This window comes from Helianthus annuus, chromosome 12 (assembly GCF_002127325.2).
Source record: "Helianthus annuus cultivar XRQ/B chromosome 12, HanXRQr2.0-SUNRISE, whole genome shotgun sequence".
In the NCBI taxonomy this organism is placed as follows: domain Eukaryota; kingdom Viridiplantae; phylum Streptophyta; class Magnoliopsida; order Asterales; family Asteraceae; genus Helianthus; species Helianthus annuus.
In genome coordinates, this window is record NC_035444.2 from 15,609,634 (window position 1) to 15,753,812 (window position 144,179).

The 144,179-nt window shown below is 37.2% G+C and overlaps 7 protein-coding genes and 1 non-coding gene across 10 annotated transcripts in view; 3 read left to right on the forward strand and 5 right to left on the reverse strand.

The window, feature by feature from the left end:
* Positions 1–19,313: 19,313 nt before the first annotated feature.
* LOC110904579 (N-terminal acetyltransferase A complex auxiliary subunit NAA15) lies at positions 19,314–30,190 on the reverse strand. Its single transcript, XM_022150422.2, has 26 exons — positions 29,958–30,190; positions 28,346–28,424; positions 27,918–28,000; positions 27,655–27,804; positions 27,457–27,572; positions 26,757–26,862; positions 26,565–26,636; positions 26,365–26,480; positions 25,697–25,829; positions 25,534–25,611; positions 25,403–25,456; positions 25,251–25,321; positions 25,108–25,162; positions 24,925–25,020; positions 24,717–24,845; positions 24,535–24,617; positions 24,217–24,447; positions 23,943–24,075; positions 22,818–22,925; positions 22,573–22,704; positions 22,113–22,169; positions 21,574–21,671; positions 20,368–20,426; positions 20,174–20,285; positions 19,986–20,086; positions 19,314–19,898 (listed from the first exon to the last, which is right to left on the reverse strand). Exons 1-26 carry the CDS (start codon positions 30,006–30,008, stop codon positions 19,711–19,713), a joined length of 2,691 nt encoding a protein of 896 aa, XP_022006114.1. The 5' UTR covers positions 30,009–30,190; the 3' UTR covers positions 19,314–19,710.
* Positions 30,191–39,799: 9,609 nt separating this feature from the next.
* On the reverse strand, positions 39,800–47,930 carry LOC110904578 (protein MLN51 homolog). Its single transcript, XM_022150421.2, has 11 exons — positions 47,333–47,930; positions 43,896–43,998; positions 43,626–43,822; positions 42,924–43,534; positions 42,218–42,329; positions 41,563–41,700; positions 41,368–41,423; positions 41,236–41,287; positions 40,976–41,139; positions 40,170–40,260; positions 39,800–40,089 (listed from the first exon to the last, which is right to left on the reverse strand). The coding sequence occupies exons 1-9, from the start codon at positions 47,782–47,784 to the stop codon at positions 41,112–41,114; spliced, it is 1,749 nt and encodes a 582-aa protein (XP_022006113.1). The 5' UTR covers positions 47,785–47,930; the 3' UTR covers positions 39,800–40,089; positions 40,170–40,260; positions 40,976–41,111.
* Positions 47,931–50,843: 2,913 nt separating this feature from the next.
* LOC110904576 (nucleolar complex protein 2 homolog) lies at positions 50,844–58,365 on the reverse strand. 2 transcript variants are annotated; one of them, XM_022150420.2, is made up of 12 exons: positions 58,104–58,365; positions 57,652–57,709; positions 56,755–56,863; positions 56,613–56,664; positions 56,368–56,462; positions 56,213–56,278; positions 54,572–55,060; positions 53,078–53,704; positions 52,378–52,584; positions 51,920–52,009; positions 51,749–51,831; positions 50,844–51,110 (listed from the first exon to the last, which is right to left on the reverse strand). In XM_022150420.2, the coding sequence occupies exons 1-12, from the start codon at positions 58,210–58,212 to the stop codon at positions 51,008–51,010; spliced, it is 2,088 nt and encodes a 695-aa protein (XP_022006112.1). In that variant the 5' UTR covers positions 58,213–58,365; the 3' UTR covers positions 50,844–51,007. The 2 variants fall into 2 exon arrangements, with proteins under 2 accessions (XP_022006112.1, XP_022006111.1); XM_022150419.2 differs by having other exon boundaries at positions 57,652–57,712.
* A 2,282-nt stretch (positions 58,366–60,647) lies between these two features.
* LOC110906165 (thionin-like protein 2) lies at positions 60,648–61,387 on the forward strand. Its single transcript, XM_022151415.2, has 2 exons — positions 60,648–61,062; positions 61,136–61,387. Exons 1-2 carry the CDS (start codon positions 60,759–60,761, stop codon positions 61,210–61,212), a joined length of 381 nt encoding a protein of 126 aa, XP_022007107.1. The 5' UTR covers positions 60,648–60,758; the 3' UTR covers positions 61,213–61,387.
* Positions 61,388–62,736: 1,349 nt separating this feature from the next.
* LOC110904575 (coatomer subunit beta'-2) lies at positions 62,737–74,107 on the reverse strand. Its single transcript, XM_022150418.2, has 25 exons — positions 73,852–74,107; positions 73,618–73,638; positions 73,454–73,515; positions 73,109–73,163; positions 72,142–72,178; positions 71,712–72,037; positions 70,817–70,948; positions 70,574–70,722; positions 70,434–70,502; positions 69,636–69,786; positions 69,477–69,542; positions 68,110–68,298; positions 67,880–68,020; positions 67,702–67,776; positions 67,073–67,249; positions 66,895–66,986; positions 66,685–66,801; positions 66,498–66,612; positions 65,584–65,655; positions 65,274–65,470; positions 65,085–65,178; positions 64,903–65,009; positions 63,985–64,114; positions 63,752–63,896; positions 62,737–63,127 (listed from the first exon to the last, which is right to left on the reverse strand). The coding sequence occupies exons 1-24, from the start codon at positions 73,852–73,854 to the stop codon at positions 63,753–63,755; spliced, it is 2,721 nt and encodes a 906-aa protein (XP_022006110.1). The 5' UTR covers positions 73,855–74,107; the 3' UTR covers positions 62,737–63,127; position 63,752.
* A 13,452-nt stretch (positions 74,108–87,559) lies between these two features.
* Positions 87,560–87,643, reverse strand: TRNAL-CAA. The gene has a single exon. It is a non-coding gene; the product is annotated as a tRNA-Leu (tRNA).
* A 2,365-nt stretch (positions 87,644–90,008) lies between these two features.
* On the forward strand, positions 90,009–95,620 carry LOC110904574 (heat shock 70 kDa protein 15). 2 transcript variants are annotated; one of them, XM_022150417.2, is made up of 10 exons: positions 90,009–90,163; positions 91,305–92,516; positions 92,607–92,834; positions 92,935–93,030; positions 93,115–93,312; positions 93,676–93,870; positions 93,984–94,130; positions 94,223–94,372; positions 94,460–94,590; positions 95,114–95,620. In XM_022150417.2, exons 2-10 carry the CDS (start codon positions 91,347–91,349, stop codon positions 95,325–95,327), a joined length of 2,529 nt encoding a protein of 842 aa, XP_022006109.1. In that variant the 5' UTR covers positions 90,009–90,163; positions 91,305–91,346; the 3' UTR covers positions 95,328–95,620. The 2 variants fall into 2 exon arrangements, with proteins under 2 accessions (XP_022006109.1, XP_022006108.1); XM_022150416.2 differs by having other exon boundaries at positions 90,013–90,168.
* A 41,797-nt stretch (positions 95,621–137,417) lies between these two features.
* The window catches only part of LOC110904573 (phosphoacetylglucosamine mutase), a 10,203-nt gene continuing 3,441 nt past the window's right edge, over positions 137,418–144,179 (forward strand). The window contains exons 1-4 of the mRNA XM_022150415.2: positions 137,418–137,544; positions 140,667–140,824; positions 140,888–141,153; positions 142,741–142,860. Of these exons, the coding sequence (XP_022006107.1) occupies positions 140,764–140,824; positions 140,888–141,153; positions 142,741–142,860 (447 nt within the window). The 5' untranslated portion in view covers positions 137,418–137,544; positions 140,667–140,763. The remainder of the gene's footprint in view (positions 137,545–140,666; positions 140,825–140,887; positions 141,154–142,740; positions 142,861–144,179) is intronic.

The following is a 144,179-nucleotide window of genomic DNA, read 5'->3' on the forward strand; positions in this document are numbered from 1 at the left end:
CTTATCGTTTATCCGTGGTGTCTTGGCATTATTTTACTGTCTATATAAAATAAAAGATTTTCACCATTCATATCTCCACGGTCTATATGGAGGTATGTTGGCTACCTGGTCGGGGGTTAAGGGAACGGTTTGGTAAGGGTCTTGCCCTTGTTCAGCGTTTAGAGGTCCTGCAAGGGACCTGGGTCAAATTTAGTAGGACCTTCTTCAACACCCAAAGGTATTGGATGGCGGGGGTCCAAACTCTTTGATCCCCTCATAAGTTAACTACTATTAATACTAAAACCCGGCTATTTAGGACTGTATCCCTGCTGACTCAGACTACTTAGTCGAGGGTAACGTCACCTCCAAAAGAGGGTCCTACCATAATTTGCATTAATAACTTAATTAATTATCTTTCAATAATCTGACCCTTTAGGATTGTATCCTTGCTGACTCAAACTACTGGGTTGAGGGTAACGTCGCCTTCAAAAGAGGGGCCTACTACAATAACTAAGATAATCTCTTAAACAAGTGAAAAAGTGTGAAAATAATCAAAGGTTATACTAACACACGAGTCGGATCCAAGTGTTTCATCTTGTCTATCTGTTTTTTTATTTTTATTTTATTTTCAGCATTTTTGTTAGTTTTATTTTCTTAGTTTAAAAATCTTTTTCTAACATTTTGATGTGATTAGACGTTGAGGATAAACCGGTACTAAAAGCTCTTGTGTCCTTGGACGACCTCGGTATCTTACCAACACTATACTACGTCCACGATGGGTGCACTTGCCCATATGTGTGTTTAGTGTTAGTAAATATCGTGTTTTATAAATTTAAAACTTGGCTAAAAAGTGTAAAAAGGGCTTAAAATATATACCTAAAATATAACACACTTCACGCACATCAGACATCTTCTGTTAGACTTATCATTAACTTCGTACGAGCCTATCCGTGACATATGTAGCGCTATAGGATTAACGCCCCGACCGTAGACTTGTGGTTATGTAATGAGCATATTGCGTTTCATCATTGGTTTGATATGTTAGACACATGCCGAATTTATTGTTTATCTTGTATTACATGCTTGCTATGAGGAATTGTTTAAACATCTTTTTATGCTATGTACGTATCAAACTTGTATACTCGCCTTTGCTTTCGCATTGAACTTTATTTTAAACATGTTACACGTTGAGGATGACGAATGCTATGAAATGAAGTAACATTGATGCCTAGATACACATATAGACGTTTAGGTTTAATATGTTGTATCAATTTTGCTTATGTTGGTATGTACTTCCTTTGAACTTGTCGTATTTGAATTTCTTGTAATGTTGACAATTTACTTTATGAAATGAAATAGGTTTATTAAATATTCATAAGCATATTGCGTTTCATCATTGGTTTGATATGTTAGACACATGCCGAATTTATTGTTTATCTTGTATCACATGCTTGCTATGAGGAATTGTTTAAACATCTTTTTATGCTATGTACGTATCAAACTTGTATACTCGCCTTTGCTTTCGTATTGAACTTTATTTTAAACATGTTACAGGTTGAGGATGACGAATGCTATGAAATGAAGTAACATTGATGCCTAGATACACATATAGATGTTTAGGTTTAATATGTTGTATCAATTTTGCTTATGTTGTTATGTACTTCCTTTGAACTTGACGTATTTGAATTTCTTGTAATGTTGACAATTTACTTTATGAAATGAAATCGGTTTATTAAATATTGTCATAAATAGCGTTATGAAGTCTCTTACAATCTTGAACAAGTCCCACTCCGATGATTCCGCCATTGGTTTGGGTGTGACAGATTGGTATCAGAGCCATAACTATAGGGAATTAGGTAGAATTGTCATGTTCGACCTAGTCTATAGTAGGAACCATATTTTTGACCATTCTTGTTTCATGCTTAAAACTTTATGCTCCCTTCTTTGCTCCTTTCTCTTCTTTTGGTCTTAGTACTTACATTATGTATTTCCTAAGACATTTTACACAATACACTTGAAGACTTGAAGACACTCTTTGAGTTTACCATAATAGGCGTGAAACCCACAATTTGGTGAACGATTCTCATTCCGCTTATTCTTATTTTGCACGAAATTTCGCCATTTAGTTAGGAGTGAAATCCACATCTAAATGGTAAATTTCCAATTCAAACTCTAGTGGACCCTCGTCAAAGTGTCGAAATTATATTTTGACCCGACGAACACCAACCACATTAGGGTACGAAATCGTCAAGTTAGGGGTGAAACCCACACGTTGTCGATTAAGTCCCATTCCTCGATTTTCGATCTCGCCAAAGTTTCGATCGTTTCAATCAATTAGAGACGTGTAGTAACTGGAAGGGTAAGATATCGTTAATCGCTTCTCGACGAGAGTATCTTACCTATAGGCCAAAGCACGTTTCTCTAATTTGAAAGGACTTTCGATTCACTTTGGAATAGTCGACGTTTCTAAACCCGAAACAATCCTATGTTTTATGAGCCTCTCTTTTATGTGATTCAATTTATATGTGATTTTATACTTGTTACCTCGTTCGTTTGAAAACCGTTACACATTTCGCACGTCTCGCGCAACCAAAAACAGTAATAACCCTTGTGAACAAACTAAATTTATACTCCTTTTACGCATTCATACGTGTAATACTTGTTAAATACATGTTGAAAACTTATGCTTATTGTGAATTATACATGATACGTGAACATCTACATGCTTTTACATGCAAAAACGTTGTTTTAAAATTTATGATCAAGTCTCATCCTTTTCTTTTCTTTCGAACTTCTAGATGGCCTCTCCAAGCTCATCAAAGAAGACCAAATCCAAGAAGGGTTCCAACCACGACTCCATCTCCAAAGAGGAATTGGTCGGGCTCATTGCTGAGCAAATGGCTGACCAAATGGCTCGAGTTATACCCGATATCATTAGCCGCATCGAAACCAACACCGATACGCCTCATGACTCCGTGGACTCCAAGGTGGAGAAACCAAAGCCACCTTTCCTCTTCAAACAATTCATGGCTTGCAAACCATTGGAATTTACTGGAAAAGAGGGTGCTACCGCACTACTCTCGTGGTTTGATGCCATGGAAATCACCTTTCGTCAGAGTGGTTGTCCTGGCGACCTACGCACCCAAAATGCCACAGGGGTGTTCCGATCAAGGGCTCTTGATTGGTGGACCTCTGAACGAGGTACAAGGGGTGAGGATGCCGCCCACGCGTTGCCATGGGCTGAGTTGAAACGAATTATGAAAGAGGAGTTCTGTCCGCCGCATGAGATAAGGAAATTAGAGAGTGAGTTTTGGCACCTCAAGCAGGTGGATGACGACAACGATGGTTTAACCATTCGTTTCAAACAGCTTAGTATCCTTTGTCCAGGACAGGTGGATACCCCTGAAAAAGCCATCAACAAATACATCCACTGCTGCCCTGATTCTTTCATGAACCTCATGGAAGCTGTTTGCCCAGCCACTATTGAGGATACCTTTCATTTAGCTGCCCGTTTGAATAGTAACCATGTCATGCGTAGAAATACCTCGAAAACCCCACTGAAAACCGCCCATCAAGCCACCGTTGAACCCGCTGATGAACCCTCCTCCACCAAGAAAAACCGAGGCAAGAAGCGGAAGGCTTCAAGCCAAAATTGCGCGGTTGTCACTCCGCCAAACCCAAAACCCCTACAAGCCATGCCTGCTATAGCCAACGAGGAAACTCCACGCAAAGGTTACACTGGGACACAACCTAAGTGTGGCCAATGTCAGTACCATCACCCTCCCAACGTTTCGTGCCGCAAGGAGGCCAAGTGTGGACGATATGGGCATTTTTCTCAAAACTGTCGCGTATCCCCTATGGCCAATCAGAACCAAGCCTTGGTAGCTCAGAACCCTAGCCCCAATCAAGTTCAGAACTAAGTCACTCTTGTGCGAGCGTGTTTTAAGTGTGGTGATGTCAACCACATGGCTAATGTTTGTCCTCAACGCTATCAGCCTCAACAACAGCAGCAACAGCAGCAGCAGCCTCAACAACAACAAGCTCTACAACCTGCTAGAGGCCGAGCTTTCGTTATCACTGCCGCTCAGGCTCAAAATGCAAACGATGTCATTACTGGTACGTTCCTTGTGAACCATGTTTATGCTTCTTGTCTATTTGATACTGGTGCAGATAAAAGTTTTGTGTCGTTAGAATTTGAACCTTTGCTTATGCGTAAACGCTCTAAGTTGCCAAAATCTTTCGTTGTCGAAGTCGCTGATGGTAAATCCGTCGCTGTCGATTCCGTTCTTTCTAAGTGTTCTTTGATTCTTAACGATCATACGTTCTCAATCGACCTCATACCTATGCAAATGGGTAGTTTCGACGTCATAGTAGGTATGGACTGGCTTAGGCGAGTTCGTGCTGAAGTGGTCTATTCCGAGAAGTTCATTCATCTTCCTCTTCCAAATGGTGATTCCCTGCACGTCTATGGTGAAAAACCTTCTCAAGGTCTTAAGCTTATGTCGTGTATCCAAGCGAACAAATGCTTGCGCAAGGGTACCTTCGCCTTTCTCGCCCACATTGTGGAAAAGAAGGACAAAGGCCCAAGCATAAGCGACGTTCCCGTCGTACGTGATTTCCCTGATGTGTTTCCTGACGATCTTCCTGGTCCGCCTCCTGCTCGTTCTGTCGACTTTCACATCGATTTAGTGCCAGGCTCAACGCCCGTCACTAAGTCTCCTTACCGTTTAGCGCCCTCTGAGATGCAAGAGCTCTCAAGTCAACTCCAAGAGCTTCTTGATAAAGGCTTTATACGCCCTAGTACTTCTCCTTGGGGCGCTCCTGTCCTATTCGTCAAAAAGAAAGATGGGTCATTCCATATGTGTATCGACTATCGGGAGCTCAACAAGCTTACTGTCAAGAACCGATACCCACTTCCTCGCATTGACGATCTCTTTGATAAATTGCAAGGCGCGACCTGTTTCTCAAAGATCGATCTTCATTCTGGGTATCATCAACTTCGAGTTCTCGAAGAAGATGTACCTAAAACCGCCTTTCGTACACGATATGGTCACTATGAGTTTGTAGTCATGCCCTTTGGTTTGACCAAAGCACCTATTGTATTCATGGATTTGATGAACCGCGTGTGCAAGGCATACTTGGACCGTTTCGTGATCGTCTTCATCGACGATATTCTTATCTATTCCAAGACACAAGGAGAGCATGAGCCACACTTGTGTCTTATCCTTGAACTTCTTCGTACTGAACGTCTATACGCCAAATTCTCCAAGTGCGAATTTTGGTTAAAAGAGGTTCAATTCCTTGGTCATACTGTCAAAGAACTTGGTATACACGTTGACCCCGCTAAAATCGAAGCTGTAAAGAACTGGATCGCACCTAAATCTCCGTCTGAAATTTGTTCGTTTCTTGGTCTTGCTGGTTATTATCGTCGTTTTATCTCTAACTTCTCGAAGATCGCTGTTCCTTTGACTTCTTTGACTCAAAAAGAGAAACCTTTTGTTTGGGGTCCCGAACAAGAGGAATCTTTTAAAACGCTCAAGGAGATGCTTTGTAATGCTCCTATTCTCGCGCTTCCTGATGGTAACAACGACTTTGTCGTATATTGCGATGCTTCACACCTTGGACTTGGTTGTGTGCTTATGCAACGAGACAAGGTCATCGCGTATGCTTCGAGACAACTCAAAATACATGAGAAAAACTATACTACTCACGACCTTGAGCTTGGCGCAGTTGTTTTTACGTTGAAGATTTGGCGACACTACCTTTATGGTACTAAGTGTGTGGTCTTCACCGACCATAAGAGCCTTCAACATATCTTCGACCAAAAGGAACTGAACATGCGTCAACGTCGTTGGGTGGAGCTGTTAAACGACTACGACTGCGAAATCAAATACCACCCAGGTAAAGCAAATGTAGTAGCCGATGCTCTTAGTCGTAAAACTCATGTCAAGGGTATCCGTTGTTTACAACTCGTCCATGATCTTCAGGACCGCATACGTGACGCTCAATATTCATCTGTTAACGAGGGTAACCTCTACAACGAGATGCAATGTGGTGCTGAAGAAAGACTCGTGTCCAAACCCGATGGTATTCTATACTCTCTCGATCGAATCTGGATTCCTAATCGTAGTAACCTTTGAGAGTTCCTGATGAAGGAGGCACATCACACAAGATATTCTATTCATCCTGGTGCCGACAAGATGTATCATGATATGTGTACATCCTACTGGTGGCCTGGAATGAAGAAGGATATAGCCACTTTCGTCTCGGAATGTCTCACATGCTCAAAAGTGAAAGCTGAGCATCAACGTCCTTCTGGCCTGCTCGAACAACCAGAAATCCCTGTCTGGAAATGGGAGAGCATCGCCATGGATTTTATCACTAAGCTTCCTCGTACTTCACCTGGTTATGACAGTATTTGGGTGATTGTTGATCGATTAACCAAATCAGCTCACTTTCTTCCCATTCGTGAAGATTTCAAAGTTGAGAAATTGGCTAGAACCTACATTGATGAAATCATTTGTCGTTATGGTATCCCCATTGACATCATTTCCGATCGTGATGCTCGTTTTACGTCTCACCTTTGGCAAACTTTTCAATCTGCTATGGGTACTGTTCTTAACCTTAGCACCGCTTTCCATCCTCAGACAGACGGTCAAACCGAGCGTACTATCCAAACCTTAGAGGATATGCTTCGTTCATGCGTAATAGATTTTGGTGGCAACTGGGATTCACACTTGCTTTTGGTCGAATTCTCGTACAATAACAGTTATCATGCGAGTATTCAGATGGCACCTTTCGAAGCGTTGTATGGTCGCAGGTGCCGTTCTCCTATTTGTTGGCACGAGATTGGTGAAGCTCAAATCACTGGTCCCGAGCTTATACAAGAGACGACGGACAAGATTTTACAGGTTCGAGACAACTTATTGAAAGCCAGGAGCCGACAAAAGAGTTACGCCGACAAGCGTCGCAAACCTTTGGAATTCGAGACAGGTGACTTCGTGCTTCTCAAGGTATCCCCTTGGAAGGGCGTGGTTCGATTTGGAAAGAAAGGGAAACTCGCACCTCGCTACGTTGGTCCTTTCAAGATCCTCGAAAGGATTGGCAAGGTTGCGTATAGACTGGACCTGCCTAAAGAACTCAACAATGTACAGCCTGTCTTCCACGTATCCAACTTGAAGAAGTGTCTAGCTGATGAAGGACTTCAAGTTCCTCTCGAAGACTTACAAGTCAACGAAACGCTTCACTTTGTGGAAAAACCGGTCGAAATCATGGACCGAGGAACCAAGGAATTGAGGCGCAGTCGAATCCCTATCGTCAAGGTTTGATGGGAAGGGAAACGTGGCGCTGAATTTACTTGGGAACTCGAGAGTGATATGAAGACGAAGTATCCACATCTTTTCCCTACTTCTTCCTAAATTTCGGGACGAAATTCCCTAAAGGAGGGAGACTGTAACGCCCTGCTACTTTGTACTTTCCTTTTTTAGCAAGTCTTGTTCGTATTTCTATTTTTGGAAGTCTTGTGTTCTTGTAATCGTTCTTTCTTTGTAACCGTTGTAAAATCCGAGACTTGGATCATAAATAAAACTCGTATTTCTTTAGTTTCGTGTTGTACATACTTTATACATGTTCATGCGTTTAATTTCGTGAAACATCCGATGCATAATCATAATCCTTGGAAACTTTGTGCTAATCTTGCAAATACGTGAAACTTGTGAATCATACGTTTACGAAATATCATTCATGGATTCTTGATTCTATATTTATCGACACTTGATACTCATTAAACTAGTTAAATCTTAAAATTCGGAAGCTTCGTGAGAGGAAAAATCGTTAAAAGTTCTTCTTATTTATTTATTTCGTTCATAAATAGGGTTATTTAACTATTTTAATTTATTTAGTTTAATTAATTAAATAAATTTTACTCTCTAAAAGTTTATTTAATAAATTTTAGTTAGTCTCGTTAGATAATAAGTTTAGTAAAATTAACTTAGTTAGTTTAAACCTTAAAGTTAGCTTTCAAGAAAAAAAGTGTGTTATAACTTAGTTAAAGACAAGGGTTGATAGTGTAATGTGCTGAAAGTTTAAACTTACAGGGACCAGTTGTGCAATTAGATGAAAGTTCAATGCTTAAAACACAAAAAAATAAAGAAACAAAAAGATTGCACAACCCTGGATTCGAACCCGCGTCGCACAACAACAACAACAACAACACTCTTAACCGCTGGGCTGCGGCCTTGATATCGAAAGGAACCCGGCTCTTAATTCATTTATTCACTCGTTAAAAGAAGCTGGCAGCCGCGATCAGGCTCCCTTTCAGCGCGTTTTGAGTGGGATTTTATGTGTTTTTTTAGTTTAAACCCACTTTTAGCATTTAATAACTCACCAAAACCTAACCTAATCCAACCCTATAAATACCAAACTAATCCAAGCCTAAATCACTTTGTAAACACCTCCATTTCACTCCTAATTCACTCTAATCAGCTGGAAATTCGCAACTACATCAGGAGATTCGAGCAGATTTACATCTATTCACAAAAGTATGCATAACTTCTTCGTTTCTCATCTGTTTTAGCTCATTCTTTTTCCAGAACACTTGGCTTGACCTTAGCTTCGATTCCATGGGTTTTTCACAGTAAATAAGTCCCTGGAACTCCGGCAAAAAGGCTCCAAAGTCCACTGATTGTTTCTGTTTTCATGTAATCTTTGTTAAACTTAACCAAACTTGAGTTTTCTCATCTCAAACCTATGTCCTAATGCTTATAACCTCACCTATGGTTAGTTAGGATTAAAAACAAGGTTGAGACATGTTAAATCAGAGGTTAAAACCTCACAAACATTCTGTTTTAGTTAGGGTTTTACCCACAAGAAGTGTTCAAGCTTGAAGCTTGATGTAAGTGTGATTGTTAGACTAGCTTGGGCTATCTTTCATAGAAATCCACTCACTACTTGATGTTTTTCCATAGATTAGTTGTTGTTATTGCATTATTACTTCATAGTTCATGACCCTCCTTGGTTGTTTTTACATCAAGTGTAGTGGTGAACACTTAAGAGGTGCCTAAATGGAAGCTTGTTCTTCCTACCTCCTACATGATTTCCATGATTCTTAGAGGTACCTAAATGGAGACATTAATCTCCTACCTCATGCTTGAACCATAGGACCTTGTAATCTATATATTAGCTAATTATTCCATATAATACCTAAGTAACTAAACTTGATAATAACTTAATACTTACTTGTCAAGAATATGTTACATCATCTATGACCATGCTCTTGTTACGACTCTAATGGATCTTTGAATCCATGAAATCATACAAACTCTTTTGAGTTTTAATAGTGTCAAGAACAAGAGTTATGTGTACAAGATGATTATTTTCACTTATGTTATTTTCCATACATTTTAGACTCCGAATCTATAATCTTCCGATTTCCCCAAACTCACACACCTATGTTTCCTTTGTGTAGAAGGACAAGGTGCTCCAACTAGCTAATCCAACAACGAACTTACTCTCGGATTCAAGTAGGAACAACTTGCAAAACCGTGAGTATACTCGTATTCCCCTCTTTACTTTTACCACTTTTTGGGGTGTAACATGTTTACTTATCAAAAACTTACACATGAACATTTTACCTAAATGCACAAACATTCCTGTAACATGCTTGTATACGTGATTGCTTGATACTTTAAACTTGGGTTGAGGACATCTTGGGTTAGACTTATCATTAACTTCGTACGAGCCTATCCGCGACATATGTAGCGCTATAGGATTAACGCCCCGCCCGTAGACTTGTGCTTATGTCATGAGCATATTGCGTTTCATCATTGGTTTGATATGTTAGACACATGCCGAATTTATTGTTTATCTTGTATCACATGCTTGCTATGAGGAATTGTTTAAACATCTTTTTATGCTATGTACGTATCAAACTTGTATACTCGCCTTTGCATTCGCATTGAACTTTATTTTAAACATGTTACAGGTTGAGGATGACAAATGCTATGAAATGAAGTAACATTGATGCCTAGATACACATATAGACGTTTATGTTTAATATGTTGTATCAATTTTGCTTATGTTGTTATGTATTTCCTTTGAACTTGTCGTATTTGAATTTCTTGTAATGTTGACAATTTACTTTATGAAATGAAATCGGTTTATTAAATATTGTCACAGATAGCGTTATGAAGTCTCTTACAATCTTGAACAAGTCCCACTCCGATGATTCCGCCATTGGTTGGGGTGTGACAATCATACTTAAATATCTAAGATATTTCTTACTAAATATTTATGCTAGATTCTGGAGAGTTCTTTGGGCATATTTTTATGGCAGATTTAACCAGCATTTTCTAGGCCCTTCTTGGCTGCATCTTGGCCCTTATATTGCTCTTATGTTGCTGGAGCATTATGGGCTGTTCCGGAACCTTTCGGGCAGCTATAAATGCGAGTAGATGGTCCCGAAAAGCTCTAGATTGCTGAATTTCTTGGCTGAATTTTTGCGGGGCGTGACATCCTCCCCCACCTAAATTCGCAACGTCGTCGTTGCGATGCCCGAATGCCTCATGAGTCTTCATGAGTTGTATTGCGTATAATATTTTTCCTCGGTTCTTGGACTTCAAGGGTGCAGTGTGCACTTTATCGCCTCTGATGATGTAGAGTGTGTTCATGAATGGTGCTAGCATGGCCTTTTGTTCTTGAAAGAAATCCACCCCGAGCACAATATGGTAGTCTTCGATTGGAACAATCGAGAAGTGTAACTTACTTGCCCATGTCTCGATTTTAGTTTTTACACCCCAAGCGACACCTTCGATCGGTATGGGATCTCCGTTAGCGGCTTTAATCCAGCCTTATTGAGTTGTGATTCTTAAGCCGAGTCTTCTCGCCTCGTTTCTTGACATAAAGTTGTGGCTAGCACCGGTATCGACCAATGCTTCTAAGGTTTCTCCTTTGATTTCTAGATTGACAATGCGAAGACCTTTTCCCTTTGAATTGTCCACGACTGTTGTCGGGTTAGCTTGATTTGCCATTACCAATGGTTTTCTTTCTATTTCGGTCATAGCATTTAAAACTTGAAGTTGCATTGCACCTAGGTGAACCTCTTCAGTTTCCTCAGGTTCATCATCGCCGGTTTTTATAAGGGCCGTTAGTCTGGCTTTCTTTGGGCAGTCTCGTGCATCATGAGCCCATCGCAAAGGAAGCAGTGTTTGTTTACGGCTTTTCCTTTATTATATAATGTTAATGCCCGGTCATCATTCTTCCGGTACCGCCCCTAGTGCCCTTACTGTTTTGATTGTATTGGATCTGACCCGAGAGGTCGGACATTTCCGTTACTTATCGCTATTATATTAATTATTTATTATTGTTGCTTACTAACCCAACCGCGAGTAGAGATGGGCAAAATCGGGTATTCTTAAAACCCGGAACCGGGTATGGATTGTAACACCTTGAGAATTTATGTCCAATAATGTATGAACATGTGTCATAAGCTCTGAACGTGAGAAAGAATACTTTAGAGGGACTAAAGTTGACAAACGGGGAAATTATGTGAATATAAGGGTCCAAAGTGTCAACAATGGATAAATGTATTCAAAAATAGCCCCACACAATGTTTATACCTTCAAATGAATAAATCATGGATCATACGAAGCTAAATATGAAAGAAAGTGAGGAATTACAAACTACAGGGGCTAAATGTGTCAACATGTGCAAAGTATACCTCTGAGTGACCTTTTGGCAGACCCGAAGCTTTGTAATGATAAAATACACTCACTAGAATATGTGGTTAAAATTTCATAAAGTTTCGTTATCGTATGAGGAAGTTATGATCAAATTCGTGTTCAAGGGGTTAAAAGCGTCAACGTCAAATTCTAAGGCCTTATGAGTGGTTACAAGGTTAGTCAAGGACTTCACCAAGTTAGTAAAAGTCCCAAGGCCCTTAAAAATCAAGTTAGAATGCTGAAATAGCAATTTAGAAGCTTAAAACCACGTTACAAAGGACCAGGGACCAAAAGTGCAAAGAATGAAACTTGTTTGGCAGGTTATGCAGGTCCAGGCGACCCGCGTGAACATCCCTTATGATCTTATGCGGGCCGCGTCAGGGTGCCAGCGACAGAAAACACCTGCAGGTGTCTGTCCAGCCTGTTTAACCGACTTAAATGGGTTGTTTTCTTATACCAGAGGTTCCTCCAATGGTTTTTCATGCATAAGGGCACCTGTAAACATCTGGTAACAAGTGTAGACTTGTTTGGCATCATCGAAGGGACTTGATTTTACTATATAAGAGCTTCCAAGTTGTGACCAATTTGTGCATTCACTTGCAAAGTTCACAAGTTCACTCTCTGAAGCCCTCTGGTCAGCCACAAGCATTCTTAGTGATCCCTAAGCATAATTAGGACTCTTGTAAGTGTCCTTAACCCTTCTTAATTCGTTTTAGCTTGGTTAATTAGCTAAAAGTCAAACCGTCATAATTAAGGTTTGACTTCGGGATTAGTCAATAATTACCCACTAATATCCCGAATTAAAAATACCTTTAAGTAGGTAATTATGTGGGTAACAAACCCTTAAAAGGGTATTTCCAGATTCCCACTCTAACTATGTTAATTGTTGAGTCAAGGATGATTATAAAAAGTCAACAGAAAGGTTATTTGCGAATTAATGCATAATTAACAATGTAGGATACATGCAACCTGTTTGATCATTAAAATAACTTGGTAATTAATGTAAGAACATGTTCCAACATGTTCAACTCGACAATTTTCAGTTTAAGCTCGGTTTGGAACCGAAAGTCGCAAAGTTTGACTATTGCTTTGACTATCAGTTCTGACCCGTTTAAGCCAAGATTAGGATTGCCTTAGAGCTTCTCTTGGACCTATTTGCATGTTAGTATAACTCTCTGAGATTATACAACTTGGTTCATTAGATATCCTATTCACATGCATGTTTCCGTTAACCGCTTATATGTTGACCATTATACCCATTTGACCTTAAAATGTGATTTTTGAAAATATAAAAGGGTAGACACCTTAGCTACTGATTTATAAACTTGCACCTAAAATTTGAGATCAGTTAGAGGTGTAGATTAAGAGTTATGCTCATTAGCGTAAATTAAAGCTTCTTTAGTAATTAAATGGCGTAAATTGCATATAGCCTATCTAAACCCAAATTTTTATACAAAACCTTATACCTACTGTTATAAAATAATATTTTGGGATTTTTGAAGATTTTTATTTAATTTTAGGCTGAGCATAACTTAGTGTTCTAAGAATAATTCGGTTTATGCCGGTTTTGCCTTTTTAAGCCATAAAATGAGTTTTACAAATCCTTTTGACCCCAAACCTTTTTCTACTGATTTGTTATGTTAAATAAATTATTTTGAGCCTGCTGGAATATTAAAAATATCAGCTTTTTACAGAAAACCCGGAAATGGCAACAAATCGCCTTTTTAAGCGTTTTTAGCACATAAGTATGCACTAGAACCTGGTTAAGCATAAGGGGTTGAACTTACTGATGTAATTAGTAAAATTTTATATTTTAAACAGTAGGGAAATAAATTAATTCAGATTTCCAGTTTTGACCCTTTAGGCCTATGTGAAATTACCAAAATGCCCCTAAAGAGCATAGAATGGTTATAAGTTATAAATTTCACACATAATTGATATCCTACTGATATAACATGATAAAATGAGCATACTTACTGATTTATTCAGACCTGTAACTCATATTAATATTTAAACTCTTTTACACCCTTTAAAATGACCAAAATGCCCTTATGAGGCATAGTTTTGGTTTAAAACCATTTGGGGCACAATGGAAGGTATCATTCTGATATCACAACATATTTTAGGCATATTAACTTCAGAAACATGTATATGACTCTTATGGTTACTCGTTACGCACTTTACGCGTCCGGATTGGCTTATGTAACTAGTTTACTCATTTTAGCCGAAACGGGTCAAACCATATCATTTTGGTCTCATAATCCAAAATGTGATTATGTTACCCATATTAAACAAGCACGCAAGCTTGTTGGGTCAAAACCACATTCTAAAACGGTTTTCGCTTTATCATGCGTTTAAAACCGTAATCCTTATATAAAACTAACCGGTCTAAGATTAAGACCCGTTAGGATTCTAATAGGTTATTAAAACCTTAATTTCCAGATCTAGGAGCCCAGTAAAAGCTATGTGCACTCGCTATTTTTGATTTATACTTTGCTCAGGTAAATACGTTTAACTTATTTTCCCTATACGGGCTTGGGGTACGGTATATAAAATACCGCTTGGTCGGGGAATTGACTTTAACCAGTTGGTGGCTAAGTGTTGTCAAATTAACCCGTTTAACAATGTTGTTTTGTTTGTTTAACACCTTTGGGGGTTTAATGACCATGTCCCAGATATCCTTGGCATCATTCAAAGAATGGCCACGACCTTAGCACACGGGTGTAGGCGTACACCCGTAGTGCATTACATTAAAGTATAATCGTCGGTCGAGAGAAGTCTCGCGGCGGAATTATATTAAGTGGTGTGTCTATTAATCTTTAACCCGGCACGACCCGGGCAACTGAACGCATAACAAACATGTAATTCTTTTACAAGATTATTAAGCAAATAATTATCCCAAGTTATAAAATGTTTTGTGCCGTTTGCACTCAAATCAATTTTTAAACCATTTTCAAAATGAGTCAGTTAAATTGTATTTACCAGTGTAAACTGACGTATTTTCCAAAAAGGCTAAGTGCAGGTACTACGCGTAATAGGTTGGCCACTCCTTAGCATCTGTAGAAGTCTCGCAAGCTTAGGATGCATGAAGTCTGTTGAAATAAAGTTTCCTTTTTAATTGATCCGCCTGTGGATCTATTTCGACTATTTTGTGATACTTGGATATTACAATTTTATCAAGTTGAAATAAATCTTTCTTTGCTTCCGCTGTGCATTTATATATTGTATGTTTGACTATGACGATATCAACTACGTCACGGAACCCCCACCGGGCCCACCGGTGACACGTGGAAAATAGGGGTGTGACATGGATACAACTGAGTGGAACCGGGTTCTCGGTGGAACCGGGTCCGGGTACAACCCGGGTACATGTAAATAAATATAGAACCGGTGTAACCGATTACGGGTTCAATGGAACCGGGTACGGGTACTGTTTGGAACCGGTTACGGGTACTATTTGGAACCGGTTACGGGTACTGTTTGGAACCGGTTATTTTGAGTTTTTCAATAAAAAGTTGTCTACATACTGTTTGAAACCGATTCCTTCTGTATTCACTCGATAAAAGCTGACTTTTTAACTTTTCTACTGTCTGGAACCGGTTCCAACGGGTATAGTACCGTTAGGAACCGATTATTAAATATAAGAATCGGTTTCGGCTCATTTCATTCAATCCATCTTCTTCTCTAAACTCATTGAAAGAACAAGAACCTATGGCATCGGAAGAAGGAGTTGTTATGGTTTTAGAAACCAAACGTAACCCCGCAATTTGGAAATATTTTGATTTGTGTTTGATGATGGAGCATTATTGACGGATGGGGAGTTTGTGGTTTTAGAGTTCTTTGAATCCATTAAAAATATGTAAAGAATGAGAAGAAATAGATAGAAGAAGAAGAAGAGGATTTGTGAATAAAAAATGGGAAAAGTACAACATATTTATACTGTCATCGGTTCCAACGGTCATAAAGGAATCGGTTCCAACGGTCTTATTTGCATTAAATGTGTTTTGATACTCAAGATTCGGTTCAACGGTCACTTGGAATCGGTTCCAACGGTAATGTATACCGGGTACAGATAGGAACCGGGTACGCAGGAACCGGGTACGGGTAGGAACCGGGTAAGGAACCGGGTACGGGTAGTTTTTTTTACAGAATATGGGAACCGGGTAATACCCGTCGGGTTTTTTAAACCTGGGACCGGTTCCTCTGAGCATCGGGTAGGAACCGGAACCAGGTCGGGTCCACTGGAATCGGGTAGGAACCGATTTTTATGCCCATCTCTAACCGCGAGGTCCAACGCGATGTAGTTTACACTACTTTGGGCTGGGGACTTGTAGAGATAACCCTTAACTAGGCCTAGCCCATTGAGGTTATGGGAGGCCTATAGAGGTGTTCACCTCATTATTAGGACACAAGATATGGAGCCGCCACACTTTTGTTGCTGGAAATAAGAGATTCTTCTCTTACTGGCCATCTCTACATCCCCGTGTTTCTCTCTTCTCCATTGCAAATCCAGGTTCAAGAGGAAGAACAAGGTGTGATTCTCCATCCTCTCAGAGAAAACGGTTCCAATCATCCTAGAGGTGATTCCGTGTTTCTTCAAGTAAAATCATACATAAAATAATACATACATCAATTAAATTAAAAACATACAAAAAACAACATAGATAATGAAAAAATATACTTCATACTTCTGCTACTTCCGATGACGATGGTCATTTGAGATACCTGCATCCGCATCATACTCGTCGTCGTATGGATCAAAGTGTGAGTGGTCGTATTTGTTATAATACCACCAACTATCTATCTCCAAGGGCGTAGGATAGTGGGGGCGGGAGGTGGCGTCTAACCCCTTGAACTTTTCGTTCAGTAGTGGATAATATGTAGTTTTCGTATAGAAATTTTTGGGTATATACGTTTTCGACCCCCCGTTTTATAGAAATTTTTGGGTGCGTACGTTTTCAACCCCCTGTCGGAAATCTCAAGCTTCGCCACTGTCTATCTTGGCATCTTTATGATATCGTATGAAAGTGTTTATATCAGATACATATTTTGAAGTATTTAGTTATAGTTATTTTCACAACTTAATATTAAAATTTTATCCTAAAACATCACATTAATTCAATTTTAGTTATAACTAGTCTTTTTTTTTACGTCGCGCTTTGCGATGAAACCGAGTAAATGATAATTTAAAACAAACCTGATTTGAAAATAAAGAATATTGTTTAAAAAGCCAAACCATTATAACGATTTAGTTTATCATCATACCGTTTTATGATACCAAATAAATACTTTATTTTGAGTACAACTTCATTTTTAACAAAACTTATAACAGAATGTCAGGGAAAAAATTAAGCACAACTACGTACTTAAGTTTTAGAAAAAAGTTATAAACTTAAATTATTAAAGAAGTATAAAATTAATCGATAAATAATACATGTCCTAAAAAGAAAAAAACAATTATTAAAAAATGGTAAAGTAATATATGTTTTTAAAAAAGGAAAAAAATTAAAAATATGTCACTGAAAGTAATTATAATAATAAACTATTATAATATATTAAATAATAAATAATAAAAAACTATATATTATTATAAAAATAAAGTTACTATTCATCAATACTCATCAACAATATATATATAAGTTTTTTTCAAGTCGCGCGTTGCGCTGAAACCGAACAAATGATAATATAAAACAAACGTGATTTGAAAATAAAGCATGTTGTTTAGAAAGCCAAACCATTATAACGGTTTAGTTTATCATTGTAGCGTTTTATGATATCAAATGAATACTTTATTTTGAGCTTCATTTTTAACAAAATTTATAACGGAATGTCGAGGGAAAAATCAAACACAACTACGTACTTAAGTTTTTAGAAAAAAATTATAAACATAAACTATTAAAGAAGTATCAAATTATTTGATAAATTAATATATGTTCTAAAAAAGAAAAAAAGAATTATTAAAAATGGTAAAGGAAATATATGGTTTTAAAAAAGAAAAAAATATGTTATTAAAACTAAATATAATAATAAACTATTATAATATATTAAATAAAAATAATAAAAAGCTATATATTATTTTAAAAATAAAGTTACTATTCATCATCCTTTGTTAACTCTATATATATATATATATATATATATATATATATATATATATATATATAATTGTAAAAAAAAAAAAACTCTAGCAGCTTTGATTAAAAACCTCAAATCAAGATCGTGATGTTTTAGTGAAAAGCTGAAACACAAATGATAGCAAATGACCAAACTCACCAACTACTAATTAAATTTGTACTGGAAAAAGGTTTAAATACGTAGTCTTCTAAAACTAAGAATTTATAGGAAATGTATTAAACGAACTTATATTGAACTCATTCTAGCGGCCTTGGAACCGTTTCGTCCAATTTTACAATCTTAGATTTTAGGTTTTCACCTTTGAATTGTTAGTTTGTAGATTTTAGAATTTTGTTTAGATCATTATGTCTTTGTATTTGGTACTAGTATTTTTTTCGCTATTCATTGTGTCTTTTTCCTTACCTTTGTGTTATTTTTTGTGATCGATTGTGTTACTTTGCGACCCTTACCTTCTATAACTCAATATCATTTTTTATACTTCAATTTATAATTTTTATGTAAAAGTTTGCTGATTTTGATTCAAATGTATCTTTAGCCATTAAAAAAACGAGTGCTGATTTTTAGGCAGCATCTTAGCATAACACGTCTCACACATTTACATTATTTAATTAAATAAACTCATTCTATAAAAGAAAATAAAAAAGTGTTGGTCTCCCTCCAACCCAACATATATGTCTTAAGGGTCACTCCAATTTTCTTGTCTATGTTATTTATATACAGAAGTAGATTAAATAGAAACTAATACATACATACATACATACCAAAAATACTTTCTGTAATACTACTACTAAAATATCTCATTGTAGACACATCATGTTTGTAACGCTACACTTTTCCTTGTATAACGTAAATTTACAATGTGCGGAAGCGTTTCGTGATAAGTTTTTAAAAGTCTACACGCGTTAACAAATAATGGTTTGTCACCCCGCACGATGTCCCCGACAAACAACCACCTTGCGAGCGTAAGACCATTGGACGACAAGTCAAATAACATAACTTTTTTATTACTAATTGTATAACATTACATTTATCAACATATGTAATACGCAGGACTTTTAACCAAGTGTGTGTGCGTGCGCGCGTATATATATATGAAAGTATAGCTGTTTCTTTAAAGGCAGCACAACACCACAACCCAATACAGCTATGATTTGGTGTTTACAGCGATGATTGATACCCCAGGGCCCAGGCCCATCCCTGGACCCAATGTTCTAGGGCCCAGGCCCAAAACAAACATCACAGGTCACAGCTTCTGCTTTGTCCTTCTGTCAATATCTAACCACACGGTTTGACCAAAACATCTCAAGCCCAAACTGGCATCTAGCCCCACGGCCAAACCCATGCCAGACCGGTAACCGGGACCCACTACTAGTTTAGTTTCCGTTTTCTATCGTTTCAGAATTCTAGTCGAGTCGGTTTAGACCCCGTGCACAGCACTAAATGTGTCAAGAATGATTTGTTTGACCGACTAAAGTCAAATGATTCAGTAAATTATCAAAGTTATGAAACTTGCTTATATCAAAGCTAAAATCACTTATCAGAAAATTCAAATTCCAAAAATGTTGCAAAAAAATATAGCATTTATACAACATAAATGAAAAGAACCAACCAGAAACAGCAGTACAACATACTCTCAAGATTCTCGACTACGATCAAAAGAGGGACGGTCCGGGGCTATCTCTGTAGCCTGAAACACGTCGGGTCCGGCGGACACAAGAAACTCGAGTAGATTATACACATTTTCCAAAGAAACTGTTACCCCATGAACAAGGAAAACGGCCTCGAGGATGAAAAATTAGTTCTATTTCTTCTCTTCATGGGGACCGCATCACGGTTTAATGACTTTAATTGTAAATTCGGATTAAAGTTTTTTTCCCCACTAGATGGCTAGATTCTTCAAGGCGTCTAGCTTTTCTACCGTACCGTTTAATGAAACGAATTCAGCAGTCCCGTTTTCAGCATTCTCGTGTACCTGTTTGGAAGCTTTGTTTGCGGTAATAGTAGAGCAAAGGCTGCCTTCAAAGTAGGTCGAGTATGGAAACTCTACCGCACATTGGTTTTTCCATCCTACCAAAAAGAAAAAAAAGAACATTCAGGTTAAAAATCGCCAGCTACGGGATAATAAAAACTAGACAAAAGAACGGTAAGACAGACTTAGTGCAGCATCTTGATCACCAAACGTAGATGTTAGGATTTTGTGAACCGCAACGCAGTCTTTCAGCTTCCATTCTTTCACGGGTCCAAGCGGTCCGTTGCTAATTTTGTTACAAAACAGACAGATTATGTATTTGTGTGCAAAATCATAAAGAAATAATGAAAATCATTTTGTTAGGTCGGTTTACCTAGAAACGGGGTTATTGAGTGATGTTTCGATCAACTTGATTGCCTCTGCCTTCTTGTTTGGTTCTAGACAATACATCATTTCGGCCGCTGCTGCCCTGTGCATCAAGGAATCTGCAAAATCACAAGCACGGTGTTTTGATGGTGTTCGTAGTAAGTGATTTCATGTAGTTGCTAGTGTTGGAAAAAAGATGACCTTTATGTTGCTCAAGGAAAACCGTATTTGCTTCCATCAGAGATTTATCATGCAGCTGACTACAGAAGAGAAAAGACAATATAATAAGAAACTAGTATTAGTAATTAGTATTAGTAATAACTAGTTTTTATTGGCGTCGCGCGTTGCGGCGAAACGGAACAAATGATAATGTTAAACAAACGATATTTGAAAATGAAGAATGTTGTTTCGAAAGCCAAACAGTAGAATCGATTTAGTTTATTATCGTACCGTAAAATGATACCAAATAAATACTCTAGTTTGAAGTTATTATTAACATCACTTGTAATCTCCGCGCGGGGGGGGGGGGGGGGGGGGGGGGTAAACACAATTGCTTACTTAAGTTTTTTTAATTAACAAACGACAGTTATTAAAAAATATTATATTGATTGATAAAGGTAATATCATTAAAAAATTATGAAAAACTAAAAGTAAATGAAAAAAAGAATATGGTTTAAAAAATAAAAAAAAGGAAATATATTGAAAGTAAATATAATAATAAGATATTATAATATTAAAATATAAAAAAAGCTATATATTATTTTAAATTTAAAATTACTATTCATCGTCCATCAACAACCATATTATTAGAATTAGAATATAACAATTGCAAGATGTGTGAATAGTTCTTTTTTATTGGGACACACGGCCTTGATTCTTTTTATTTTAATCTTTATAACTAATTTTACACATATATTGTTTTTCTTTAAATTAATTTTAAGATACGACATTTTCGTCAATTCCGAATATACCTTTGAGACATGCTTATTAGTGTCTACATTTCGGTATAAATCTTATCCGAAACTGAGCACGTCTACGTTTCAATGTAGGTTTTATTATAAACCGAGCCAGGTCAATATGATATATTTTTACTACTTTATTTTAAAAAATATGCTTTCGTGTTTTGAACATTCATGTTTACGACGAGTCGACGACGTGACATTTTTCTTGAATTTAAAATATACCATTTTTCGTCATGCTTTTTGTATCTACGTTTTGATCACTTCCACTTTCCTTAACATTCATTTTTACAGCTACCTAATTTTTTCGTCATTTCAAAATATACCGCAACGGCGTGCTTTTGTATCTACGTTTCGATGTTCAAAACTGGACAGGGCGCGATATATTCTACTAGTTACTTAGACAAAGAAGAATGCATTAGAAATGCAGAAAGTAAAGAAAGATGACCTGAAAGTTGGTCGTTCTGCTTCTAAAACTCCCAAAATGAGTTTTTCAGCGTCCGTTGTAGGAGCGGGCCTTGATGCCACTTTATGAAAGAATCTTATCTGTGAAATCCACAATTATAGACAGTATATTACTTTTTGTTCAAATTGAGATAAATATATATATATATATATATATATATAGTGAAAGTGTAAAATACAATATTCCTTAACGTACGAGCGTACGATATGAAATTACGCACGTTATAAAACTCAAAACCCTAATCACGCATGTTGAAAACCCATAATCACGCATGTTGAAAAACAATAATCACGCATGTTGAAAAAACATAACCATGTGGGATTATGTTATAAAACATGCGTAATTAGGGTTTTGAGTTTTACAACGTGCGTAATTCCATATCGTACACTCGTACGTTAAGGAATATTGCAAGTTATATACTTATATACACACACACACAAAATCAAAGATACATGTGTGATTATCAGAGTTATGAAGCAAGGTGTTAAATTTATATACATAAACAGGTAGGAATGACATACCAAACAACGATGGGTCTCTGGATTTTCAGCATCTAGTTGTACCAAGTGCTTCAAAGCCTTGATGAGATAGAAAAACAGTCAAACTTTTGGCATTCAAACCAAAATCATGAATGGAAATTTTGACCCATTAAAGATAAACGGGTAAATATGGCTAATACTTTGCCTATAACAGGGTCAAATGGGTAAAACTTAAAAAGATCGGCTTAAAATTGGACAATCAAAAGTCACCCAAAGTGTATTCATGATCCATGAAAACTCCTGAGTCATGTGATTACAAAATTCAAAATTATCATCACAAGTTTGCAATAACAGTTCAGTTAATCATTTTAAATTCTTAAAGTATTTACAAAACTTGTCTTCACCTGTCCAGTCCTAAACATAATACCCGTATTGACCCATTACAAGCCCACCCATTTTGACACTCTACTGTTTACTAACAAAAAAATAGAAGTAAAATTACCTGCAAGGCTAGCAAGATCTTTTCCTTTCTCATGTTAACTTCAAAAGACAGTAAATGTGTCTCCAAGTGATCAGACGAGTGTTTTTGAAGCAGTTTCAGGTACTTTCCAGCTTCCATTAAAGGATCTTCAATCTAGGTCAAACAGAAGAGGTAACATGTTTTCAAATGTGTGTTTGATATATAAAAAATACAATCCACAACTTTTTCACAATAGAACAGTGTTTTAAAATAGACAGGAGGAAAACCTGCAATAATTTGTCTCCGTGAGGATCCGGATCAACTGCCTTGACATTCCGTTTCCCATGCTTGGAACCACCACCGACATTCGCTTCCTCACTCTTTACTTCTGCCTCCTGGCAGAACATTAAAAAATACGTCTAACAAGTTAAATAAGGGAAAAAAACTGGCTGAAAAGAAACATGTCAGATGTGGCGAAAGTCGCTCCAAAGTGTATTTTAATGAATTAAAAATCCTAAATCAGTTTATTTGAAAAAAATAATAATATAACCACTGAAAAAAAGGGTCGAGTTAGTCTACAAAAGGCGTTTCTCCTAAGAAGTCTAAGAAGCCTTATGGAACATCCGATAATAATTTTGGATGGATGAGATTGATTAGTGGCATTTTTGTTAATTGTGTTTAACTTTTAATGATTGATTTAATGGCATAGGGGTATAAATGTAACTTTGTTGTGTCTTAAATTCAGAAACCCACAGGCAACTTCCCCCCATCTATTTTAAACGTCAATAACTTTTTTATACGTAATTGGTTTTTAAAAATTACACCATAATAACGAGCGTTTTTTCATCTTTAATACGATTACTATATTTTGATATATAAAAATTTACATTTCAATCGAGTGTTTTTGGTCCATGGTGTTTTTGGTTCTGTTTATCCAATGGTGTTTTGATTGTAGCAGGTTTGTGGGTAACAAAGGGTTCATTATGTAGTGATAGTAGCAGGTATATGGTGTTATATTTTTTTTATAACAAAGTGTACATGGTGTTATATTTTGCATATAAAAATGATATATGGTGTTCTTATCATAATTGAATAATTGTCTAATTTACTCTTATACCCCCCACCCTTAATTTTAACAATTGCCACATGCCTAATTCCTATGGCTTCTTAGCCTTCTTAGGAATTTTACCCTTTGTAGAGAAACCATTACCTTGGAAAAAAATTACACGAGTAATTATTTATAGAAACTATCAATAGTGCTCTGAGTCGTTCAATAATAAAAACCTTAAACGATTTTACTTGTTACCCAACTTGCCCAACCCGCTCATTTTGCCACATGCCCACATCCACTCATCTAGTAAAAGCTTTCAGTTTAAATCTGCTAAAATAAATCCGAATAACGATGTAAATACCTTTTTCGCCTTTGCTTCAGCCTTCCTCTGCTTTTGCCTCATTTTCTTCTTTTGGGAAGCTGGTAATTTTGCTAATTCATTATCTTCCTCGGTTGATGTCTTTGGCGGAGTATCATAAAGCTTGATGTAGCATCTACAGCAGTCAGTAGATACAAGAAAGTCAAAAGAGACGTTATATTTTAAAGTAATCTGATCTGGTAACATGTCAACTTAATGGCATGGCATTAACTTTGTATGTTGACTTCTTTTTCAAACATGACACCAGAAACTTCACCTTATAGCTCCAGCGGCTGCTTTGCGAAAGTAAGCATGAGCATGAAGCCGGTCTTGGAATCTTAACATTTCTATATACGAACGAAGAGTCATTTTTCTTAAACAATAAGAATGGAAATCAAATTGGTCTTCAGTTATATCCGCATAATGTTTCTCCACCGTCACAAAGTTTTTTAACGACCGTCCAAGCTCACCCTGACGGAAATAACTTTCACCAGAAGCAAGTTCATACCTTCAAACCGAAAGATTCAGTAAATTTTTCGTATACATTTGTGTTAAAAGTGTTAATATATTGTAACAAGTTTGTAACGACACTAACCACATGCACTGCATGTCATGCAGATTAGTATGTTGTTCACCGTCTTTCGTGAACAATACAGCTGTCTTTTCTGCAAGGGGAACCTAACTTGGAACCAAAATTAAAAATAAAGAAATATGTACAAACGTGTAAATTCAGTAAGAAAATGATATATCATATATAACATATTTAGAGGTTTGAACCTGATCAGCCTGCAGCATTCTTTTAACACACATACTATTTACGTAACGATCTGCAAGATCCATGCACCGAGCTTCATCTGCTAATGCAGCTGCTGCTGTAAAGTCTCCAGCATGTTTTAGTATCTTACTCTGCAAGAAAAACAAACATATATAAAAAGACTCTACATTAATATTACTCAAGAGAGAAAATACAATAACATAAGCAGACCTTGACTGAGTATAAATCAATAACAGTTGGAGTATGTTGCATAGCTTCCTCAATTTTAGCGAGTGCCGTATCAGACTGGGCCCGTCTATCATAATGCTGCATAAGCATAACAATACAAGAATGATAATATGCAACATTATTCAAATAATCAAAATCCAAACAACCTGTGCAGCAAGAACAAACCTGAGCCAAATAAAACAAGGTCCACAGAAGCGCCGAAGGTGGTTCTTTTTCTGATCTGGACAATATATAATACAACGTTACACTACACTTCCACAAAAATGAAACGCAATGAGCAACGTTTACGGTTTATCAACCATTTTTACCTTCCAGGGTATCCACCGGTCTTTTTAAGTGATTCCTCTAACCCAAGGATCAACATTTCAAGAATGTCGGCCTATAAATAGGTATCAAAGGTCAAAAACACGTTTCAATAATGCAAAAGATTAGAACCTTCAGTAAGCTATCTTGCACAAACCTTGCCAGCATGATTGTACAATGGAGAAAGGTCAGAAAATAGTGACGGGACTCCCTACATTTGCCATTTGTAAAAACTATAAGTTGGCATTAAAAAATCACCAAAGGAACAAATAGTCAAAATACATGTACCTTTGTTAGCAGAGGCCTGACATAATTATCCGCCGCTTCCCGAAACTTTTCACCGTCCAAAAAATCTAGCGGGATCCTCTAAGATAACATTGTGATTTTAAAATTTCATTCAAGACAAAAAAAATAATAATAAAAAATAAAATAAAATAAAAAAATTGCCCACCTTAACAGCAGAAGACCAGGTAAACTGCTCTGCAAGAGATTTGTACAGAGAATCCAACTTATCTATCTCATCGGAGGCATATTGGCCAGTCTCGGAATGTAGTCCAACACACTTCTGTAATCCTTCATAGTATCTATGTAAAAAGGTTAAATTGTTAATTTCCTTAGTAAAATGCTATTTTAGTGAGGTTTTGCCAGTTTTGCGACTTTCTTCCAAAGGTTTGTTTTCCGATCTGGATCCAAAAGGTTTGAAATCTTGTCATTTTCATCCAGCTCGTTAACTCCATTCGCTTTTCTCCGTTAAGTCAGGGGTATTTCCGTCTTTTTGTTAACTATAGAGCAATTCGGTCTTTTTCACTTTATGTACAAGCATTTAGCATAATGTACAAGTATTCGAATAACCAATTTGCCCTTTAAGTTAACAAAAACGACGAAAAATACCCTTAACAAAAAGAATGGATGGAGTTAACGAGCCGAATGAAAATGGCAATATTTCAAACCTTTTGGATCCAGATGCGAAAAAACAAACCTTTGGACGGAAGTCGCAAAACTGGCCAAACCTCAGGGAGGAAAATTGCATTTTTTATATTTTTTACAGTCAGAATTCTAAAAATTAAAATAAGTACTAAGTAGCCTCTCAAAAGAGACTGTTTTCATCAGTTCATGTACCTGTAGTTGTCAGGATTCATAACAAGTAGTAACCTATACAACTTTTCGGCTTCCTCGAGACGATTAAGCTTCATAAGAAGAGACGCTTCCACTTCCTTGTAGGATAATTTATCGACCTAATAAGACAATAAGGATTATAAAAAGAATGTAATTGACCGTGTTGACTGAAAGACGATTCAAAGTAAATGGGATTAACTTACAATCTTAGACTCTTTTCTGCGCAACTCCTCAAGCGCTTTCTCAAAAAAGCCACATTCCTCCAATAAAGATATCTAGATAGAGAATTTTCTAAATAAGTTCTTATCGTTCACATGCATAATGGTTTCAAAACAATCAATGAACATGTTTCATTGTTGATAGAACTAGAAACTGTTACTTATCGTAACTATTACCTTGTATAACAGCATTTCCCCATGCTCACAGCGTTCGCTTTCTGGAGGATAATCATTTTCAAGAGTCCCTTCATATGCTTCCAGAATATCGATTGCTTTCGATGCACTTGTAAAAAAAATCCATAAAAAGTTAAAGACAGTGAAAGAAAAGAACAAAATTGCGCTACCATAACCAATGTTTTGCGGTGAGTAAACTTCGACACTTTTAAAAAAGAGTAAAATGTCATTTTCGTCCCTGAGGTTTGGCTAGTTTTGCGACTTTCATCCAAAGGTTTGTTTTTGCGTATTTGGATCCAAAAAGTTTGAAATCTTGCCATTTTCATCCGACTCGTTAATTCTATCCTTTTTTCTTCATTAAGTTAGGGGTATTACCGTCTTTTTATACATTATTTTTATTAAACTAAAAACATAATAAGAAATAAAGATCCAACAATTGACTTAATTTCTTATAGCGTTTTTAGTTTAATAAAAAAATGTCTAAAATAACGGTAATACCCCTAATTTAACAGATAAATGGGATGGAGTTAACGAGTCGGATGAAAATGGAAACCTTTTGGATCGAGATGCGAAAAAACAAACATTTGGACAAAGTCGCAAAACTGGCCAAACCTCAGGGAAGAAATGGTATATTACTCTTTGATGTAGATGTATGATGTAAACAAATTCTTTGAATTATCAATGGGAACTTTTAACAGCTTACTTTGAGTTTAGATGATGAGAAACTGCAAAACCAATCCAGTTCATCCGATGATTGGGTTTTAACGTCAGCAATTTTTGTCTAGTTTCGACAAAACCTGCCAAGTCACGCATTTGTGCCTATAATCGAATGCGAAAAGGCTCTATTAGCTACCCAAAACAAAAAAAACAAACAATATGTATACGATGTAAGGATACGTACCTGTAAGAGAGATAGGTCCCGAAGTATTTCAATGTTGTCGGGATCTATCCTCAGAGCATTCCTATAACATTTTATTGCCTCCCTGTACTCTCTGTCTGATCGATAGAGAAGACCAAAGACGTGCCAACAAACATGGCTTTTCAGGTCATTCTACAGTTAAACAAGTGAACTTAATAAGTGACAATGGTATGAATTATGATATAGAAAATCTACAGTTAAACAAGTGAACTATAATGTATGGTTTGCAAGTTACTGGTACCAACCTTCAATCCTAGCTTTACAAGCTCATATGCTTCTGGCTTACGATCCATGCAGTTCAATGTCAATCCCTTCATCGAGAGGGTTTCTAGTAATAAGAAAAGTCAAACCGATGTCAAAATTAAATATCTATAAGTTTATATGTTACCCATTGATATCCATGACCAGAGGCAACTCAGGATATGTTATATGTTGCCAAATTTACAAAAATAAAAGTATTTATAATGGAAAAGGCACCAAAACTCAACTGTTTTTTTCTTTTCATTGCTACAAGAAGCATGCCCTTTTACTCTAAAAATAGGGTTTCGTATAATATAATATATTCATCTTTTTTAACTTTTATGAGATAAGAGATAACACCAATGACTGATCTCACTGAAGCAATGTTTCTAAACAGACGTATTTTCTACTAGATAATAAACTTTTCACAAACCTCCATGATCTGGGAACTTCTTCAATATAGCATCTGCAGCCTTAAGCCCCTTTTTATACTGTTTTATTTCATAAGATTTCTGCCAAAATGACAATCGAGAGAATTTGTATCAATTCCTCAGTATACAAATATAATAAATCTGGCTTCAAAAGTATAGCAGCAGCATCAAAACAATGAAATACTATATCATTATTTGTAGTTAACCCTCGTGAGGGTGTCAACTGTCAAATATTATGAAAAAAAAAATATCAAAATGTATTTGCATAAACTAAAAAAGCAAGAGCGACTTATTGAGCATAAGGGGATTGAGAACAACTATATTAGTTAGAAAAGAGACCAGTTTGGTTTATACAAGAAGGATTATTCATTAGAAAGTAAAGAAAAGAGACACAAAATAGCCTTGAAACAGTTTCTATTGATTTTAATAAGATAAAAGATGGTGTGAATTCAAGCCTCTTTTGAAAAACGGTAAAATAAGTTTAGAAGTTGGTCAAAAATCAAGATAGATCAACGATTCATCCGAATAAAGGTCAGTAGCTACTTTGTCTCACTATTCTCCTAAAGGGAAGGGATGTGGCAGGATCTTGAGAAGCAAGCTCGTTGTGATCTAACATACAAAATGACGTACAATTAAGTATGCTTTTCGCCTATGATATCATATTAGATGATGATACTTGCCAGATATTAAATAGTTATATGATTATATCAAAAAGATTGTCAAGTAGCATTCTTTAATTATTAAACGAACGTCAAGATATTTTAAGCTTGCTAATGCTTTTATAATTTCTTCTATAACCGAGAGAAGGGTGTTCTTGCATATTGCATAGAACACTTAGCACACTCCAGTATTCCATAGTTGTCAAAGGCCCAAAGGGTGAGCCTTAGGCCGGAGTGCAAGGCACTTAAAAAGCAAAGGCTTTTTTAGGGGAGGCGTATAGGGTAAAAGAAAAGGTTTCAGGGATTTAGACATATTTAGCCTTCTTTAGGGATAGTTTAGCTTGTTTTAAGTTGATTCCAGGCTTTGTTTAAGGTCGGTATAATTGTTTTAGACCTTTTCAGACGTTTCTTTGCCAGAACTTGGCCTGAAAAATGCGCCTGATGGCCTGAAAGTAGGGCTTTTGCAGCGAAACGAGAAGCTACACTGTGCCTAGGCACGCGCCTGGTTAACAGAGCTGTATTCTATACTCTATTGAGCAAATTCCTAGATTTAATACTGCTTCCGAAACGACATTTAACTATACTGAAACCTTAGTCCAATTAGTGTTACAACTTACAGCATCAATTAGATAAATAACAATCTTAACCACATGCTAACATAACAAGAGCTTGCAGTCGAACAAACGATTTCAGTAAAACCATAAAAGTGTAGCACTTTGTGCCAACTCAATTCAATTCTATTTCAAATCGCCTACAGTTCATTCAAATTCCAATATACCAAAAGTTCAAAACGCATTACTGATTACAAAACCGCATAATAAACCACATGTTTACGTCAATTCAATACATGAAGTTTACAATCACAATCAAGGACACGATTACATCACAATACAAGAGTAGCTAGGGTTTTAATTTTAAATAGAGTGATTAAAGTGGTTGAGATTGTGGAGCTTACGACGATGAGTTTGAAGAGATTAGCCTCTTTAGGAGGAAGCGAAGCGCCCATTGTTGCTGTTGTGTGTGTTGCAAGATAGACGATTTGTAGAGAGAGAAAGTGTGTGTGTTTGGGGAAGAAGAGAGAGAGAGAGAGAGAGGTGGTTTTTGAGGGTTTATAAGGAGACGTGTGATGCGAAAGAGACGGGGTGACTTGGGGCGTTTATCTTTCTGCAACCCTACTCACAAAATCAAATGTAGGTGCGAGGGGGTGTAAACGAATGTTGGGGGAAAATAATGGGTTGTATATGTAATATGTAATATCTATCCTTTTAACTATAAAAATAGTCGGATTATCTTGTACTACGCGGCGGAAATTCGGTCGGTATTAGTTTGTTATGATATTAGCACTTGTTATAGTAAATGAAAAGGGATAAAAAAGATAAAGTTGTTTGATGCCTAGAAGAATATCAACGTGTGGTTTACATCTATCGAAAACAATAAAAACGGACATCGGTATTGATGTTGTTCGGTAGGATTCGGTTTGAGTCGTCAGGGTACTGGCACTTATATAGCCTAGTATACTAAAGAAACATTCTATTTTGAATGCAACTCCCTTGTCAACAAAATATATACCAAAACGTCGAATAAGATTTGAGCACAACCACATATTCGGTTTTTTTAAAGTTGACAAAGACGATTTATCGAAGAAAAGTTAAAATAAAGGAAAACCAGAAAAATTAAAGATGTATATTATTTAAAATATAAAAGATGAAAATGAAACTTAAAAAAATTAACATTAGTGTTACATCTAACATTGCACAAATAATAAATTTGACAATGAGCTCGCATAGTAGGTTACAAAAAAGGATTATATAACATACATAGGAAAAGCATTATACAGCCTTTTATAAGAAATGGAGGATATAACCGGAATTGAAATTCTGAAACTTTTTCGTCCCCTTTCGTGTATGCCATCTAACTATCCAATATTACGCTCTTTTGTGTAGACTTTATTTAGTAAAAATAGCATTTGGAACCCATTTATTACTTATAAATTATTTAGTTCAGGTTATGGTTGTATCAAACATATTTAGTAAACATGGCATTTCGAACCCATTAGATGTGATTGTTTGGTTTTAGTTGTTTAGTTTGGCTTTTTTTCACATAAGTAGGCTTTATTTCACATAAGATTCAACATTAGTTGTCAGTATGTTTATATGTTTGCCTATAACTTCACAACTCGTGATTAAGTTTATATTAATCATAAATGGTTTTTAATATAAATAACTTTCTTGAGCCCGGGAAGCAATCCCGGGTGATAACCTAGTATATTATAAGGATGGTGCGAACCATCGGGTTCTACTGCGGGTCGAGCAAGATGGCCAAGGAACATTGCCGCAACCCATGCGAGTTTCCGTGGTGGTAGGGGTGTGCAAAGTTGGTTCGGTTCGGTTTCCTTCGGTTATGGAGGCTTAACCATAACTATAACCAAGCTTCGGTTATAGAATATTGCTTATCATAGCTAATGGTTTAATCATCGGTTTTGACTAGGTTTGGTTAATTATCAAATGTATATTTAATTTTACTTTTTTTTGCGTTGTTCTAGTTGGAAATGATTTAGTTACGATCTTCCAAATTGTGGGGTCGATATCTAATTTCGTTATCAATACAAATAACCTTATTTACATTAATTTAGAGTTAATTATGTAAATGGACCCTGTGGTTTATAGCCAATTTCATCTTTGAGTACTAACTTTTTTTTAACAAATTTAGGTTTTATGATTTCAATTTTGTAATACATTTGGGTACTAACACCAAAATAGATAATTGGTCAATTTTGGTGTTAGTACCCAAATGTGTTACAAAATTGAAACCATAAAACCTAAACCTGATTAAAAAAAATAGTACCTAAAGGTGAAACTGGCTATAAATCACAGGATTCATCTGTGTAATTAACTCCTTAATTTATCATGCAAGTCTTGAATCTTTTGTTAACCAAAAACAACTGCATTATTAGCCATGAATGAAAACTATGAATGGAAAGGAAGCAAGAGGCTCTAATGCAGTCTTGCATAAGGTTTTTTTTTTTTTAAGTTATTGATACAATTAAATTCATCATGACATCTTATGGAAAAACACTAACATCAGTTAAATATTTTTACTTAGAGTAAAGTGCAATATGAGTCCCTGTGGTTTAGGGCGAAAAACAACTTAAGTTCCTCTTTTGCAGAAATAGAAAGTTCCGTCCCTGTGATTTGAAAAGCGCTACACTCTGAGTCCCTGGAGCTAACACCGTTAGTTTTTTTCGTTAAAAAGTTAACGACACATTAGTGTTATATTAATGCGTGTTGATTAGTGTAGTTATTTTAGTTAAACACACGTTGATTGGTGTAATTATACTTGTTAAATACGCATTGATTAGTGTAGTTATTTTAGTTAAATACTCGTTGATTAGTTTAGTTAATAATCATTGATTAGTTTAGTTATTTTGGTTAATACTTGTTGATCAATGTTATGTGTCACGGCCCCCGACCCGGTTTGACCTGTTTCAGGAGCCGTGGGACAGAAATCCCGTGGTATTTAATTTAGGCGACAGCGGAAGTCTTTTTAAAACAGGATCTTTTATATTTTAATTTAAAACTGCCCGTTTTATAACTGAGGGATAAAATCCCCTAATTTACAATAATGTGATTTCTCCGGGAAATCTTTATTTTCAAAACATGTTTCTTTATTTATTTACACTGAACCACTTTTCTAAGCTGGTAGTGCTTCCTGGCACTTTTCTTTGCTCACAACAGATCACCTGAAACATGTTTGAAAAATGTTTTGTCAGCGGGGAAATACTGAGTGAGTTCATTCAGGTTTTTTTAGGAAATGACCCATAGTTATAAAATTACAGCATAAGAGCGATTACAATGGTTCATATCTTATTTTTATCTGGCTTTCTGTCACAATGGTGACAAGTCACAATGGTGACGATGCTCATACCACTATTAGGTCAATGAACTCTAATAGTGACGTTTCTCCTTAGTAGGTCAATGAACCTAACTGGGAGAAATAGTAATGTGCACAATACCCCACTAACCAATAAATCAAGATATCCACGACTTAGTCCCTGTAATTATAACTTTTTGAAAATAAATTTGGAGTATCGTAAAACAGTTGATAAAAAGAGAATGACTCACATTGCAGATTTAACGAGCAAGATATAAGCCTTACTGATTAGCCTTGATTATTCCTAATTTAACAATAATGCACACACAAACGGGTTAGTAACTAATACAGCCGTTACGTCAATTCACGAGATCAAACCCTCGCATCGATTAACAGGTGCGATACTTAATAATTCAATCGGATTCACAACGAATAACAGAGCATAGTCCGAATTCGAACAGCACTCAAATATTCAAGTCGAAATCACGACGAATAATCAAAGTACAAGCTCAATTTGAGCAGCACTCGGACAATCGTTGGATGGTTATAATCGATCGGACGTTGAATCGTAATAGCTATCGAGTTATTACCCTGATTGCGGCAGCACTTGGTGACCCGTGTGTGTTTAATTGTAGTATTATAGCTCTAATTCGACGTACACAGGACTTCTGAGCGTCGTTTCAACTTCTCTGTTTAAGTCCCAAGGTCGGCTATTTATAGCCAAATTTTGGTCTAGCTTACGGACCGTAAGCCTGACCCCTTACGGTCCGTAAGGGGTATAAACCGACTATAGGTTGCCACGCGTGGGACTAGACTAGCTGAGTCAATGAAATGGACCAATTAAATCTATACAATGTTTATTTTAGATAAACGTCCAACTAGGGTTTGCCCCCCTCGAGTTTTAGGGGCCCTGATCCTGATTCCGATTGTTCTGAAAATTTTAGGGCTAATGCAGAATTACTTGGGTGTCTCAATTAGGGTTTTCTTATTGTCTAATTATTATCCTAATTATTGATTTTTGTGACAGTTGTTACATTATGTTTGATGAGTGTTGATTAATGTAGTTATTTTGGTTAAGTACTCGTAGATTAGTTTAGTTAATACTCATTAATTAATTTCGTTGTTTTGGTTAATACTCGTTGACAAGTGTAGTTCTTTGGAAAAATTAACTTGATACAACCGATTTGAACATTTGTAGTCGGGATTAGGGTCACTGGTACCCTAAGCCACCTCGTACTGTAGGCGAGGGCGGTTTTGAGGTTATGAAACAACATAACTTTTGATTAGAGGTATGAGCGAGGAAGCTGAGAAGAAAACCTTAATAAGTGTAGTATAATTTCAAAGTTAACCTATAAAATTAACTTTAATCGCTAAGTAATACAAGACTTCTAGACTAGGGTTGCTATGGGTTTTGGATGATTGAGAAAACCCTTAATAAATGTTGGATAATTTCAAAGTCAACCTATAAAATTCCTTTTAAACTTGAAGGTGAAGACATATATGGAATTCTTCATAGAGTTTATTTTGAAGAATCATGGTGGTATATCTTTGTGAAATATCATATATAACATTCTCTTACACCATCTAAAATATCTTACAATGCGTACCAACCAAAGCTACATCACTACTAGCAATGTCACCTTGTGAAATACATTTTGAATGAGCACTAGTTGTTAAAAGGTTTTGCAAAGTAGCATTATTTAAGCAAAAATAACTCGTCAACCAAATAGAAAAAAAAAACAACTGTTTTGGAAAGGTGGTGGCCTAGATTGTACCAACCATGAGTTTGGTTCTGGTAGGGCTGACAAATCATGTTTTATCGCATTTAACAGGTCTCTGGCGACACGGATAACACAAATATTAAACATGAATACTTATACAACTTGTTTAACTACTTTATATCTCATGTCTATAAAACAGTTGTATGTTTTATGAACTAAAGAGAAGAAATGTGGATCATGGCCTCCTAATTTGATTTATTTTTTAAAAAAGTAAAAAACCAAGTCGTGTACTTTTTCAGTAGATAGGTTTAATCGTGTCTTATACAGATATCTATTGCCAGCCCTAGGTTCTGGTCAATTTGCTCCGATTTTACAAGCATTGAAGCTTAGCATAGTAAAATTGATCGAAATCTTGAAGGAATACATTTCTGTAAGCGCAGTAAAGACCTACCAAAATAGAGAAAACCAAACAGTCATATAAGATCTGAGTCACATGGTTTGAGATGATTCGGAAACTAAATCACCTCAACACGTTAAGGAAAGTAGATTTTATGATATGATACTATTTACTATGGGTGGCAAAATAGGTGGGTTGGGTAGGTTTGGGTAATGAGTTAGGAAGGGTTTGGGTTAAAATAGGTTTGGGTTAGGATGAGTATTTTTTTTTTTTTTTTTACAAAAGAGGTCAGGATAGGTTTGGACTAGGATGGGGTTGTGTCAAAATCGGTTTAAGTCATAATAGGCTAAAAAGATTAAAAAAACTATTATTAAAATAACAAATAAAAGAAGTCCATAAAATAAGAAAAATCCAAAATAAAAAGAATCAAAGAAAAATTAAAAAGCACATCACAGTAAAAAAAAAAAAGTTAAAAGATTAAAAAAAGAAAAATAATAAATTAAAACATTAAAAAGCTAAAATAAAAGTAAAAAAAATAAAAAAGAACATAAAAAACAAAATTAAAAAAAGGCCAATATGAGTTTGGGTCAGAATGAGTTTCGATCAAGATTGACTAAAAAGAAATTAAAAACTAGAAAATAAAATATAAAATAATAAAAAATCCAAAAAATTAAAAAAAAAAAAAAACTAATAAGTGAATTATAGGCAAACTTTTAATCCTGTTAAAGTGTTCTCAGATGTTAGCCTTCACAACTGTGACTTCATAAATAAAAATAATAATTTAAAAAATCCAAAAAAAAATCAAAAAAAAGATGCAAAATTTTAAAACATTCTAAAAACCAAAAAAAGTTAAAAAAAAATAAAAAAGTAAATAAAATTAGAAACAAAATAAATAAATAAATAAATAATAAATTAAGTAACAAATTAAAAAAAATAAAACACATGTGTTTCAAAAGTGACCAATGTTGGGGAAAGTGTGTTCAAATGTGTTTTTTTAATATTTAAAATTAGGTTAGAACCCCGCGTATTACACGGGTTGCATAAATGTAATTCTATATAATAAATAATATAAAAAAGATATATCTTTAAAAAACTCTTATATTGCACGTGTTGAATAAAGTATAATGTCATATATCAACACATACAATCGTCAATATTTATCTTCTAAAAATGAACTATGATATACTATTTACTTATTATAAATAACACATGTATTATATGGGGTTGAATCCCGTTTTTATGATACATTCAAATTATGAGATACAATTATTTTAGTTAGTTGTATGCACGTTCATGCTTATTTGTTTATTTCATTCATTAAACACTCATCTTAAATTTGTATTCAATAGAGTTATTTTAATTAGGTGGTGTTTGTTTTTTCTGCAGGAAAAGGTCTTCAGTCTGCGGATCACATCTGCAGGCATCTGCAGGAGAAGAGGTGGACCAAAGGTCTGCAGTCTGCAAGGAGAAGAGGGTTTGTTTTTTTTTTCTTCTTCTACAAATCCTCTTCTAAACACACAGACAACACACACACTACACACCACACTATTCTCTCTCTCTGCCTTCAACCATCCACCACCTACCACAACCATCCACCACCACCACCACCACCACCACAACCATCCACTGTCGCAACCACCAGAATCATCATCATCGACATCATCGACATAATCATCATCATCATCGACATCATCATCACCGTCATACCCCACCACCGCCGCTGTTCTGCCGCCGTGAGGGTGTTTCTGGTCGTCGGAGACGGCGATTCAGCCGTCTCTCATTCTCCTTCGTCTCTCTCTCTCATCAATCAGTCTCTCTCTCTCATCGGGTTCTTTCTCTCTCTCTCTTCCGATCTCCCTCTCTTTCTCATCGGGTTCTTTCTCTCTCTCTTCCGATCTCCCTCTCCCTCGCTGTCTGTACCGTCGCCGCCGTACACCACCACCAACCGGTGGTGGCCGACCGTTCACTTAAGGGAGAACGGAGGTTGTGGGGTGGGTAGGTTTGGTAGGAGGTGATTGGGGGTGTCGGGTGGCGGAGATGTGGTGGTGGATTTGGTGGCGGAGATGTGGTGGCGGAGATGTGGTGGTGGAGGTGTGGTGGTGGAGATGTGGTGCAGAGAAGAGGTCTCATGTGTGTGTTTTGAAATGGGAGAGAAGAGAAGAGGTCTACAGAGGTGTGCAGACATGAGTTCAAGTCTGCGTGGGGAAGAGGTGAGGCAGACTTGTTTGGTGAGAAGCTCTTCCAGAAAACAAACAAGCTGCAGACCTCAAACGTCTGCGCGCGTCTGCGCGACGCAGACATAAGTGGCCAGAAGTGCTTCTGGCCAAAAACAAACACCACCTTGGTTGTATGCATGTTCATGCTTATTTGTTTATTTCATTAAGAAAACACTCATCTTAAATTTGTATTCAAGAGAGTTTACGGTACAAAAAGATAGAGATTGATCCCCAAGTTTTTATACGTTTATTCATTTTTATGAATTATACCGTAAAATCGAGAATTAAATTCTCTTTGAATGGAGTATAGAATTGTTATATTTAAAAACGGTTTTCTTTCTACATGTTGATGCAATGTGCAATAAATGATATGTTTAAACCAATTATAACAATACGCCTACCTTTATAGCGATGCGTAAAAAACATTTACAATTTGATAGAAGTATATGCCCGACCTAGAATAATTATTTAATTCTAGTGAAAAAAAAAACAATAATACAATTATTAAGTATATATCAAACAGGAACCTTTAATTCCTAATTTACCTTAATTTCAGTTGTTTAAAAAATATTATTATTTACTATTGATTATAATAAAAACAAACGTTTATATTCTTATCTAATCTTTTGTTTAAAATTAATAGTATTATTATTATTTAATATGATCATAATAAAAACAAACGTTTATCCTTATCTAAATATTTATTCTTATCTAATATTTTGTTTGAAATTATTATTATTTAATATGGGAGATAATAGGAAAATAAGGTGAGAAAGCACCAGAGAGTGACATGTGTCCAAAAAAGATTTTCGTTTATTAGTATAGAAAGATTTACAACTTTTTGATTTTTTGATTTTTTGGTTTTCTAACTTTGTTTTGTTTATTTTGAACTTTTTATATTTTAATTTTTTAAATTTTCTAATTTTAATGATTTTTAAGTTTTTTTATATTTGTATTTTGCATTTTTTTAATATTTTATTTTTTCGGACTTCTTTTTATCTTTTTATATAATTTTTAGATTTTTTTATGTTCTTGATTTTTTTCTTATTTTTTAATTTTTTAACACTTTTTTGTTTTTTAATTTTTATTTTTCTGATTTTTTTAACTTTTTTAATTTTGTTGAGATTTTTAAAATTTTTCCCATTTTTTGAATTGTTTTTAATTTTTTTCCTTGTGAAGTCACAGCTCTGAAGGCTAACGTCTACGAACACTCAAACAGGATGAAGAGTCTGACTGTGATGCTCTTTTTGGGGTTACCCACTTACCCAGCGTAATACTCATCCTGACCCACAAATTATTTTAAATAAATATTTTAAAACCCATCATGACACATCGTTAATTATTTCCCAATCCATTCTGACCCATCCTCAATTCTAAAATGACCAAAAATAACTCAAATAACCCAAATGAGTTTTTATAGCCAGACTTAGTATTTACCAATGCATTTTTCAAAATAAGAGATGCATCCCAACTACATTATAACCGCATTACAACTGACTGAATATGCACACGACTTGAAGTTTCCAGTTGCGGTTTTGTGAGTTTCAAAATATTGATTAAAGACGTTCTTGATCAACTAGATGAAAGATCGGAAGATCAACTTCAAACTTCAAAACATCACACATGAGCACTGGGATTAGAAATTGAGTGGGGCGCTTGATACTCATCGACTACCTAGGACATTTGTGACCCCCCTGCATCTGTGTTTTCTCCGGTTTGCTCGTCCATCCGGTGGTTTTGGACGTGCGCATTGTCCGCCATCGTGCCAAATGGAGTGTGTTCACCGAAAGTGGGAAAAGAAGGGCTTGGACCAGCCTTGATGAAACTTTGGAAAGAACAAAAGGGATGAAAAGAGTGCAATAAGTGCGGTGGGCGCCAATGAAAAAACACTAAGTTAACACAAGGTTAAGCTTAGATGATTTGTCTCATCAACAATGTTTAATCCCGATCCTTTCCTCGACGAAAGCTTGATTATATTCAACCGATCTTGCAAAACGAAACAACACCAGTGAACTCGTTACAAGGAGGAGAGGTTGGGGGTTCTCCTTGTAACCACCATCCGGCGTGAAAATATGAACTCGTTTTGAGGAAATAAATGTGTATTAAGTGAGAGAGCAAGAGAAGCGATCCTTAAACCTGTAGAACAAGTCCTCTATTTATAGCCGAAGGGTTGTGAAGAAGGTAAGAGCCAGTTGGGCCATCGCCAGCTGTCGATCTTGGAGAATATACGTTTTGTCTGCCCTGACAGGACCGTTAATGTGTACTAGGGCTGACTTGGCACGATTCTGCTATCTCGTGGGGATTCTGTGGCAGGGACCGACCAATGATTGGTGCCATGTGGTGTCCTTTTCCTTAGTTGTCTTGTGTGTTCCCCATGCCGTTGTCAATGATGCCCCACGTCATCGCCAGCTCTGTCTGTCAGTGACTCAATGTTTGTTCTAGATCTATCTAGACGGCAAAGTTTCTTTGATAGTATGGCCCCTTGAGTGCACGTCCGAGTACGCTCTTTGGGACCATACCCCTTCAAGCGCCTATAAGATTGAGCTCTAACTAGATGAAAAATCAACCCCCTAACACGACCCAATCATCAAAATGAACAAGAACAAAGTTATCATTTATTGCAAATCCATCCCATGAACGATAAAGATGAACAAAAACACGTCTCCAAACACGCTGCATGGCAACTCAACCCCAAACATGAGAGTCATCAAAAGTAGGTAAAACAGGTACAAAAGGTTAAAAAAACAAATACAGCTAGAAAAAAAAAGTTTTACTAAACTACAGTCACCGCTCGGTATCTCGTCTTTATACTATTCACCCACATAGAGGGCCTTGCCAAAAACTTTCACCAAATAAAAGTTATAGAAACAAGCCAGAATAAACCTGAAATTGGAAAGAAACACGTCAACAATCAAATTACGGTCAAATTTAAAAATCAAAGACTCGTGAGGTTTTCTTTATACCTCGCATCCAAAAAGAAAAAGTCCTGCCACCTGTCAGACTGCATTCTTTTACTATGAGAATGCAGCATGAGCAGGCATTTCAAATACATACCTACGTGTAAACACGAACGTTATAATCAGTCCCAGAAATCCAAGATGCAGTCTAATGACAAACACGACCATGAATTGCAAAAGCAGGCATAAATGGACAAAATAGTTTAACTTTCATATGCTATGCAGTTATTCAGTTAATATCGGTGATATATCGGTTATTGGTCCCCATGTAAAATATCGGTGTCAAATATCCATCAGAATACCAGTACCAATATTATCGGTGATATTGACCAATATTTGACCGATATATCACTGATATTCTCACATCCCAATATCAATACCTTTCTTCTGAGTTCTACCATTCATATTTCTTGTTGTTGCTATTAGTGTTTTATGTCTTAATTGTTAATTGTTAGTGTTAAATGGTGTTTTAAGTCTTAATAAGTTCCTACTTGCTACAATTATTAGTGTTTTGCAAGTTGAAAAAGGTTAATTTTTGTTAACGGTAGGAGAGTATACTAAATTGTTGGTGTTAAATTGCTATATATTGAATTCTGAAAGATACTAAAATTACCGATATCCCACCGAGATAACCTATTTCTCAAATATCGGTCCTTGACCGATATCCGATATTTTACCGCATTAACTACTTAGTTCATATGGTCTGCAGACATACACTTTCACGTGTACTAAAAGAATAAAAGCTTGTAGTTTAAGATCTCTATGTAAGTTGTTCCTAGAACATGAAAGAAAATTTATAATAAGGTGATTACCGTATATAATTGGGGAATACAGCAGCCGCCCAAAGTGGCCTGCACCACCACAAGTAGCACTCAGAACAAGGAACTTTTCAGTTGGAAAGTGGTCTTTCTCAGCCAATTTCAATAGCTTTTTGACCTATTTCATACTTCACTTATCAAACTTCATTTCAGTGTATCTGCACAGAAAGCAAAAACATCTAAAATCAATCCTTCTGTAAAAAAAAAAAAAAAAAATCTAAAGCCAAAAAGATGCTTAAAATACTCAAACTTGCCTGCGAGCTTTGTTTTGCCGTTGTCTTAAGTTTAACTCATCCTTTTCAACCTCTGCCAAAACAATTTAACTAATTGCTTAATAAATACGAATTTAATAAAACGTAGTTTAGAAAACCAGCATCAAGTCTTACCAGGTTTCTGAGAAGGCTTCACTTCACTGCTAGATTTATCCATATTACTGTCTTTGCTGCAAAAAAAAAAAAAAAAAAAAAAAAAAAAAAAAAAAAAAAAAAAAAAAACCAAAAAACAAAAACAAAAAAACAAATAAAAACCAAATAACTACAGTAAAAACTGTTGAAAATAACTTTCGGCAAACATTGCAGTACTTTATAGGAGGAGCTAGTGAAGCCGGTTGGCCGGATGAACGAGTGTTATAAGCGCCATCCATTGTGAAATACGGGTGGTATGGTGCACCTAGTCCAGCAGCACCTAAAGCTCCAGCGGCACCAGCCAAAATAGGTAACCTAGTATGACATTGATTTAGTACTCAGCTTAAGAAAGCAAAACATATTAAAACTATGCTTAAAAAGTTGAAGGAGTAAAATGCCATTTTTGTCCCTGAGGTTTCGCCAGTTCTGCGACTTTCGTCCAAGGGTTTGTTTTTTCGCATCTGGATCCAAAAGGTTTCAAATCTTGCAATTTTCATCCGGCTCGTTAACTCTTTATCAATTTTTCTCCATTCAGTCAGGGGTATTTTCATCTTTTTTGTTAACTTAAAAGGCAATTCGGTTGTTTGAATAATATGCTAGCTGTTTGTACATAAAGCGAAAAAAAACAGAATTGCCCTTTGAGTTAACAAAAAAACAAAAATACTCCTGACTTAACGGAAAGAATGGATGGAGTTAACGAGCCGGATGAAAATGACAAGATTTCAAACCTTTTGGATCCAGGTGCGTAAAACCAACCTTTGGACGAAAGTCATAAAACTGGCCAAACCTCAGGGACGAAAATGGCATTTTACTCGAAACTAAGTTTTGGTACCATGTCATCTCTGAATTTCCCATCCCATTGGGCTGACCAACATAGCCCGGAAAAGCCATGCCAACAGCAGGAACTCCGAGACCACGAGGACGCTGGCCCGCAAATTGCATAACTGCATACCAATCCACAAAAGTATTAGATTAATGCCATCTTACATCTCCAAGAAACTAATGAAATAAAAGAAGAGTAAAATGTCATTTTCGTCCCTGAGATTTGGCCACTTTTGCGACTTTCATCCAAAGGTTTGTTTTTTCCAATCTGGATCCAGAAGGTTTGAAAAAAGGTTTGTTTTTTCGCATCTGGATCCAAAAGGTTTGATGTCTTGCAGTTTTCATCCAACTCATTAACTCCATCCATTTTTTAAAGTTAAGTCAGAAGTATTTTCATCCTTTTACCTATTTGTTAATGTTTATAAGAAAAGTCATAACTAGAAAGTCAACAGAGGTGTATCTTTATTTTTTAATAGTGTTTTTCATTTTAATAAAAAATGTCTAAAAAGACAGAAATACCCCTCATTTAATGGAGAAAAATGGATGGGGTTAACGAGTCGGATGAAAATGGCAAGATTTTGACCCTTTGAGATCCAGATGCGGAAAAAAAAAACTTTGAACAAAAGTCGCAAAACTGGCCAAACCTCAGGGACGAAAGTGGAATTTTACTCTTAAAAAAAATTCGAAAAAAAGAATGTTATCTAATGGTTGTTTACCTGGCAGAAATGATGAAGCTCCAGAAAAATTTTCATCACCATAAGAAAACGAGCTCATTCCATTGCTTGTGATACCGCCTTTTCCTTTTCCAACCATTGCAGTCTTAAAATCATTAGATTCTGCGGAAGATTCCAGATCTACAGATTCAAGACCATGTGCAGGACCGGATGTTTTCGGCGAAGAAGAAGCTCGGGACCCACTAGCAGATCGAGCCCCAAACTGCTGACTAGAAGGTTGGAGATTGCGCTTATTTACGTTATGAGATGACACCGGTTGATAGGCCACTTGCGGGACTCGAGGCTTAGAGATTGAATCATCTATATGAAGCTTGTCCATACCTAATGAAACCGAAACATTTCTTCCCCGTGAAACATTGGACTGAGAAATAGGATAATTTTCTGCCATGACGGGAGGACGTGGACCCCGATTAAGTGATCCACTTTGAGCATCTTTGGTAGAACCCGAAGGATAAAATGGTGGAGAAGCAGAATTCAAACTTGACGCACCAACATTATTTCTAACGGTGACTTGAGCGGGCTCTGATGCTGATGTGGCGGCAGACGCTCTTCCTGAACTTGCATGAGACGTTGTCTCCATTGTTTTGGCAGGCCTATAGCACGAAGTAATCAAATGCCGAACAAATCATATCATACAAGTAATAGTTGAAAAACTATGTATCATGATGTCTAGTGTCTACTTACTGTCGTCTTTGTGCAGGAGCCTCAAAGGTGTCTTGTGTAGAAGACTGATATCTTCTTGGGCCTCGACCTCTTACAGATTTTGGCCCAGTTTGATTATTATTATTATTGTTGTTGTTGTTGTAATTTTTAGAAGATCCACGACCTTCACCTCGGTTTCTACCGCGACCTCGATTACGACCCCTGGGAACCCTTCTATGCTGAGGATATAGAAGATGTTAGAACAAGAAAGTTATATACATAAAGACATGTTGGTCAAAAACAATGGATCACCTCATAGTCATGCCTATCCTGTGTGGTCATTTCTTCAAATTTGTCATGGCCCCATTTGCTGTCATCACTCAACTCCCACAATTTCCTACCGCCAAGAGTTCGCCTACATTTATAAATAGAACTTTATAAACAGTACATTGTTTCAAGTTTAGTTATGTAGAACACACAGTAGCATAACAATTTTCATCAAGCAGATGCAACAGACAAACAATTTGGTTATGTTATGTCTAACAAGTAACAGTATGCTAATCTTGAAAGCTGAAGCATTAATTTATTCACTAGAATATATGTTTCCAATGCATGTTCTTCATGTTTTATAAAATATACTAAACATCTCTCCTACAAAAGGTGTTGAAATTCCACGTATATCTGAGCTGAAGGCTATACAAATTACAGAACACCAAAGATGGAACTATTTGAATAATAAAAAACACAGTATTAGTGTACTACCTTATCTCCACTTGGTTTGCAAATTTCTACCAAACTATAGTGCATATTCAATTGCATCTTAAAATGATTGTAACAAAACGGGAAATCATAGCTGTGCTGTTAGGATCATACTTCATAGAACGAAAATGTGACTCAAAACTCCAATTAGCTAACAAGAATCATGTCTCATCTCGTATCTATACTATATAATAAAAGAAACCTGATTTGGGACACATGTCATCCAATGAGGGCATCAATAATTTATTGATAAATTTTAAATTTAAAATTTAAAAGATTTAAATATTATATTAGAATTTTATTTTGATTGTAAATCTAAAGTCTAAAATGTGTTTTATATCTAATCTATAACTTATTGATTTAATTTTGATTTGAAATTATAATTCTTATATCTCTTTGGCAGATGTATAAATCCATATAATAATTATCTATATATAAATTGAAAATTTGTTATGTTATAATTTAATTTTTTACATATAATTATCTATATACAAATTTAAAAGTTGTTATGGTTTTCGGCAAAATCATGATTGTTTTCTTTTTTGTATATTGTTATATTTTTATAATTTTTTATAATCTATACTATATCCATATCTATAGCTATCTATATACTATATAATAAAAGAAACCATTTTGGAGACATTTGTCATCATATTAGGCCATGTTTTATAGGTAATTATTATTTTAGTTTAATCTTTTCTAATTAATTATAGATAATCCTCCTACTAAATATTATTTAGTTTAATTTCTTATAGATAATTATTATTTAGTTTAATCTCCTTCTCATTTATAATATTATTTATTTAACTAATAGAGTAAATTATGATTTTGGCCCCTGTGATTATATCACTTTTACTCTTTTAGCCCAAAAAGAAATTTTTACATCTGAGTCCCCAACGTCTTTTTTTCTAATCTTTTTGGCCCCTAACGTCTTTTTTCTAACCTTTTTGGCCCCAAACGTCTTTTTTCTAACCTTTTTGGCCCCTAACATTTAATGGATGAGGTTAGTGTTAGAGGCCAAAAGGGTTAGAAAAAAACACGTTGGGGGCTCAGATGTTAAAAAATTCTTTTTTGGGCTAAAAGGGTAAAATTGATATAATCACAGGGGCCAAAATCATAATTTACTCTAACTAATATTATTTATCATTTATACATTTACGGAGTTTTAAATAATGAGTTAAATTTATTGAGACTTCGTCAACAAATTTTGCTACAACAAAATAATCTATTTATATCAATCTAAATTTTTATCTATAGTATACTATATAATAAAACATTAATGTGTAACACATGTCGTTCATTGTAGATTTTTGTTTTATGATTTTCTCGCCTCATTTCCAAACTTATCTTAATTAAATAAATGAATAATGAGCTAATATTAAATTTTATCCTATTTTAAATTTCGAATACCATTCTTCTATTTTTCTAATAAAATATTATCCGAAATTGTAAATTGTTAATTTTAAACATTTTAAATAAAACAAATTATTTATCACGAAAACCAAACTTTGTATTAATATATTAAATATTTTTATTTTCACCAAAATTACATTTACTAACTTTTTTGTTATTTGGTATATAAAATTACATTTATTTAACTCGTGTAATAAATGAGGTTTTTTAAAGATGTATTATTATATTATTTGGTAAACGATATTACATTTATTCAACCCGTGTAATACATTTGGTTTTAAAGATATAATTTTTTTATTTGGTATATAAAATTACATTAGTTCAACCCGTACAATATGGTTCTTATATATATAACTTTTTATTATTTAATATATAAAATTATATTTATTCAATCCGTGCAATAAAGGAAGTTTTTAAAAATATAATGTTTTATTATTTAGTATATAAATTTATTTACTCAACCCGTGTAATACACGGGGTTATAACCTAGTTATAATTATGTGAAAGCAAAACAGATCCCAATTTATTATAACATGCTTTTTCTTAGTGGATTTAATGTAGTTGATATCTGATAATGTTGTAATGTAACAATGGAAAAACACAAATTTCTTGTAAATGATGCTTTGACTATTTTAGTTTATACATGTGGATATTTACCTTTTGTACATGGGTGTTAAAGGTAAAAACTTATCAAAACGTTGTTACAGTTCAATTTCTTTCCAGTTATACTCTTGCAGAACATCTATCATATTTCAACTCATCACTATGCAGTTAATGCGGAAAAATATCGGTTATCGGTCAAGGACCGATATTTGAGATATCGTTTATCACGGTGAGATATCGGTAAAAAGAAACATAAAAAATGGCCCAAACGAGAATTTGAGTTAACTGTTTTTTTTGGTGTGCCCTGCGGTTTTGTGTAAAAAGAAACATGAAAAATGGCCCAAACGAGATTCTCGGCGAGACAACCGATATATCATATGCACACCGATATATCGGTATTTATCGCCGATATTATCGGTCACCGAGATATAGACCGATATGGCACACCGATATTCTGAGATTAACTGCATAGACTCATCATATATCAAACTTAATCATGGGAACATGCAACTTAGCATAATAATTGCCCTAAGGAGTCAGGAGTCAGAACACCCTTTCATAGTTCAATGTCGTTTAACCACAAGTACAGAGTGTATTCTATCAACCCAAAGTAATAAGCTACACTTCTACAACCACACTAAAAAAAGCATCCAAGTGTCTCCAAACCTTAACCTAACGTGACATTGTAACTTACCATTCCTATATACTACTCACAAGGGGTATAACTCATAACATGTTTTTTGACAATTTCACGGCACCTGCAAATGTCAACGGCCAGAGACCTAGAGGTAAGACAAATTATGATTATTCAGCTTTTATGCCATTTCCTTCAAACATCCTTGCAACAATCAGACTGATTAAACTAACATGTAAACCTAAGGCTACAACAATGAACAATATACAACAACCATTCCAATTACACATAACAATGCAGTAGAAACAAAATATAAACCAAAACTGAGTACAAAAACCACCTGTGTCTACCGCGAGCACGGTCTCTAAACCGATCATCATGCATATAAAACGCCCCAGCCGTCGGCACAGCAAACGGCTCATTCTCCTTCTTCTCCCCTTGCTCCTCCACTCCTCCATTCACATTATCATCATACTGATCAACATGATCATTCTCCCTTTCAACTCCAACAGATTTTCCCTCAATAACACCTTCAACTTCATCTTCCTCAACTTCCTCCTCAAGTAATTCAAATTCTTCTTCATCTTCATCATCATTATATTCTGCAGGTGCACCTTGATCATCAGATTCATAATCCGAAACCCTAGAGTCGATGACAGTCTCCCTAACCCTCGCATCACTGACGTCAGCGTCGTCGTCGTCTTCATCATCACTGGCCTCCGTCCTCCGCCGCATCTGCAGAGAAAGGTTTGTCTGCTCCGGATCACTCTCGTAATCATCTTCTTCCGCCATGAACCGTACGAACAAAAACCCTAACTAACACCGCAAGATCAAAAGAAAGAAAGGAACAAAGAAACAAGTGTGTGTGTGTGTGTGTGTGCTGAATATCTATTGTATTTCTAGGGCAACTGTTTATTTGGGTGGAAATTTTGAGTGTGAAGATAAGGGACCATAACAGTTTTATGCATCACACAAGTTTGCGTTACAAGTCACTAAACCGAATATTTCTCTCTTATAACATGTATGTGTGTGTTTCAGTTACGTGTACATACTACTCATTACATGATTTAAAAAAAAATTACATCAAGTCAACCAACTAAAACAAAACATTACCATACTTTTGCAAAAAAATAAGAACCTAACACAATGGAAATACTATAATTTTAAATTGGGAAGAAAACAAATGAGTGCGTGTCAGGCAGTCGGCTGACACGAATAAAAATTACACCAGTAAACCAATTAAAACAAAACACTATCATAGTTTTGTAAAAAAAAATTAAAACGATGGCATGACTATAAGTTTACACTGGGGGCAAAATCGTAATTTGACATCAAAAAAACAGTGACAAAACTGTAAATTCGAACTGGGGGCAAAACTGTAATTTGGCTGGTAAAGGAAAAACAAAACAATGAGAAAGCAAACTGTAAATTTAAAAAGGGCAAAATTATAATTTGGTTATACCAATGAGGAAATGACAGACAGCTGTATGACACTATTCCCCTCCACTAAATTGCATTTTAATACTTGAGTTTCAGAGTTTGCTTTCAATTATGATATACTAACTTAAAAAAAAAAAAAAAAAACCCTAGTTGGCTGCCGCCACTTTTGCCCAATCACAGAAGTCACTATTCCCCATCAGGGGAAATGTATATGTGGTAAATTTAACAGAAGTATATATAAGATCATGTGTTGCGGGCGTAAGATCCACGCAACGTTGAAATCCAGTAACAAAACACCCATTTCACCGGTGGTTAGAAGCATGCCTCCAGAGCTCCACACCCCCTCGACGTCCACTAACGCGCCAAAACGGTAAAAAATGTTGTCACATTCTTGCTTAACCGGCTTCCTCCATGCCCAAGGCGTGGAGTACAACGCATGGTCCAAGTGTATTTTTTTAAACTAGTTTAAAATAAATAACCCTCTTTTATCAAAATTTTAAACATACTTAAGAGGGATCGGGGCGCCTCGTGAAACACTGTCGCAAGGGCTTGTTTCACGACGATGATTGTGATGATCATCGCGCTCGTGGAAAACAATCGCCATGAATGCTTTCAAACGTACAATACTCACTTTGTACCTTTAAATATTTTGAAAATCTCAAATTAATTTTGGAAACTTGAAAATATAGTTTGTACTTTCCAAATATGTGTACATGTTGCAGCTCCGCTTCCAGATTACCTTACCGGATTTATTCGAGTTTTTTTTCTAAACTAGTGTTGGTGAAAAAAATATTTACCATTTTGGTGTTCTCTTAAAAATATTTACCAAACTAGTGTTTTTCATTTATTTTGTACTTACCTTTTCTTTTAATTAACATATTATACTTTATTTATTCATTTATTTCGTTATTGTAGTTACATTTTATATATTAAGTAATATATAAATAGCACGAACATTTGATAAACTTACATTTCAGTTGAATATTGAATCAGATTCATATTCTTCTTATATAAAATACAAACCAAGTCATGGATTTCATCATTCTTATGTAAAATACAAAGATTGAAATCTTAAATTAAGTTGTAATATAATAAGCATAAGTAATATTACGTAGTTTTAATGTTGACTTTTGTCACTTTGCATGCAATTTCATAGTTTAGTGATGGAAAAACAAGTCGAGCAAAAAGATTATATGGTGGGATTTCATAGTCTTTTGTAGAATAAATTAAAAAACGTTTATAAGTGGGTTTGTTTTACATAATGAAGCCAGCTTAATATATATAGTATATAGTATTACATTATATTCAAAACGAGATAAAAAGGGTTGTCCTCACTGAACAAACGTTTTTTTAATATGAATTGGATTAAAACTTTTATTTTGCTTTATATTGAGACCGTACTCGACTCGCTTTTATTTCACATTTTTAATTGTATACTATATTGAGACTGGTAGCGACCGACTTTATTTGATATTTTTTCGTCTTTATGTGATATTAAGACCAATATAAAATCAAGTTTTAATACTTGATTAGTTATTTTATGTTTCTTATTTCATTGTTTATATTTATTTGGGATGATTTTTGTAGTTAATCTGTGACGTGGGTTGATTGAAAAAAGAATCAGTTGGTAAAAAACACTAAAAAAACACCATAATGGGTTGATTGATTAAAAAAAGGATTGAATGAATAAAAAAAGAATACAAAAAGTAGAAAATAGATTGACTGAATAAATAAAGTATAATATGTTAATTAAAAGAAAAGGTAAGTACAAAATAAATAAAAAACACTAGTTTGGTAAATATATTTAAGAGAACATCAAAATGGTAAATATTTTTTTCACCAACACTAGTTTGGGAAAAAAAAACTCGCTTTATTCTAGGATCCCAACTGCCAATGAGGCCTAGCTCAATTAGTGGAACTGGGGGAGCTAGAGCTTAGGCAGGGTAGAGGTTGGGGATTCGAAACGTATTTACCACCTGTGGAGAGGTTTACCACATATGGGCTCGAAAGGACATGTCGGGCCTGGTAAATCAACGTCGTTCAAGAAAAGGACTAGGATCCCAACTCAAGAACCCTACTAGCTGCTCAATCTAACAAAGCCTACCCAGGACTCGGCTGCACCATGTAAATATTCTCATTTAAAGGCGAAGCTACATGAACACCCTGACACTCATGTCAATGATTTACAAGATAAATACGTATATAACTATATAACCAATATAGAAACATTTAAGTTGATATAGGAGGTGAAAACTGCTGGGATATAGGAGAGCCATCTTTGGTAGATAGAACATAGAAGGTGCCTTGAAAGGCAAAAAGGAGAATACCTGTTTTCACCCGTTACCCATCGCAGTAAACCCGCAAAATATAACCAACTCCAGTAACAACAATGTTGTACCATGTATAGAAGATGAAATAAAAAGTGAATCTATTTTGAATTAATGTCTCAAAAATAAACTTCAGGTGCATAAAATACAAAACAGTTACAAAAACGGAATTCTCCGAGAAGTAAAACACATAGGAGCTAACATAGTAGAGAACATAAATAAAACAAAAATGAGTTCTTATCATAATTCTAAGTTTCCACAACTCTTCTTTTCTTTCCCTTAATATTGGCATCCACGTCACCTCCTGCATTCTGTGTCTTCTTTCGCTTCACTTTTTCTGGTTCTTTCGGGCTACAAAGAACAAGACACAAAGAAGTCATTTGGGCCGTTGTGGAATGTATTTTATCCCAAATGGGTTACGTCGAAACGTTTAGCTAAAGGGGGTACGTGAAACGCATGGCCGGCCCTGGGGGTGGTCAGGTAGGACCACCAGCCAGGGCCCGATATTTCGAGGGGCACGTTTTTTTATGAAAAAAAACCCGATATGTATATGTAAAATAGTTTTTAATATGGTACACCTATACAAACACCAACATAGGCCCCCTTACAAAACATTTTTATGGTTTAGGTTAATTATTTATTAACCTCTTTGGCATTAGTTTTAGACCTTTAGGGAGTCCAATAGCCAATTTCGTTAAGGCCTAAGGGCACATTTTTTCGAGCTCGAACAGGGTACACAAATTCTCAGGACCGGCCCTGGTCAAACGGGCCAAACATGTTGATAGTGGTCCCAAGTCCGTCTTAAATGCATATTTAGATTGTTATATTCTGAAAAATGGATTATCGTACTGTTCAGAAAACTTATTTCTAGGAAAAAGCTTATAAAATGGATGTAAAAATGTTTGTGGGCCAACTCAACCCGAACCTGTTTTGACCCATTACCCAACTTGACGGCTCTACATGTAATATAATCAGCATGTAAATTTCACCTTGTGGATGTCTTCGAAGCAGACTTTTCTATAACACTTTTATAATATTGTGTAAATGGAGTATTCAAAGTGCCTTTTTCAAACTGCACAAGAAAACAAAACTTAGAAAGTTGTTTAATCAGCTTAAAAATTATAAGAACAAAACTAAACTGATAAAAAAAAATTAAGAACCTGCAAAAATTGATCAACAGACTCATGGTCTTTCGGTGAAAATGCCACATCATCCCTTTTCTTCTGCGCAAACTCAACATTCTGTTCCACCTGCAATAAAGAAAGAAGATTTAGTAAATACTAACGGGTCAAAACTGGTTAAGTTGAAAAAATTAATTCTGTGACAGTCGACACGAACCAGGTAAGGTCGGATTGACCCGCAAACACTTTTTTGTCCATTTTGTTTTACAAATCCTTAAAATAACTAATGCATTATTTATGATTACGTAATAAAATATCACTACAACAATCATCCAAATCTTTGAATAAAACAACGCAGGAGATTTGTATGCATTAAAACTACTTCAAACAACTTCAAACCCGTCTGACCCATCTAACATATTTGACCCAGTTGAAATAAAACGCAACCCAAATTGATCCATTTAAAAGATACTTTCGAGAAATTATTATTACAATACCATGTCCATAAGACGTTTCACCACACGTTTCAAACTTTCAGCCGTACTTCTTTCATAAAACTTCTTTAATCTGATAAGCGGAATGACTGCTAATTCGGGAAACGAAATGTGGTAGCTCCACTGAAAGAAGTGCACTACGAGCAGCTCAATTGCTGAATTTACACATTGCTCCACAAAGTTTTGTGATTTCAACCAAAATTTAGGTAGCTGAAAATAGAATCATGTTTAGACGATAGAAGTGTGTAGACAATTATAAGAACATACAAATAAGAGTAAGATGTCATTTTCTTCCTTGAGATTTGGCCAGTTTTGTGACTTTCATCCAAAAGTTTGTTTTTCGCATCTGGCTCCAAAAGATATGATCTGGCTCGTTAACACCATCAATTTTCTCCGTTAAGTCAGCAGTATTTCCGTCTTTTTTTTGTTAACTTAAGGGGCAATTCGGTCTTTTTCAGCGGTATTGGTCTTTTTACATAAAGTGAAAAGACCGAATTACCCTTTAAGTTAACAAAAGAGGCGGAAATACCCCTGACTTAACGGAGGAAAATGGATGGAGTTAACGAGCCGGATGAAAATGGCAAGATTCCAAACCTTTTGGATCCAGATGCGAAGAAAACAAACCGTCGAACGAAAGTCGCAAAACTGGCCAAACCTCTGGGACGAAAATGACATTTTACTCTACAAATAATCACCCACTAACCTTTAAATCTGATGCCAACTTAACACGTTTTCTAGATTTACCACCCTCCTTGTTGACTTTATACTCGACCATATCCAAAATTAATGAAGCAACCGGAATAAAAACTCCACAAGAACTCGAAAGTTTGTTTAACCACTGAACGCATCGTATCCTCAACGGGAAATATTTGGGGCCCGGAAATAAGCAAGCTACTCCATTTATAAGCTGGATCATTGCATACAACAAAGACTGAACGTCACATTCGTTTACGTTTGCTGAAATAAAGAGAACCCATATATCAATGCACTGGACGTACTGCCAGCTGTATATTTTCTTAATTGCTTCCTTATTTTCCTGTTGCCTCGCGTGCTTCAATATATTAGTAAGCTGTTGTATGGAGACGAGTGCCTTATTAGAAGATTTTTCCAAATCGAGAGAGCATAAGTTGATGAAGGAATCACGAAGGAATTCGATATGTTTTGTGTCGACGGTTTCGATGTTCCTGCATCGAGAAATATAGGCTTTGTATGTTTTAATAAAGCAGGCGTCGAAGTGGTTAGAGCCGCATACGGACACCACATCTTGTAATATAAGCGAAGAGCTAACAGAAAGGGTCCCGCCACCTGTCGCCCATAACGGAACTATAATCTGCATTATATATATATATACAAGAATCAAAAGCTATAGAGTTTGATTTCGTTAAAATAACAAAGATAGAAATTTTGACCAATTACTAACGGGTCAAACGCGTTGATTGGGTCACAGTTAGTCCAAGGTGTATTTTTAACGCATTAATCGACTTAAAAATATTTTATAAAAAAACATTATATATACTATAAATATGCTATGTTGTCCCATCAACCAACTTTGGCGTTAAACAATTTTAGCCCCTCAACTTTAATAATGACATGTTTAGCCCTTCAACTTTGATAATGACATCTTTAGCCCTTCAACTAAAACAACTTTCACCCGACAACTTTAATAATAAACAACTTTAGCCCCTCAATTTTAATTATGACATGTTTATCCCTCAACTTTAATGACATGTTTAGCCTCTTAACTACATCAAACAAATTTAGCCTCTCAACTTTAACAATGAGATGTTCAGCCCCTCAACTTTAATAATGTCATGTTTAGCCCCCTCAACTTTCATAATAAACAACTTTAGCCTCTCAACTTAAATAATGACATGTTTAGCTCTTCACCTTTAATAATGACATGTTTAACCCCTTAACTCAAAAAAATTTAACTCTCGCGATTTGCTTATTTTTATCTACGGTTCGTACCCGCTGCGGAGCGCGGGTGGTAACCCACTTGTTATAATTAAAATGATACAAATATTGTAACCACGACTAGTTTCTATATATAGTAGTTTAGAAAATTTAAGCACTTAGAACCGTTACACAAACCACCTGTTTTGCCACATCTAATTTCTATATATAGTAGTGTGCTTAGTCAATTTACCACATTTACACAAACCGAAAAAAAAAGTTCTGTTAAATATAACTAAATTACCTGAATAAGCCTGTTTAGCAAAGAAGGAAAAGCGGCAAAAAACACAATAGATGCCCGTAAACGGGTAATCGAGAAAGCCAAAATCTCCGAATCAGTGACCTGCTTCAAAAGAAACAACGTACTCCTAAAATACGACTTGATCATCGGTTGAACTTTTTTCCATCTTGAGGTATTCTTCAATTCCAATAACGTCTCTTTTTTGCAATTAATAGGAATCTTTAACAAAACCCTAAATATATTATCAGCTTCAGATAGCATGAACGTATATACGTTGCAGAAGGTCTCACTGTCTTGAATTGTGGGGCCAGTTTCTTCTGGACCAAAATGACACGCAGCTCGATATGCGTTTATTAGATTTATTAAAGCCGGCTCGTTGTGGCCTTCTGTAACTAGTTTACTCCACTTGCCTATAACTGAAGATGTCAATACTTTATATTTAGTTGTCGTTGTATCATCTAACTCCATATGATCGTCATCTTCATCAGAATACTGTTACAAAAAAACGTGTTGCGTATCAATAATCTATACTATATAATAAAAGAAACCAATAAAGGGACACTTGTCATTATTCTAGACCATCATTAATTATATATAACTAATATTTAATTTAAATTATTAAAATTTAAGAAATTATGGATAAAGTTCCATAAAATATCTTATTATTTATTTATATTAATTACTACGTTAGAAATTATATCCTAATTCCTTAATTGTAGATAATTATTATTTACTTTAAATTATTAAATTTAGAGTAAAATGCACGAATAGTCCCTGTGGTTTTGTAAAATGACACATATAGTCCCCAACTTTTGGATATTACACCGGTGCTCCCTGTGGTTTTGACAATTTGTTACTCGGATAGTCCCTGGAGTGGATGGTGGTTAGTTTTCTCAGTTAAGTGGGTGTGAAATAACCTTAATGCCCTTATTATATTAAAAAAATATTAAAAGATAAAGTTAACTCAAGTAGCCCTACCCCACCCTCACCCTCACCACTTGCAACTCCCTCATCAATACCCGCCTTCTTTGTGCATTTCACTCTTAAATTTAATATATGTTTAAAATGCAAGAAGAAGAATAATTACATTTATCATACTGATAAATTTATCAAAAAATAACCATCCTCTTAAGATGCAACTCACGTCCATATTTAAATTTTAAAGTTATATAATTTAATAATTACCGATAATTTGTACTTATCTAATTAATTTAAATTGAAACATTATTTTTTTGATATAAGTTTATATAATTGAATAATTACTATATGCCTTATCTGAACATTTCAACATTTTTTTTAGAACTAATAAATTAAGACCACTATTATTTAAATAAAACTTGGGTTATTAAATGTATGTTCACATGACTGTTAAAACTCGTGAAAAAGTCGATGATACAGTCTGTATTCTAATCGATGGTTCAAATGCTTTCATATTTATAAACTTGACAAACATCACAAGTTTTGATCATACATGACACAAAATTTTGTTTGGATATCAAAAAATCGTCTTAAAAATATCATTTTATAATTGTATATCTTCGTTATTAACTATTTGATTTTTTATTTACTTAACCCGTGTAATACACGGGGTTATAACCTAGTTCTATTAGTTAAAAAAAGACATTGTGAGTAATGAAGTCTTACCATCTCCTGATTTTCGGATATCTCTCCCTTATTGTAGCTTTCTAAAAACTTAACAAACTTCTTGTCCTGAAAAATTTATATAATAAAATGTTTTAGAACGCATACATTGAAACATGCGTACTTCTGTTGAATTTGAAAAAAAAAAATGTACTCACTTTTTTCTTCAATTTATCCAATAATTTCTTCTGTGCTGCAAGTTCTTCATAAACTTTTTGATTGTTAACAGACAAAGTCCGCTTATGCTCGGCATCTACAAAACAAACTAACCGGTTAAAACCAGAATAAAAAACGTAACATGAAGATGAAAGTCAACCGAGTCAAAGTAGCAAGTAGAACGTAGTCGTGAAAAAAGGTAAAAACACTAGACTCGACAAAATGGTAAATAATAAAAACTACTAACCTTCTAAAGTAACATCATCGTCATTTCCCACCAGATCTCCACAGCTTGGATCCTATTGTTTATTATTTTAACATAAAATAAGCATACGAAAGTTTTCATTGTGAAGTAATAACTAACACTGCAAAGTTAGGTAAGTTTTAACCTCTGAAAGATAGCCGTCACTGTCAGAATCATATAGAACCATGGTATCGTCATCCTCGGAAAATAATGCATCGAAAGAAGTAGTCACGGTGACTTCTTTGTCAGAATTCCTGATAGTCATATTAAAAGTTAAAACACAAAGAATATATAAATTAACATCAAAATGTATCTTCTCTTTGTTAATCATAAGAAGGTTGTAAGTGTTTTATAACATCAAGGTGTTGATTTTTGGATCATACTAAGTTACTAACATCTACTTAAAAAAAAAAAAAAAAAAAAAAAAAAAAAAAAAAAAATTGGAGTTCCTTCCTATACAACTGCTCAAAAGCAAGACCACACAACGCAACAGATGAAAGTGTTTCAGATATCATAAAGTATATCTGCCCTAACCGTACGATTTGTTTTTTAAAAAATAATCGCATGTATTGATATTACTAAAATTTCACGAATAGAGGTACTAACCGATTATAAATTAAAACTTTCTGGGCAATAAACCTAGTTGCTAAAATCACTAAAGAATTAACATTGGATGTATAGAACTTAGTTACTAATGTGATTTGTTTGATCAAACTACGACTTGCAAACCAACTAACCAAAAAATTAGCTAAACATTAATTAGTTAAAAAGTAAACCCCTACAACCCAACCCGATCAACTTTGCTGGCAAAAAAAAAAATCAAACCGAGACCGCAGACGCACAACATAAATTTTTAAAAAACAATACAATAAACCCCCAGTACCTTCAAAAACGACACAGTAATCAATCATATAAACAAACTCAAACAGGCAGCAACAAGATGAGCTAAAATACAGTAAACCAAGAAATACACATATAAACGAAAAATAAACCCGAAACACTGCTCTTCGTTCTCACAAATACCATAACTTTACAGTCTTACCTTCCATTAGACAACTCTGCTGCCTTCACTACTTCTTTTACCGCACCATCATTTTTATCTTCTGCAGCGAAACATCAAAAGCTTAATATTAATCAAAGAGCTAGCGGCAAAGCGTGTAGCCCGTTTGCCTTCTATTTCGATGTAAATAAATTGTTTCATTTACATAATATTAAAATTTAATATTAGGCTAAAAAAATAAAAAAATAAAAAAAAAAATAAAAAAAAAAAACCTTAACACAAATCAGTATCTACTTTCAAGTACACTCAATAAGCAAACTGCATACAAAACTTCATCTCCATCCACAAAAACAAACACAATATTATTATTATTATTAATCAACATTCAACAAACCCTAACTAACATTGCACTTCTAATTCCACAACTATATCAACAAATAATCAACAAACTGTACAATAAATGTGTATGCTATGAGATATTAAAGAGAAATTACTTTTTGAGGGTCGTTTCTTGAAGACGATCTTGTTTTTTCTCCGTTGTTTAAGCACAGACGGAAGATTCTTCTTTGCAAACTTACGAGCTTTCTTCCCAAGCTTCCCCATCAATCCGAGAGTTAGATTCTACAAATTTCTACGTAAATTTACAGTTACGGATTGAACAAAATCGGATTGAAGGCTCCAACAAGGGTTTTGGCAGCGTTTGTGCGGCGACAGTTTTTTTAAGGGTTTAGTGTCTCGATCGAATTAGATCAAAACGAATCGGGTGAATTCGACCCGTTAGTTTCTTTTCTTTATTTTTAGGGTTAGATACCATTTTAGTCCATGTGGTTTAAGATATTTTGCCAATTTAATCCAAATGTTTCATTTTTCGTCTATAAGTTCGAAAAGGTAGCCATTTTAGTCCACTGGGTTAATTTCATCTATTTTCTCTGTTAATGAGAAGGGCAATTCGGTCATTTTTATATGACCGAATTGTCCTTTTAGTTAACAAAATTACATATAAAATGACCGAATTACTCTTCTCGTTAATAAAAAATGGATGAAGTTAACCCAGTAGACTAAAATGTCAACGTTAAAACCTTTTTGGACCACATGCGAAAAATGAAACCTTTGGACTAAACTAACAAAATGGCCTAAACTACAGGTACTAAAATGACATTTAACTCTTATTATTATTATTATTATTATTATTATTATTATTATTATTAGTAGTAGTAGTAGTAGTAGTAGTATTGTTGTTGTTGTTTATTAAATTTAATAATAAACTACATAAATAAAATTAATCACTGAACGAATTGAATTTAAGATCATGGACTTAATTTAATTTTCTTTTGTTGTAATAGAAAACCAAACCGAATGGGGGCATTTTTTAACTAAATTGAATTTGAATTTGGTTTGGTTTTTAGTTAGAACTAGAATCATTTTTTTTTCTTGTTTTAACCTGTTTATTACTGTGAGTGTTTTTTTTAACCAAAACTCAAAAACCGACTCGAATAAAACTTATCGAACGCGATTATGGTGTTACTTGATTAACCCGAACAAGATGGAACCCGGAAAGTAGTATTCAGTTCGGTAATTGGGTTAAAAAATTGTGAATCAGGTTGACTCGATTAACACAAATTACATAAAAATTGTCTACTGTATTTATATATACCTAATCCCAGAAAAGACTAAATTTCATCCCATATGTTTTGTTGTGAACATGATGTTTTGTTTCATTGTTTGATCGACTAAAAAGATTCGGTTTGGTTGATACGATTTGACGTTTTCTTTTTTGTTTATACGATTGGTTGATACGATATAGTTTTTTCCTTATTGCATTTGAGGTTTTTAAGTTAATATATATGTTTAATGCATGGGTTTGAACGAATGTCTTGTTGGGAGTGTTTTTATTTGACATTTTGTGTTGTTTAATTATTAATAATTATGTTTTGTTAAGTTAATATGTAAAGTATGCATTGCAACTTATATTTTAAAATCCGTGTATCGATTAACAAAGCCTAAATAAACCCGACATTGATTAACCTGAATCTTATTTGAGTCGAGTTATGGATAAGATTCCTATAACCCAAAACCTGAATAACCCAAAACCCGATTAAAAACATGAAGAACACCCCTAGTTATAACTCAACACAATTGCAATCACTTAAAAGGGAAACATCATCACAACAAACTAGCAATTAGCAAAAACATAATCGCATTTAGATTTTAGCATTAAGCGAGCAACGATCATGGATTATTGGGCTAATATCATGGACATTTAGGCAAAATTGCATAATGAAAGATGGATTTGGGCTGGTGGGCTATTACCTAAGCTAACAATGATTTGGGCTGGGTGGGCTATTATATGGACCTGAGCTACCAAACAAGACTAAGAGGCAAAGAACACACACACACATATATATATATAACTAGTAAATTTCCCCGCGCGTTGCAGCGGGTTCGAAATGTAAAATAACTCGAATTTGTACCATCTAATGAAAACGTATTATATTTGACCCGACTTATTTCTGAACAAAAGTTACATCAAAAACGTAGACAAACAAAGAAACGTACATAAGAATAAGCACGAAAACGTATTATATTTGATCCGATTTACTTGCGAAAGAAATTTACATTGAAATGTTAATCAGTTCTAACTTATACCGACAAGAACATAAAAATAAGTACGTAAAAAAATAATTGTTTTATGTTAAAAATGGTACGCCGTGTTGCGGCAGCATAGAAACGTAAAGTAACTCGAATTTTTACCATCTAATGAAAACGTATTATATTTGACCCGACTTATTTTAAAACAAAATTTATGTTAAAATGTAAACCAACTAAAAAGGAAAAAAAAAAACACAGAACGTATTATATTTGAGCCTACCCATTTTTAAAAAAGATTACAATGAATTTATACCGAACTAGAAGAGTTCAACTGTTCAAGTTAACTTCAAATGACAATATGAAATGTATAATCAACTTTTTTTATACATTGTAAGTTGTTATATAAATGAAATAAAAATGTCCTTCTCCCCTTTAGTTGGTGAAGTCTCACTCTTTGAAAAAAGGGGTACATACACATATGCATGTGTGTATATATGCACATACAAACACACCACATGTGAGTTTAAGAGAGCAAAACTTAACCCTTGTTTGAAAAGGAAATGGAAATGAAGGGCTTTTTGAAGTTTGTACTTGTATTGGTGATGGGTATGGTATTGGTGAGCGTGTGTAGCGGTGATGTAGATTCATTTAGGGACTGCTATGCTAAATGCTTCATTTTTTGCATGATTGAACCCAACCAAACTCTATGCACTTGCACCACTCAATGCCTCAAAGAATGCATCTTTCCATCTCTTCCTGGAACCATGGCGGCTATTGATCATCCGCATACACAAAACCTTGGTTATTGCAAGCTTGGTTGTGCCACTTCTCTATGTTCTAACATCAGCAAAGCACACGATCCTGGTATGCACACATACATTATGCATACATACATTCGAATACACTAATTATTGTTAACATTTTTCTTTTTGTATAGATGGAAAGAATGTGGAGAGCTGTGTTGGGTCATGTACAAACAAGTGCACCATGAGTTACACATCTTCATCACCTTAGCTGTCAAAAAGTACACAACACTTGTTACAATTGATTTCTTGTTTCGGATTGAAATGTATTGTTATAAATTGTTGTATTTTTATGTGTCACATATCGTTGTATAAGTCATTGTCGTCATGTTGTTTTGAATCCGGAGATGCAAATTTAAGAGTTTTGAAACGTGTTGTCTTGATCACTTTGAATTCCATCATGAAGTTAATCCTTTGGTTGGGTTAATGTGAGGATATGTGTCATTTGAAAAGAAACTGAGAAGAAAAAGAAGAAACAATATAATAGTAGAAGAATAAATAGTTTATAACTTCCATTAATTATTTTCTGTCATTGTGTAGGCAAAAATACTTTATACTACACATCTAAAAATATATCTTACACATATCGAAATTTATCATACATCTTATCCTACACATATCAAAATTCGCATTCACCGTATATCAGGTTGCCTTAGAAGATTATATTTTAAAATAAGTTACAAGTTTAATCGGTTAACTAATTTAGAGGAATATAATAAATTGATTAAAAAAATAACATTAAATATACGTATTAAATTACAAAAATTTTCTTTTCATTTGAAGTCTTTATTGAAGTTTTTAGTAGTTATTTAGGCCATAGGGTGTGGCTTAGCGCCACCCTGCCACCTAGACAACTATAGCGCCCCAGGGCGCCATCAGCCACCCCCCGACCACCATGGAGGGGGCGTTATCCACCCTCCGCTAGCACGCTAACGCCAGAAATGGCTTTGAAGGTGAGGCCCATTATTTTCAACCAATCAAATCTCTTCTCTTTAATTTTTTTTTTTGTATTTTGTTTAATAGGGGGTTTTAAAGGGGCTTTAAACAATTGCATGCAAGTTAAAGGAAGGGGCTTTAAAACCCACTATGTGACGCGGCATTGACGTGAGGCTGAGGTGGCGTGACAAAGCCCCTAGGGGTTTTATACCACACCCTGTAGCCTTATAAAGTTGGATGGAATAATATTATATTATTATTGTATATTGTCGTTACTTGACCCGTGAACTGCTTCTTGTGAATGACACAATTTGACAGCATGTGATTGACTCAATAATCCACAAAACGCACGGGCATGGTTTCTGTAGGAAATCATTTTCTTTTTCCTTTTTCCAAACCACAAACTCAACTAACATAATAAAATTATAGTTATAATAAACACGATTGTAAATGGGTAAAGCCAACTCGAGCTCAGACTCAACTATGCTCAACCAAGTACGAGTTCGAATAGGTAGTTTAATAGGCCTTCTTACACGTAGATGTTGGCTCGAGCTTGACTTCGAGAAAGACTAGCATTTATGTATACTTAGCCAAGTAAGAGTTTGAATAGATGGTTCAACCACAAAGATCGAGCACCAAATCTATTATAGTTGAAGCTTATTTGGTTATGCTCTATTGCTTGTTAATTATTGGTTTGAAGTTAAAAAGGTTATATAAACTTATTTTATAAATATTATTTAAAAGTTAAAAGTAGCCAATGAAACCATCATACAAAGCTATTTTGGGAGAACTGGACCAATCTCAAGTATTATCAAATAGTATAAAAATCTAAGCAATTACAACAATCAACGCTTGATGTACAAGACCCAAACATTATTACAAATAGAAATTCAGCTAAAGGCAAGGCAGAAGCCTGAGTGAAAACTGAAAACACCATGACAATGTGATAAATCGTCGCCTCCCACATCTATAAGCAGCAGCCATTATAAAATGTCTTATAAATCACAGTAAAAATCGCCTCAAAAAGAATATTCATAAAACACTTTTAAAGAGAGGTAACTAATTCACTCGCTACTGAACTCAAGTCTGTATTATATGTTCTCGATAACAAAATTCGGTGGGCCCTACAAAATTACACCATGTTCATATCAGACAGTCGATCATCCTGCGTTCGCCCCGTCTCTCAATACCTGCAAACGAGCGCTTCAGTGAGAAGTCGTGAATAAGAAGAATATTTACTGTTGCTGGTAACATGAGCAGAAAGGCTGAATAACCAAACCATAACCGAACCAACTGAGAAAGTGATGGTCGTTATACATGTTTACGTAATCAGATCAATATATATTTCTTTATTTATACTATAAAGATTAAAATGCCAGTTTCGTCCCTGAGGTTTGGCCAGTTTTGCGACTTTCGTCCAAAGGTTTGTTTTTCCGCATCTTGATACAAAAGTTTTGAAATCTTGCCATTTTCATCCGGCTCGTTAACTCCATTTTTTTCTGTTTAGTCGGAGGTATTTTCGTCTCTTTTGTTAACTTAAAGGGCAATTCGGTATTTTAAATACTTGTACATAATGCTAAATGCTTGGGAAAACGGAGAAAAAGACGAATTTACCCCTGACTTAAAGGAGAAAAATGGATGGGGTTAACAAGACAGATGAAAATGGCAAAATTTCAAACCTTTTCCAAATACCGAAAAATAAACCTTTGGACGAAAGTCGCAAACCTGGCCAAACCTCAGGGATGAAAATGGTATTTTACTCTACTATAAAATATATACACATTTATCATACATACAAATATATTTGCTCATACCTCACTCTTCATCATCCTCGTTGCCATTAACAAGAACAGCACCATCTGTAGAATCGTTATCCATTGCAACAACTTCTTGACTTTCGTTTTCAGTCACTTGTTGACCGTCAACAAATTCCTCCTCGTCTCCATTCTGTTCCGCACCCTGTGCCAGAAAGTTGACGAAAACAATGTAAAAACTAAAGCTTAAAGAAATCAAATATAAGATGTATTAAATATAAAAAAAAATGTACTTCATGATCCAACTCTCCATTTTCCAATGTTTCCTCGTCTTCCAATTGCATGTTTCTGAATTTCTCCACTAGGGTGATATGCGGTCTATCAATACAGTTCACATACTCTTCTGCTGGAGGGTAACTATCCCTGCAGAAAAAAAATTGGAGTAATGTTATTGTCATCATGACATCATGCATCAGTTTGGTTTTTAAAAGCGTGAGATGTTTAGGTCCCAAAAGCCGACGCCAGATCTTCATGTGTGTGAGGCGTTGCTCTATATACAACCAAATAAGCTTTATGTACAACCAAATACGCTTTATGTACAACCAAATAAGCTTTATCTCCCTCAACTCTTGTACATATCAGCATTGTACAGACCCCAATGTTAACCAACTTTGACCCAAATGCGCATGAAGCACCGCCTTAAGACCATGTGTTTTCTAGATTGCCTCGATCTTCAGTCATGCGTTTTTTTTTTCTAAAACCAAATGCATCAGATTTTATGCAGTTAATATCGGTGATATTAGGTTATGGGTCCCCATTTAAAATATCGGTACCGATATTATCGGCGATATTGACCAATATTCGACCAATATATCTCTGATTTTCCAGATATCAGTACCTTTCTTCTTAGTTCTACCATTCGTCTTTCTTCTTATTGGTGCTATTAGTATTTTAAGTTTTAACTGTTAACTGTTAGTGTTAAATATTAGTGTTTTAAGTCTTAATTTGTTACTGGTAGGAGAGTATACTGAATTGTTAGTGTTAAATTGCCATATATATATAAATTCTGCATGATATTTAAATTACCGATATCCCACCACGATAACCTATATTTCAAATATAGGTCCTTGACCGATATCCGGTTTTTTTACCGCATTAACTGCATAGATCAGTTTCTTGAAAATCATATGAAAAAGGACAGCAAATGAAACCTTGTCTCCGCAGCCTTTGCCGCAACCTCAAGTGCAATTTGCCAGTCTTCGAACATATTCGGGTACTCTTCAGGATCTGCTAAAGATTCTGCAGCTTTCTGGTTAACCTGCACTTAATCGGTTTGATTATCATTGTAACGATATAGTTTTCTTAATCAAGTTTAAACTTCAACTCTATTTACCTTGTTAAGGTCTTTTCTCCAAAGGGCAACAATTTCAGAAACCTTGCCGGGAAGATAAGACCGTGCCATTAGAGCAGCTTCAGGTATCCGGTTACTGCAAGGGTAGTTAATTTCAGAAACCGAATATTAGGGTTTTGACTTCGTATGGATTTGGATTGATTTATGAAATAGGATAAATGATTAATTAACCTGTCAATTAACAGCTGCAGGCAGTCTTCTAATTTACCCAACATAAACAAACAAGCAAATGCCACGTTGTTCTTTCCGTTTTCTTTTGCAAGTGATGCAAGTTTTGCTATTTCTTCTGCATCTCCTAAAGAAGAATAAAGGAGCAATAGACCGCTCAAATCGTTTGCATGCTTCAGACAATCCTCTGCCATTTCCAACTGCAATGAGCCGAATATTGTTAATTATGATTCCAATATACGTGTACTGATGTACATATAGAATTTAGAATGAGAATTAGAATTATAGAAAATATAAACAAACAAGCAAATACCATTCCGGCAGACATGGCTAATTCACCCAATTGCTTCCATTTCGACTCGCTTTCTGCTACTAACGCAATATCCTGTATGCATATTATAGTACCATTCAGATAATAGAAGTTTTGTAATCAATTCTAGTCATCTACTATGTATTTTATATATATATATATATATATAGGGGAAGGTTCAAATGAAAACCACTAGTTATTGTGAAAACTCGAAAACTAATTAAAAAAAGCCAAAAAAACATACAAAAAAAATTTTTTTTTAATTTTTTTTTTGCAATCAAAATTTCGCAGGTTTTTTAATATAAAAAAAAATTTGTGTAGTGCACATGTGTAATACTTTTTTTTTTGAAAAAAAGTTTTTTTTATATATAAAAACTAGCGATTTTTATAAAAAAAATTGAAAAAAAAAAATTTGTGTGTTTTTTAGGCTTTTTTTAGTTAGTTTTCGAGTTTTCACAATAAAAGTGGTTTTCATTTGAACCATCCCCTATATATATATATATATATATATATATATATATATATATATATATATAACATTTGTTTTTTTTTGTCTCTTATTTCTTGTCTTTTTTTGTTTGTTTTTTTTATTTTCTACCGTCAACATTCAGCATTGTCAGTTACACAGTTACACCCCTTAGCTTTATAAAAACTTGGTAAAATATCATTTTGATCCCCCCTCGAGTTTTACGTGCTTATTTTTATGTCAGTGGGTCAAATATAATACGTTTTCATGCTTACTTTATGTATGTTTTCGGTTGGTCTACGTGATGTCGTCATGTCATATATAATACGTTTTCACTAAGCGGTATATAAGTTCGAGTTACTTTACGTTTCAACGCCGCCACAACGCGCGGTACCATTCTTTAATTTATTATAAAAAAGAATTTGACAAAAAGCGTCCAAAGGACTATTACCTTTGCAATCTCAAGTTTACCGAGCTGAATGGCCAGCTCAAATCTATAGTCAGGATCTGTAGCAACTTCCATGGCCTCTTCAACCATGCCGCGTGATTCCAGAAAACGTGCAACACTATAAAAGCAACATTAAGACGAAATAATTATACAATTTGATGAAGACAGAAGAGGATACTTGAACTCTTACCTGTTATGATGCTCCTTTGGAATAGAGGGTAAAACTCCATTAGCCCGTTCTATGTCTCCACGCATCACAAGGGTCTTATACTCGATTAAGGTGAGAAGCAAAGTGTATCCAATGACACTAAAATGTTAATCCAAAAAAAAATATCAGCAGCGATACTAAGAACAGTTTTTAATACTTTTTATCTACGTTAACAGTGTAAGACCAACTCACTTGAATTCTTTGTCAATGAGATAAACTCTGCTCTGATTAGCTAGATATCCTAGAAGATACATAGGCCGATCCAAATGAAACATGGTGGTTACCTGTAAACAGATGTGATATCAATTACCAATCTATAATGTTAGTCAAACGGTCAAACCATGCAAATACAAATGTTCTGATTTGATACCTCGCCACCAACACAGTAGTTGAGTCTCCATGAAGCATTAGTGTATATGAAACAGTCACCGACCCACAATCCAGTTCTAACTCTTTCATCTACTTCATACAGAATTTCGAACGAATCTTCAACACCTTGCTCGTCTACAGGTCTTCCACTATCCAGATGTGCTGACACTACATCGCGCTGCAACATGACGATATTTATTAATATTATGTTAATCACATTTTTGCACAAACATATACAGAGATGAAAAATAAAAGAGTAAAGTACACGGGTGGTCCCTGTAGTTTACTAAAATTTTGGATTTGGTCCCTAGCTTTCCAAAAGTATACGGATGGTCCCTGTGGTTTTGCACTTTGTAACGCATTGGTCCCCAACCAACAAAATTTTGGATTTGGACCAAATACGTTACAAAAAGCAAACCACAGGGACCATCCATGTACTTATGGAAAAGGTTGGGGACTAAATGCGTTACAAAGTGCAAACCACAAAAGCCATCTGTGTACATTTAGAAAGCTAGGGATCAAATCTGAAATTTTGGTAAACCGCAGGGACCATCCGTGTACTTTACTCAAAATAAAAGTAGATGTATATATAGTAGGATTAAAGTAAGCATCTGTAGATAAGGGTCTTACATTGTATTTTAGCACATAGAATGATGAATCGCTGGAAATTGCCACCAAATCACCGCTATCTGCCCAGTATAGGTTCTAAAAATGAAGAAAAATGAAAAGAAGCTAAATGGTTACAAAAGTGGTAATACAGTGACATTCAAGCCAAAAAAGATAAGGTTCGTGGTTCGTAATTCTATACTTTGACATTAACATCAATCCGCTGAATCAATCTGCACTCAGCCCAATCATAAAAGCATATAAAATCATTTGAGCACATCGCTAATAAAGATCCACCATATATGCGCTCAGCTGAAAATGTTGGTCGGATACTCTTCTTTTCCTGATTAACACAAAAAAATGGTATAATGTCACAACATGGTTATATATATTCAACAACGAGGGCATATTGGTCACTGATAAAAATATTACCTGGAAAGATTTATTGAAAATCTTGACTTTAGATGTGCTCTCCCTAACAGCATATTCACCATCTGTGGACCAGACGAATTCCAATGCAGACCCGAAGGATCTATTTCTCCATGCTAAAGCTGTATATATGATGTATTCACCGTCACCACAGACAACAACGAACCGCCCATTTGGGTTGTGCTTTAAGCTCTGAACAGAAGGGCAAGGAAAACAAACGCATAATCAACATTGTGACAAAGCAACAACTTACAAATTATTATCATGTATTAATTTTAATGAATCATTCATGTTTGGTATGTTCTTTGACCAAAAGAAAATAGCCCTCCGATATGATGTATACATGAGAGTTCAATCATGACCATAACTTACCGTTAAATGTGGTGAGAGGAGTGAATCAACCGCGTTGGATATATGGTCAAAATGGGTTCAGGTTGAAACTTTCAACCGGTCATTTATTTTTACAGGTTAATTTCGGTCGACCCGTAAACACTTCTTATCCAATTTTTATTTCTCAGTGAATAACTAATGCCCTAATCATGATAATATAAAAATTTACTACAATAATTATCTATGAATCCCATAGTTATCGATAGCGAAAAGTGACAAATTGCGACAAGATACCTACATGCTACGTAGTGAAAGCGACGAAATGGTGCTCGCTATTTCGTGTTTAGCGGTAAGGTAGTTAAAAAATCAAGAAATAAAAAAAATAGCTATTTATAATTTTTATATATGTATATAATGTTAATTTTAAACTTTTTATGTAAAAATTTTCAAGCGACCAAATGTAAACTAGTAAAAAATAGAGGGGGTTAAATGTTAAAATACACAAACTAATTTTATACTTTTTAAGTTTTATATGCATATTTTTACAATTGTAGGGACTAAATGTAAACTAGTGAAAGATGGAGGGGTCAAATGTTAAAATCCATAAAGTTGTATAACCCTAAAAGGCTAAAACGCAAGAAACGCAGCCACTCTCCATCTTCTTCTGGTTTCCAGCAGGTTTCCGGCAGAAATTGCAGCACCGGAGCCGGAATTCATCGTCAGAATCCCGCTATAATCACTTCACGAGTTCACGCTATGAAGTCGCTAATTAATAGATTGTGAGATGTGGGCAACATGGTATGAAGGCTCGAATGCTCGATAGCAAACGCTATCTTCGCTATCGAAAACTATGAAATATCCTAAATCTCTAAATAAAACGATTTAGGATGTTGTATGCCTTTAAACTCATCAACCCATTCATAAAGAAATAGGTTGGAATTTCCACCTCTACTTACCATGTATCTGATGCATCATCTCTTTCTTTTGTTTGAACTTCTAAACTTTAACGAAAGCTATATAATAAAACAAGCATAACTTACTTGTGGGTACATATCACACGTTCCCAACTCTTTGACTGCTAAAGGCAACCTCTCTCCATCGGAAACCTGAGAAGCAAAGAGAGCCATAAATTCGATTTCACAAAGAACCAAGAAAGAAACGTTTTTTTTTTAACTTTTGTAGGACAATCAAAGCCAAACCTCATAATCAGCCCCCACGCTCTTGATGTTAACAGTCTGAATTTCATTATGTTTAGACCATATAACTTTTCCACTATTATCCATACTAACGACAGGTTCCTCACGACCAATTTTCACCATTATGGTCCCTTCATCATATCCGATGACGACCCTGTACAGTAGAACAAGATATTAAAATGAGTTGGTTATGAACTTTATGATAAAAAGAGTAAAATGTCATTTTTGTCCCTGACTACTGAGGTTTGACCAATTTTGCGACTTTCGTCCAAAGGTTTGTTTTTCCGCATCTGGATCCAAAAGGTTTGAAATCTTGCCATTTTCATCCGCTCGTTAACTCCATCCATTTTTATTTGTTAAGTCAGTGGTATTTCCGTCCTTTTTGTTAACTTAAAGGGGAATTCGGTCTTTTTCACTTTATGTAAAAAGACTTATTGCCCCTGAAAAAGACCGAATTGCCCTTTAAGTTAACAAAAGGACTTAACGAATAAAAATGGATGGAGTTAACGAGCCGGATGAAAATGGCAAAGATTTCAAACCTTTTGGATCCTGATGCGAAAAAACAAACCTTTGGACGAAAGTCACAAAACTGGCCAAACCTCAGGGACAATAAGTCATTTGCCTCTAAAAAAGAAATACAGCAGAATATCCACCAAGTAAACAGACCAGCCTTGAATGATTACAAGAATGAAAAAAAAGAACCAATAAACATATGAGCATGAACGAAGACAAACCTACGACTTTAAACGAAACAATACAGCTTCTAAAACACACAAAATATATAAATGAATAACAACTTACCTGCGTGAACCTTTCATGTATCCAACAGCCCAGACCCTTTCAAGTCCGTAATTAAGAGTGTTCTCTAATCTGCACCGGAAAACAAGAAAAGCTGAGCTATAATAAAACAGCCAGCAAACTAAGATTAACTAACAACGTACCTATACGTGGTTGAATGCCATATGCGTACAGTACCGTCCTCAGAACCTGTGATAATAATCGGTAGCTCAGGATGAAAGCATACAGCAGAAACATTGTGTGTGTGACCTTCTAACGTCTGGACACAAGCTTTGGTTTGATAATCCCACACCTGTTTCAACATTTATAAAAATACATAAGATTCGGTTGTCAATAGAACACAACGATTAAGAGTACACAATGATTATAGACAATTAGACACGAACCTTAGCAGTGTGATCATCTGATCCAGTGATTAGATAAGGTTTATCCCCACCGGTGAAATAATCCACACAATTCACTCCTTTGAGATGAGCGTCAAGTGTGAAGTTGGGATCAGGTGATCCAAGATTCCAAATCTAGAATAGAAAAGATGAAGGATCATAAACATATATTACAACATCTAAGGTTGATTAGGCCTGTAAATGAACCGAACGAACACAAACAGAAGCATGTTCATGTTTGTTCATTTAACTATAACCGAACACGAACATATAATCGAACACATTATTCGTTCATGTTCGTTTATTAAGAAAATGGGCATGTTCGTGTTCGTTTATGTTTGTTCGTTTAAAACCTAAACGAATACTTCATGAACATAAACGAACATAATTTAACAAACAATAAACAACACAAATGAACATAATTTACTAAACATGAACGAACATAAAGTAATTTTTTTATATAAACTAGTGATTAATTACGATATCTTCCACTAGAAAACACATTTTTATTACTAGAAAGCCCAATTACGAATTAGTTATATTAATATAAGTAGTTAGAAAGTTCCTTTTATGTTTAATATTTAAATAAATATAACTACTTATGTATTTAAAATTTTAAACTGAAACGAACATAAACGAACACACATAAACAAATGTAAATAAACGAACATAAATGAACACAAATGAACGAACATAAACAGACGTTCACAAACATAAATGAACCAACAAAACGTGTGTTCATGTTCGTTCATTTAATTAAATGAACAAAAAAAATGTGTCAGTGTTCGTTCGTTTATTAAATAAACAAACTTCCCGCATAACAAGTTCATGAACGTCCAGTTTGTTTACAGGCCTAAGGTTGATAGATATTAGATACCATAATCATTCTAAAAATTACCTTTATAGTACGATCAAGCGATGCACTTGCGAAAGTGTTGGTATCTTTAGGGTTGATTGTCACTTGCATCACATAATGCGAATGACCCTCAAAAATTTGAGTACAAAACCAGCTCTTCTCCCAATCCCAAAGCTTTATAAGCATGTCATCAGATGATGACAATACATACGGGAGCGTAGGGTGCACAGCTACACACCTGATATAATCAGTATGTGCCTCAAATACTTTGACTTTATCCATTGTATTGTAATTGTACACGCGGATAAACATGTCATCTGCACCAGCAACGACCCATTGTTTGCGTGCTATAAACTTTGCTGATCGGACTGCATTTTAATCACGTAATCACCAAATATTAGATCCAAGTTTCCATCAAGGTTCCATAATTCGTGAGAATACATATTAGAGAGCTGAAATACCAATCACGAACCTGGTAGCTCAGTAACTTCAAAGGATTTCGCCACAGTCTACAATAAAAAAAAAGACCAATATAAGGCTGGCGTCAGACAATTTTATTGAAGTTTCTATCGTAAGGAAATGACGATAAGAAATTGCCAAACTGATGTGGACCATTCACATAACTCAACAGATAACGTAGCAAACAGTCAACGTTGAAAACTATGGTTTCTCGATAACCAACTTCCATTTACAAACTTGTATAGCTTACTCAGAAAACGGATGATTTACATTGAAACATCCATGGGGCCACCAATTTTATTCAAAAAATATAAGATAGACAATTAATAAGGATGTGGAATGTAGATAAACATGTGCTTGAATCATACAGCATTTGCTGGTTATATTCGTAGTTGAACAACGAACTTAGTCAGTTACAAAGAGAAACAATTTAGCTTATGCTTTCATTGTAGTCGGTCAGTCGGATACTAGCTACTTCCACTACCATACTAGCCACATAGATTGTGTTCAATAAAAAAACGCTATATGAATTCTGTCCTTTATACATTCGGTATGCTTATGTTTTCCACCAAAAGTTTAAATAGTATTTTTCCAAAACCTTCAGTTAGCTAAGCCTCACTTGGTGACATAACCAACATATTAGATGTCTTTCCCTATAAGTCTAGTTAAATAAGCTACACTACAGATCTAAACCTCAACAATCTATACCAGGCTATAAATTTAGATCCATATACAACGGGTGAAAAATCATTCCAATTGCAACACAATGAGAACATTTTGAGCCAAGAACTCCGTGTTCCTCAATTGTATCCAGCCGAAATTATAATCAATACGAAAAGAAAACAGCATAGGAAAAAACATGAGGATGTATTTGCTTTAAATGTAACTACATTATAACAACATATCAGAGTCCGTACCTTAATATAAACTAGAGGCGAGTAGGTGACTACTACTTTAAATAATTCAAAATAGTTTCATACCTGTGCCTGGTAATCCCATATGTTGACTGTCCCTGAATACAAACTTGTGAGGATCCTGTAAAAACACAAAAGTACCGACGTCCATCATAAACTTATAAACAAACGTAAAATGTCCCGGGAGGATCATTAATCCACTTTTGTATTCATTAAATCTTTATCAATAAAAAACAAACATATAACAACTTGATCTCCAATTTACACCCCCCCCCCACCCTTACCATTGAGGCTCATTCTTATCTAAACCAATGCAGCATGTAACCTACAACCGTTATCGACCAATGCCAGCCAATTTCATATCAATAACTCACCAATACACATACTACTAAAACAAATACAGATCATTACCATGGTTCGGTCGGATGCAAGTCAACCGACTTTACTCTTTCCGATCTCTGAGCAAGCTTCCTCTGCCACAAACAAAAACCAAAACATCTCATCATCATCATCATCAACTTAACATCTTACAACAAACATTTAATTAAATCAAGATCACTATTCACTAACAGTACCTTAATATCGAGTCTGAGAGGCTGCACCGGAGCAAAAACCACAACAAAATCCACAAATTTCAGTCAGTAAACACACTCAAATCAAAATTCAACATTAAAACAGCAATTAAACGATTAGAAATGCAAATAAAGAATGATCAAATGTGAATTCATCAAGGATTGAAACCGGATCTAAGATACAACACCGAAAAGAAACGTAAATAAACATGTAGTAAGTAGAGATTGAAAGCTCACCATAGTAGAAGAATGAAATTAGGGGTGTGAAACCCTAGGATTGGAGTAAGAGATCTAAGGATTTGAGATCGGGTGTAAGTAAGATTAAGAGAACCCCTGCCTGCCTGTGATTCGAGGGTGGGGTGGGGTTTGAAGCTGTAGAGAAATGGGAATTACTACTTATGGCGTCAGCTCTGGTTTGAACCACCGTCGGTAGATTAGAGTGTGGTAGATCTGTGATTTCCTACGGTTCAGATGAAACTTCCATTTTTTGTTTATTGTTTGGATCTTTGGGATACTACTTTATTTGTTCTTTGTTTCATACTAGTTGGTGCCCGCCCGTGTTGCGGGGCGATGACCGAATAATGAACGAGTGTTAGTCAGTTCATTGACACGGAAAACAATTAAATTGAGTCAACCAATTAAAATAAAACACTTTTATAGTTTTGATAAAAAAAAAAAACTAAAACAATGGCAATATTGTAATTTTTAACTGAGGGAAAGTTGTATTTTTTGACTGGGGGTAAAATCGTAATTTGACAAAAGCTAAAGTAATGGCAGTACTGTATATTTGTACCTTGGGAAAAATTGTAAATTTTCACAGGGGCAAATGCGTAATTTTTAACTTGGGGTAACAACGTAATATAAATTTGAACTAAGGGCACAATCATAATTTTAAGCTTGAGGCAAAAGCACAATTTTATTTTGAACCGAGTGAAAAATCGTAATTTTGAGCTGCGGGCAAAAACATAATTTTATTTAAACTGGGGAAAAACGTAATTTTGAATTGAGGGCGAAATCACAATTTTTAAACAGGGAAAAATCACATTTTTGAACAGAGGGAAAATCGAAATTTTTAAGTGGGGGCAAAAACAAAATTTTATTTTGAACTGGGGCGAAAAGGTAATTCTGAGCTTAGGGCAAAACCACAATTTTATTTTGAATGAAGGGAAAATCGTAATTTTGAGCTGGGGACAAAAGCGTAATTTTATTTTGAGCTGGGGGCAAAACCGTAATTTTAGAGAGGGACAAAAACGTGATTTTATAATGGATATAAAATAATAAACTGGTTGGTCCAATGGAAGAGTGCCAGACAAAGTCGTAATTTTGAATTGAGTGCAAGAGCGTAATTTTGAGATGAGGACAAAAAGCGTAATTTTATTTTGAGCTAGGGGTAAAAACGTAATTTTATTTTGACCTGGGGCAAAAACGTAATTTTATTTTGACCTGGGGACGAAAACGTAATTTTAAAATGATTTTTTTTTAATATAATTAGCATTTTTTTTCATTTCAATTATCAGGGCAAATTACATAAGGATAGCAGGTAGACGAGCAACAAACTGCGCCGCCATCCCTTTCTGAATAGAAAACCCCAATCTACTAAAAACAAGCCCCGCCCCTGAGGGGTCGAAAAGTTGCTATGGACCACACGCTGCACTCTAGACAAGAACCGAACTGCCTCCGGCGCCAAGGAGCCGGACGTGTCAAACGCCAGGGGGACAAAGGCATGCTGATTATCCTCACAAGCTTTCGCGTGCTTTTCCACCTTCTTTGACTCTGTTTTCAGTACCGCTTGCCCCGCCACAAACCCATTTTCCCGGAACCGGGCTAGTGGGGATACACCTGTGAGATCGACACAAGCATGTTCCCACCCTCCCAACCAAAAACTAGCACGTCAGCTGGGCGTAGGGTGGATCTCCCCTCCGACGGGTCTGTAAGAAAATTAACCGGTGCCTCTTTCTTTGCCGAGATCCCTGCTCGTCTGAGAATATCCATTAACGCGTCTCGCACAAAGTCATGGCGATACTTAAACCCCGGCAACTCTCTACAGTGTAACGCATGCTCCCCGTATTTATCCAGGCATGCTTTACGGCAGACTGGGCAAGTTTCATCATTCGGGAACATGGGGATCATCAAACGGTACTTAAGGAATGATCGGTACTCCACCGCTGACATACGTTGACCCAAACCTTCAATGGGAATAACAGTTAAAATGAATATAAAACAATAAACGTGTTGGTCCAATGGGGGAGTGGCAGGCAGCTGCCTGGCACTATTCCCCAATTTGGTTTTTGTATGTATAGGAACTAGGTGATGCCCCGCCCGCATTGCAGGGCGATGGTCGAATAATCTCAACCAATTAAAAAAAACAGTACTATAGTTTTGCTAGAAAGAAATAGTAAAAAGAGTGTTAGACGGCTTTTTAACACGATTTTTAGATGGGGCAAAGTCATATTTTTATTTTTATTTGGGGAAAAATCAATTTTTTTTCCCGAGGGTAAAATCCTAATTTTTAGCTTGGGGAAAACCATTTTTTTTATTTTGCAATGGGGGCAAAAACGTAATTTTGAATTGGGGGTGATATCGTAATTTTGCACCGAGTGGAAGTTCATAAGTTTTAGATGTGGGCAAAAGCATAAATTTATTTTGAACTGGGGCCAAATACGTAATTTTAAACAATGGACAAAGCCGTAATTTTAAAGTATGTATAAAATAATAAACTGGTGTAAAATCTTAATTTTGAACCGGGGGGAAAAACAATTTTTTTTTGAGCTGGGGCGAAAACGTTATTTTCGCTGAGGGTAAAAGCGTACATTTTTTACCGAGGGCGAGCAAAAGCGTATTTTTTAACAGAGGGCAAAATCGTAGATTTAAGCCGGGAGGAAAAGTATATATTTAATTTGGAGCTGGAGCAATATCGTAATTTTAAGCAGGGGATAAAATCGTAATTTGACGCGACTTATAAATAACTATTTTATGAAAAAAAAAATTAAACATGGCCGCCACTTTTGGCCAACCATGTGATTTCCCTATTCCCTTACGTCATCAATCTTGTGATTGTATGTATGGATAACTAGGTTTAGGACCGGCCGGCGTTGCGAGACGGTAAATCGAATATTTCTCGGTTTGATAACATATATGTATGTATTTCGGATACTTTTACATAACACTCATAACACAATCTCAATGAAAAATATATCGAGATGTAGATAAAAATACGGTCGTACGACTTTTTTACACACGTTATGTTCGTGACTATAACATCATTATACATGGATAAAAAAGAGTGATGTTCTGGATTTGAAGTCGTAAAATAATGCTGTAAAAATAATTCAGACAACGGTATAAAGTCGTAAAATTAAGACATTAACGTGGTTATGCTTAGTTAGACCCTAATTGCGTAAAAAGTTAATATAATTATTATTATTGTTATAAAAACCAAACACTTGTATTGTTATAAATAATATAGTCTAGCTAAAAAAATTTCTTTGATGTAACTCATATCTTTTTTTCAGTTTATTAAAATTCAACTAAAGAAATTAATTATTTTTAAATTACGTAGATAATCATTAAATGAAGAAGTTTGGGAGTATCAACTTCTTTTTTTTTTTTATAGCAAGGGGCTGTTTGTTTACCTCTTAATGAGACTTTTAATGGTTCAGACATCTTACTAATTCAGCACTTAATGGTTCAGACTGTTTGTTTCAAGAGCAGATGTCTAAATGGTTCAGACATTTGCCTCTGAATGGTTAAGATTTATACAGAGTCTGAATGGTTAAGACCTCTAATCTGAATTGGTCAGACATTTGTCTCTGAACGGTTAAGCATTATACAGGCTCTTAATGGTTCAGACCTCTTACTGGTTCAGCACCTCTTACTGGTGCAGCACTTAACCATTCAGATGTTGCCAAACAGCCCTAAACTGTCAAAAGGATCCTGAGGTTTGGTCAATTTTATCACTTTATTCCAAAACTAAAACCTTTTTTAATTTAGGTCCTTGTGTTTCAATTTTGTTGCCATTTGCAAGCAAAGGCAAAACCTGATCGGATTTTTCATATAACATCCAGTTTTTTGTCTTTTTCATCCCTTTTAATGAATGGCAAAATGGTCAGATTTTTTTAATTTATTATAATAAAACGCTAAAAGACTATTTTGCCCTTCATTTAAAGGGAGAAAAAAAGACAAAAAGAAAACTGAATGTTAACTGAAAAATCTGATCGAATTTTGATTTTGGATGAAAATGGCAACAAAATTGAAACAACTGAGACCCAGATTCAAAAGGTTTGAATTTTGACAGTTTACTCTTTTCTTAGTTCAATTTCAGTCGTTTTGATATGAACTCATTCACCGAGAAAACATACGGACACAATTTAAACAATACAAACTAAAAGAAATAAAAAAGAAAGGCAAATAACTTAATAATCAGTGGCTGCATTGAGAAGAGTAAATAGATAATATTCAATCTGGTTGATAATATTTTGAAGTCCGGATACATTCATATTCCACCTTCTCTTTCACTCATATACAACCTCTTTTATCTCTCTCTTACTCTCCCAGATTCTCTTTATTATACCCCTTTTTAACTTTGTGTTTCATTGTTTAGGTAGAAGGCAACTGTCCCCCCAACGTTTGCTCAGGCCATCGATCACCTCCCACCGTATCATCTCTGTTTTCTCATCTCCACCCACCGCTACACCACCACTGTTGCCACCACCACCGCCATGGCTTCCCACCGTCGCCACCATCATGACCACTATTTCTCTCCATGTCAACACCGTCGGAAAATCCCTATGTTAATACTGCCACAGAACCCTTAGAATTACCGCCGCTTCGCGAGGGAAAGCCAATTTCTTTGCATAATTTTAGCTCATTCGTCATCTGAAATATAAATGTTGGTTTTGTAAAAGTCGGTGGCGTTGGAGCCGCGGTGGTGTTTGTGGCGGCCGGACGGTTTCAAAAAAGAATGCAATCTGAAGAGAGTGACACGTCGTTTGAAAAAAAAAAAGAAAAAAAAAGGCCAATAGCCAGTTGCCACGCAGCTGGCTGGCACTGTTAATGTTATTTGGTAAATGTTATAGATATAATATTTTACAAAATGTAAACATGGTTGTAAAACAAGGGAGTACTTCTTGAGTAATCGTTGTAAGGCAGATTGTTTATACGACTTTTTTCAACTCCGCCTAATTGTAATCAATCAAAGGTGGTCAACCTCGACCAGAATTGGATCTAGTAAGTTAACACGAACCGAGTTTAACTTTTAAAGTAAAATAAATAGCAAATTACTTTTTGAGTCCATGTGTTTTACTGGTTTTAACCACTTAAGTTGAAAATCAAAAAGTTTAACGCCCAGATTCCCTAACCGTTCATTTTATAACGTTTTGAATCCCTGTGTTTTAGTGGCTTTAACCACTTTAGTTCAAAATCAAAAGTACAAGTGTTAAAAAGTTGGATTCGAAATGTTATAAAAATGAGTGGGTAGGGAATCAGAGCGTTAAACTTTTTTTTATTTTGGGCGAAAGTGGTTAAAACCACTAAAACATATGGACTCAAAAGGTAATTTACTCTAAAATAAAATATAATTCATATGTTTATCATACTAAAGAATTAATATCACTTTCAAAGGAATGAATATCAATTTTCAAAATACTTTACTATTTGAACATGTATTTTTTTATGTATACGGATATATACATATTTTGTTATAAATATTAGTAAATTTATAATATTTAACATATGTTTATTTCCCGAAAACTAATTTCTTCATAATTTAACAAGTCCGAGTATTCCTTGAGTACTCTCCGCCTAGGCCAAGTACTCTCAACTCCCTAGTTGACCTGCCAGGGAGCGCCTAGCGACATTTGCAACCATGCATGTAAATAGTGCTTCATGTTTTGGATATCTTTTAAGCTTTGGAAAAAAAATACGTGTTTAACATGGCTATTGGGTACCACACAACACAACGCGAGTGTTTGGTTGTGTGTTATATCGGACTATTATAGGGATCTTTCGGTAAGCAAGTAACCAGGGTCTATAAAACAAACCTGATTTAAGTTTTTTATTTTTGTTTCCACTTCACCTTTAGGCTTACTTTTACAATTTTACTCATTGGTCCATTGATGGTTGCGAGCGACGATTGTTCATAAACAAGATAAACGAGGTCAAATCTAAAATAGATCAGCGTCGACTAGATCTTGGCAGAGAAGATCCCTTGCGAGTGGAAAAGAGATGGGTGGAAGATATAGAGCAAGGTGTACTTTATAAAGCATCTTGTAGGTCGTGATGAATAGCGATGTAACATACGCTATTGAGAGAGGGAGTAGGTGTCGAGAAAGACCAGAAAACAATGGGGATTTGGCGATAAGTTATATTTGTAGTGTTTATCTTACTTAAAATTGGAAGGGGCAACATCATTCGAAAAGTTTTCAGAACGACACCTTGCTTGCAAATGTAAATAGGAGATTAAAACAATGAAGACTTGGCTTTAAGTTATATTTGTAGTATTTATCCTACTTAAAATTTTAGATAGTTATTTATATATGATTTCTTTTTCTTTTTTGCTACTTTAAAGCAGTTGTAAGTGTTATTTTACTGTTTATATTTTCAAAAGTTCTAGATTGAATTGGCATCAACCTGTTTTATGATCCACCCAACCAGTGAATCAGTAAAACAATCGATTCAAAGACTCAACAACTTGTAAGAGCACACGTCCAGTACGTTGAAGCATGGTAACACAGTTATTCACACTAAGTGACATCAAAAATGATGGTTAAGTAGATGTGAGAGAAAGTCAGTCCATATCAACGAAGCATGTTAACTAAAAACGGAGAAGACCAAGCAAGGCTAGGATTCGGCCCACTTTTCAATTATTGTAAGAGTAAATTACAAAAATCGTCCTTGATGTTTACACCAGATTACAAACTATGTCATTCTTTTTAAAAAGTACAAAAAACGTACTCGATGTTCGCAAACTTCTGCATGTTTTATCCTTTAGCCCTAATTGAGTTAGATTTTATGGTTAAGATTGACCTAGTATACCCGTTTGAGATCAAATTAGACTTTTTACCATTTATTAATATAAACAATTTTATAAAATAAACATATAAAAACATATTCCTTTTTATTTCAAAAAATACATTCGGATCTTTCTCTTCTTCCTTTCTCTCACACACCCATCACCCACTACCACCTATACACCACCGCCATTTTCATGGTCATATCTCTATTGCCATCATCAATAAGTTGTTTCCATATCTCCAATAACAAAATTATTTTGAAATCTCATATATACAAAACGCTCTTAATATATAACTCACTACAGCATTCTCATATATGAAATCTCACCGTGACCCTAACCCCCAATTTTGTTCTCAGATCTTTTTGTTGATAGATCTAGTTGTTTTTTATATATCTGAATTTTGTGAAGAAGATGAGGACCACTACCGACACAGCCTTTGTCGCTCACCACTGCTCTTCGTTCGTCGTCCGCAATTTTGTTCTCAAATATATTTTTTGAAAATAAGTTACAAATTTAATTTAGTTAGCTATTAAAAAAGAAGACTATCAATTAAAGATCTATCTAAGTTTATCAATATATACTACTAATTTTAAAAGAAAAAAGTTAAATGAAGTAAAATAAAGGATTCTTATTGGTTGAATTTTTTTATTCTTAAAAAAATTTATTCTCATTTGAAGCATCTACTTACAAAGATTCAAACTAACATCATTTTATTGCGGCAAAGACTGTAACACTATACCTTTAAGTCATATCTTATTTTTGTTTCACTTTTACGTATCGTGGCTTTACTCATGTTACTTTTTGTTAAATGTATTTTACATCTGATTGTAATATGTTTTATATAAACCATATCATATTGTATTTTTTTCACAATAAAAAGCTATCTTTATTTATTTTATTAAAAACAGATATGTAAACCATGTTGAAAACATATTTTATTAAAAATGGACATGTAAACCATGTTGAAAACATTATTTTTTAAGATCGTTTTCTGGTGAAGGGTCAAATGTGTGGGTGGTGATTATTTTATCACACTTGAAATGCTTGCTTGACCAAGGCATCTAATTGTTGTTTGATCTATCAAGTGTTAGTTTAAGAAAGATAACACGTTATTATGTGGGGAGTATTCGTATATGGTTTGGACCGTTGTGCCACAGGGTGTAGGATCGGTTTTCGACTCCGTAACGATTGCGTATCGACACGTGTGACGTGCGAAATCCGTACACGTGCGTGGATCGAACACGAGAACGTACTAAATCCGTGATTCTATTGATGATATGAAAAGATTACAAGCACCGTGAATCACCTCTTGCACTTTCTCTCTTTCTAACTCTCTCTCTAGCTCCAAAGCTCTCCAAGTCTCCAAATGTGCAAAAGCCCTTAAAGGTAACCCTAACTCCTCTATTTATAGGCAAAGGGTTATAAGGGAATTCCCCTTATTTACAATAATGCCACATTGCCTTTAATATCTAAATATTACAATATAAGGCTAGTGTTCTTCAGAAACTGGTACGAACTGGATTGACGGGGGCGATAGGCATTACTGCACTAACACAAGGAATTTATGACAGTTCATGCGTGATAGCTAGACTATTTGTTGCGGTCTGCTATTGGTTCAGAGTCTCCTTTATCAATAATGTGTGCCGCGACATCATGTGGTTAACATGGTGTGCTTGGTAAAAGTGTCAACACATCATGCCCGCAACACTACGTTCTTAATTTACTATTTTGTCGTGGTCGTACATTCAAGGGCTTATGATCTAAAGAAGAGTATTTCTGGATTGGTGTTTTGATTTTACATAAGTCCTTGTCTAGATCAGCTACAAACTCTTAACAGTAAATAATTTGTATATTATTGTAAACTAATTCATGTACGTATTATTTGTATTTAGGTAGTCAATAGTTCTAGAAGGTCAATATTGTTCCAACTACTCCACCTTATTCTCCTATTCTTGTTGTACAGATGTATTTAAATATTCTGATGGTCAATGAATAAAATACAATTTCCTTTTGCAATTCTATTCACTCCATATGGTAATCAGAGCCTAAATCAATCTCTCACGAGAACTCGATCCATCTCCATCACAGCCTTCTTCTTTTATTTCTTTTCTCTTTTTCCACAGTCAATATCACCCATGGCTCCTCAACCAATTGTTCAACTCACTGCTTCAAACCACTTTCCAATCAAACTCACATCCAACAACTTTCCATCATGGCGCAAACAGGTTCACTCAACCCTTATTGGTCTTGAACTCGACCACCACATCGTCGGTCAATCCGCTCCGCCGGCCAAAAATTTGGTCACCGGTGATGTCACCAAACCGAACCCGGAATATCTCCGGTGGTTCCGCCAGGACCAGATGATCATCAGCGCTCTTCTCTGCAGCTGTTCTGATCAAATCATGCCTCTGATATCCTCTGCTGCGACAGCCCGCCAAGCATGGGATGCTCTCAACTCCAGTTATGCAAACAATTCTCGCTCACGTATCGTCTCCCTCAAGTCACGCCTTGCTAAAAACCCCAAAGGGTCTCGCTCTATCACAGAATTTTTACATGATATGAAGTCTATCTCTGATGACCTGGCTCTTGCTCAAAGTCCAGTTGAAGAAGAGGATCTCGTGGTTCATTGCATGAATCAATTGGGTGAAGAATACGCCACTTTTGTTGCCGCACTCAAATCCCGTGACACCACAATCACCTTCCCTGATCTATTTGACAAACTTTTAGATCATGAACGCATTTTAAAAGAAACAAACCCTGAACCCAACGCCAGCTATCTCGTTCCTACAATCGTTCCTCTACCGACAACAGATTCAACCGATCCAATCAGCCTGCCTACCCACCTACCGGTCGCACCTACAGGTCCTCTCGATCAGCCTCTCACTCACCTCATCCCAACCGAAACCAATCCTTCTGTCAGTTCTGCAACATACCGGGACATGAAACTAGGGACTGTCGCAAACTTGGACGGTTCCTCCGGGAGAACAATGTTACCGCACCTGATAATTCGTCGCCAAACGCTCCAGTTGTTAATGTAACATCACCGCAACCAGCTGCTATGCCTCCGACTTGGATGTGGGACACCGGAGCATCTTCTAACACCGCACCAAATCAGCACTCCATGCCCGTTCTTTCCGAATACGGAGGCCCGGATGAGATTGTCCTTGGAAATGGTAAAACACTTCCTATTACACATATTGGTCACACCACAATTCCCACCAAATCACGCACACTTTACTTGAATGATGATTTAATTGTACCTCATTTACGAAATCATCTTATCTCCGTTGCTAAAATGTGTCGAACTAATCATGTTTCCGTTGAATTTTTCCCTTATCATTTTTTGGTCAAGGATCTACGCACGGGGGCGCCTTTCATGCGGGGAGTGAACGTCAACGATGTTTACTACGGACCAATCGCTTCATCTCCTCAGATAAATGCAACCAGAACAGGATCTTTACTTGCGTGGCATCACACTCTTGGACATCCCTCGTTCCAAGTTTTCAAGTCTTTAATTGCTAAATTAGGACTTCATTGTAATAAAATGTCACATGATTCTTTTCATTGTAAATCCTGTTCATTGAATAAAAGTCATAAACTTCCATTTGGTCCAAACTCTTTTGTTGCTTCAAAACCATTAGAACTTGTTTACTCGGATGTTTGGGGACCGGTTCAAACCTCACTTGATGGGTATAAATACTATGTTATCTTTGTTGATTTTTTTTCTAAATATGTATGGTTATACCCACTAAAACGCAAATCGGAAGTGTCTACACTTTTCCCTCAATTCAAATCGCTAGTGGAAAAGTTTTTTAAAACATCTCTCATCGCGTTATTCACCGACAATGGTGGGGAATATGTCGCCCTTTCATCATATCTTGCTTCACAAGGCATCTCTCACTATACCACCCCGCCTCATACGCCCGAGCAAAATGGGGTAGCCGAGCGTCGACACCGTCATGTCGTTGAAACAGGCCTTGCGCTACTTCATCATGCCCACTTACCCACTCATTTTTGGCCCCATGCTTTCCAAACTGCCACCTATTTAATAAACCGCCTTCCAACCTCCATTCTACACAACACGACACCCTTCAACATTTTATTCAACACTAACCCCACATATTCTAAATTGCAACCTTTTGGTTGCCTTTGTTATCCGTGGCTCCGACCTTACACCACATCCAAGCTCCAACCTCGTTCCAAGGCATGTGTTTTTCTTGGCTACTCTACCTCGAAATCTGCTTATAAGTGTCTTGACCCGGCTACCAACCGGCTTTATCACTCACGTCACGTGCAGTTTATTCAACACATTTTTCCTTTCAAGGAATCACACTCCCATCCTACTGTCATGTCCTTTGATTCCTTTCTACCCTCACAAAAGCCACCATCTACTTTCCCACATGCTGTATCCTCATGTGACCCCACCCCACCACCTCAACCAAACTCTATCACTCCTATTATTCCACCACCTTTTCTCTCTCCCTCCACAAACACATCGACATCAGCTTCAAACTTTCCTACTACACCCATTCCACCACCTTTACTCTCTCCTCCCCCTTCCCACTCGACATTCCCTACTCCCCCTACACCACCCTCATCAACTTTCTCACCATCCATCATCTCACCAGAACAGTCCTCACATGCACTGCCTTCCACTGTTGCCCACTCCTCTCGCCCAACTCGCCAATCTAAGCCCAACCCAAAATATTTTAATCCCAATTTCATAAACTCTACCACCTTACATCCTTTGTCTCCATCTATCGAACCGACGACATACACTCAAGCAATGAAGGATCCCGAATGGCGACGTGCCATGGATCTCGAGTTTAATGCTCTTCTTCAAAACCACACGTGGGATCTTGTTCCCCATACCACTCAACAACCCATCGGTTGCAAATGGGTTTTTCGGATTAAACGAAAACCCGATGGCGCCGTTGACAAGTACAAAGCTCGTCTTGTCGCCAAAGGATTCCACCAACAATATGGCAAGGACTACTTCGACACCTTTAGCCCGGTTACAAAACCGATTACTATTCGCACCGTCCTTTCCATTGCCCTATCTCAACAATGGTCCTTACGCGAACTAGACGTCAACAACGCCTTTCTTCATGGTACCCTTCATGAAGATGTGTACATGGTCCAACCACCTGGTTTCACTAACTCTCAATTTCCGAGTCATATTTGCAAGCTTCGAAAACCGCTTTACGGACTAAAGCAAGCACCACGGGCCTGGTACAATGAGTTAGCTTCCTTTCTACTTGATTTTGGCTTCAAGAAATCCCTCTCGGATGCCTCCCTCTTCATCTTTCATCATAACCATGTCATTTGCTACTTTCTCGTCTATGTCGATGATATCATTGTTACGGGAAATAATGATTGTTTTCTAAACAACTTCATTCGAGCCTTGGGTACCCGATTCTCGATTAAGGATCTCGGCTCCTTACACAACTTCTTAGGAGTAGAGGTTATCCAAACCCCCAATGGTCTCTTTCTTTCTCAACATCGGCATATTCAAGACATTCTCACCACCTTCAAAATGGATGGTGCTAAGGATGTTCTCACTCCTCTTAGTGTTTCAGACACTCTCTCCTCCAATGACTCTTCACCATCCGCTGATCCGACCCAATACCGCCAACTTGTAGGTACTTTACAATATCTAGCCTTTACACGTCCGGACATATCCTTTGCTGTAAATAAACTCTCCCAATTTATGCACAATCCGCGCCAATCTCACTGGCAATCTCTAAAACGGGTTCTTCGGCACTTGAAAGGAACGGTGCACCATGGGTTATTCCTAAACAGAAATCATCGCTAGATCTACGGGCTTTTTCGGACTCAGATTGGGGTGGGATCAATGATGGGGGTCGCTCTACAACGGCTTATTTGCTTTATCTTGGGTCTAATATAATATCTTGGAGGTCATCTCGCCAGAAATCTGTCTCGCGCTCCTCTACGGAAGCGGAATACAAAGCTGTTGCTAATGCTGCTGCCGAGGTTTCATGGGTTAAGAATCTACTTTGTGAACTTGGTTTTAAGAACATCAAAACACCAACACTATTCTGTGATAACACGGGAGCAACATATTTGTGTTCGAACCCGGTATACCACTCTCGCATGAAACATATTGCTTTGGACTATCATTTTGTTCGTGAACAGGTTAATGCTGGCACACTACGCGTCTTACATGTGAGCTCCAAAGATCAGCTGACTGATGCTCTGACGAAACCGCTTCCACGATCAACTTTCTTACATATCCGTTCCAAGATAGGAGTATCCAATAGATCCTCCATCTTGCGGGGGCGTCTTAACAGTAAATAATTTGTATATTATTGTAAACTAATTCATGTACGTATTATTTGTATTTAGGTAGTCAATAGTTCTAGAAGGTCAATATTGTTCCAACTACTTCACCTTATTCTCCTATTCTTGTTGTACAGATGTATTTAAATATTCTGATGGTCAATGAATAAAATACAATTTCCTTTTGCAATTCTATTCACTCCATACAAACTTGAGTCTGAGTTTTGTAGAAACGTAAGTTTGGTGCATGAGATCTAGAACTATAGAAGGGTTTAAGTTCTCTCGGTTGAAACTCTGGATAGGGATGTAGTTTGTAGGTCTTTCGAAGCCTGCGCTCTTAAGGGAGGTGACGCATCTAAAGCAAAAGCGTGTGTTGAAGTGTGTAGTTGGTTTGTTACCTTGATATTTTTTTTAAGTTTTCATCAAGTCAATTGTATACATATGTTGAAGGCGTCTTGCATTCTTTCAGTTTCATATTGATCTCTTTTTATCATTTCAATAAATTTCAATTTGCAGACAAAACTTTGCATAGAAATATCAACAAATTGATAAACTAATATGTAATAACATAAGTTGAAGAAACCAATCGATAAGCAACTAGTATTAAATCACGCAAATTAGCTTTGAAAAAATTGTCAGAAGTGGGATTTGAACCCACGCTCTCTCACGAGAACCAGAACTTGAGTCTGGCGCCTTAGACCACTCGGCCATCCTGACTTTGGTGTTGTTACTTTGATTTAGCTCTTTAATTTTCTTTATTGATTATTTTGTTTATCCTTGCAATCTACTCCTACAATTGTAAAGTGCTGCCAACAAACTTCTCTCGTATATACGTAAAAATACCCTTTTAACTATTCATATAATTTACACCCTAACATAGTGTATTCATATTATATTATATTGTATTGTATTGATGAATTATGCAGTACAAGTACTTATTGGGGGTATAAATTCAGTGGCGGAACTAGAATATTAACTGAGGGGTATTCTAAAAAAAAAATTTCACCGTGCAATCGTACAATATTAAAAAAACGACAATAAATAAATAAAGTAAAACAAATACCTAATAGATTTGTCATTTTCTTTTTTTTCATAGCTTGAAATCGTTCCATCACATCGTCGTCTTTTACTTCACGTAAAAAATACTTTTTCAACCGCACAAACCATAGCATTGTTCAAAAATTCCGGGCCCATTCGATTGCGTAAATCCGTCTTGACAACCTTTAATTTCGAAAAACATCTTTCAACGGTTGCGGTTGCAACCGGTAAAAGCAAAGCTAGCTTCACTACCCGATAAACTGAAAGAAAAGAACTATGCGTTCCCGTTCCAACCATAACACGCGCAAGATCACTTATTCCATTCAAGTTTGCAAATTTATCACCATCACTTGACGAAATGGGCAATTGGGATTTGGGCTTATTTACAATCTTTTATTATATTGGGCTAACATATTGAGCAATTGAGCTTATTATTTGCAATCTTCAATTGAGATTTGGACTTATTATTTTCAATTGATTTGGGCTTACGGACTCTTTTTTAGGGGTGTCCTCGTAACTGTTCAGGGGTATCCTTGGTATGAAAACCGAGAAAACAAATTTTTTTTACACTATCGATAAAAAGTTGAGCCGTAGCCCGTGCTACGGCTCGGACAACACAAGGTCCGCCCCTGTATAAACTCACATGATAATTTTATAATTAGTTCTCACCTTTCAGTAGCCTAATTTTTTTCCATAGTTGAACTATCTTATAATGTTCAGCCACCCATATTTTACATATGTTTTGTTCGAACTGTTAGCATCTAAAGGATGAATCTTGATGATATTATCAAACGCTATATATAGGGATGATAATAGTTTATGCCGTTAGTAATTCATATTGTGTATTCTTGATATTTTAAAGATATAAATTTGTACACGTTGGTGTCTCGAGGTTGTTTTTCTCAGCCACTTTTATCCCTATTAGATAATTTACTATCAATATGGTTTTAGGCCCCTTATTAATACATTCATAAAAGATGGACCATCGATGATTGTTTGTCCCATTTTGGGTTGGTCTACAAATAGTGAGCCCATAATGGTATAGTCCAAACAATCTCAATATTAAAGGAAACTTAAATCCATTAAGATAGGACACCCCCCCCCCCCCCCACACACACACACATTCTCGCTTCCTCTCTATGAGACATCAACTTAGTTTTTTCTTCTCAAAATGCACTACCATCTCTCATACATGCATATGATCATTTTATGTTGATTTAAATGACATTGACTTTATCGTTAGGTCCACGAAGCTTTAACCATGTGCCCTTTTAACGGGTAATCTTTCAATTGATAGATGTGAGCAAGGACAAGGAACACAAAGCACAAGTCTATATAGCCACCCAAAACATCATTGGTGGGTTAACACACCCGATCTAGCACTGTTGTTGTGTGATATGTGTATAATTATACATATGATTTGCATCATTCATAACCCGTTTTTGATTGTTTTCTCGTGGTAAATTAGTTCTAAATTTGTTTACTTGTGATTTTCATAAACAAACGAGCTACTAAAAGACAAAATAAGCGTTCCCACAATGATAACCAGAAAATGTCAATAAACATGCCCAGACACCAAGTCGTGCATGCGAGCCACGCCCCGTGCCACTCACTCGGAAAAAGACAAGTTACGTGAACTTAATGGTAGCGTATTAACTACCTATTTTATCCGTTAAGCAAATCTAAGACAAACCATTATCATTAAAATACATTAAACTTATTTAACTCTTACATTATTTTTGAACGACGAATCACACACTCCAAAATTTTACACCACCTAAGACTTGTTTCACACACTCCAAACTTTAAATCGTATGATTTAAAGTTAAAACTTAAAACTACTATTCATATTTCTAAATCCCTAACCCTAACTACAAATATGGGCCGTTACCTCATGCTTAAAGTAAAGCCTTAAATTAATGAGAGGCATAACGGGCTACAAAACAAAACCCAATAAAAAGCACAATAAGCCCAAACAAAGGCTAAAGATCTTTCTAGAAGGTCATTTCTGGAACACACAAATATTTACAACGACCATTTCATTTTCTCAATAATAATTATTATTCTGAAAGAAAAATTCTACACAAACCCCTCCCTCTCGCCTCCATCTTTTTGTCAGCCCACCGCTTAACCCTTTCTTTACAAAAGCAATTCCACAAGGTTTTTCATCTTCAAACTCGATCTATACGTCATCTAGAGGTACGGTACGATCTCTCGTCTGCAACTTTTTTAGATCTTAAATTCATCAACGTTATCTTGTTAGATTCAACCTTACTGTTTAGTTAGCTCTGTTTGATTTGATCTGATGAATTGTTGTTTAGTAGTTTACAGTTGTTGCAAATCTGTATAGATTTAGTAGGTTTTTAGGTTAAGCATTTGTTGCAGTGGTTTAAATTGAGATTTGAATTTGATTTGTAGTGTTTGATCTGTTAGTTAGGCTTATTGATTGAGTCGGATAATCGAATCGCATTTGTTGTTTGGTTGTTTATATGACGTCGTCGTTGTTTTAAAGTTGTTTGATATTAGTTTTGAATTAACCGGAACATTTGCTTCGATTCTGTTCGGTTTTGCACATTTGAACTGCGTATGTCGTGCGGCGGTAGATGTTAAGTTTATGATGTAGAATCTGTTACTCTGTTAGTTAGGGTTATTGATCGAATTTGATTGTGTTTGTGATGTTGTGTTAGTTTGTAGGAAGTGAATAAGTTTTGTTTTAAACGTGTTTTGTGAATCGTTGTTTTGAATCAACTGAAAAAATGCGTGGATTCTGTTCAGTTGTGCACATTTCAACTGCATATGTCGTAGGCGGTGGTAGATGTTAAGTTTATGATGTAGAATTTTTCACTGGAGTTTGTTCATCCCTTTGAAATAATCGTGGTTGTAAAAGTCGGTGATTAATTGGGATTAATAAGGATTGAAATTCTATATGTAATTTTTTGAACTTATTTATATATATATACACACAAGTTTTATAAAAATATATATAAATCTGTAAAATTATTTTTCGGATTGAATTAATAAACATAATCTTTCAATTACTTCAACAGTTCAACTCTTCAAGGAATTTGACTGATTGCCGATTTTAGGTCCGACTGGGTGAAATTTAATTAGTAAACTACCGATTACCAATTAATTGCCGATTAATATTGATTTTTACAACATTGGAAAGAATGGTCAACTTGGGAAGGTTCTGGTTCAGTAGTTAACAATTTAAATAGACGAATAATCACACCGTTGGCGATATATCTTAAATACCTTATATGAGACTTTGGTTTGCGTCGTATTTGTATGTGACCTGTATTTGTTTTATTTGATGTTTAAGCTTATTTTTTTGGAACAGGGTAAACTCATTTGAGTTAACAAGTTACATTACTCAACAAAGATGAGCGTGGTCGGATTTGATCTTGGGAACGAGAGTTGCGTTGTTGCAGTTGCCAGACAAAGAGGAATCGACGTCGTTCTTAATGATGAGTCAAAGCGTGAGACTCCTGCTCTCGTGTGTTTCGGGGACAAACAGCGGTTTCTTGGAACAGCTGGTGCTGCCACCAGTATGATGAACCCGAAGAATACCATCTCCCAGATTAAGCGGTTAATAGGTCGTCCGTTCTCTGACCCTGAGTTGCAACAGGATCTCAAATCGTTGCCTTTTTCCGTGACCGAAGGACCCGATGGTTTCCCGTTGATCAATGCACGGTATCTCGGGGAAACAAGATCGTTCACCCCAACTCAGCTTATGGGAATGGTTTTTTCGAATATGAAGACAATAGCGGAGAAGAATTTGAATGCAGCGGTTGTCGATTGCTGCATTGGGATACCTATTTATTTCACTGATCTTCAAAGAAGAGCTGTTATGGATGCAGCTACTATAGCTGGCTTGCATCCGTTACGGTTGATGCATGAAACAACCGCAACTGCTCTGGCGTACGGAATTTACAAGACGGATTTACCCGAGAATGAACAGATCAACGTAGCCTTTGTCGACATTGGGCATGCTAGCATGCAGGTGTGCATAGCAGGCTTCAAGAAAGGCCAGTTAAAGGTATTGGCTCATTCTTTCGACCGTTGTCTGGGCGGTAGGGATTTCGATGAGGTTCTGTTCCAGCATTTCGCCGAAAAGTTCAAGGCGGAGTACAAAATCGACGTGTTCCAGAACGCAAGGGCTTGCCTCAGGCTTCGTGCTGCATGTGAGAAGCTAAAGAAGGTACTCAGCGCAAATCCCGAGGCACCTATGAACATAGAATGCTTGATGGACGACAAGGATGTTAGAGGTTTTATAAAGAGAGACGACTTTGAACAAATTAGCACCCCGATATTGGAACGTGTAAAGAAACCTCTTGAGAAGGCTCTTTCAGAGGCTCAACTTACAGTTGACAATATTTACGCTGTTGAAGTTGTTGGTTCCGGTTCTAGGGTGCCAGCTGTGATCAAGATCTTGACGGAATTTTTCGGGAAAGAACCGAGGCGTACAATGAATGCAAGTGAGTGTGTATCCAAAGGCTGTGCTTTACAATGTGCTATTCTTAGTCCCACCTTTAAAGTTAGAGAGTTTCAGGTATGATCTACCTTTTTTCACATTTTTGTGACGTGTTAGTGACTTTTGATTTTATACGAACCTAATTTGGAATATTGGATTGTTTTTAAGGTACAAGAGAGCTTTCCGTTTCCGATCTCTTTGACATGGAAAGGTACCGCTCAAGATTCTCAGAACGGAAACGTCGAGAATCAACAGAGCAGTATTGTTTTTCCCAAGGGAAATCCGATTCCCAGTGTGAAAGCGTTGACTTTCTTCAGGGCTGGTACATTTACGGTAGACTTGCAATATGCAGATGTCAGTGAATTGCAGGCTCCACCGAAAATCAGTACTTACACAGTAAGAGTTGCTCAAAGATTCAATTGTTTCGCTGCATGTCTTCCAGTCTTTTGAACTATCCTCATATCCTAAATTTTTATTGGATGATGATTTTGCACAGATTGGACCGTTTCAAGCGGCGAAAGGTGAGCGCGCTAAGGTGAAGGTTAAAGCGCGTTTGAATTTGCACGGAATTGTGTCTGTTGAATCTGCACAGGTGGGTTATTATAGAGTTTCACGGTCAAATCTTTTTATGCTTGAATTGTAACATTACTTTTGTGGCTGATTTGTATTATCACAGCTTATTGAAGAAGAAGAAGTTGATGTCCCGGTGACAAAAGAACCTTCTAAGGAAACAACAAAGATGGATGTGGATAAGGCTCCAGCTGATGCGCCTACAACAAATGAAACCGATGTAAACATGCAGGATGCCTCGGGGGCTGAGAACGGTGTTTCAGAGACCGGAGATGTTCCTGCTCAGATGGAGACTGAATCAAAGGTTAGTAAAATATATTCAACTAGCCTTTTGACCCGCGGCGGTGGTGGTGTCGAAACGTAAAGTAACTTGAATTTTTACTGCCTAGTGAAAACGTATTATATTTGACCTGTCTCGTTTCCCACAAAACGTAGACCAAACAAAAACGTACATAAAAATAAGCCCATAAAACTCCACAGGGGTCAAAATGACATTTTACAAAGTTTTAGAAGCTGAAGGGTTGTAAGTGGCAATGCTAAAAGTTGAAGGGTTGGTTACAAAAAAACCATGTTTTGATGGCATTGCTGTAAATTTGACAAAAAAGTGGTTTAATATCAAATTTTATTTATGCCATAGTTCTGATGATGACTGATACTTGCCATGCAGGTGGAAGCTCCAAAGAAAAAAGTCAAAAAGTCAAACATACCCGTCTCGGAGTCGGTTTACGGGGCAATGCAACCTGCAGACCTTCAGAAAGCAGTGGAAAAGGAGTTTGAAATGGCTTTGCAGGACCGAGTAATGGAAGAAACAAAGGACAAAAAGAATGCTGTTGAAGCCTATGTCTATGAGATGAGGAACAAGGTAATTTATAATTTATATTTTATATTTTATATTTTACTTTTCAGTACTACAAAATTATAAATACACACTTAGAAGTTAGAAGTCCTGACCGAAACATTGCCTACGTTTTCCAGCTGCATGATAAACTGCACGAGTTTGTTAAGGATGTAGATCGAGAAGCGTTTATCGCTAAGCTTCAAGAAACTGAAGATTGGTTGTACGAGGACGGTGAAGATGAAACCAAAGGTGTATATGTTGCCAAGCTTGACGAGCTCAAAAAGGTTCATTTTCTAGATTTCATATTTTCGCTTCATCTTTTGCTTATGATATTTGAAGTTGTCCTCTATCTGACACCTGGCAAAACAATTTGCAGCAAGGTGATCCCATAGAACACCGGTACAAAGAGCACTCAGAACGAGGATCCACTGTTGACCAGCTGGTCAATTTTGTTAATTGGTACAAACAGGCTGCGGCATCTAGTGATCCCAATTATGAACACATTGACTTGAGTGAGAAACAAAAGGTCACTATTGCAAAAATTTCAGTTGTACAGTGAATTTACATCATTCGTATGTATGTTCGCCTTTAACCTTTTGCTACAACTGTTCAGGTGTTGAATGAGTGTTCAGAAGTGGAAAATTGGTTGAGGGAGAAAAAGCAAATTCAAGACTCGCTTCCAAAGCATGCTGATCCAGTTCTTTTGTCGTCTGATATTAGAAAGAAATCAGAAACACTTGACAGGTAATATCCTAGTTAGGGCTGCTAACGAACCGAACGAACACGAACAAGCCGTCGTTCGTGTTCGTTTGCTAAGGAAATGAACTTGTTCGTGTGCGTTTGTGTTTGTTTGTTAATTTTAGGCAACGAACGAAAAAGAAACTTGATGAATACAAATGAGCACAAATGGAAACAAACGAAACAAACAAGCGTTCATAAACAAAAATTATTTTATTTGTCGGAATTTTGAAGTATTTAAATAAAATATAAAAGCTAAAAACACTAAGGAGCTATCGAACACAAATGAACGAACGTGGCCTCTATTCGTGTTTGTTCATTTAACTAAACAAACGACATTCTTGTTTGTGTTTGTTTAATACACGAAGGAACACAAACGAACTTCCCGCCGGACGGTTCACGAACTGTTTGCTGAACGTTTGGTTCATTTACAACCCTAATCCTAGTTGCACTTTATACAATCTCTTGTTGATGTTTCTTTGAAGGAGAATATTATCTGACAAATAAGTTATGTTTTGCTTGTATACAGGGTTTGCAGGCCCATAATGACGAAACCTAAGCCGGCCCCACCAAAGGCAGCCGCTCCCGAGACACCATCTTCACCTGCACCGGCTCAGGCAAGTGAGCAGTCGTCTCAAGGGACAGAGAATGCCGCAAGCCCTAACCCGAACCCAGATGCCAATGGCGAGAGTTCGGATGCACCATCGGCTATGGAAACAGAGAAGCCCGAGGCTGCTGCATAGACCAGAGCCTTTTAATTTTGGTTTTTCAAATGCGTCTTTGTTGGTCTTGTGTTTTTATGCAGGACAAGGTACTTGTTTTATTACATTTTATTTGTATACTTATGAATATAGATATTGGCGGACGGAAAGTGGGGCCACGGGTATGTCTGGTTTATTTTGTTAAGAATTATTCGACGGGTTCCTTTGTCGTTGAGACGTTATTGTACACCGAGGCGTTTTTGGATGCTTTCGGGACATGTACCGGTTTTTTTATTGGATTTTGGTGGATGCTACATTTCATGCATGGTTGTTTTTGTTGGATATTGATTGTGTTTCTAAAAGTGACAATTATTGCTTTATTAGGTGCTGTGGTTGAGGTTAAATAACCCAAGACGTGTGTTAGTTTCACGACTATTCAGATTAAAGTACATAGTTGACTAGTTGTGGGTTACTAAGACCGTGGGGTATGGTGGGGTTTGGGTTGGGGGCATGAGTTGACACGTAGAGTTCGAGCCTCCCCACCGGTGAGTGACGTGTTTGTGGAGTATGGCGGGGCTTGGGTTGGGGCGTGGCTTGGCAGTTTATTAAAAAAAAGCGAATAGGAACCCGCCACATAGGATCACTAGCTCGCCCCACGTCCGGCTTCAAACTCCCGCCCCTTGGGTCACGCCCTAACCCAAGCCCCCGGGGTGGTGGCTTGGGCGTTTTCACCAACCCAAGCCCCATACCCCATAGTCTAAAACAAGTCAAAGAAAAACCAAATTTCAGTTTTTATGGGTTACTTATTTGAATGAGTATTATGTAGCTGTGTAATTGTGTCGTGGATGTTGAATTTTTTTTTTTGAACAGCGAATGGTTTTATTTGTTGTTCAAGGAAAAAAAAAAAAAAATCAAAACATCCTTTGACACAATTACATTAGAATAATAACACATGGTTGATGGTGGTGTCTATGATATCCAGACATCCAAAGTTTACTTTGGAAGGAAGCATCCATGTGCAAATATGAACATTGTTCGATGGCTTGTTTCCCCTAAAACTTAAATAGCAAGTTTGCTGATTGACCTATTAATGTGGTATGTTTTTTTTTTTGTCTTTTCAAAACTACAGGTTGCTCGGTGAATGTCATCACAATCACATTACACATAGTCATGTGCTATATTTCAATTCAACATAATACTTGTACTTATGCATTAAAACCATTTTCAACTACTTATCTGACAAATTATGAGAAGTTCTAGAAATTATTAATAATAAGGGGCTGTTTGTTTACCTCTTAATGGTTCAGACCTCTTACTCTTACTGGTTAAGCACTTAATGGTTTAGACTGTTTGTTTCGCCAGCAGATGTCTGAATGGTTCAGACATTTGCCTCTGAATGGTTAAGCATTAACTAAGTCTGAATGGTCAAGACCTCTAATCTTAATTGGTCAGACATTTGCCTTTGAATGGTTAAGCATTATACTGGCTCTTAATGGTTCAGACCTCTTACGGATTCAACACTTAATGGTTCAGACCTCTTACTGATTTAGCACTTAACCATTCAGAAGTTGTCAAACAGCCCCTAAGTGTTTTGGTTAGCCTATAATAAATTGACCCCTTTGATTTTTTTTTTTCAAACCCTTACCCAATAGCCCAAACTTTTAATTTCCATCAAATACCATGTTTTAACCCATGATTTGGTAATGTTTAAACTTAAACCGACTCTTTAATATAATCCAAGTGTTTCATGGTCTCAATACCATAACACATTACTTACTATAATAAACAATCGCATCCATTTATGCATTTTCAAGTTTTCATCATTTTTACCTGACCCGGTTTAAGATTGGATGAGGCCGCTACTAAACTATTCATCCTCTGCACACGTTTGAGGCCGCTACTAAACTTTCGGGTGCCATTTTTTAAAATGAGATGGATCCGATGCTTGTCATTTTTAATTCGTGTCATTTCACCTAATTAGGATTAGTTATAGTGGGCCTTCCGGCCTTCCACCTGTGGCATTTATACATTTCTAAAACCATTATAATTACGTAATTCATTTGTCACGACCTGTATTTACTTTGACAAGTAAATATCAAATTTTGCATTAATATTTCATCAATGACATTAAGTATTGATGACGGGGGTAGCCCAAGATTAAATAAAGTGACTAGATATGCAAATGCTTAAATGGTTAAATGGTTCACCGGTTGAAAAGCTGTAAGATGGGAAAAGCGAGGAGTGAACAGTAATCAATCACATCCAGAGCTTGCTTCACCAACCCACGCCCGCAAAAGCAAAGCAGGTCTGCACAATACACGTTATTACCCAGGGGTCAAAAGCCTTCAACCCCAAAAGGGGAAACCCTCCACTGCAAGCAGGATTACTAGTCTTGTACATGCCACTTTGGGAGATGTCTTCCCTTATAAAAAGACATCTCATTTACTCCAAAAAACATCCTCTGACCAGTTGAGATTCTCTCATCTCTGGTCATTCGTAGAGTACTTGCTCACTTCCAAGTTACTCCTTATCACATCCACCACACACATTCTGTTTGCTCTTACTTCTGGATTCGAGCACGTCTCGGAGAAAGAACTTTCAGCAAACAACAATTACAAACTAGTAAACCTCCTTCCACGTCTTGCAAACGTGGGGGGACCCCGCGACTTGCGTTAGGCAAGGTTGAACCCTTCAACCTTTTTGCCTAACCAACTCAGCTACCATCTTTGGTCTCGTGTTTGTTGCATCAACAAGTTGGCGCCCACCGTGGGGCTACACCGCTATTTCTTCTCAAGAAAGACCTAGTAGTGTAGCTCTCTTCACTTAAAGTCACCATGTCTGAAAGTGGATCTCCGGGAGAAGTAAACCAGATTCCAAACACTTCCACCCCGGGTAGTAGCCAAGCTCATATGACTATAACAACACCTTTCTCGACTCCGGGGAGCACACCCGAGTTCCTTACCTTCAACACACCAACCCCATCCAGATCTGGGGCTCCATCTCCCAATGTCGGTGTATCTGACACCCTAGCGCGTGTTGAACTTACCCCCGAGGGGGTCGCTAATAATTTCCTCGAGTTAAGGTTACTTCTTAACCAGCATGTGAGTAAAGAAAAGGAAAAGGGTATAAGGATTCGTTTAGATTATGACGAACCTGAGCCAACGCTGTCTCCCGGACCACCCCTACCACGTTTTACCACAAGAAGTGAGGCTGGTCCCAGCAACCCTCTAAACCCTCACCCTTATCTGTCCACTATGACAAATCCTACGGTACATCCTATCCTCTCTTCCCAACCAATTACTAGTGGTGCTCCTCTGGGACACGAGCTAACGCTTGACCAGCTCCTACAGTCCCCAGTGACAAGCTATCCAGCTTCTGTAACAACCACATGGGAGCAAGCTCTGTCCGTGCTCCCTTTAGCACGAAGTGCTGTTACTAGCACCCCTCTTGGAATAAACTGTTCGGTTGGTCCAGGAAGCCTTCAAGGCTTCAACCTCATACCCAATATGATGACCCAGATGATGGCCAACTTCCCGTGGCAACACTTCATTAATCAAGTGCTAGCCACTCAGGGGAATCACGACAATAGTGACAATGTGGATACAAGGCCTGAAGAGGACTTGGCTAAACCCTATAAGCCAAGCAACCTTTCATGCTTCTCAAGGCAGATAGCCGATTATGATTTTCAATCAAAAATCAAGATGCCAACCCACATCAGAACGTATGATGGGACTGAAGATCCCGAGGACCATCTCCAGATCTTCACTGGTGCAGCTCGAATAGAAAAATGGTCAAATGCTGAATGTTGCCTAATGTTCATGCAGACTCTTGTTGGATCTGCTAGAATCTGGTTCAACGACCTACCTGCTCAAAGCATTCGAAGCTTTGACGATCTCAGCAGGGGTTTTCTGGCAAACTTCTGCCAACAAAGGCGATATGTCAAAGACGCAACAGTAATCTTCCAGATAAAACAACGTGATGATAAAAGTCTTCGAGCCTTCATTGAACGATACAAGAAGGAAGGTCTGACCTATGTAGGGGCAGATGAGAAAATGAGAGTGGCTGGCTTTATGAATGTCATAACCTCCAAATACCTCACACGAGATTTCAATAAATCTCTGCCCAAAACCTTGGAAGAAGCCCTTGAAAGGGCCGAAGCTCACATTCGGGGAGAGGAAGCTGTAGACATTAAGGAACAAAGGAAAAGAGGGTCTGGCTGGCGAAGCAATAGCCCAGCCAGAAAGAGGGGAAACTTCAACTCCTATGACAGGCGCCCAAAGGGTTCAGACTCTCGAAGGTCTGAAGGTCGGAACCCTTCAAGCAGAGACAAAGGCATGAGTTTCACTCCCCTCACCAAAACCCCTCAGGAAATCCTGGCAACAGAAGAAGTCAAACAAAACTTTAGACCTCCCAGGCCTCTCCCCAAAAGCAGAAAAAATGAGAACTCCACGCAATTCTGTGAGTTTCACGAAGAAAAGGGACATCACACCAACGATTGCTTCCAACTAAAAAAGAGAATTGAGGAGGCTGTTAAGTCAGGAGAACTCGCCCATTTGGTAAAAGGAGTTCGAGACAAGATGGCTGAAGGCAAGGGAAAGGAAGTCAATATGGTATACTCTAATGAAAAGGTTCCTCACAAGAAGCAGCGGTTGGAAGCCTGGGAGCTTCAGTGTGTCTGCTTCCCCCCAACGAAGAAGGATCCACTTCCCAGTCCCCTTGTGGTAGAAGCCACCGTGGGAACACTGCAAACATGTAAAGCATACATAGATACTGGGGCAGCCACTGAAATCATGTTCGAAAAGTTCTTCAACCGTTTAAGCAATGAAGAACGTTCAAGGCTTCAACCTTCTGGAACCTCTATAAAAGGTATCGCCGATATACCCCTCAAGCCTTTGGGGCAGCTAACCCTTGATGTTCGTTTCAGTGAAGGATTAAAAGAGAGAACCCAGTCATTAACCTTTGTGGTTATCAACATCCCCTCAAGTTATGACGTGATCATAGGGAGACCCGGACAATGTGCATTTTACATGGCAGTGTCTGTTGGCCACAGCACGATCAAATTCCCTACTGAAAGGGGGATAGCAACCCTTCAACCCTCGCAGGAAGCTTACATGATTGAGGGTGAAAGCTCAAACAGTGAAGAAGACAGGCAAGGGTTGGTCATAAGCCCTAAATACCCTGAGCAACGGATAAGAGTCAACCCAAACCTTTCTCAGGAGACCCTTTCATACCTTGAAAAGCTGCTAACACATTACAGTGATGTATTCGCTTGGTGTCCAGAAGATATGATCGGGATCTCTCGGAACATTGCCGAGCACGAATTAAGAATACCACCGGATGTCAAACCGGTGGTCCAAAAGAAAAGAAGCCTGGCACCCGAAAGAAGCCTGGCAGCTTGCCAAGAGGTTGAAAAACTTGTGTCGGCCGGCATTCTCCGAGAAGTCAAGTACCAATCATGGGTTGCAAACCCGGTTATGGTCAAGAAACCCGACAACTCTTGGAGAATGTGCATAGATTTTAAAGATCTTAACAAAGCTTGTCCCAAAGATTGTTACCCACTACCGGAAATTGATCTCAAGGTCGATTCCCTCACAGGATATTCGTTTAAATGCTTTCTTGATGCATACAAAGGCTATCACCAAATCCTCATGAAGAAGGAGGATGAAGAAAAAACAGCCTTTCACACGGATAAAGGGATCATTTGTTATCAAAAGATGCCTTTTGGCCTCAAAAATGCAGGAGCCACCTATCAACGACTCGTCGACAGGGCCTTCGAAAACCAAATTGGCAAAAACATGGAGGCATACGTTGACGACTTGGTAATTAAAAGCAAGACGGAACACCAAATGCTTGACGATATTCAAGAAACTTTCAAGAACCTCAGAAAGGTCAATATGAAGCTTAATCCGGAAAAATGCTCATTTGGATTCAAGGAGGGAAAATTCTTGGGTCACATTGTCGGAAAGCAAAGCATCAAGGCCAACCCTAACAAAGTAAAAGCCGTCCTCGAAGCTAAACCACCAAGAACCAAGAAGGAGGTTGAAAGCTTAAATGGGAAGCTTGCAGCCTTGAAGCGTTTTACCTCAAAACTGACCGAAAGATCTCTGCCCTTCTACAAAACGCTCAAAAACTGCTCAGACAAGAAGGATTTCAAATGGACTGACGAAGCTGAAGAAGCTTTCAATCAAATAAAGCAACACTTAGCTTCCCTACCAGATATTGCAGCACCAGAAACTGGGGAGGTAATATCGGTGTACCTTTCAATCGCTGACGAAGCCATCAGTGCAGTCCTCACCATTGAGCGAGACAAGGCCCAGGTACTCGTTTATTTTTTCAGCAAAACTCTAAAATTAGCTGAAACCAAATATCCTCCCCTCGAAAAACTTGCCCTAACTCTGGTCCAAACAGCTAGAAGTCTTAGGAGGTACTTCCAAGCACATCCTATACAAGTGGTCACTGACCAACCTGTCAAGAATGTGATTGAAAAACCTGAAAACTCTGGAAGGCTAGCAAAATGGGCAGTGGAACTGGGTGAACACAACGTCACCTATGTCCCACGAAAAGCCATTAAAGCTCAAGTTCTGGCCGACTTCCTGGTAGAAGTCCCAAGCCAAACAATTGACGAAGTAAACACCACAACCACTGAACCCTCCAACTCTGAAGCCTGGAAATTATTTACTGATGGGGCTTCAAGCGTTGAAGGGTCAGGAGCCGGTTTAGTTCTAATCAACCCTGAAGGGTTAGAATTCACATATGCTCTCCGTTTTAATTTTCAGACCACCAATAACGAGGCTGAATACGAGGCATTGATCGCTGGTTTAAGACTGGCCAAAGAAATGAAAGTTCAGAAGCTTGAAGTGTTCACAGATTCATTGCTAGTCTCAAGCCAAGTTAACGACAGCTACATTGCTAAAGAACCCAACATGAGAAGATACAAAGAGAAGTCCAAGGAATTAATGAACACCTTCCAAACATGCAGCATCAAGCAAATTCCAAGGTCCCAAAACAAAAAGGCCGATGCCTTGAGTAAATTAGCATCCCTCACCTTTGCCCACCTCACTAAAAAGGTGTTGGTTGAAGTGTTGAAGGCCCCATCGATCGATGAATTGGAAGTACAAGATGTAGTCACCGAGGAAGATCCAAATTGGATGACTCCCATCAAAAAATCCTTCAAAATGATGAACTACCCAATGATCAAATAGAAGCCGAAAGGGTTAAAATCAAAGCAAGACAATATGTGTTGTAAGGAGAAACCCTCTACAAAAAAGGTTACCTTGCCCCCTTGCTAAGATGTGTTGGTCCTGAACAAAGCAAGTATTTGATCAAGGAAATACACGAAGGAGTATGCGGAGCTTTGGAGCTAGGTCGGTGGTTGCAAAGCTCATGAACCTTGGATATTTCTGGCCGTCGATGCATCGTGACACCATTGAGCAATTGAAGAAATGTGATGCCTGTCAAATCCATGCCCCAATCCCAAGAAGTCCCAAACATGATCTTGTTCCAATAACCTCGGCATGGCCATTCCATAAGTGGGGAATGGACATTGTTGGGCCGTTCCCTCCGAGCAAAGGGGGAGTAAAATTCTTGTTAATAGCAATTGACTATTTTAGCAAGTGGCCAGAGGTTAAACCCCTTGCCAAGATCACAGGAAAACAAGTCATAGACTTCGTTTGGGAAAACATAATCTGTCGCTATGGGTTGCCGGGAGTAATTGTCACCGACAATGGAAAGCAATTTGCTGAGAAACCTTTCAGCCTTTGGTGCAAAGAATACAGGATCAACCAGATCTTTAGCTCAGTGGCTTACCCGCAATCAAACGGCCAGGTTGAAAGGGCCAACCGAAGCATAGTGGAAGGCATCAAGACGAGATTAGGAAGATATGAAAGCAATTGGCTCGAAGAATTGCCTAGTGTTCTATGGGCAATTAGAACAACCGAAAAAACAAGTCACAAGAAAACACCTTATAGCTTGGTATTTGGATCCGAGGCCGTAATCCCTGCTGAAATAGGAGTTGTAACCCAACGAGTTGTCAACATGGATCCCGAAACAAATCAACAAGAGACCATGTTGAATTTACAACTCCTAGAGGAAGCCCGAGATCAAGCGGCAATACAAGAAGCCAAGTACAAACAGAAGATGGAAGCCTACTACAACAAAAAGGTTAAGAATGAACGATTCAAACCAGGAGATCTAGTCCTCAGAAACAACGAAGCTAGCAAAAAGGAAAATCAAGGGAAGCTGGGCCCAAAATGGGAAGGTCCATATACTATCCTCGAAGCACACAAGGGCGGATCCTACAAGCTAGCAGACTCAGAAGGCCAAAGGCTTCCAAGACATTGGAACGGAAAAACCCTGAGAAAATTCTATGTTTAGATAGAAAAGTTTGGTTTGTATCAAAATGAAAACCTTTTGTAAAAAGCAGGTACTGCTTGAATGAATGAAGTTGATTTATCAAACTTGTCTTTCTATCCTAATATCAGGTTGAGAACCTAGCAAAAAACTCCATGGCAAGGGCCATGTAAGGGGATGAGCTCCCAGGCCATATCGCTCAATAGGTTCAAGGGTTGAATGAACCTATATCAGGGGTGAGTTCCTAAATCAATACAACTCAATGAGACTTATTAAGCAAAAACAATAATGTCTCATAGACAGGTTTGAACAACCTACACCAATCGTTCCTTAAGCCTTAGAAATATAACCAACAAATAGGCTTACGAAATCGAATAAATTACAAAGAAATGATAAAGAGGATAGATACTACGTCTTCTTGTTCATAAACACTAAGGCTAAGTGTCTGCAGCACTGAACCCTTTAAAGTGTAAAAAACATAAAGACAAATTAACTCAACAAAGACAAGGCTAAAAAAGAATGACAATTGCCAAAGGAAAAATAAGCAGACCCATCAATAAAACATGCAAACCAAACCAGAAGCTACCAAGGCTTCAAGCCACCCAGATAATAAGCTTGAAACGTTGAAGGCTTCAACCCAAAAAACAGCTAACCAAAAGGCTTGAAGGGTTAAGAGCCTACTGAACAAATCAAGCAAAGCAAGCACAAAAACATAACACAAGTAACATAATAACCATCATATCATAGCAAAGAAAGCCACAAAAGACTTTCAGACAAGAGTTAAAGCAAGTTCTAGTAATTTGCAAGAGAAACTATTGTTCAAATGGCCATATAGGCCCAACAAACCACCAACAGGAACCTTAAGGGTTCCTGGAAACCTAATATTGTTTAAAATATTACAGACCATAAAGTGTTTTGCTAAAAAAGCTACGAATAAACATCAGATGGCAGAAGGCTTGGAACCTTCAGCTTTGGACCTCTTGGCTTTTGTCACACCCCGGTTTCCACGTGTCTCGCCGGTGGGCCCGGTGGGGGATTACCGTGACGATGTTGGCAACAATATAGTCAAACCACACAATTTATATAATGCACAGCGGAAGCATAATTTAAATATATAATTTCAACCTCTGATTATAATATCAAAGTATTACAGAGTTGAATATCCACAGTGGATCGTAAATAAAGGTAAAGTATTGTTCCATTAGATACTGCAATCAAGCTTGCGAGGCTTATCCCGACGCTAGGGAGCTAATACCAGCCAATTACGTTTAGGTACCTGCACTTAATCTTTTTGGGGAAAATACGTCAGTTTACACTGGTAAATACATTCAACTGACACATTTGAAAATGTTTATTAAATTGATTTGAATGCACAGGGCACAAACTCTTTTATAACTTGGGAAAATTCATAATGATCTTGTGAACGTTTTACATGTTCTTTTATGCGTTCAGTAGCCCGGGTCGTGCCGGGTTAAAGATTTATAGACACACCACGTTTGCGTAAAACCGTAGTACAGAAACCAACGGCTACGTCTTTTAGTTTTAATGTCGACACTTTATACCGGGTGTACGCCTACACCGGGATGTCGATGGTCGTGGCCATTTCGTAAAATGATGCCGAGGATATCCGGGACAACGGTCATTAAACCCCCCAAAGGCTTATAAGCAACAAAACTGTTTAAATGAGCCAATCATATTATTTAGTTATCCACCTAAGCGGTGGACGAATATAGTGCTCAATCAAGCGGTATTAATATACCGTAACCCAAGCCCATATAGGGGAAATAAGTCAAAAGTATTTACCTTTGCAAGTATTAATCCTTAATTTAGATCAAGTCACCGATAGCTTTTACTGGGGCTCCTAATCTGGAACGAAGGTTTTAATTAACCTCTTAGAATCCTAACGGTCCTTGTATTAGCCGTAGCTTAAACCGGTTGATTCCGATGTATAGATATGGTTAATTCGCACGAAGAGGCGAAAACCGAGAATGGAGTATGATTTGGACCCAACAAGTTCAGAGACTTGTTTCATATGGGTTTATAGTTCATACTCTGGATTTTGGGGTTCAAATAATATAATTTGACCCATATCGGCTATTGCACGAAAACTAGTTCCGTGGGCCGTACCGTGTGCGCAAATAGGCGAAACGGTTAACCATAAGAGTCGTACGCTTATTTCCTAAGTCAATATGCCTTAAAAGTATTTTGGTATCAGTAGGATACCTTCCGTAATGCCCGTAACGAGTTTAAGTTTATATTATGCCCCGTAGGGGCTTTTCGGTCATTTTAAAGACTTTAAAAGGGATTTTCGAGTTCTACAGGAAATCTGAGTTTCCCGAACAGCTTATAAAGCTTAAAATACTTTATTTATTATTTAAAACCAGTGGCAACTGGAATCGGGTCAAAAGACCTTGTAGAACTCCCGTTTTGGCCAAAAAGGGCATATTCGGTATTTACCGAACCGTAGCCATAACCGCAGGTTATGAGCAAGGTAAAATTTATTAAAAATCTTTAAAATTCCCAAAATATTATTTTACCACAGTGGGTAAAAGTTTTGGTGACGAAAACTTGGGTTAGATGGGCGTTATGCTAATTGCGCCGTTAATTACAAAACTTTCTTAAAAGTGCGCCTTTTAGCATAACTCTCATTCTAGACCTCGGATTGACGTGAAACTTTAGGGACATGCTTATAATTTAACAAGCAAGGTTTTGGTCCGTTCACGTGTCCGAAATACTCGTTTTAATTTTTAAAAGGCCGTTACGGTCAACTTTTAGGCGAATGACGGAAATGCGCTAAAGACTCGGATAACTCATGAACCGACCACAGAGGCTTATACCAACATGTGACCTGGTCCTAAGAGAGTCCTAAGGTATATTTATACCTCACTAAAACGGGTCAGAACTGAAGTCAAAGCAAAAGTCAAACTTTTGCGACTTTCGGCTCCGAACCGGTTCTATATGGTAAATGATCGATTCAAACGAGCGCAAACAGGTTTATATACTTATTATCAAGTTTTATGATTGTCAAAACAGGTTCCATAACATATATATCACAGATTATGCTTAAATTGCTAAAATAGCTTTCTGTTGACTTTTTAACCGCACGTTTGACTCGATAATTGACATAGTTAGAGTGGTGATCAGGGGGAACCCTTTTAGAGGTTTAATACCCACATAAGTACCAACTCAAAACTACTTTTGGTTCGTCATAAGACTGAACCATTTGCAAGACATTGCAATGACAACCGTTAGTTACGACGGTTGCGTTTATAGGCTATAACTATGGAAATGTGACACCACAAAGGGCTTGATCACTTACAGAGGTTGTGTTCTTGCTTATGGAACTTCAGAGAAGTCTTGAGAGCTTGAGAGATGATCAGTAGAAGTGTTTTTGAGTGTGTGATTGTTATGAGCCAAAGAGGCCTATTTATAGTCACACAAGACCCTCAAGATCATCACACAACATGCTATAACTGATCATGGATCATGGGCAGGTGTCCCTAAGGGGTATGGGTCGTGTAGGGGTCACCCATGCTGCCATAATTGATCAAATGATCGTTCAAGAGCTCAAAAGTCAAGAAACTACAACCATTCTGCATCTGGGCGTCGTACGCGACCCGCATGGACATTCCATGCATCTTTTACGCGGGTCGCCTGGGATCAGAAGATCAGACGCGTTATTGAGGAGGCTCGCGGCCCGCCTCAACTTATGTTGAAACTTTACGCGGGTCGCGTGGGGTTATATTTTCAGAATTTTTCAAATCTTTTATCATGATTACAGAATCGGGCCATTAATAACGAAATCTTTCGTAATGATTCACCTGGCCTTTCGGTTCTGAAGGGGTAACTTTGCGGTTTGGCTCTCGGTTATTTACCGATAGGGGCCTCGTGTTAATTACCCGCATTATTAAGTCCCCGGTTTATTTATTAATTATATTGGAAAGCCTTAACTTTCACTGTTGACGCTTTTAACCCTTCTTCTACGAATTCGATCGTATCTTTCTCGTTTCATATCGAAACTTCGCGAAATTTATACATATTATTTTAGTGAGGGTATAATACCGTTACAAAGTCTTGGGAACGTTAAAGGGTCACTCAGAGGTATTATTAAACATGTTGACACAGTTAACCCCTGTAGTTTGTAATCTCCCACTTTCTTCCGCGTTTTATATTTGTACGATCTATAATTTATTCGTTTGAAGGTTTAAGCATTATTTAGGGATACTATACAGTATATTTACCCTTGTTGACATTTATAACCCTCGAATTTATATACTTTCAAGGTTTGTCAAAATTAGTCCTTTATTTATTATAGATGCCACGTGTAACCAAATGACACGTGTTAACACATCATTGGACACAAAAATTCGAGGTGTTACATCCTCACCCCCTTAAAATAAATCTCGACCCGAGATTTACTCAAATAAATAGGGGTATTTTTCTTTCATTGTAGCTTCGACTTCCCACGTATATTCAGGACCTCTACGAGCATCCCATTTGACCTTTACAATCGGTACGTGCTTTCTGCGAAGCTTCTTCACCTGTCGATCCTCAATCGACAAGGGTTTTTCTATAAACTTTAAGCTCTCATCTATATGCACATCTGTGTGTGGAATCACCAACGATTCGTCGGCGAAGCACTTTTTGAGATTGCAGATGTGGAACACATTGTGAATTCCATTGAGCTCTTCAGGCAAGTTTAGTTTATAGGCAACTGATCCGACTCGTTCAATGACCTCAAAAGGCCCTATGTATCTCGGACTCAGCTTGCCCTTCTTGCCGAAACGCATCACCCCCTTCCAGGGTGACACCTTAAGTAATACCTTTTCACCTACTTCGAAGTGAAAATCCTTACGCTTTGGATCAGCGTAGCTCTTCTGCCTATCGCGGGCAGCTTTGAGACGTTCCCGGATCTGGACAATCTTGTCCGTTGTCTGGAAAACAATCTCTGGTCCCGATAATTGGACCTCTCCTACTTCCGCCCAACAAACAGGCGATCTACATTTCCTACCATATAATGCCTCAAAAGGCGCAGCCTTTATGCTGGTGTGGTAGCTATTATTGTAGGAGAATTCGATCAGGGGTAGGTTTTTATCCCAGTTACCACCTAGATCGATCGCACATGCACGAAGCATGTCTTCTAGCGTTTGGATAGTACGCTCACTTTGACCGTCCGTCTGTGGATGGTAAGCCGTACTAAAATTTAAACGCGTGCCCAAAGATTGCTGGAAACTTTTCCAGAAGTGAGATGTGTATCTAGTATCCCTGTCGGAAATAATAGACACAGGTATGCCGTGTAAGGCTACAATCTTATCAACATAAAGTTGGGCTAACATATCGGAGCTATACGTCTCCTTGATGGGTAGAAAATGAGCTGATTTAGTCAGCCTATCGACTATGACCCATATTGTATCGTTTCCTTTCCTGGTTTTGGGTAACTTGGTTATGAAGTCCATAGTTACGCATTCCCACTTCCACTCGGGAAGTTCAGGCTGTTGTAGCAAGCCAGACGGCTTTTGGTGCTCGGCTTTGACTTGAGCACAAGTCAAGCACTTTGCTACATGGGCGGCTACAGACTTTTTCAAGCCTATCCACCAATAATTTGCCTTTAAGTCTTGGTACATCTTATCAGCACCAGGATGGACTGAGTATTTGGAACTATGGGCTTCCTGGAGAACAACATCACGTAGTCCTCCGTAAATCGGAACCCATATACGTCCATTCAGTCTAAGGATTCCATCCTTGCTAAGAGTCAACTGCTCTGCAGTTACTCCCAGCTTTTCATTAGGATAATTAGCTTCCAACACAGCCTCTCGCTGTGCAGCCAAAATCCTTTCAATCAAATTATTTTTAACTTCAATGCTCTTGGCATTGATTCGAATGGGTTTTACCCTTTCTTTCCTGCTCAATGCATCGGCGACCACATTCGCCTTGCCGGGATGGTACCTGATTTCGCAGTCATAATCATTCAGGGTTTCCATCCAACGGCGTTGTCTCATGTTCAACTCTTTCTGGTTGAACAGGTGCTGGAGGCTTTTGTGATCAGAATAAATCACAAATTTAATACCATAAAGGTAATGCCTCCACAACTTAAGTGCAAATACAACGGCACCCAACTCCAAATCATGAGTGGTGTAATTCTTTTCATGCACCTTTAATTGTCTTGAAGCATAGGCAATCACCTTGCCCTTCTGCATAAGAACACACCCCATGCCTGTGTGTGATGCATCGCAGTAAACTACGAATTCATCTGTACCCTCAGGTAAGGTCAACACAGGTGCGTTGCTTAGCTTCTGCTTCAGTATTTCAAAGGACTCTTGCTGCTTCGGGCCCCAAATGTACTTTTCTTTCTTCTTGGTCAAGGAAGTCAAGGGCGCAGCAATCCTCGAAAAATTTTCAATAAATCTCCGGTAGTATCCTGCTAACCCCAGGAAGCTACGGATTTCGGTAGGCGTCTTTGGCTCTTGCCAGTTCATGACTGCCTCTACCTTAGCGGGATCCACTTGGATACCACGCTCACTCACAACGTGTCCTAAGAATTGAACTTCTCGTAGCCAGAATTCACATTTCGAGAATTTGGCGTAGAGTTTCTCACGTTGTAGTAATTCGAGAATGCAACGAAGGTGCTTCTCGTGGTCAGCTTGATTCTTGGAATAGATAAGGATATCGTCGATGAAGACTATGACGAATTTATCCAAGTATGGCTTGCAAACGCGATTCATGAGATCCATGAATGCAGCCGGTGCATTTGTGAGCCCAAAAGGCATCACTAGGAACTCATAATGACCATAGCGAGTCCTAAATGCAGTCTTGTGTACATCTTCATCTCTGACCCTTAGTTGATGATAGCCCGACCTTAAGTCGATCTTGGAGAAGTAGCTTGCTCCTTGCAGCTGGTCGAACAGATCATCGATCCTTGGTAAAGGATATCTATTCTTTATGGTAACTTTATTCAGCTCTCTATAGTCAATGCACAACCGCATTGATCCGTCCTTCTTCTTTACAAATAGGACAGGAGCTCCCCAGGGAGATGAACTAGGTCTGATAAAACCTTTCGCCAGTAGTTCATCCAACTGGGTCCTCAGTTCTTTCATTTCCGTTGGCGCTAGCCTGTAAGGTGCTCTTGCTATCGGAGCTGCTCCAGGAATGATGTCAATTCTGAACTCCACTTGTCTATCTGGTGGCAAACCAGGTAGTTCTTCAGGAAAAACCTCGGGGTATTCAGAAATGACTGGAAGATCCTCGATCTTTGTCTTTGGTTCTTCAATTATCACCTGAGCCATGTAAATTACACAGCCTCTGTTCAAACACCTTGAAGCTTTCAGCATAGATACGTCTTCTGGCAATCCGTAGTGCGTATCCCCTCGAATGGTAAGAGATTCACCACTCGGAGTCTTTAAGACTATCTGTCTCTTGCCACAAATGATTTGGGCCTGGTTATGGGATAACCAGTCCATGCCTAGCACGATGTCAAAACCCGCAAGTTTGAAAGGAAGTAGGGATAAAGGAAAAGAATGGTTCCTAATGGATATTTCACATCCTTCTAGAACGGTAGAGACGGTTTCTATCGTGCCGTCTGCCAACTCTACTTCGTATTTTACGTCTAAGGTTTTGATTGGCATATTTAGTAGTTGGCAAAATTTCTGGTCTACAAAGGACTTGTCAGCGCCAGAATCGAACAGTACTCTTGCAAATATATTATTTACGAGAAAGGTACCTGTAAGCACATTGTCGTCCTTGACCGCTTCCTTTGCATCCAAGCGAAAAACTCTCGCATTTGTCTTCTTCGTTTCTTCCGCCTTCTTGGCATACTTCGGGCAATTACTCTTTATATGCCCCTTTTCATTACAATTATAGCAGGTTGCGTCCTTTATCTTTTTACACTCCACCGTCTTGTGCTCCTTGGACTTGCACAGCCCACAGGATGGAGTCTTTTGTTGCGACTGTGAACCAGACGCAAACCTACACTTCCCGGAGTGAGGTTTCTTGCAGACCTTGCAGTAACTTCATTTACTGGTTCGTTATCGTTATTTGCCATCTGATGATAAGTTATTATGAACAATTAGCAATTAACAATAAATCATTTAAACAAATTATAACACATAAAGCCAAAATTATCGATTTCTCGATTGCATTTTATATCAGTATAGTATGCATCAATACACACCGATATTTTACAATGTTTTATTTGTTATGTTACAACTGATTTCACTATTTACTTTTACTATTATACAGGAATAATTCCACCATCCTTCTATTCGTCATCTCAGAAACGGAATTCCCTCTCGTCGTATTTCCAGGCAATCTGTCCCCCTATTTCCCTAATTCTATTCCCTGCATCCATTAACTCTTCACCAAAGTGGCGAAGTTCAGCCAGGTTTTCATTGCTCATCGGTGGATTAGGTAGGGGTTCTGGGTCGAATTGTGGAAGAAACGAGTAAGGACTGTTGACAATGTTTTGGAATTGCCAATCGTTAGTCCACCATTCTTCTGGTTCTATAGGTTGGTCATGGACTATTGGTTCAGCGATTGTTGGTGTAAGGTTCATCGGTATTGGGTTTTCAACAGGATAGGTAAAGATACCTGAGTTGATAGGTTGCATAGTTTCACATTTTTCTAGTAAGGTATCTATTTGATCCTGAAAAGTAATTCTCCTGGTTTGACTGGAACTCTCTCCGACTTCTACCTGAGTTGGGTTAGAATCTTTTCCTATTTATATTGCTATTTCCTGAGAGTACTGTTCAAACTGCTCTTCCATTTGCCTAACCTCATTAACTTCAGTTTCCTGTTCCTGTGGATTAGGGTTTTCCTGAATTATAATTGCTTTTCCTTTGTCTAAGGGTTTACTAGTTTTAGGAGTTTTTTGTAACTGTCCTTCTCTTACGTATACGGCTTCCCCATACATAATTTTTTCTTTGGCCTTCTTTTTGGTTTGGGTACTGGTGGAGTAGGGAGTTTTACAGGTTCATCCACATCAGCAACGTATCCCGTAAATTCATGAGAAACTTCAATATTTACTGGGTACAGATTGAGGTTCTGAAAAGCTTCAGAGATCTCGTTCATGCTGTGTAGCATATATGCAAAAATGCACAAAATGTCAAGTTAAAACTTTGGAACAAAGTTTACCAAATAAACACAGAAGTTTTATTGCATACTTATTTGTACAAAATACAGGAAACACTCAGTTTTATTTATCTACTTTACTGAGAATTACTAGTACTGTATTCAAGATGCTTTTTAAGGATTAGCATTTTCTGCTACAGTAGCTAACATATATAAATTAGCCCATTTTTCATCAAGTTTATCTTCCCAAGGGGATTTCTTAAGTAATTCCAGGGTTTCCTTTTTAATTTTCCTTTCCCTGATTTGCTCCTTACTTTTCTTAATAATCATACTCCTTTTTCTAGGAGAAAGCGGATTTTCATAATTCGCTTTTTGCACAAATATTCCTTCCTCAGGAATTGTAGGGAGCTTTGAAATTTTAGGTTTAGAAGAACTTCCTTTCTCATAAATTGATCTATCTGGTTTAAGATAGATATCTTGCAACTTTTGTTTACCCATACTGTAACTAACAAATGATCAGTTAAAAACACATAAACACATAATCACATAATAGTAATCAGGAAAAATTAAGTATCATTTAAATACTTAATTAGCTTAACTTAGTGGCTCTGATACCACCTTATTTCTGTCACTGCCCCTGACCCGGTTTGACCCGTTTCAGGACCCGCGGGACAGAAAGTCTGCGGTACTCTGTTTATTGTGAGTTTAGCAGCGGAAAATTTATTTCACAGGATCGGCTAAGTTAAAACTTTTCCCGATTATTTTTATTTCACAATTCGGGTGAAAACCCTGGGTAATTTACAACATAAGTTTTTTTTAGTAATAAAACACATTTCTTTATTTTTATATCGAGCCACTATCTTAAGCTTGAAATGCTTCCCCTGCATTTTTCCTGAATTACAGCAGATCACCTGAAACATGTTTGAAAAAGATTTTGTCAGCGGGGAAATACTGAGTGAATTATTCTAGTTACTGAAAACGACACATTTTAAGATTATTCACAGTGTTAAGATCTTTTACGCATGTTTCCGATATCAACCAATTACCCACAGTATTTGTCACTCGACCGAATCTGTGACAGTGGTCATATCACCATTGGCTGCCCCAATGAATGACGTAAATCAATTAAATTAGGTACGCCCACCTAAAATGATTTAAACTGTAATATTGTGCACAATACCCCACATACTGGCTGCAATTTGGTGATTACATCAACTTAATCACTGGTATTATAATCTCGGAAAATGAATTTGGAGTATTGTAAATTGATCACAAACTGTGATAAAAGAATTTATAAAAAGAGAATAACTCACATTGCAGATTTAGTGTTGATAGAATTTAGATTTAATCCCTGTTAACCTAATTTCATAATAAAGCACACAAAACAGGATTAGTGATCAATACAACGATTATGATAATTCTCCGAGATCAATTGTGACAATGAATGTCCAAGTGCAATACTTCGGCTCATTTATCAAAATGACAAACGATAAAGTATAGTACTTCAACTCGTATATCGAATTTATCGACAACGACAAAGTACAATGCTTCGGCTCATTATCGAATTATCGACAACGATAAAGCATAGCCCAATGCGGGCGGCACTTAGACACTCTTTGGGTATATTGATCCCGGAAACTGAATCGTAATAGCGATCGACTAGTTACCCTGTTTTGCAGCAGCACCTCGATAGTGTGTGTGTGGACTGTTTTGCTTATAACTCGGCCTATGTAACTCCGATTTACGTCGTTCAAATGCCAAAATTCAAGTCCCAACCCCTGCTATTTATACTGAATTTTTGACACCGTCGCGTAGCGCGAGGGGTACCCCCTTTGCCGTCGCGCTACGCGAGTGACCACCCTATTTTCATAGGGTAGCCCTTCGTGCATGTAGGCTTGCTGTGTCGATAGGTTTATAAATTTCGAATTTTATATTAAGTTATGAAGATAATCGTTATTAGGGTTTTGCCCCCCCCTGAGTTTTAGGGCCCCTGATCCTGATTCTGATTGTTCTGGAAATTCTAGGGTTAGTGCAGAATTACTTGGGTGTCTCAATTAGGGTTTTCTTAATAGCTAATTACCATCCTAATTATTTAAAATTTAATGAGAGTTGTTACATCCTCCCCACCTTAGGAAAAATCTCGTCCTCGAGATTCACTGGAATAGATGAGGATATTTGCGTTTTATTTCTGATTCCAGCTCCCAAGTGTATTCTGGTCCTCTTTTTGAATTCCATTTGACTTTAACTAATACCAGTCGTTTGTGTTTGAGAAACTTGATTTTCCTGTCTTCTATTTGTAAAGGTTTTTCTATGAATTTCAGCTTATCATTTACCTCTATGTCTTGAAGAGGTACTACCAGAGATTCATCTGATAAACATTTCTTGAGATTGGATACATGAAATACATCATGTACTCCAGCTAGTTCTTCTGGTAGCTGTAAGCGATAGGCAACTGGCCCGATTCGTTGAATCACTGAAAATGGTCCAACATATCGGGGACTCAGTTTCCCTTTCTTACCGAATCTTACAACACCTTTCCAAGGAGATACTTTTAAAAGTACTTTGTCTCCTATTTGGAATTCAAGCGGTTTGCGACGATTATCTGCATAACTTTTCTGACGATCTCTTGCTGTTTTTAGTCTTTCCTTGATCTGAGTTATCTTGTCAGTAGTTTCTTGTACAATTTCTGGACCTGATAATTGACTTTCTCCGATTTCTGCCCAACATACTGGAGTTCTGCACTTACGTCCATACAATGCTTCGAATGGTGCAGCTTCGATACTTGAATGATAACTATTGTTATAGGAGAATTCAATTAATGGTAAATGGTTATCCCAATTACCTCCAAAGTCGATTACACATGCTCTGAGCATGTCTTCCAGAGTTTGGATTGTCCTTTCACTTTGTCCGTCGGTCTGTGGATGATATGCAGTACTGAGGTTAAGTCGGGTTCCCATTGATTCTTGGAAACTTGTCCAAAATCGGGAAGTGAAACGACTATCTCTATCCGATACAATGGAGAGTGGAACTCCATGTAAGGATACTATTTCATCCACATATAGCTTGGCTAATCTTTCCATGCTAAAGGTTTCCTTGATTGGTAGAAAATGAGCTGATTTGGTTAATCGGTCCACGATTACCCAAATAGCATCATTACCTTTTCTGGTTTTGGGTAACTTAGTAACAAAGTCCATTGTTATAAGTTCCCATTTCCATACAGGCATTTCTAACTGTTGTAGTAAACCTGAGGGTTTCTGGTGTTCGGCTTTAACTTGTGAACAGGTTAAACACTTGGATACGTATTCAGCTATATCCTTTTTCATTCCTATCCACCAGAAATGTTTCCTTAAATCTTGGTACATCTTATTATTTCCTGGGTGTATAGTATACCTAGATTTATGAGCTTCTTCTAAAATTTTTGATCTTAAATTTCCTTGTTTAGGTACCCAAATTCTGCTTTGATGAAATTTCCAAATTCCATCATTTCCTTGTTTTAATTCTTTTAGGTAACCTTTCATTCCTTCGGCATCGTCCTTGATTGCCGTTTTCTGGATTTCTTTCACTTGTTCCCGTAAATCTACTTGTAGATTTATTCTAAGAGCACGGACTCGCTTTTGCTTTTCATGGAACTTACGACTTAAGGCATCTGCTACTACATTGGCCTTTCCTTCGTGATATTGAATATCACAGTCGTAATCACTCAAGACTTCCATCCATCTTCTTTGTCTCATGTTTAACTCTTTTTGCCCGAATATATATCTTAAACTCTTATGATCTGTATAAACAGTAAACTTACTTCCATACAGATAATGTCTCCAAATCTTAAGGGCAAAAACTATGGCTCCTAGTTCTAAATCATGAGTCGTATAGTTTTCTTCATGCTTTTTCAACTGTCTGGAGGCATACGCAATTACTTTCTTGCGTTGCATCAACACACATCCGTATCCTAATTTTGAAGCATCACAGTATACTTCAAAATCTTCCGTTCCTTCTGGTAAAGCTAAGATTGGCGCATTGGTTAATTTTTGCTTTAAGATTTTAAAAGCTTCTTCTTGTTTTGGTCCCCATTCAAACTTAGTGGCTTTACAGGTTAGCTTAGTTAATGGTACAGCTATTTTGGAAAAATCCTTAATAAATCGTCTATAATAACCGGCTAAACCTATAAAACTTCTAATTTCCATTGCGGTTTGTGGAACCTTCCAGTTGGTAATTGCTTCGATCTTAGCAGGATCTACGTGAATACCTTCGTGATTCACCATATGGCCTAAGAATTGCACTTCTTGTAACCAAAATTCACATTTTGAAAATTTTGCGTACAACTTTTCTTTTCTTAACAAAGTTAAGAGTGCATGCAAGTGTTGACAATGCTCGACTTGACTTTTGGAATAAATAAGTATATCGTCAATAAATACGATCACAAATTTATCCAAATATGGTTTACAGATTCTGTTCATCATGTCCATGAATGCAGCTGGGGCATTGGTTAATCCAAAGGGCATGACTGTAAACTCATAATGACCATACCTAGTTCTGAAAGCAGTTTTAGGTATGTCTTCTTCTTGAACTTTCAATTGATGGTATCCAGATCTTAAATCTATCTTAGAGAAATACCTAGCTCCTTGTAATTGATCGAAAAGATCATCAATCCTAGGTAATGGGTATCGATTCTTAATTGTAACTTTATTCAATTCTCTATAATCAATACACATTCTCATTGATCCATCTTTCTTTTTCACAAACAACACTGGTGCACCCCAAGGGGATGAACTAGGTTGTATAAATCCTTTGCTTAGTAATTCATCTAATTGCTTTTTCAATTCTAACATTTCGGTAGGAGCTAATCGATAAGGTGCCTTGGCTATCGGTGTAGTTCCTGGAATTAGATGAATTCTAAATTCTACTTCTCTGTCTGGTGGTAACCCAGGTAATTCTTCGGGAAAGACATCTGGGTATTCTGACACTACAGGAATTTCTTTGAGTTCCTTGTCCTTAGTACAGATGATTACAGAAATCATATATACTATTCCTTGGTTTCGTTCATAACTAGCAACTTTCATTACTGATATGAACTTTAATGGCTTTCTAGGTTTATCTCCTGAGATCTTAATTACTTCTCCAGTAGGTGTTTGAATTTCTATAGAATTCTTATCACAAATGATTTGCGCATGGTTGGCTATTAACCAATCCATTCCTAACACCACATCGAATTCAGCTAATTTCATAGGAAATAGGTTTGTAGTAAATTTATGACCTAAAAGTTCTATGTTTACTTTTTGCAGAACCTGATTGATTTCTACTGAATTCCCATCTGCAGTTTCGACTATCAAGATCTGTCTAACGGTAGATAATGGTAACTTAAGAGCTTGACAGAATGAAGTATTGATAAAACTTTGGTTGGCACCAGAGTCAAACAATACTTTGGCATAAACATTGTGAACTAGAAACGTACCGGCGATCACATCTGGGATGAGTTCTGCTTCTTGAGTAGTTAGCTGAAATGCTCTAACATTTTTCTTAGTAGTTCCTTCAGCCGTCTTAGGTTTGTTATCAGTGACTTTGTTCAGTTTAGGACATTCGGTTTTGTAATGTCCCGTTTCTCCACACTGAAAACAAGTTACAGTTTTCTTCTTACAGTTTTCTTCACTATGTCCTGCTGTTTTGCAATAATTGCAAATTCTGTTGCATTTTCCAAAATGGTTCTTACGGCAAACTTTGCAAAATGGCAAAGTTGCAGATCGCCCTGTCCCTCTTTTCTTGAAATTATTACTATTACCCATCCTGAATCCTTGGGTAATTTTCTGAGCTAATTCCTTCTTTCTATCTTCATCTCGTGTGCGGATCAGTTCATCAGTTAAGGTGTTAGCTAATTCGACTGCATCGTCAATAGTGCGAGGTCTCGCAGCTTTAACGATATTGCGAATTTCGCTAATTAATCCCCAAATATATCGAGAAATGAGTACCGGTTCTGGCGAAGCCAAGTTAGGTACCACTCTCGCATATTCGAAGAATGTTGAAGTATAACCACGACAATCCACCCCGGTCATTCGATGATTAAGGAACTTATTTGCCATTTGTTCCTTTTCATACTCAGGACAAAATTTCCTTTCAACAAGATTCTTAAATTCTTCCCAGGTCATAGCATAAGCCACCCGTCTTCCTTTTGCTTGTAGCACCGTGTTCCACCATTCTAGTGCTCCTTCCTTAAATAGGTTTGAGGCATACATGACTTGATCTTCCTCAGCACATTTACTTATTGCAATTACTGCTTCGGTTTTCTCCAACCATCGCAGCGTTGCAGTTGCTCCTTCGTTGCCTGCAAATTCGGCGGGTTTACAAGCAAGAAATTCTTTGAAAGTGCAACCAGGCGTTGCAGACTTTCGCTTCTTAGGGCGCTGGATGTGCTGAGATTCATTGTTATGATTTATATGGTCATTGCCCCCGTTGATGCTATTACTGAAATTATCTTCAGTAGTATGTTTGCTAGGTACAATATGTTGCGGATTACTTGGATTTTTCATAGCAGCAACGAACATTGGAATTGCGTTGGCTATTCCTTGGGCAACCATATTTTCAATATCTTGTTTAGTCATATATTGATCTTCTGGTTGTTGCTCCGAGTGATTAACTTCATTTACTGGTTCGTTATCGTTATTTGCCATCTGATGATAAGTTATTATGAACAATTAGCAATTAACAATAAATCATTTAAACAAATTATAACACATAAAGCCAAAATTATCGATTTCTCGATTGCATTTTATATCAGTATAGTATGCATCAATACACACCGATATTTTACAATGTTTTATTTGTTATGTTACAACTGATTTCACTATTTACTTTTACTATTATACAGGAATAATTCCACCATCCTTCTATTCGTCATCTCAGAAACGGAATTCCCTCTCGTCGTATTTCCAGGCAATCTGTCCCCCTATTTCCCTAATTCTATTCCCTGCATCCATTAACTCTTCACCAAAGTGGCGAAGTTCAGCCAGGTTTTCATTGCTCATCGGTGGATTAGGTAGGGGTTCTGGGTCGAATTGTGGAAGAAACGAGTAAGGACTGTTGACAATGTTTTGGAATTGCCAATCGTTAGTCCACCATTCTTCTGGTTCTATAGGTTGGTCATGGACTATTGGTTCAGCGATTGTTGGTGTAAGGTTCATCGGTATTGGGTTTTCAACAGGATAGGTAAAGATACCTGAGTTGATAGGTTGCATAGTTTCACATTTTTCTAGTAAGGTATCTATTTGATCCTGAAAAGTAATTCTCCTGGTTTGACTGGAACTCTCTCCGACTTCTACCTGAGTTGGGTTAGAATCTTTTCCTATTTATATTGCTATTTCCTGAGAGTACTGTTCAAACTGCTCTTCCATTTGCCTAACCTCATTAACTTCAGTTTCCTGTTCCTGTGGATTAGGGTTTTCCTGAATTATAATTGCTTTTCCTTTGTCTAAGGGTTTACTAGTTTTAGGAGTTTTTTGTAACTGTCCTTCTCTTACGTATACGGCTTCCCCATACATAATTTTTTCTTTGGCCTTCTTTTTGGTTTGGGTACTGGTGGAGTAGGGAGTTTTACAGGTTCATCCACATCAGCAACGTATCCCGTAAATTCATGAGAAACTTCAATATTTACTGGGTACAGATTGAGGTTCTGAAAAGCTTCAGAGATCTCGTTCATGCTGTGTAGCATATATGCAAAAATGCACAAAATGTCAAGTTAAAACTTTGGAACAAAGTTTACCAAATAAACACAGAAGTTTTATTGCATACTTATTTGTACAAAATACAGGAAACACTCAGTTTTATTTATCTACTTTACTGAGAATTACTAGTACTGTATTCAAGATGCTTTTTAAGGATTAGCATTTTCTGCTACAGTAGCTAACATATATAAATTAGCCCATTTTTCATCAAGTTTATCTTCCCAAGGGGATTTCTTAAGTAATTCCAGGGTTTCCTTTTTAATTTTCCTTTCCCTGATTTGCTCCTTACTTTTCTTAATAATCATACTCCTTTTTCTAGGAGAAAGCGGATTTTCATAATTCGCTTTTTGCACAAATATTCCTTCCTCAGGAATTGTAGGGAGCTTTGAAATTTTAGGTTTAGAAGAACTTCCTTTCTCATAAATTGATCTATCTGGTTTAAGATAGATATCTTGCAACTTTTGTTTACCCATACTGTAACTAACAAATGATCAGTTAAAAACACATAAACACATAATCACATAATAGTAATCAGGAAAAATTAAGTATCATTTAAATACTTAATTAGCTTAACTTAGTGGCTCTGATACCACCTTATTTCTGTCACTGCCCCTGACCCGGTTTGACCCGTTTCAGGACCCGCGGGACAGAAAGTCTGCGGTACTCTGTTTATTGTGAGTTTAGCAGCGGAAAATTTATTTCACAGGATCGGCTAAGTTAAAACTTTTCCCGATTATTTTTATTTCACAATTCGGGTGAAAACCCTGGGTAATTTACAACATAAGTTTTTTTTAGTAATAAAACACATTTCTTTATTTTTATATCGAGCCACTATCTTAAGCTTGAAATGCTTCCCCTGCATTTTTCCTGAATTACAGCAGATCACCTGAAACATGTTTGAAAAAGATTTTGTCAGCGGGGAAATACTGAGTGAATTATTCTAGTTACTGAAAACGACACATTTTAAGATTATTCACAGTGTTAAGATCTTTTACGCATGTTTCCGATATCAACCAATTACCCACAGTATTTGTCACTCGACCGAATCTGTGACAGTGGTCATATCACCATTGGCTGCCCCAATGAATGACGTAAATCAATTAAATTAGGTACGCCCACCTAAAATGATTTAAACTGTAATATTGTGCACAATACCCCACATACTGGCTGCAATTTGGTGATTACATCAACTTAATCACTGGTATTATAATCTCGGAAAATGAATTTGGAGTATTGTAAATTGATCACAAACTGTGATAAAAGAATTTATAAAAAGAGAATAACTCACATTGCAGATTTAGTGTTGATAGAATTTAGATTTAATCCCTGTTAACCTAATTTCATAATAAAGCACACAAAACAGGATTAGTGATCAATACAACGATTATGATAATTCTCCGAGATCAATTGTGACAATGAATGTCCAAGTGCAATACTTCGGCTCATTTATCAAAATGACAAACGATAAAGTATAGTACTTCAACTCGTATATCGAATTTATCGACAACGACAAAGTACAATGCTTCGGCTCATTATCGAATTATCGACAACGATAAAGCATAGCCCAATGCGGGCGGCACTTAGACACTCTTTGGGTATATTGATCCCGGAAACTGAATCGTAATAGCGATCGACTAGTTACCCTGTTTTGCAGCAGCACCTCGATAGTGTGTGTGTGGACTGTTTTGCTTATAACTCGGCCTATGTAACTCCGATTTACGTCGTTCAAATGCCAAAATTCAAGTCCCAACCCCTGCTATTTATACTGAATTTTTGACACCGTCGCGTAGCGCGAGGGGTACCCCCTTTGCCGTCGCGCTACGCGAGTGACCACCCTATTTTCATAGGGTAGCCCTTCGTGCATGTAGGCTTGCTGTGTCGATAGGTTTATAAATTTCGAATTTTATATTAAGTTATGAAGATAATCGTTATTAGGGTTTTGCCCCCCCCTGAGTTTTAGGGCCCCTGATCCTGATTCTGATTGTTCTGGAAATTCTAGGGTTAGTGCAGAATTACTTGGGTGTCTCAATTAGGGTTTTCTTAATAGCTAATTACCATCCTAATTATTTAAAATTTAATGAGAGTTGTTACAGTAGTTTTCTTTTATGAGGGTAATAAACTCCCCCCATGACATTTTGTACAAGGCAGACTTACCTGAAGCCTGCACCAGAGCTCTCCACCACGCCAGGGCCTCGCCCTTGAATGACTGGGACACAAACTTAACCACGTCCCTCTCAGCGCACCCGCTGATGTCCACAATCGTGTCCATCTCGTCCAGCCAGGTGATACAATCAACCGCACCTTTCTCCCCTGTAAATTCACGGGGCTTGCATGATACAAAGTATTTGTAGGTGCAACCCTTAGCACTGGACGCATCAGTATATTCTCTATCGCGGTGAACGCTGTGCTCAGTAGACGAATGCTTGTCGTCATCTTTCTTGGGTTCAGAGGGTGGTTTGGAGTGTGTCTTTGGTTTAGAGGGTGGTTTTGACACAGATCTGCCGTGAGACTCAGTATTTTGACGATCAATAGCTGCCTGGACAGCATTGTTGATCAGGGCCTTTAGCTGTGCGCCTGTCAAATGTACTGACGCATTGTCATAGTCATCTTCGTTTGTGTGGCTGTTCTCTCCATTGGGATCCGCCATTTGTAACTTGAATCTGTTACAGAAGATAACAAAATTTTAATTTAGGAGATTATTATAAAATTGTCTTTTATGACAATTTGTCAACCATGGTACAGAGACCATATTTGGTTAACTTTTTATTTCATTAAATATTAGGATTTGAATATATCCTATTTTTAACTATATAAATAGTATTGGCGGCATAAAGCCTAATCATGATGATGTTTTATAATATTAGCCGAGATTCCAGAGAATCAAAGGCATAGAGAATTGAACCGTAGTTCTTTTATCTCTTTCTGACAGAGAGTCATAGACTACTACTGCCTTTTGTCTTATAAGACAGTTATTATGGCCCATAGGCACTACACCTCTAATGGATGTCTTAATATGGTTGGCCCGTAGGCACTACATCACTTAATGGATGTTTTAATAATATTGGCCCGTAGGCACTTCATCACTAATGGATGTTTTAATAGTTCTGGCCCGTAGGCACTGCATCACTAATGGATGTTTGGATAATATTGGCCCGTAGGCACTACATCACTAATGGATGTTTGGATAATATTGGCCCGTAGGCACTACATCACTAATGGATGTTTTAATAATACTGGCCCGTAGGCACTGCATCACTAATGGATGTCTTTATAATATTGGCCCGTAGGCATTGCATCGCTAAATGGATGTCTTTATAATATTGGCCCGTAGGCATTGCATCGCTAAATGGATGTCTTTATAGTATTGATCACCTTCATTGGTGATTTAACCCGCGATTTTATAAATCATTTAGTTGGGTTTTGAAATCCTTAAAGGATTATTGTATAGGAATGACGTGCGTGATTATAACGAATCACATCTGCCATGAATGTTAACATGCGTACAGAGGTTAACAGGGAATCAAAATCTTTTCAGCTAGGTCGTACCATCTTGACTGATCTTAAAAGACCCCAAGCTAGGTTTCACCCCCTTAAGATTCTTTATTTAGGCAGACCAATGTAAAAGGAATGGTTTTGATTTATTTTTATATATATTAAAACAAAACTCATAACATACATTCCGAAATTTCAAATACAATTACATATTGCCCTAAACGGGTCTTTCAAATAATACATACCTCCAGAGAGGTTTAAAATAAGTGATAAGTCCACGTAGGGACTAATACAAGATAGGTGTCCATGCAAGGACTAAATATAAGTCCACGTAGGGACTGAAATACGATAAGTTGTCCACACAGGGACTTATTTCAAAGTAGAAATTACAGTAGTACTACTATTAAGGGTTAATGGTCACGTTTCTTCTTTTTGCCCTTTAGTAGGTTCGCCAAGCCCTTGAGAAATCCTCGGTGGCTTTTCTTTTCTTCCTCGAACTCTCTCTCCACACGATCTAGTCGATGGAGTATTTCTTCCTGTTCAGGAGGAGAAAATCGTGGTTGTGGCGCTTGATGCGGAACTGGAGGTCTGGGAGGTATTGGATACCCATGAGCTGAGTAGTCCGGTGGTCCCATGTTTCCATGTGCTCCGTCAGGGTAGCGCGCATTATATCTAGCCGACACCACGTATGGGTCGCGCTCATAGCCGTAGTTGTATTGTGCTTGTGACGGTTCAAACGGGTTGTAAGCCGTTGGACCTGTGTAAGCTGGTATGGGTTGGTCATACCCAAATGGTGGCGAATTTCGTGCAGTAGGTGCGGAGTTCGCTTCTTGTATAGGACTTGAAGGTCCTTCTTCATGTAGCGGCGGATAGTGGCTGCTACTAGAATGTCGAGGAGTGCTGAAGTGGTTACCCCCTCCTCCTCGTGTAGACATACGAGCATTGGTCCTCCTACGCCTCGGCGGATCAGGTATAACTGGTTGTGCCGGTGGCGGAGGTGGTGGCGTAACTGCCTCAAAGCGTGAATCCTCAGAGGGATCCTGTGGATGTCTCGGTTGCGATGTCTGATGAGATGGTGTGTTGTACCACTCATGTCGGTCAAACAAGGCCATAAAGCTATCTGGGCCTTGATATTGTGGACCATGATATGAAGATCCATCAGATACTTCTATCGGATGCGTGGGCGTACCACGAGCTGGTTCAGTTGGATCCTCATCTTCCTCCATGGGATCTTCAGAAAAATGGTCTTGTGGCCCTAGTGGGACAAAACCTGAAGGTTCCTGTATGTAGTCAGCCGGATTAAACTGAGCTACGTAGTAGGGACTAGGGTCGTCGTAGTTTCGGTGCGAAACCGAACGTTGCAGAGGTATGAAGGAAGGTTGTGGATTGTTGGGATCATTTTCTGAATTTGGCCCAAAGGAGTGCCGGTAGGATGGCGTCGAGCTGTGCGAAGTGGAATGCCTCGCTGGTTCGTAAAGATCTCTTCGTCGTTGTGGCTCTTCGCTCCTTGTCATCGAAGGATGTCTTGTACCAGATGGTCCAGCTTCTTGATCGTGATGTGTCACGATTTCTCCTCGGCCTCTACGTCCCCTTCCTCTTCCTCGGAATATAACAGGTGGCATTTTCCTGCTCCAAAACTTATTAAAAATCAAATCGAAAAGTAAAGACAAAAAGGAGTATCAATCCGAATTTGTCCTAAGTTCTTGTCTAGACTCAAGTATGTGCAATTGTGTCATTGAGATTAAACACAATAGGATAGTGTTTAATTCACTCAATGTTGGCTCTGATACCAACCTGTCACACCCCGGTTTCCACGTGTCTCGCCGGTGGGCCCGGTGGGGGATTACCGTGACGATGTTGGCAACAATATAGTCAAACCACACAATTTATATAATGCACAGCGGAAGCATAATTTAAATATATAATTTCAACCTCTGATTATAATATCAAAGTATTACAGAGTTGAATATCCACAGTGGATCGTAAATAAAGGTAAAGTATTGTTCCATTAGATACTGCAATCAAGCTTGCGAGGCTTATCCCGACGCTAGGGAGCTAATACCAGCCAATTACGTTTAGGTACCTGCACTTAATCTTTTTGGGGAAAATACGTCAGTTTACACTGGTAAATACATTCAACTGACACATTTGAAAATGTTTATTAAATTGATTTGAATGCACAGGGCACAAACTCTTTTATAACTTGGGAAAATTCATAATGATCTTGTGAACGTTTTACATGTTCTTTTATGCGTTCAGTAGCCCGGGTCGTGCCGGGTTAAAGATTTATAGACACACCACGTTTGCGTAAAACCGTAGTACAGAAACCAACGGCTACGTCTTTTAGTTTTAATGTCGACACTTTATACCGGGTGTACGCCTACACCGGGATGTCGATGGTCGTGGCCATTTCGTAAAATGATGCCGAGGATATCCGGGACAACGGTCATTAAACCCCCCAAAGGCTTATAAGCAACAAAACTGTTTAAATGAGCCAATCATATTATTTAGTTATCCACCTAAGCGGTGGACGAATATAGTGCTCAATCAAGCGGTATTAATATACCGTAACCCAAGCCCATATAGGGGAAATAAGTCAAAAGTATTTACCTTTGCAAGTATTAATCCTTAATTTAGATCAAGTCACCGATAGCTTTTACTGGGGCTCCTAATCTGGAACGAAGGTTTTAATTAACCTCTTAGAATCCTAACGGTCCTTGTATTAGCCGTAGCTTAAACCGGTTGATTCCGATGTATAGATATGGTTAATTCGCACGAAAAGGCGAAAACCGAGAATGGAGTATGATTTGGACCCAACAAGTTCAGAGACTTGTTTCATATGGGTTTATAGTTCATACTCTGGATTTTGGGGTTCAAATAATATAATTTGACCCATATCGGCTATTGCACGAAAACTAGTTCCGTGGGCCGTACCGTGTGCGCAAATAGGCGAAACGGTTAACCATAAGAGTCGTACGCTTATTTCCTAAGTCAATATGCCTTAAAAGTATTTTGGTATCAGTAGGATACCTTCCGTAATGCCCGTAACGAGTTTAAGTTTATATTATGCCCCGTAGGGGCTTTTCGGTCATTTTAAAGACTTTAAAAGGGATTTTCGAGTTCTACAGGAAATCTGAGTTTCCCGAACAGCTTATAAAGCTTAAAATACTTTATTTATTATTTAAAACCAGTGGCAACTGGAATCGGGTCAAAAGACCTTGTAGAACTCCCGTTTTGGCCAAAAAGGGCATATTCGGTATTTACCGAACCGTAGCCATAACCGCAGGTTATGAGCAAGGTAAAATTTATTAAAAATCTTTAAAATTCCCAAAATATTATTTTACCACAGTGGGTAAAAGTTTTGGTGACGAAAACTTGGGTTAGATGGGCGTTATGCTAATTGCGCCGTTAATTACAAAACTTTCTTAAAAGTGCGCCTTTTAGCATAACTCTCATTCTAGACCTCGGATTGACGTGAAACTTTAGGGACATGCTTATAATTTAACAAGCAAGGTTTTGGTCCGTTCACGTGTCCGAAATACTCGTTTTAATTTTTAAAAGGCCGTTACGGTCAACTTTTAGGCGAATGACGGAAATGCGCTAAAGACTCGGATAACTCATGAACCGACCACAGAGGCTTATACCAACATGTGACCTGGTCCTAAGAGAGTCCTAAGGTATATTTATACCTCACTAAAACGGGTCAGAACTGAAGTCAAAGCAAAAGTCAAACTTTTGCGACTTTCGGCTCCGAACCGGTTCTATATGGTAAATGATCGATTCAAACGAGCGCAAACAGGTTTATATACTTATTATCAAGTTTTATGATTGTCAAAACAGGTTCCATAACATATATATCACAGATTATGCTTAAATTGCTAAAATAGCTTTCTGTTGACTTTTTAACCGCACGTTTGACTCGATAATTGACATAGTTAGAGTGGTGATCAGGGGGAACCCTTTTAGAGGTTTAATACCCACATAAGTACCAACTCAAAACTACTTTTGGTTCGTCATAAGACTGAACCATTTGCAAGACATTGCAATGACAACCGTTAGTTACGACGGTTGCGTTTATAGGCTATAACTATGGAAATGTGACACCACAAAGGGCTTGATCACTTACAGAGGTTGTGTTCTTGCTTATGGAACTTCAGAGAAGTCTTGAGAGCTTGAGAGATGATCAGTAGAAGTGTTTTTGAGTGTGTGATTGTTATGAGCCAAAGAGGCCTATTTATAGTCACACAAGACCCTCAAGATCATCACACAACATGCTATAACTGATCATGGATCATGGGCAGGTGTCCCTAAGGGGTATGGGTCGTGTAGGGGTCACCCATGCTGCCATAATTGATCAAATGATCGTTCAAGAGCTCAAAAGTCAAGAAACTACAACCATTCTGCATCTGGGCGTCGTACGCGACCCGCATGGACATTCCATGCATCTTTTACGCGGGTCGCCTGGGATCAGAAGATCAGACGCGTTATTGAGGAGGCTCGCGGCCCGCCTCAACTTATGTTGAAACTTTACGCGGGTCGCGTGGGGTTATATTTTCAGAATTTTTCAAATCTTTTATCATGATTACAGAATCGGGCCATTAATAACGAAATCTTTCGTAATGATTCACCTGGCCTTTCGGTTCTGAAGGGGTAACTTTGCGGTTTGGCCCTCGGTTATTTACCGATAGGGGCCTCGTGTTAATTACCCGCATTATTAAGTCCCCGGTTTATTTATTAATTATATTGGAAAGCCTTAACTTTCACTGTTGACGCTTTTAACCCTTCTTCTACGAATTCGATCGTATCTTTCTCGTTTCATATCGAAACTTCGCGAAATTTATACATATTATTTTAGTGAGGGTATAATACCGTTACAAAGTCTTGGGAACGTTAAAGGGTCACTCAGAGGTATTATTAAACATGTTGACACAGTTAACCCCTGTAGTTTGTAATCTCCCACTTTCTTCCGCGTTTTATATTTGTACGATCTATAATTTATTCGTTTGAAGGTTTAAGCATTATTTAGGGATACTATACAGTATATTTACCCTTGTTGACATTTATAACCCTCGAATTTATATACTTTCAAGGTTTGTCAAAATTAGTCCTTTATTTATTATAGATGCCACGTGTAACCAAATGACACGTGTTAACACATCATTGGACACAAAAATTCGAGGTGTTACAGCTTTCTTAGACTTCTTGGCCTTAGCACCATCATCACCACCAACCGCGGAGGCCTCTAAACCAACATCCTTTGAAACATCAGGCTGACTCGAGAGGGTATCATCACTATCTCCGGAATAAGATCTCTTCTTTGAAAGGGAGCCCAAAACCTTAGCACACACCTTTTCATTCAACCCCTCAGGTTTCAAATCCTGTACGACAGATAAAGGCTTACCAAAGCAAGAGGAAACCTCATGAACATAAGGATAGGTTAGCCTCTCCATTTGCTCAACGGAGCCTTTAAAAACATCAGAGGCCTCGGGACGAAACAGAGGTGACTTCTCCAAAGGATGTCCGGATTCGTGAAGCTTGTAACCAGCAATAAGGCCTTGGTGTTTCCCCAGGTTAAGAAGCTTAGTATAAACATCACCAAGGGCAGAATTGAACTCCTTGGAATGTAAAAGATAAGTAACAACCTGCTGGAAACCATGCTCAATTAACCACTGATTGTCAGCAGTAGCACGACCAACTGAAGCTTTCAACCCTTCTTTCTCCTCACGAAAAGCCTGTTGCTGAACAGCTAAAGCTTCCCGGTCAGCTTTTAACTTCAACAGGTTTGCTTCAAAACTCTTCTTCAAATCACCCATCTCAATCTCGTGCATCTTCTTCAAATCACCAACCTCCTTCCGCCATGCCGCTTCCTTCTCAGCAAAACCAGCTATCTCCTTTTTCATCGATGCTATGGAGGATTTCATCTTATCCTTCTTCTTGGAGAAGTCCTCATATTCTTGCATCCTTTGACGAAAACGAGTAATACCTTGAGGAAGCATAGCAGCAAGGTTGCAAGTGCTCAAAACCATCCGAGACAACATCAAGTCATCATCCATCCCAGCAATGGTCTTGTGCACAGAAGGAGGAGCGAGATGACTAAGAGCATCCTCACAAACAACAGCATCTTTGAAGGTGTCGTCATTTTTCACTAACCAAGCAGGCACATAAGTCCCTTCAGGATCCAACCCTTCAACGTCCCTGCTTGAAGACTCCTGAACAGGGGTAGAAACAACCTTCTTGCTTGAAACCTTTTTACCACGAACAACCAACTCCTTGTCCTTCTCAGCATCTGCTTCAACGCCTTGATCTTCAGAAACTTCAATATCATCACTCAACTCCACTGGTTCAGTAGAAGTGGATTGAGGACCAGCTTTCAACAAACGACGAGAAGATCGGCGGGTCGAAGACTTGGGAGCGTTGGACTTAGAAAAACCCTTGACATTGGCAACACTAGCATAGCCCGTGCCCTCAAACCTTTGCTCGGCAGTCCTAACCACAACATTCTCACCCGGAACAGACGGAGCATCCTCAAACACAACATCAGAAGTGTCATCACTCTTGATGAAATCCAAAGCAGACATGACTGACAAAAACAAAATAAAAGCAAATAAGTCATAAGTAAAAAGAAATAAGCAAAGGGCAAAAGGGGAAAATGCATACCAATGCCATTTCTCATTAGTACCGGATCCCGATCGGCTTTCCCCCAAATGTTACTAACCCCTAAAAGCACTAACAAATGTTCTGGGAAGGGACGAACCCTCGAAGGGCATCCCCGAATGGCTGAAAGAAAGGCATCGTTCAACTCAGATTCAGAAGGCTCCGGATCATTGAGAACAGCATCCGGATGCCTCCACACCATTTTGAAAGGAACAATAGACTCGGAAACCCAGAAAAAGAGATCTTTCCAGGATCCAAGTGTTGTAACCATGGATGAAATAAGACAAGTGTCAACCTTTGATGTCTTAAAGGTGAACCAGTCACCATTCTTAGCCAGGCGAAAAAACCGCCGGAAAAGCAACAAAGATGGATCATACCCAAGAGCACGACACAAAACCTCAAAATGTAAAACCCTAGCCATCCCCTTCGGATGAACTTGCCCAAAAGAAACCCGATAATACTCCAGCAAGTTTAAAACGAAAAATGAAAAGGGATAACGAAGATTCGACCATTGAAAATGACGACAATAAAGAGCAATCGAACCAGGGTTCGGTTTATCAACAGAAACATCGCAAGCAGGGGCAGTTGGGTTAAATTTTTTATCAATGCCATATTCCATACAAAATAAATCTACCTCCTCTTGTGTTATCCGAGAAAATGATTTCGCTAAGTCCTTAAGAGCACCCATTTTCGAAGAAACAGAAAACGAAGAGTGAAAGGCGTAAAGAAAACTAACCTTAGAGAAGGAAGATAAATGGCAGAAACTTGGAGAAGTTATGAGTAAAATGGAAAAGATTTGCAATTATAAAATAAATATGAACCTACAATAGGGGTAATAAAAGCAAATAATAACTTCTGCAAAACCGCCACCCTATCTACTGCCATACATCAATCAAATCAACTGTCAATCATTTAAAATTCAAATTCAAATATTAACTGCTTTCAGCCTTCCAACCCGTCAAGCAACGAACCCTTGAAACCTTCAAGCAATAAAACACATGCATAAAAGTCAGAAGTCTTTGAGCATACTACCCAAAAGCCTCTGACTTGGGGGGCTGATGACGGGGGTAGCCCAAGATTAAATAAAGTGACTAGATATGCAAATGCTTAAATGGTTAAATGGTTCACCGGTTGAAAAGCTGTAAGATGGGAAAAGCGAGGAGTGAACAGTAATCAATCACATCCAGAGCTTGCTTCACCAACCCACGCCCGCAAAAGCAAAGCAGGTCTGCACAATACACGTTATTACCCAGGGGTCAAAAGCCTTCAACCCCAAAAGGGGAAACCCTCCACTGCAAGCAGGATTACTAGTCTTGTACATGCCACTTTGGGAGATGTCTTCCCTTATAAAAAGACATCTCATTTACTCCAAAAAACATCCTCTGACCAGTTGAGATTCTCTCATCTCTGGTCATTCGTAGAGTACTTGCTCACTTCCAAGTTACTCCTTATCACATCCACCACACACATTCTGTTTGCTCTTTCTTCTGGATTCGAGCACGTCTCGGAGAAAGAACTTTCAGCAAACAACAATTACAAACTAGTAAACCTCCTTCCACGTCTTGCAAACGTGGGGGGACCCCGCGACCTGCGTTAGGCAAGGTTGAACCCTTCAACCTTTTTGCCTAACCAACTCAGCTACCATCTTTGGTCTCGTGTTTATTGCATCAACAAGTATATCCTTGGCTATTCAATCACATTTTCCACAACTTTGAAATAGTCCATCAACTAATCTTATTCCACAACTTTGAAATAGTTCAAGTAATCTTATATAACTTTATGGTTATTTATAATCTAGCGTTGTGGCTATTCATCATAAAACTTTCATTTATAGCTTTGTGGCTACTCATCATCAAACTTTCATCAATATACATATAGTCAACAAGTGTGAGGTTCATTGGGGAACACTAAAAAAGTGAGGAACAGTGGAGAACCGATTCAAACGAACTCCGATTGGACTCATTCCAGCGGCGTTGGAACCGGCTCGTCGAACCCTAACTAGGATCTCTTAACCCTAAACCGTAAATCATAACCCCTAAACCCTAAATATATTAGGGTTTGGCTTTTAGGGTTTAGCTTTAGGGTTTAGGGTTTAGCTTCAGGGTTTAGGGTTTAGCTTCAGGTTTAGTCTTTAGGGTTTAGCTTTTAGGGTTTATAGTTTAGATTTTACGGTTTAGCTTAGGTTTTAGCCTTATTTTTTAGCTTTAGGGTTTAGAGTTTAGGAGTTAGGATTTAGTGTTTAGGGTTTAGGGTTAAGAGATCCTAGTTAGGGTTCGACGAGCCGATTCCAACGCCGCTGGAATGAGTCCAATCGGAGTTCGTTTGAGTCGGTTCCTCACTGTTCCCCGCTTTTTTAGTGTTCCCTAATAAACTTTCCCATAGTCAACAAAATGTGAGAGGGATGAACAATAAATTGTGGTCCAATCAAGGGCTACCAAGTGTCAGTATGTAACTTTTGTGAGGTTAATACTAATGTACAAATCTTCGAAATCAAGTCTTACAAATTTAACACCCAGCTGCAACGCCGAGTTTTTTTTCATGAATCCTAAGTTCAAACTTCAAATGCTAAAACTTAAAGTGTCAATCCTATAAACAACAAATTAAAACCCCATAACTTAAAAAAGTCAAAACGAAATAATTTGGGAAAATTTCATCAAAATCGAACCAAATCCCAGAAACTACTCAGCTTTAAATTAAAGAAAAAACTCCAAAATCAATATTTTGAGTGAATACCCAAATTACCCTTAGGGAAAACCTCAACACTCTGTGTTCCATAGTTCACTAATGAGAGGAAAGGAAAAGAAATAGAAAGAAAATAGAGTTTCATTTAAAGAAGGAAAATAGGGAGAATTAAACATGTCGTGTTCACAAATTTCATTTAAGGAAGAAAAGAAAAGGAAGTGGAAGGAAAACAAGGCTAAATTCTTTAGTTTTTCTATCCTTCCGATTTGAAAGGAAATGAAAGAAAATAGGGGTGGGCATAAATAGGTCCGAATCGATATTAACCGATAACCGACCCGAAAAGACAGGGCCGAAGCGAATCTAGTAGGGTTGAAAATCGGTTCCAATATCTATATAAATCGGGTCGGGATGGTCCAAAAACAAGGTAAAAACCGAGATCAAACAGCTGGACCGATTTATTAAAGATGTAACAGATAAGTTTTTTTGTTTCGGACTTTTGGCTCTAGAACGCCCTGCTTGCGGTATGCGCATATTATGTATATATGTGTGGGCGCTCGGGGGGGGGGGGGGGTAAAAGTGAAAGTGCACTAATTTTAATGTTATTTTACTAATTTCAGGAAAATAATATTTTAAGAGGGGAATGGTTAATCATGCATCATGTGGTGGCGTTGATAGCCGAAAGACAAGGGAGTACATGCACTAATTGGCCTTTGTCTTAATTGTCGAGTGTTGTGTGCCTTATGTCCAATGCTTGATACAAAACTACCATCGAGTCGGGGGTCTCACTGGAAGCAGCCTCTCTATTCCTACGGGGTAGAGGTAAGGCTGTCTACATCTTATGCTCCTCAGACCCTATCTTAGCTTTGCTATTGGTGAGATTTAGTGAGTATGATGATGACTTTTGGCTCTAGGTTATGGGCTGGTATAAGCAGCCCATTGGAGATATGATTTTTTTATTACCTGCTTAACTAATTCATGGCAAAAACAAACCATCATTCATCAGTCGATTTTTTGATCATTAACTTACATTTGTTCGGTGTTATGTTTGAATTCCTTGATGTTTTTTTAGATGTCTGGATCTTTGAATTATAAAGTTTTTGTTTACATCTTTTGATGTTTTTCTGCGTTTGCCAATGAAAATAGGAAATATATCACACACATCAACATTTGGTAACATGTTTTGTCATATATTTCTTTCGGACATTTTAGTGAACACTTGGTGTGTAAAGAGTTTAACTATGGATATTAGACATTATCATGAAACATAAATAATCCATGAAGCTTAATTAACTTGCAATTTAATAATTATCATGAAACATAAACATTATCATGATTTTTATATTACCTATTTTGAACACTTGGTCGTTGAAATGAATTCAAAGTAGGCTTCACAATTGACAATGAATAACAATTAAAGGAATGCAAACATAGAAAAAAACAAGAGTGAATTACAAGTTTTCTCTTTTATGATTTTATCTATATAACAAATTTCAGGCGGTGTCCTTTGTCTTTAAAATTGACGAGTTATGTACTTAATGTTTGAAAATCTTACATGGTATGTCCTTTGGCTCTAACCCAGTTAAATTTTCCTTCCTTCCACCACCGCCACATTAAAAACAAAACTTTCTATATATAACCCTAAAATAAGTTACAAACAATACAAAAATTAATCAAAATTCACAAAACAAAAGATCATCAAAACTTTCTATTTGTCATAGTCTCAGAGGGTGTTTGGGATTCCTTATAATAAGTTCTTTTTGACTTCTCTAAAAAGTTAATAAGTCAGAAATTGTGACTTATTAACTTCTTCCCTCACAACACAAGCAATCCTTATAAGTCCTTTTTAACTTCTCAAAAAGTTAATAAGTTATAAGTTGATGAAAATAAGGAATCCCAAACACCCACTCGTTCACCCTTTTAGTTCTAAGGCCGTGGGGTATGGTGGGGCGGGGGTTGGGACTTGGGTTGGGCATTTGGTGACACGTGTCCGCGGAGCCAGCCCACTGCCGGGTTACGTGTCCGCGGGGTATGGCGGGGTGTGGGTTGGGCTTGGGTTGGGTGAATCGCGTGGCATAAATGGTTTAAAAAAAATACAAAAAATTTATAAAAAATCACACAACATTTATAAAAACCCACAACTTTATTAAAAATTTAAAAATTACATAATCCTAAAAATTACATAATTTCTAAAAATTACAAAATAAAAAAACCTAAAGCGTTAAAAAAATTTCAAAAAGGTCGATCTTGTCGAACGCCTTGTTTTCCTTGCCTCGAAACTCTATGTTCGCCACCGCCACCCGGTCCTCGTGGCTTAACTCGCCACCGGGAACCGCATCGTAGTAAGCTTTGAAACGCTCGAGCTTGGGCCGTAGCTCGCGCCATTTATGTTGGCACGCGTTGAGGTTGTGGCGGTCGTTATCGACGTTTTGTCGGTAGGCCGCAAACGCTTCCGCCCAATATTTTGTTTGGCCCGGTGGCCGGCCCTTCATAGCGTCGACGACGCTTGTTACGAGTGCCATTTCCTCTTGACGGGTCCAGGATGCCATTTCTTCTTGGGTTCGTGGGATGAGGGGGACCAGCGGGGTAGCGGGTTACCGACAGTGGGTGTTTGGTTCGTGGGATGGGGGACCGGTGGGGTTGGGGTTGCAATATATAGGGCCTTTGGGTGACCCGAGTGGCGGTTATAGAATATGGGGGGATGGGGGGACCAATTTGAATTTTAAATTTCAAAATTTAAAACAAACACCCGCCTGACGTGGCGGGGTTAGCAAATCAGAGTCCGCCAGCTCGCTTGGCCAAACCGCCCCACGCCCGGCTTGAAACCCAAGCCCCAAGGGCCACGCCACAAACCCAAACCCACCCGGGATGGTGACTTGGGCGTTTTACCCCAACCCACGCCAAAAGTCCCGCCCCATACCCCACGTCCTAAGCTTTAACACATCCACACCCCTCCTTAACCAGCTCACCACCACCGTCCTATACGACGACGAAGAATCCCTATTTGTTCCAGAGAATCCCTAACTATTCTAAAGATAACTGAAACATTCAATATCACCGATTCGAAAACTGGTACGAAGATCATCCACGTCGGTAACAGTTGTACACTTCTCGGAAACTGGTACAGAGATCGTCAGGTTCGTATTTTGCTCTTGCTTAAATGTATATATAACCGTTATCATCTTAAACCTATTCCCTAGTTTCACACTCAATTACACAATCTGTAATGTCTTCATACATTTGTTATTTCAGGCAAATGCTTGATCAAGATTCAAATAGAAAAGGTGGAAGAATTAAATTACACATGCTCTGTGTTTAGGGTTTTTGATTTCTAGGGTTTTGGTTTTTGGGATTTAATAAAAAAATTAACCGGGTTAGTGCTAATGGATAACATTTTAAAATATTAAGTACAAAACTCATCAATTTTAAAGGCAAAGGATTCCGCTTGAAATTTGGTACAAAGATAATTGACAAAACTTGTAATTCACTCAAAAAACAATGTAATGGAATTCATACCTTCAATTTGATTGAATGGATTGAAATTACGGACCCACTTGCTTAATTCTAAAATGCCATACACGATACACCCTAGTTTAATAATTTATTATTGGTCGTCCATGTGGTTTCAACTCATGGGTTTTGAACATGAGACACATATAGGGTTGGGCATTATACTTGGGACTGAGATACCCAATGTGATAAATAACCGAAACCAAGGTTTAAAAGAATGAAATCTAGTATCGAGGCGTTTTCTCTTTGCCTCACGAGGCATAAGCCTCGAGGCAAATCAAGGCGTAAGCTTGGGATGAAATTAATAACTTAATATAACAACTATATATCTTATAAAATAAATAAATTTAATACTAATAATGAATAGAAAATTAGTACAATAGAAAAAAAATTGTAAAAGTAAAAAAAAAAAACATTATAAACTTTAAATCGAGTGAAAGTTATTTATGAGAAGATGGAAAAGTTAAATTAAGAGTAGAGTGGTAAAATGGTCTCAGAGTTTGGTCATTTTTTTTTACTTTAGTTCAAAACTCAAATCTTTTGAATTTGAGCTTATATAGTTTTAATTTTATTATTATTTTCATCCAAAATCAAAATCTGATAAAATTTTTAAGTTAACATCCACTTTTTCAATTTTTCAAGAATAAAACTTCTGGCCGAATCCAATTTCCTTTTTTAAAAGTATAAAATTCCACATATACCCCTCTCTCTCTCCCCCCATTCGTTTACTAGTCCGCTGCACGACTCTTTCAAAATCATTATTAAATATCTTTTTCTCTCCCCGCCGCGTCCGTACACCGGAGGTACGATTTCCGTTCACAATTTTCTTCGATCCGATCAACTTTTATAAATACATTATGTTCGTAGATTCAATCTGTATGTTTATGTTTAGCTAGTGATGCTGTTTGATTTGAATTTTGATGTAACAAATGCTTTTGTATAATTTATTACACGTGTAGATTTAGTAGGTTTTGTGGTTGAGTGCTATCGCGGATAGAGATCTACTTTTGTTTTGAATTTTGAATGTTGTTGTTAGCCAGGGCTAGTAATTGGAATAATGTGTTTGCTGGATTGTTGTTTGATTGTGTATATCGGCGTCGTGTTAGTTTTATGGAGCTTGAAGAGTTGATTTGTTGTTTAATGTATGTTACTTTACTGTTGTTTCATCTTTGTTCTGAGATCAACAACAAGAATTGTAGTATTTTGCAGAAATAGGTGGTTTGAACAAATAAAGATCGCTCCTAGGTAACCTTGGGTTATCAAAGTGTTAATAGGTAAATCGCTGATTCAAACAACAACTTTCAATCACAAATTCTGCAAAAGCTGACCACTTTATGCCATATGTTATTTTGTCCCTTAAAGTTGCTGTTTGAAACCACAACATTCCTTGAATATCTGATGCAAACAGCGACTTTGATGACATTGCTGATTGAAAATAAAACTTTAAGAAAGTCGCTGATTGAATCTGCCATGTTAAATTGGAGTCACTGATTAAATATAATACATTAAAGAAGTGGTTGTTTGAATATAATACATTCAAGAACATCGCTGTTTGAGCAGCAAAAGCAAGGTCGGTCAACAATCATAGCGTGTTTGGCTGCCGGTTCGGGTCGGAACTAGGGGGTGTTACTACACACCTAACACGGGAGATCAGCAAATAATAGAAGACGGAGAGAAAGAGGCGTTTCGGGTCGGTCGTTGTCACGGGGATTGCTGTTTGGAACGATGGTGGTGACCGGTGATGAACACCGAAGCTCCGTGGTTGTTAGTGGTGATGAAAGGCAGTAGTAAGTAAACCATGTAATCGATCTAGCAACAGCTTTTCAAGATAGGGGGAACAACAGGATTGATCGAGTAGCAGCAAATTTAAAGGTTTCAGTTCTAGCGGGTCAAATGGTAGCGGAGACGAGTCGTGATTTAGGCCAAATCAGCTGGCTGGTTAATCCAGTTTTGTTGATAAAAGAACGAGGAAGGGATCGTGTCTTTTGTTTGCCGGATATTTTTTTATCCTAGAAGAAGAATCGCAAGGAGATGGCAACCTGCTAGGTACCTTGGTTGGCTATTGGAGGAAATCAGAAAGAAAAGTGGGAGCTACCTGCTTGTTTCTTTTGTCTTGAGAATATCGGCTTGTTCGGGTAATAAGAGTCCGACCGGGTTGTAGAAAAAACAAGCATAAAGGATCCGTCAAGCAGGAGGCTTTGGATTCGGATCGTTTAGCGGGGTGAAAGAAACCTCATAGGCGAGCCGGTAGCTTTGTTTATTTTATCGGTGGAAGAAGGCTCTTGGAACAAGATCGATTGACGACTTTGAATGTGGCTGAGGTGAAGGCCGGGGTGGTCAGGAAAAGTCGAACTGATGACGGCTTTGGACGAGACCGAGGTGAGGTCGGTGTCTAGGAAGAGGCGAATGCATATTCAAGATGAAGGCGTTATTTGACGGGGACGCTGCCGTGGTGGTAAAAGCGTCATTTAGCAATTGTTGTGTGCGTGACTTGTTACAGAATTCGTCTAGGATTGACCAAGTGAATCGACAGCAATCGTGGGTTGTTATACCATGCAGTATATGTGGAGAATATGCTGCACGTTGAAGTTAAAGTTTGTTTTTCATTTTACTATATGAGTATAGTTTTTATTTGTCATTTGTAAATTCCTTTGAAGTTTAATATAAAGAAAATCATTGCAAGTGTGTATAACCCTAGCTTGAACCAACAGTTTTATCTATTCATCGACTTACAATAACATCTTGATTTATAACAGCGACTTTCAGTGAAGTTATGGTTTCAAACAGCGACTTTATTTGAATATTTTGAACCTATTCAGCGATGTTATGAAAGTCGTCGTTTCATTCAGCAATGTTCTGGAAAGTTATGGTTTCAATCAGCGACTTATATTGAAGTAAGGAACCTAATCAGCTATGTCATCAAAGTCGCTGTTTGCATCAGATATGTTAAGGAATGTTGTGGTTTCAAACAACAACTTTAAGGGACAAAACAACATATGGCATAAAGTGGTCAGCTTTTGCAGAATTTGTGATTGAAAGTTGCTGTTTGAATCAGCGATTTACCTATTAACACTTTGATAATCCAAGGTTACCTAGGAGCGATCTTTATTTGCAAAATACTCTTCTTTGTTCTGAGATCAACAACAAGAATTGTAGTATTTTGTACACTTTGTGTCATGTGTATATATGTGTGTAATCAAGCTATGCAGTTAATATCGGTGGGATATCGGTTATTGGTGCTCTACAAAATATCGGTGTCAATTATCGGTCCTGTTTTTTGCTTTTGGAACCCTAATTTCATCATCTAAACCGTGATTTTAAACGAACCGCCTCATTACGATTCGACCGCCTCAGTGATTAGAGGCGTACGGACAAAAAGAACCCTTGAGGTGCCGCCTCATCATCTGTTTTTCACTGTTTCACCTCGAGACGCGCCTCAAGGCATACGCCTTAACGTTTTTTAGACCATGATAAAGATAAAGATAAATGACAAAATTTGGAATTCACTCAAAAAACAATGTAATGGAATTTATACCTTCAATTTGATTGAATGGATTGAAATTAGGGACCCCATTGCTTAATTCTTAAATGACATACATGATACATCCTAGTTTAGTGATTTATTATTGGTCGTCCATGTGGTTTCTCTGTAGAGTGGCTTCAACTCATGAGTTTTGAACATGAGACACATATAGGGTCGGGTATTATACTTGGGACCAAAATACCTGATATGATAAATAATCGGAACCGGCCCTATATTTAGGGAATGTAAATCGGGTATGATATTACGGTCAAGTCGGTTCTCGGGTCAGGTCGGGTAACACTCGGGGTCAAGTCGGGTAATAACAAATGGTCACCCCGAAGAAAATACATTATTTTTTTCCGTTTCCTTTCATTCCTTTTACTTTCTTTTCTTTTGCTTCAGGGAACCCGGGAACAGATAAAGTCACACACCCACTTTCATCAAAATAACACAACAAACCATACAGAATTAGAATTACAGATCCAACGAAGAACAAATCATGAACGAACAACAACAATCACTCCTTGTTCAATCCGCTTCTCGTTTCCCACCCCCACAAGGTCTCGTCTCTCTTTAACCATTTTCAATTTCAAATCTTCAATCCCTAACAATTTCACTTTCAGGAATCAAGCTCTCCTACGGCACTGCCGGATTCAGAGCCGATGCATCCATCCTACAATCGACCGTTTTCAGAATCGGGATACTGGCGGCACTCCGGTCTTTGAAGACCGGAGGAGCTGTGATCGGACTGATGATCACTGCTTCACACAACAAAGTGTCTGATAACGGCGTCAAGGTGGCTGATCCCGCTGGTGAAATGCTCACTCAAGATTGGGAGCCGTTTGCTGATTCTGTTGCTAATGCTCCGGATCCTGAATCTCTCATCCAGGTTCTTTCTTTTTTGTTGATTTATAACCACCGGTTAATTGGCTGTGTTTGGTAATCCCGGTCTTTTACTTGAATGTAGTTGATTACGGTACCGAAAATCGGCATAGTAACCGGAAGAGGATACCTAAATACGGTACCGTTAGCAACCGAAAGAGAACTAGAAATAGAAAGTGGTAGTACAACCAAAACGATATCAAAATTTACGTCAAACGTAAACCAACTAAAAACCTACATAAAAATAAGAACGAAAACATATTATATTTGACATGACTCATTTCCTAAAGAATTTACGTTAAAACGTAAACCAACTTGATATAAAACTAAGCACTTAAAACTCTAGGGGGGTCAAGGGAGTATAAGTGTAAAATCTAAAAGTTAAGGTACTAAATTACAAAATAAGTATAATAAAAAAGTTACTGTAGCGCCGATTTGACGGACGCAATAGTAACTTTGACTTGTGTTTTAATATTATTGTTGATGTCCCATTCTTTTAGGCTTTAGCCTGGTATATGTCTTGCAATTACCTGTTGGGTATTGGGTATGACCATTAGTTTATTAAAAGTTACCTGTTGGGATTCCCGAATACGTATGTTACTATATTATATTTTGTATTATATTATATTATTATGCAAAGAAATTAGAAATATCATGGTTGGAAAAATCGTCGGCGCTTGTCGAGTGGTGGGGGTACTAACTGGCGATTAATAGGGATTAATCGGATTGGAATTGCATATGTAATTTTTCAAACTTATGTACACACACAATTTTTTTTTTCAAAATTTTATATATAATTTTCTAAACTTGTTGATCGGATTGGATTACTAAGTATACTTTCTCAAATACTTCAAATTTTTTGACCGATTACCGATTTTAGGGGTCGGATAGTTGAAATCGCATTGACAGCCTAGCGATTAGCGATTAATCACCGCCTAGAGTCGAATTTTGCAACATTGAGAAATTTAAATACTAAAAATTAGTGAGTTGGTAGATTATTCTATTACCAAGAAGAAAAGAAAATAAGAATAAAAAAGAACATGTTTATGGGTAATATTCGGGTAAGCTGTATGTATGTTTCGGGTAATCGGGCTGGGTTGTCGGACTAATCTTGATGTCCAAGGTTCAGATTGCATGGGAGGGTTTGAGTCGGTTTACATTGGTTAAGTGTTTGAGTCATGGTGTGTTTTGTTTGAATTTCAAATAAGTTAGGATGTATGTTGTTTGTATATTTAGTTTATAGGTGTTGGGGTCCAAATCGGTTTAGGATTGGGTTATTATGGATAGTTTGATAGGGTTATTTGTTTTGTGTGTTAATCTGCGGTTTGGTTATTTTAATAAAAAAGAGTCGATCAATCGTTGGTCAATACCATGTTTGTTTATTCAGTTTTATTGCTTCTGGGCATCATGGGTATCACCAAATACCATACCCGTGGATTTCTCAAACAAACCCCATATCTGGTCTAGCATCCGAATGCCCGCCCCTTACCCGCCCGAATGTTTCGTGTTTGCCCGTCGGGTTCGGGTACTTTTGCCATCGCTAATTAAGGAAAAAGACCTTGATATCTTTTTTTAATTGATTTTGTTGAAGCAGTTGATAGCCGATTTTGCAAAGAAGGAAGACATACCACTAAATGGATCAAAGGGGGCAACAGTATTATTAGGAAGAGACACCAGGCCCAGTGGTGAATCTCTAGTTGAGGCTGCAAAACAAGTAAGACTTCTCAATTTAAAGCTTACTTTTTCAGAAAGAGCTACATTATATTATTGGAAAAATACCAAAATGACTGTCTTGACCGATGAGTTTGACAAAAAAGTCTTTTGACTTTAAAAAATTTTCTATCAACCTGTGCTTTGAAATAGTTAATTCAGTTGGTTGTTCTTGTGAATTACTATTTTGTTGCTAATTTTATTTTTTGAAAACCTTATATGTTGAAGCAACTGTAAGGAAGACGGTTAACATCATAAAGATGCAAAATAGGTATTTAACAAAGAATTAACAGTCTTAATTGGAAAATGAGTAAACTGCCATTTTGGTCCCTGTGTTTTGGTCACTTTTGCCACTTTAGTCCAAAACTCAAACTTTTTGCATTTGGGTCCCTGTGGTTTCAGTTTTATTGCCATTTTGGTCCAAAAATAAAAACAGATCATATTTGTCTTATAAAATCCTACAATTTTGTCATTTTCCTCATGGGCAAATCAGGTCATATTTGTCTTATAAAATATGGTATTTATTTATAAAAAAGAAATGATCATTTTGCACCTGCGGAAAATGACAAAATAGCAGGATTTTATAAGACAAATATGACCTGATTTCATTTTTGGACCAAAATGGCAATAAAACTGAAACCACAGGGACCCAGATGCAAAAAGTTTGAGTTTTGGACTAAAGTGGCAAAAGTGACCAAACCACAGGGATAATGCACGGTCCTCCCAACCGCCGGAGTGATCTCACTCCGGGAGCCGCTACCCGACCAAGCTAGCTCCGCGGTGACTTCCCCATGCCGAGTTCTTACCCTGGGCGACATATGCCACTCCCAAGACTCGAACCCGGTACCTCTGGGAAGAGGTGGGTGTCGGTGGCCAACTGGGCTACCCCAGTTGGTTAAGAATATACATGTTTATAACAACCATCTTTTTATATATTTCTATCATCAAGCAATGTTTTAAAAACCGGTCAATACCGGCCGGTTATACCGGCGTTTTCGGATATAAATCCGGTCCGAAACACCCCGGTAAGTAGGAGAAACGGCATAGACTTTGTACCACCGATAAAATCCGGTATACCGGTTTGAACCATTATACCGGTACCGTCTCACGTCTGTTTTTTGATTAGGATTTTACCTTTTATCGTCCCATCTCCATGTTTACTCTTAGCTTTAACCTAACAACTTTTAATATTTTATCTCCATCGATCAAAATTCAAAACTTGATTCATAACTCCATCATTTGTGACTTATTCCAGACTTCCATCACCCCGTCGTTCGTTCCAGATTTCCATTTTAATCCAATTTTGGATTATTTTTTGAGTTA

Bases quoted from the DNA above. Each gene is read 5' to 3' on its own strand.
- LOC110904579 (XM_022150422.2), bottom strand. From the start codon at position 30,008: ATGGGCGCTTCGCTTCCTCCTAAAGAGGCTAATCTCTTCAAACTCATC. The intron at 26,863-27,456 runs GTAAGCTGTTAA...TTTTTTTACAAG, and splicing joins TCTCATCATCTAAACTCAAA to TGCATCGAAAGCAATCGATA. The intron at 24,076-24,216 runs GTGAAGTTTCTG...TGACTGCTGTAG, and splicing joins GCAGCCGCTGGAGCTATAAG to ATGCTACATCAAGCTTTATG.
- LOC110904578 (XM_022150421.2), bottom strand. From the start codon at position 47,784: ATGGCGGAAGAAGATGATTACGAGAGTGATCCGGAGCAGACAAACCTT. The intron at 42,330-42,923 runs GTAAACAACCAT...ATTGGTATGCAG, and splicing joins AGCTTCATCATTTCTGCCAG to TTATGCAATTTGCGGGCCAG. The intron at 41,701-42,217 runs GTACCAAAACTT...ATGTCATACTAG, and splicing joins GGAAATTCAGAGATGACATG to GTTACCTATTTTGGCTGGTG.
- LOC110904576 (XM_022150419.2), bottom strand. From the start codon at position 58,212: ATGGGGAAGCTTGGGAAGAAAGCTCGTAAGTTTGCAAAGAAGAATCTT. The intron at 56,463-56,612 runs GTTAGTAGTTTT...TTTGTTTTGTAG, and splicing joins CGATGATGTTACTTTAGAAG to ATGCCGAGCATAAGCGGACT. The intron at 53,705-54,571 runs GTAATTTAGTTA...TATATAATGCAG, and splicing joins TGCTAAACAGGCTTATTCAG to ATTATAGTTCCGTTATGGGC.
- LOC110906165 (XM_022151415.2), top strand. From the start codon at position 60,759: ATGGAAATGAAGGGCTTTTTGAAGTTTGTACTTGTATTGGTGATGGGT. The intron at 61,063-61,135 runs GTATGCACACAT...CTTTTTGTATAG, and splicing joins CAGCAAAGCACACGATCCTG to ATGGAAAGAATGTGGAGAGC.
- LOC110904575 (XM_022150418.2), bottom strand. The intron at 70,723-70,816 runs GTTCGTGTCTAA...ATGTTGAAACAG, and splicing joins CAGATGATCACACTGCTAAG to GTGTGGGATTATCAAACCAA. The intron at 65,656-66,497 runs GTAATAGTCCTT...ATATGCATACAG, and splicing joins GTAAACTTGAGATTGCAAAG to GATATTGCGTTAGTAGCAGA.
- LOC110904574 (XM_022150417.2), top strand. From the start codon at position 91,347: ATGAGCGTGGTCGGATTTGATCTTGGGAACGAGAGTTGCGTTGTTGCA. The intron at 93,031-93,114 runs GTGGGTTATTAT...GTATTATCACAG, and splicing joins TGTCTGTTGAATCTGCACAG to CTTATTGAAGAAGAAGAAGT. The intron at 94,591-95,113 runs GTAATATCCTAG...GCTTGTATACAG, and splicing joins AAATCAGAAACACTTGACAG to GGTTTGCAGGCCCATAATGA.